General features: G+C 37.9%; 1 long non-coding RNA gene across 2 annotated transcripts; it reads left to right on the top strand.

Moving 5' to 3' along the window:
* The first annotated feature begins 33,625 nt into the window (after nt 1–33,625).
* On the top strand, nt 33,626–132,336 carry LOC106021611. 2 transcript variants are annotated; one of them, XR_001196837.3, is made up of 5 exons: nt 33,626–33,812; nt 53,185–53,262; nt 57,142–57,220; nt 111,442–111,534; nt 131,454–132,336. It is a non-coding gene; the product is annotated as an uncharacterized LOC106021611 (long non-coding RNA). The 2 variants fall into 2 exon arrangements; XR_005879524.1 differs by lacking the exon at nt 57,142–57,220.
* Nucleotides 132,337–144,179: the final 11,843 nt, after the last annotated feature.

Raw genomic sequence — 144,179 nt, 5'->3', positions numbered from 1 at the left:
GTGAAATTTACCCAGTTTTTCTGTCACTTACATTGCCTATTTTCACTGTCTCCATGTCACCACTCAGTGTTCATGGTATCACTTTAGTTTCCAGATATGAGAAACAACATATGGTAGTTTTCAGTCTCTACACAGTTTGTCTCATGTAATGTAAGATGCTCCATCTCCACCTACTTTGCAAGTAGTTGCCTCTAGACATCTAGTTATGCAAATATAAAAAAAACTTTTTCAGTACTTAGCTTTGGAAATGGTATTTTCTGATTGTGGCAATGCAGCCTCTCTTAAGGTCATTTTGCCATTATTGGAGGGTAAAATTTACTTTAGAAAATTCTTAGGAAAAAGAAGTCAAAGTTAAATGTACATATGAAAGGGATGCATTAATTTAATAAATGATTATTTTGGCAAAAAAAGATTGAATGTGATTTACCTGGTTGCATATCTTTAAATTGGTTTCTAAAAGTTAGAACTTGGCTTTATCGAGCAAAAGGCTTAGAACCTTCTCTACATAATGACCTGCAGCATAAGAAAATTTTGGAGTTTTAGTAAAATTATCACACATGTTACATTCAAAATTAATTTTATCAACATTAATACTAGATATATAATTCACAAAGGCATTTATACTTTGTAGTTGAATATTGCTATGCTTATTTAAAAAGCTGGTTATGTCTTCTATGGAACAATGGATTACCAGTATAACTTATTAATAACAGTGAATAGTTTGTTGGCAATTCAGATTTTTACACAATACACACATATTATGTACCTGGAAGATATATTCTTTGTCTCTGGAGATGTTTAATTTCAGTCAGTTGGTTTATTTACCATCAGTTTGAAGAGAACCACTCTAAATTTTTCTTAATGTTACAAGTATGTGTTCTTATTCAATCACAAGTTTGGATTATTAAGACTGAAAGATGAAAAACTGTAAAATCCTTTACATTTAGTCCTCAACTTTTCTGTGTCAGATACAATGTAAGGGGAATTCATACAGAATAATATGGTCCAGCTACATTAGGAATACTGAGGACCTTCCATTAAGTTTGTAGTTAAGACAAAGTGCCATTGAGAGGGAAGAAGAGGGAGCAGAGTCATATGTGCCATTCTTGATTTCATTGCTAAGAGTTTAAAATCAGACACAGAAGGGAACACAAAACCAGTTTATTGGATTTGAAGAGACAAAACAACTTGACAGGTGAGGAAATCTTGGTGGCAGCCAGGATGACAAAGGAGAGGCAGGGAATGCTGTAAGCATAATAGAATGAAAATCAAAATGGTCCACCTTGAAGGATGACATGAGCACACAGGTGAGAACAAAGATTGTTTTGCTTAGGTCTTTGCTTCTTGTAGTTTTCATTGAAGAAGCACATAATTGTCTTTCGTTCAGGGTGAAAGGTACCTTGGACACGGAAGCAGTGAGCCACCTTTCAACTAAGGAGGATGCATTTAGCTTTGGTGTTGTGTGTTTCAGCTTTTTAGTCAGCTAAGAATTGCTCTGGGTAGCCTAGAACCCAGGATGTGTCTAAGATAAGAAGGGCTAACAATTAATTTAGCTTATCATGGTTATTTCACCTTCTCATTTTGTTAATTTTGAGTCAGTGTGAAGTCCTTTTTTTGCTTATTTTTAATTTACCTCTTTTTAATCTTGTAATTAGTTATAAGCAATGTGGAGAGATGGAGAGATTTAATAGTCTATGAATGGGTGGTTAATTCCTCATCCATCCATGGAAACCTAGTCAGTTCTTTGAACTGAGTCACAACCTGGAAATTGTTCACTATACTCCATGAATGTGTATTTTTAATTAAATTAATCAATTACTGTGGGTGTGTCTATTAATACATGCTTGTACAAGAATGCTTGTATCCAAGACAGAAGTTGACAAGGCTCCCCCAACCCAGGTCACTTTACAGCTTTTGAAACAGTGGTGTCATTGAATTTAGAGATTACTGATTCAGCTCTCGTGGCTGGCAAGTGAGATCAACTTGCCTCTCTTCTCCCTCTTGTTTCCATCATTGGGGTTACAGCTTCCTACAGTCACACCCAACTTTTATGCAGGTTCTGGCTTTCCAAACTCTGGCCTTCAGGCTTGTGTGGTGAATTCTTTACTGACAAAGCAATCTCCCAACCCTCTTATATTTTTAAAATTCCTTTTCTATTGGATCTTATTGATGCTTGATTATGGCATTTATGTTGGAGAAAGCCTTTGTATGGTGTACTGAGACATATGCGTATGCTTCAAATGGTGAATGGAAGTAGATGGTTACAAAAAGGTCCCTTTATTTCCCACTTTCCTGCCTAGCACCTCAAATTACAGGGGCACATGTACATATACTATACAGTCAACGACTGCTATTCTTCATACAACTCATGGCTGTGGATAGTGGAGAGGAGAGAACGAACATCTTACTGGGAATAATTGGAAAGTCTTAAAAATCAGCCTTGTAAGATTTTGTCTTTATGAGATTTCAAAGTCTTGGGAATATTAGAAGCAAATGGGTAAGTTGGGAGGCTGGAAGAAGTATTTATAGACTGATGACTCACTCTGTAAATGACAGCTTAAGATGCTATGGATATTACAGGAGGCTCAGACTGGTAATATAATTTGGGCAGATTTTGTAGAGCACCCTGCTTTTCAAACATGGAATGGATTAAATATTTGAGAAAATTGAACTTATGATAGCATTATAATTCCATTTTGAGGAGATAAATGTAATAAGATACACCAGAGCAAGTAGAGGTCAAAGACAGAAAGAAAGTTAGGAGAACAAAAATTTAGTACACATTTTTTAAAAAGGCAGCTTTACAATGCAAATTTTAAAGCTAGATTAATCAGAGTTTGGATAAACTTTCTTCCACTGTGACAAGACACCTGAGACAGTCCACTTAAATGGGGATAATTTTATTGGCATATGATGTCAATCCATGATTGCTTGGCCAGTTGCTTCTGGGCCTGTGCCAATGCAGCGTATCATGGCAGGAATCATGCATCAAAGAGGTTGGTCACTCCATGGTGGCTAAAAAGCAAAGAGAATAAGACATAAGAAATCCCCAGGATCCCAATATCTCTTCGACAGGCCTGTTCCCAGCGGTCTGTCACCCTTCTCACTTCCCTATGTCCCACTGTTTCTTTGCAGTGCTGCAGAATGGCTTTTTTAGGACTTGTAAGATCTAAACCTTAGAAATCAACATCTGATTAGAGATGAGAGGTAACACTCAATAAAAACAGAGGCTCAGAGGAAAACAGTAGTTGGATGTATCTTGTTGTGGTGTGTTTCACCAATGTTGAGATTCAGCTGTAGAAGGATTTGAGGAATCACCATTCCAGTATTCAGAAGTGAAAAGACTGAGTAAACTAAAATACATAAATAAACAAATAAATAATACCAATTCAATTTGGATCTTCAGAGAAGTGAGGACATAGGAAAAACTCCACATTGAAAAAACAGATATGGAGAAAAAAAATCACCGTTTACCAGAGCAGAAAATCATGGAAGAATGTCACCGTGAAAGCTATAACTGGAAAAGTACAGCCTATAGTATGAGGGAAAAACTGTGGAAGGACTATTTGAGAGTTAAAAACTAAAAGGGGACTTAAAAGGCAGGCTTCTAAACTTCTGTGAGTTTACCTTAGAGTCCTTATAAGAGAAAAGTCCTCTGATGCTTCTGTTAAGGAGAACAGGAAACGAACCATTTTAAAATGAACCAGGACATTCTATGTTACATAAACAACTCTTATACGAAGATAATCTATTTTACCAGGACTTAACCCAGTGAAGATCTGCTCATAGCCTAAACCGCTTGAGATTAAGGAGATGCCCAACTTTAAGCACTTATGGTCACCTATGCAACTTAGTAGGGGCCAGAAGAACACTAAGACACACCCAAGTAGTTAAAGGCCCAAGGACACACACAAGCCCCACTAAAACCTAAGAATTAATCACAAGAGCATCCCAAGGCTTCCTGCCACATTGTTAATGGTCAATTTCACTTTGATTTCTATTACCTCATTAGAAAAATTGTACTGTATTGCACAGCTCCTACAATAGCATGTCCACTTTTCAATAAAAAATCTACAAGGCATACTAAAAAGTGCCACTTTCATTCACCAGTATTCCAAAAACAATAATTATAAAAAAAGAACATTCCCACCAGAAAAAGCTCCAGAGCCAGTCAGATACAGCAAGAACTTCAGAATCATCAGATCAAGCATCTTGTTAAGAGTGAAAATGCAAAAAAAAAAAAAAAATGAACAGCACACATTGGATGAATGATGTGAGCAGAGAAGGGAAGTTCTAAGAAACAGTAAAATATGAGCTAAGGACAAATCAAACTGTGATACCAGTACAAAGTGCTTTTGATGAATTCTTTTGTAGACTGGGTACAATTGAAGAGATGATCTCTGAGCTTTAGGGTATGATAATATACATGAGTAAAATTGAAATGCAAACAGACAAAAGAATGGAATACAACAATGATACAAATATAAAGGGTGTATCAGGACCAAGAATCTGTGGCTAGAGAGATCAAAGGCCCAGGGGTGAAACTATTACTACTATTTTGCTAAATAAGCATGATAAAATGACTCATCATGTTTTATTATACCCTAGATTAGTGAATCTCTCAACTCTTCGAGAAGCTTCTTTGTGTGCTTGTTGGCAGTTAGCACAAATGATCCTAATTGTTCAAGGAGCAGAGAGGAAAAGACTGTGGACTGCTCAGTCATAAATGGGACTCATGCATCACATCCCCTCCTCCCCAGGCTCAGGGTTCATCACAGAACAGAGGGAGGAGAGATTGGAAGATGGTAAATGGTTACAACAAAGCAGGGTCTCCTGAACACGTCAAGGCAGTTACGCATGTGAACTCAGAGAATGTGACCGACTGACAAACCTGGGCAGACTCAGATCATTTGACATCTCAGCACAGAGAGAGGAGGTGGGTACAAAGCCTCACCCCTAGGTGAGGAGCTCTTCAAACTGAGAGTTGCTGGGGAAGGAAGAGGCAGCTTCTTATAAAGATGTACCTTCTGGTAGGTCAACCACATGCCCATGGCTGATTTGGAACCTGAGAGCACATGGGATGCACAAATTGGGATTTTTGGATTTTAAATAAATGAAACAAAAAAGTTGGGTGGCTAGGGAAGCTGGGGTTGTAAACCTGGGAGTAACTGGACAACATGGGTGAATATGATCAAATTGAGCTTTATGAAATTCTCAAAGATTTAAAGGAAATATCAAATCTACAAATAGAAAGGAAGGAAGCTAGAGATGAATAAGACTTCCTAGCCAAAATAATGTTTTAAATTTTATTTTCTCATACTTAACAGAAAAACATTTCTTTAAAATAATGATAGCAATAATGTATTTTACCATTTATGGTCAAATGCGTATGTTTATATATGCCTTCATATAAGTGACAACAATGATTTGAGATGCAGTTGGGAGGGATTGGGAGTATTTTATTATAGTGAACATGTTCTTCCTGTGAAGCAATATAGTGTTATTTGAAAATAAATCTATTGTAAGTGTATATTATAATCTCCATGGCAATGACTAAAGTGTTTAAGTATAATTCATGCTAAATGAAGAGAAAATTATATCATAAAATTCTCATGTAAAACTACAAGATGTAAAAAATTTGTGGAAAACAAAAGTAGAAAAAGACCAACAAAGACAACAAATAGAAAATTGTAAGCAGTATAGAAACACAGAGGCTTGTTGCTTCATCTATTTCAGAAGGCAGAAAAATGGAAGGGACTTGCCAACAGAGCTTAGAAGAGACATTTAGCCTAATTGTCCAGGATTTTAGGTCAACATATTTTTTCCCATGTCTTCTCACCTCTTACAAGTTGAAGAGAACCTCTAAGTCCCATGGATCCTCAGTGAGGGGGTGCAGAGATTAGAGGAGGCATGGGAGATCTCATGATTCCTCCATCTGCCCAGGGATAAGGACTATCATTTTAATCTAAAGGAGACTGCAACATATTCCATTAGCAGGGAAGCATGGATGTTTTTGCTCCTTCATTGAAGAGTTCTTAGCCAGAAAGTGTCAGGAGGGAAGCTGAACTGTGTTGTGAGAAAGGTGTCCACGCCACTTGCGTAAACTGAATAAAACACACTAAGTCACTCACCCACAACTAATGCTCTCTGGATCCCTGAGTCTAGTTTGTAGCACCCCGCAGAAGAACTTAATTTTTGGCAAAGAGAAAAAGGCAAAGACTCTGTCTTATAGCAATCTAAGCAGACAAGCAACTAGATAGAGCTAGTCAAGAACAACATTAAGTGGGATATAAAGTTGAAAGTGCAAATCGGTAGGGGTATAGTTTTAGTACCTGAAACTGATGATTATGTTATAGGACATCTACGGGTTATAAAAAGATGGAAAGGGATATATAAGATGTTGAGGTTGTTGAAGCATCAAGGGACATATTAGTTTTTAATTCCTAAATAAAAATGGAGATAGAAACAAAATGATATAATATTATCCAAATTTTATGGCAAGGAGTTGGGGAACTGTTTAGTTGGGTTCTCTTCCCACGGTTGACACGAAGCAGAGACTGTTAGATATTGGAGCAGAATTCAGCGCTTGTAGAACTAGGCAGTTCACAGCATCACTGTATGTTTCTTCAAGGCCATGAGGAAATAAGGGAAGAATATAGACAATAAAATCAGGCCATATCCAGGGCAAAGTCTCTTAAAACAACTCAACATCAGTTTATGAAGTCTTATTTGAACTGGCCAAAGTCCCTTTACCTTTGCAATTTGTTGTGACTTAATCATGAGAGTAACAGATATCATTTAGAGGTCTCAGCTACACTCAAGACCCAGGTGATATACAGGGCTACACCTTTAGCTATATTAAAATTCTTCCTACAATAGGAACAAGTTCCTGCAGATAGAAAATCAGTACTTCACCTAGACTGAAATTCAATTTTATTGTTAGTATTGCAGATAAAACATATGTAAATTTGTAGGCAAATAGGATGTATCTTATAGACAAATTGGGGGACAAATTAAGATACTTCATGTTTATAAAATATTGAGTTGTTTATCTTCAATAAACATATTATGACTATATGAGAATTAATAGATTATGGGTCAAAATGAAGAAGCTGGTTACCCATAGTAATGTAGTTTTTAATAATAAGAGTGATTTTGAAAAATTTATCAAGTCAAAGTTCTTGCAAAATATAAAGTTGATGAGTTTCTTGTGAGCTATTTTGGAGACCCCTGTCTTATTTAACATGCACAGGGCACTGAGCTCTGCTGACTTAGAGTCTTTCAACTTGAGCTTTATGCCCGAGACACCATGGGGAGCTCTTATTATTTATAATTTGTGCAGCATTATCTGGCACTGTTTTGTTACTCTAGGTATCAATTATTTTTTAATGGATACATTCTAGTGTGTATAAAATGGGCAGCAAAGTAAAGTCAAATCTGGAGATGAAAATGATGTTTAAGGAAACTGTTCTTTTCCTGAAACAAAATCTAGATTTATCATTGTGTTTTGTCTCTGCTTCCGGAAAGACAGGGGTTTCATTACTTATAACTGGTTTCTGCTAAGCTTTGCCTTAATTAATAGAACGTGTCTGTGAATAACAGTTTCCAAACACACAGTACAAATTTCACTCTATATCTCATGGTTGCCTATTGTTTTGCTAGATAGCATTCCAGAACCGATCATGCAGTTTTCCTTGAAAATTCACTTAATTGGAGGGTCTGCTACAGGCTATGCTTTTAGAAGATGACACACCTGGAAAGTGCCAATGCAAAGAAGTCACATACATAACCAGCTTCCCACTTCTTAGAATTTTATGTTTTAAATAATAGATTGAGTTGTTAGCTGCCTGCCTGACAAGTTTATTGTCCTTACCCAGTTGCCAAGTAAGAAACATTCCCAAACTGACAGCGGGTATTAAAAACACCTACAAGTGATCCAAGCCATCAAGACCTCATAAAACTTGAGATGAGGTGTTCACAATGCTGTGCCCCATTGGCCAGGCTTTTTCCTTGGAGCAATGGTCCCCTGCTGCTTCAGGTAGTGATGGCAGACATTTCAAGGTGGAAACATTAATTTTTAACTGAAAAGCTCAAGCTTTTCCCCAAACAAAATAAAACATTTTTGTACATCTCCGTATTTGAAGTTGATTCATCGACTAAGCTGAATTAAGAACAAAGGGAGGTGTATTGCCCTGAATATCTCTGAAGTGCTACTAAAAAGAAATTGTGTTATCATTTATTCAATCCGTATTTTTCTTTTTATAGCATGAATCTGTAAAAGGAATGTGTCACATAAGATTTCATTGTAAGGTAGATGCCTAATAATTTGTCTGTTGTTGTTGTTAAGGACTGGATTATTTGAAAAGCTCTCTTCAGTATACTAGAATCCTACATAGAGTTATAAACCCAAGTCTCCTAGAGTGAAAGAAGTAACATAGTATGTAAATGAGAGAGGCTTGGAGAAAGTAAAGGATGAGTGATATTCTTGAACACCCCAGTGCACAGCACACCTGGATGCATGCTCTGGTTTTTTTTTCCCAAAGACACACAAACCAAACTCTTTATAATATCCAAAGTCTCTACCATTTTTCAAAGCCTCTCTTCAAAACATCCAAAGCATGTCTAAAACTCAAGGTCTACCTAAAACTTGAAGTCTGCTAACATTGTAAAGCTTCTCTAAAATATCCAAGGCCTCATAACTTCCAATTCCTGTAAAACCAGAATAAGTCACATTCATATCCAAAGAGGGAAGAATCAGGGTACAGTAACAATCAATTGAAAGAAAAAACAAAATGAATAGTCTAAATATCTCAGTGTTGGAGATGTGGTTCACTTTTGATATTCTGAGCTCCAGAGAGCCTGGGAACAGCTCCGTTTATCTTATTCTATCATAAACAGCACGCATGACTTTTCTCTAGATTCAGACCCACTCTACTTCCTAGCTGTTGCTGTTCTTGGTGCACTCAAGGTACTTGTATATCCAAAATGCTAGGATTTTCACTAAGACTGAACTATGCCTTTGCTAATAGATTTTCTTTGTCTCGGTTCAGAGACTTCATACTGCCACCAAGTGCCAAGCCTCAGCTCCTCTCAATAACTCCTTCATGGCATCCAGGTGAGCTATGCACTGGAGTGTTCAAGAATATCACTCATCCTGGGTGACTGTTGCATTACCAATTTGCCCGTATAAGATACAGCAGGACCATAGCCAAGGACCACATCTTCTGATCCAGGGATGAACAGTTCCCAGCAGATTTTGCCTCGGTGATGTTGATTTCTTCTAAGTCATAGTTGGTTCCCAGTTCCAGATGAGCATCTTTTATTGTCTCAGAAAGCAAAGGTTCTACTTCAGTTGTGGGTGCTGGTCTTGTTAATTACAGCAGATTCTGCAGCCTCAGCTGCTCAGACCCCACAGGTTCTTAACACACAAACTGTCACATACATAACCATGGTAGAGTCTTTGCTTCCCTCTGGAACTTCAAAAGAAAGGCCTCCATTGTCTGCACTTGCTCGGCATTATTTTCTAAGTTTCAGCTATGAGCACTCTATGGATTTTCAAGTTCAAAGTTCAAATGCTCCCACAATTCTCTCAAGAACATATGATCACGTCTATCAAAGCAATATCTCATGAGCTGGTACCAATTTCTTTTTTAGTGAAGGTTTCTATTGCTGGGATTTATCACACCATGCTCAAAAGCAATGTGGGAAGGAAAGTGTTTATTCAGCTAACACCTCCACATCACAGTTTTTGATGGGAGGAAGTCAGGGAGGGATCTAGAAGCAGGAGCTGATGCAGAAGCCACAGAGGGGTGCTGCTTACTGGCTTGATCTCACAGCTTGTTCTGCCAGAATTCTTGTAGTACCCAGGACCGCCAAGCCAGGTGTGCTACCACAGTGACCAGGGACCTCCTGTGACAATTATCAATCAAGAAAATACACCACCAGTTTGCCCACAGTCCTATCTAGTGGGACATTTTCTCAACTGAGGTTATCTTTTTCAAAATGACACTCACTTATGTCAAGCTGACATAAACTACCTAGTACATGTATATGTGAATAGGAAAACTTGGAACCAACAACGTACAAAATATAATATAAAGGACAGTCTATTGAGCTAAATGAAAAATAATGCTTCATAAAGTGACACATGGCAGCACCTTTGGCATTTACCTATGTCAAATAACTGTCTGAGAAGCCGGGCAGTGGTGGTGTAAAGCTGGACAGTGGTGGCCCACTCCTTTAATCCCAACACTTGGGAGGCAGAGGCAGGCAGATCTCTGTGAGTTCGAGGCCAGCTTGGTCTACAAAACAATACAGAGAAACCCTGTCTTGAAAAACCAAAAACAATACTGTCAGAGGAACAGGGTGGTAGTCTATGTGGCATGGCTTACTAGCTCCTGGAGCACATGCATATGTTTCTGTAGCTGATTGTGTTTTCTGGCTTCCTATGGTGAAAGATAGCTCTATCTTCCTTGTGGTAGATGTCAAGACAGAAGACATTTAAAGCAAGTTATACCAACTCTCTTAAAAGTAGAAATGTGGCATTTATGTCTTCAGTATACATATTTCTTTTTGGTTACTTCATCCAAAAGATTTTACCAAGACATAAGGAGTGAAAAAAATGAAATAAATAAATATTTGTTGGTTCGTAACAAATTATAAAAGGCAAACCCATTGTAGGTATAATGTGTTTTTACTCAGGAAGTATTGATCACACACACACATATTTCGGCATTTATCTAAGTGTTTTTCCTATGCAGTTGCCTTTTTTGTTTGTTTGTTTCTTGTTTTTTGTGCATCTCAGGCATTGACACCGGCAGCATCACAGCATGGCTGACTGGGTATTCATTACTTACCATTACAGTTGGAATTCTGTCTATTCAAACTGTATCTCACATTCTCCACTACTTGAAATCATGGTGTTTCCATGTCATCCTTCTCTAAAGAGCTTTCTGTTCGCTTGTCCTTCTTAGATGCACAGCTGCAGTTATCGCAATTGCAACCACCCACTTTGGGTGCTGGGATCTGAACTTGCTTCTTCTTCAGGAGCTGCGTACACTCTTAACTGCTGAGTCATCTCTCCATTGTTTTCAATTTCTCTTTCTATTGGAAAATGTGTCTGTTGGTTTTTGGCATGGGTTCCCCGTGAACTTTCTCATTATGTACTGTGTTTGAATTATGAAGCATATTCTTCTTTGAGAGCCTTAGTATTGGAGACTGTGTGTTGTAGTCTTGGGATTCCTTTCTGGATTTTCTCTTTTCACCTTTCAATATCTCAGTCCCTCTATCGCCTTTTCCCATCTTCCTATCTTCTTAGATCTATCTTTCTTCCTTTCTTTTACCCTTTCCTCTAGAGAAGAAATCTTGTATATAAGCTACAGAGATGTCCTTCTTTGTAGCATAATGACATATTTAATAATATTTCAATTTTTTATTACTTATCATTTCTGGGTTTGCATAAGAAGAAAAACTCTCAAACTATGCTAACCTGACCCAGATACAAGACAATTTTACTTTTACATTAAGCTAGCTGAATTAATACATGTGACAAGAAGATAAGGCTTAGATGTTAGCAAAGTCTTATCCCATGGAAAATCCTTCAACAATAAGTTGCATTCAAATCTCCTGGAGTGCAAGGTAAATCAGAAAACTCACAGCTTTTATATTTCAGCCTCCAAGATGCATATGAAGCAATTGGAGCTATAAGTGATACCATCTACAGAGTAAAGCAGGAACAAGTTGAACATTTTCTATTTTTTCCTTGGCTGAGTACCAGCTGCCAGATTTTGCCTTTTTAAAACTCTATAAAGGAAAAGACTGTTTTACAGAATTTGTGCACTAAGGGATTTTTTTATTTCAACGAAGGGGAGATATTTATTATATATCATTATGTTGGGGGTATATGAATTAGTGAAAACCAGATTTATTTGAAAAATGAAGATGTGACAATGTCAAGGACAAAACTAGACTTAGATGTTCTCAATGAATATTTCTATAAGGTTCCATTCTGTCCTTTCATATGACTTGAAGTGTTGTTAAGATATTAAAATTATTGTAATACTAACAGGCTAGAACATAAAAGTGGCAAATTCTTTTGAGACAGTGCATGGTGTCAGTATTTGGACTAATAAACTTTTAGCCCTTTAAAATAATTCTGCAAAGTGTGGGGGGGCTTCTCTGTTTAAAAAGTTTTCAGACTTTGCTCATCAATAATTCCACTTAAAAACGTTGTTCTTGGCCTGGGTAGAAAGCTGAGTCTGCAAAATACCTATAATGTGAGCATGGCGACTGCTTTAGGACCCCAAAACCCATGTATAAAAAGCTAACTGTGGCTACATGTATCTGTGACACAAGTTCAGACTGTGAGACTTGGAGAGGTCACAGAAAGACAATCAAGCTGACTGGAAAGCTGGGCTCGACACCACTATCCCAGGTTCAGTGACAGTTTTGTGTCAGATAAGAAGGTCAACCCTTGGCCTCCACACACATGCACATACACTCACATGCATACATGAACATGCATGACACATAAAACCACACAGGCTTATACACACAAAAGTAGTAATCTTGCATGATTGCTCAGATAAATACCCTGGCTTATCTATTTAGATAAACTTGAAGTGTAACTGTTTATGAAAATTACAAAGCAAATTTTAGAAGACTCCAGAGAACAGTAGGATATCTTACCAGAATTTTGTTTCAGGAGTCATTAAATGTTAGCCTACATCTAAAACATGAATCATTGAAACCCAGAGACAGATATTGGGGTTCAAGGTGAAGGTAAGAAAAACACAGCAGAGCTCTTGCCTTTACCAAGGCTGGGGGAGGGATCCTGACCTCAGCATGGCTGGAGACTAGTCTCCAGAAGACTGATTACTGAATGCTCTGCTCTTAACTTATATACCTCTCTATTGTTAAGATTAAAGGTACGAACTCTGTTTCTCTTTTCAAGTGATTCACTCTAATGTATCCCGGGTGTCCTTGAACTCACAGATCTAGCTGCCTGTCTCCTGCCCAGCTTCAAGGGCTGTCTAGTGTGGCTGACTCTGCATTCCGATCTTAAGTTGCTTTATTACATCATGAACAACGTATCACCACATGTATCACTTTGTGACTTACAGTTCTCTACTCTTGTGGAATCCCGTTTTTTCAGCTTATTTTGGCATTGTTGGTGGATGTTCCTGGAAGGAAATTTAGCTTCCATTACAGAATTGCAGGGTTGTCCCCCAGCAAAGGGTGCTGAGAAGTAATTTATCTCCTGTCTCTTTACCACGTGGAATACAGCAGGTTTCCTTAGTTTATTTCTGAATTTGGAGTGTAAATTACATTTACACTGATAACTTCCCTATAACAACTATGAATTTGAGTATGAAAAAGTTTCACAAAGATTTTTGCACTGGCCATTGCCTTTTATTTAAGTCCTTTAAAGATATTTCTACTCTTTTTTTGGTTCCATGATAACATTCACACACATATTAAAGCCCGATTTATTAATCAAAGATATGACTACTCTTATAACTTGACATATTTACTTTCTGTAAACCAATTAAATCTTTAATTTAATCAATTATAATTAAAATCTGACAGGAAAGCAAAGTACCATGAAAGAGCTATATTTTGGTATTCCTAATAACAGGATGCTGTGGTGAAGTAATCTCTATCTGTAATAGGATGAAAGCTGATGTGGGGTCCAAAGCCTCACTACATGCATCCTGTCACCCTCTGCTTGAAAGATGGATTCTTAGAAAATTTTATCTGTCTGTAATGTCCCCTGCGTTTCTTACAGCTCTTTATGCAATAGTTTCTCTGCTGTAGTTTGGTCTTCAGTGGAGTGATTTTCATACTAAACTCAGTTCATAACATATTAGTACTGCTAGAGTAAGCATTTCTTATTTCCTGACTTTGCAGGTCACAAACTTAGATGAAAAGAATGAGAAAATGTTATGAGAAATTGCATGACATTACACTATTTTCATCAAATTCAGTATGTCCCTAAGTGTTATTTCCAAGAGGATTGTGAAACAGTCAGTGTCCAATTAGATTAGAACAGGGTTATAATAACCCAGCTAGATCAATGCAATAGCATACTCCATGCTCACAATTGAAATCTTATTTGCTTGAATTTATTTCATAAAGTTCAGATATCATGGTGATTATCTTGACTTTTTTTCTAAAGGAAATTAAAATTAAAGTGTGTTCAAAGTTCCAACACATCAACGTTTATAGGGCATATCCTACTGTTAAGTATTCATTCAACTCTATTGGCTTAGATGAAGTATTACAGAATGAAAGGTAATAGGTTAGCTATTACTTTGTTGTACTGTTGGCTGAATGATAGCCTTCCCTATATTGTGGGCACCAGTAAGTTCCTACCTGCTCTGGCCACACAACACAGGGCAGATGAGGCCATTTCTGTTAGTCTTGTGCATTCACACCTGGCAAGGATTCCCTTCTTATTGCTGTCTGAGGTTTTGTCATCATGACACAGCATTCAGGGTTGGGACCTTTGGACCATGACAGGGCAGGGATGTTTCTAGCCTTGCCAGTGTTACTCCCTTGCTTACTTCATGACTGAATGAGCTTTTAGTAGTGAGATCCAGTTAGAAGAAGTGGGTCACCAGGAATATGATTTCTGTCCTTGTCCCCTCTTTTCTTCTCTGTTTCCTTCTCACGGTCAGGTGAGTAGCTTTGTTCTCTGAGACTCTCCCTGATGCGATGCTTGCACCATAAGTCTCCAAACAACAAAGCCCTGCAGCCATGCATTGAGACATTGGAATCGATGAGCAAAAGCTAAACTTTCCTTGTTATAAGATGATTATCTCTGGCATTTTGTCACAGCATCCAAAACTCTGAGTAACATACTTCCATTTCCCAAATCCTCTGACATTCTGATCTCTGCTCAGGCTCTGTCAGTCCCTTCTAGATATTTAAGCACTAGACTTTATCTTGAGATGTCCAATTAGATTCCTTTATCAGTCTTTTCTTGTAATCAACGTTTTGCACTATTAAATATCAAGTCAAGAGGTAGTTCTCTATGTCAGAATGAAGAATCACATCCATCTTATTGGTTTTCAAATTTTCCTTTTCTTTATAAATGGCATAATTGTACATACACAGACACATGAGTGGCTTTAAAATAAGGTAATTGTGATTTATTTTCAGTAAATGTTACATATATATGTATATATATGCATTTATATATATATATATATATGAGTCATCTATCTATCTATCTATCTACCTATCTACCTATATGTCCTGTAAACCTGAGGTCACTTAAAAAATTTATTGGTCAATAAAAGGATTCATACTAGAAAATGTTGAATAAGGCCTGAGATATATGACTGTTTCTATTGCTATTTTATATAAGAAACATGAAACAGAAATTGGTTGTCTTACTTATCCACGTCTCATGCTGGTAAATGGTAGAGTTGGAATTTAAACCCTAGTAACATGAGTCTCATATCAATGTCACTGCTTTTATTCTCCTTATGGAATTTTCTAGTGATTCCCACTTTAATTTTAAGATATAAGTGATCTTTTATTTACAAAGCAAGTCACTTTTTAAAGAAAAAACCCAATAGCTTTAGACTTTACAAAGAATGAATACCTACTGAGTGCTCTCTAAGACACTGTGACTCACCATGCAATCAGCACTACTGTTTATTCTGACTTTCCTAGTCCTGTCTTGTAGATGAATTAATGCTGACTAGCAGCTAAGACACTAAAATAAAGACTCATTGCATTTCAACTGCCCCAGATGGTCAGCTAAAGATGACTCCTTTCTGATTATGTGGAGAGATCATCTTGGTCTCTCAGACTCAGTGTCTCCTAACCCAGTAGCATTTACCCATTTCCCATCTATCATCTAGAATTCACTCATTTCACTATATGGAATGTAGTACGTTAACACCTAATCCTCAAAGGCTTTTCAAAAATATTAAAATAAAACTGCTTTTACGATAATTGAATTCTTTTGTTTTGTTTTGTTTCTTTGGTTTTTTTGAGACAGGGTTTTTCTGTATAGCTTTTGAGCCTATCCTGGCACTCGCTCTATAGACCAGGCTGGCCTCGAACTCACAGAGATCTGCCTGTCTCTGCCTTCTGAGTGCTGGAGTAAGGGGAGTGCCACCACCACTCTGCTCCATAACTGAAGTGTTTAAATACCAAAAATTTCCTTCCTTCTCTTCTTTTTCCTTCCTTCCATTCATGCCTTTCCTTCCTTTCCTCCCTCTCCCTCCCTCCCCTGCTCCCCTCTCCCTCTCCTTTCATCAGTTTTGTGGTTGGTGCTGGTATCAAGCCCAGAGTCTTCTACTTAGCAGGCAAGCATTGTGACACTGACGCGTAATTTCCATTCTGAATACTCTAATTTTAATTTTCCTTGAACAAAACAAACAAAAAACAAATCATATTTAGCTTTTATTGATAAGATACTAAACCACAAAGGAAAACTCTGTTTTCCCCCAAAGTATTCAGTATATTTGATTGAAAATAAGTTGTAGTGAGATATATACCCTGCCCATACCTGTAGCACTGAACACGCCTGTTGGGCATGGTCACAGTTGAGGACATGATGGAGGAGAGGACTAGATGGGGGCTTGGATCCCAGGGTGCTCTCTTTCTGGGTTCTGGTCAGCTCTCAGAGGGCAGCTGAGATTGGATTCTTGGAGCGCTGGCCTTGGTTTATTGGTTTCTCATATAAGTGATTTCTCCACAATAAAATTAACCTTCTTCATCCCAACACCATGTATTGTAATATTTCTACCACAATAAATATATATCAGGGGCTAGGTATGTATCTCAAAAGGCACAGTGCCTTCGGTTTGGGTTTGCCTTTGGTAGAGCACCGTACAAGGTGAAGGTGGGAATGTAGTCCCAACACTCATGAGGTAGGGGCAGGAGGATCTGAAGTTTAAGATCATACTTACATAGTAGGTTCCTGACCAAACTGAAATGAATTCTTAGCAGTAAGGAACTAATCAAATTTCGCTACAATGACATTCACGAAGGTACTATTTGAAGTCAATTTTTTTCTGTGTTGTGCTTTCATACAGGTTTCAGGAAAGCCTAAAGACTTATGGATTGCCTTAACTGTGAATCTGTCTTTGAAGACTATTAGGATAAATGTTTTAATGAGTGCATGACCATTTCTCTACTTAATCCCATCTATTTTGTATAGAGTAGAAAACAGAATAATGAAAGATGGGCCACATGTCACGCGGTTGTTTCACTGACTCACATTTTTCTATTCTGGATCCTGGTTTGTGATTATCTTTGCTGAATTCTTTATCCAGTGCTAGGATGGGATTTCCACAGGGTTACTGCCTGTCCTATTTTCATTTTATTTCCTGTCCTCCCTGGGTACGCTCTTTTATTTGTGTGATTTTTTTCTGTACACAGTATCTGTGAGTTTCCTCTGTGGCATGCTCCAAGTCCATCCCTCCCCTTTCGTGATACCCACACATCTGCAAAAGCAACATGTAAAGTTAATGTCAGCCTCTTCTCAGCTCTTATCACTAGCCTGTCTCTAGCTGTGGGAAGTGTCACCTTTCTGCAAATGTGTTCCTGCTGGGACTGGAGAGAGATGACTCCTCGGTTAAAAGTACTCTTGCTGAGGACCCTGCACACACCTCAGGCGGCTCACAACTGCCTATAACTAACTCTTGCCTCTTTCTGATTCATTATTCATAGAGTAGCCACAATGTAGATTCAGATACAAGTCTCATGTTATCTTTTCATTAGAAGTCGACAATTAGTTTGCAAGACCCCATGTAGCATGATTCCCTCCCACACTGGCAAGGATAAAATGTCACCTCACAAATCTGCTTTATATAGTTACGTTATGCTTTCCTCACTTTCAGTTCTTATAATCATGCAGTTTTTTTTTAAACTTGGGTTCTATAAACTTCTAGGTTCTATAAAACTCCATGAACCAATAGGTGATATTTAAGAAATTAGTGTTCACTCTTACATGCATTTTTTATGTTAAAAAATGGCATGGATTTAATTTGTATATTTACTTGAGTTATTCACAGAAGTGACGTTGGGTTGTGACTAAATTTAATAATTTCTGACCTTTACATTTTTTTCTAATGAGTACATTTATTATTTCCACTAATGCATATAGTTTGCTGAGTTTTTATGTGCAGCTGCTTTGCACCGCGAAAATCAAGTACTCCTTATGCCTTCTCCCAACGCAACTTTTTAAACTGCGCTTGGGCATGGCTTGTCTCTTTACTTCCTCCTCCTTTTTCCATTTGGCATGCTGCTGGTGCTGTGGCTGCACATTGTCTCTCCATTGACTCTCCCAGCTTAGGCTATGGCACCTACCTGTAGGCTGAAGCCAGGGCAGAGGGTACAGGGAACACGTTAGGAAATACTTCCTCCCCTGAAACTAAAATTTATTTCCCCAAATCTGTTGATTACCTCCTTATATGCTCTGCCGTGCTTTTGTGAAAGATGTGCTTGAGGGTAAGACAGATGTACTCAGGCTGTCTGGTAAGTGAAATGTAGTGAATTAACACCCAAAGGATGAGGGATGGCCTCCCTTTGTGCTGTCACAAAGCTTAGTCTCCATGAAAAATTAACCAAGCTGAGTAAGGTAGGTGCGTAATGCAGTTAACTGACTAAGGAGTCCAGTTTCCTCATTTGTAATGCAGGAAATGGACCAATACTGTTCCGCGCACGGTATTTATTAAATTGCTTCACTCTCTTCCTTCTTCCCATCATGGTCACCTAGAAATGTCTTTTCATAACCTCTTCTTTGCCCAAGTCTCAGAGTATGCTGTGTAGACGGCTTTAATGTAGACTTCATTGCCTTTAGCGGCTCAATAACAGTTGAGTGGATTTTTTCTTACATAATTATATGAAAATTTTTCTTTCTTTAGGCTTGTGTTGGCATCATGATATATCCACTGTATATGATGAAAACATTTTTTCACACAAACATGAACATTTCCTGAAGTCCTCATTAAATGCTTCTTTCAGTGTTTTCCATTGTGGTGCTGCTGTGGGTCTCCTGAAATTTTGGGCTTGGTCTTCTATCTACTCCACTCCCACCATGATCTGTCTCTGTCTCAGTATCCTCCCTCCCTTTCCTCTCTGCTTTGCTATAGGATTTGTCCTCAAAACTTATGTATTAATATCTGTTTTTTGTTTTGTTTTGTTTTTGAGAGAAAAATTATGCCATCAGAACCAAGCACATCTGAACCCAGTCATTACCATTGTTACAGCACACATGGGGTTGGCTTCCCTCTGACTTCCATCTGTCTGTGTTCTACCATATGGGGTTACAATGCAAAGGCCATCTCTGAACCAGGAACCTGACATTCTGGTTCTTTATCCTCAATCTTCCAGACTTCAAGGCTCTGAGAAACACATTCTAATAGTTACTTGCCTCCTAGTATGGGGCACTGTGTTGTTAGTGGTGTGAACTGACCTCTCCTTTCTCTTTGCTAGTGGCTTGTTCCTGATTTCACAAGATTCTCTGCCATTGTATGTGCAGATCTTCATTGGTTTTGAAAATACATTTATTTTATTTACATACAATATTTCTTTTATTTTACATACATATCGCCGGCAGTCCCACCTCTAGGTACCCCCTTCCCATCTCCCTCCTTGCCCTTCTCCTCCTGTGCTGAATTACCTTGCCCAACCTTGATGCAAGGAGAGGAGCGTGGTCCTGCCTCAACTTGACGTGCCATTCTTTGTGCAAATATGTTTTAAAATGGTCAATTTCCCTGAATCCTTCTCGCCAGTATTCTCATCCATCTTATGAACCAAAGAGACGCTGTGTGGTCTTTAGAAACAATCACTAGCAGAAAGAAGAATCTCTGCTTCCCGTCACAGAAAATGTTGACTTCATTAGGCCCCAGAGGACCTGGCTTGTAACAACATCATGTCTGTTAAGATTCTCTGATGTGAATTACAAACAGCAGCCCCACGATTGCTTCCTCACACAGAAATGTAGTCTTTTCTTCAGCACTGGCCACTGCTGCCCTGCTCAAGCAGGAAAGCTGACATTGCATATCATGTGTGATTTCCTTCCCGCTTTAATGTTCCCCACTTCACTTTCTAAGTTCACCTTCGTATTTATTTACTTCATGAAGCCTTGCCTGTGTCTTTTGTCTGATTCTCCCTTCTTTACCAAATCTCTCATGTATGGCAGAGCATTTCAAATGTCTTTTATTCAGTCCACACATTCCTAGTCATATTAGCTACACTCAGTGAAGCAGATTCTACTTTTAAAGGCACAAGGCAAATTATGTCAGATTTATTTCATTAGTTTATTTTATATCTCTATTGTGAATATTAGGAACTATACGTTTATTGTGTTGGTCTCAGTTTTCCCACTTTACAATAAATCAATCATCCTCAGTTATAATTTTTATGCTGTAATTCCATGTTGGGAATCTTGCACTGAAAACACATACTTTGTCCACTATTATTTTGTTGTTGTTTTTACTTTCTTCAAGGACTACTCAGGCACTGAAAGTAGAATTTCCTCCTCCCTAAGCAGGTTTATTGTCTACTTAGTATGATTTTAGTATTCCAGTGCCTTCATCAGTACAGCTCTTTCCCTTCCAGGACACTTGTGTTTAAGTAAACTTCCAGAAAGATGCATTAGCAGGAAGCCCCATGCAGATGAATTCCAAATTCCCCAAACTCCTATTTCAAAATTCTTGCTTACTTGTTTCTAGCAGTTATAGACTGTGATATTACTAACCTCTCAGGATCCCGATCGCTTGCTCTGTATTGAAAGATCCAGATTAAGCCAACTCTCAACTACTCAATTCTGATCCTTGCTTGTCCTTCTCTGAGTTGCCCAGCAATTTTTGTCAGGCTGATGTTTCTATCAGGAGTGATAATTTTTGAGAACCCAGTACTTATTGCACATGGCATACATTATATACATTCAATTAAAAATAAAACGAAACCATCTGGCTGTGGTAGCACAGGCAGCACTTGCAATGCTGATACAGCAAAATTGCTCAGCAAGTTTGAAGCCATTGTGATTACATAGTGAGACCCTGCCCCCTTAAAAAGGATAAATAAAAGAAACAAACAAGCAAAACCAAATTTGCACAGTACTTACTAAAACAAAGTCTCTTATAATTTAGAATCTAGGAAATGCTAATGCATTTGAAGACTGAAAATTGGAAATTGGAGTATGAATAGTATAAATGGACATCACAGGTTTAGCTGAAAGTGACTTTTTCATGTCAGTGCTTAAATGCTAAGTAGTATTAAGTGATAAGTGACAGAACAGCTCATACTTCACTTTGAAATTGGAGTGGACTTTGATCCTCATTTTATGAAAGCCTTTATAAGGTACAGGCAGAGGTTAACAGTAATCATAATTTTCCCTCCTCTGGTTTTAATAAATTCCTCTTGGGCATTTCATTCTTCTAAATCAAGCATCAGACAAAAATGTAATGCATTTCTAATCTCTAAAGTATGGGAAGAACTTAGTTCATAAAAAATGAATGAAGAACACAAGGCGGCTGTGATAATGATGCTTCCTCTTGGGTTATTCTGCCAAAGGATATGGTGCATTATGGTAACTGTTTTTTCTTTCTGTCTGTCTTTTCTTCTTTTTTCCTGGGATTTTCCTTCACTTTGTTTTACATTAGTAAGTTTGATGAATTATCTATCAGTATACATAGATATTCATAAGTCCTATGGAGTCTGTTGTCGTAGCTGTAGATGGGCTCTATAGCAATGCATCTGTACCGTCTGTCTTTGGAAATAGCTTATTTGAAAAGGAATTAGTGTAACTTGAAGCACCAAACTTGTGTATGAGGAGACTACGTCATTGCTTTGTTCTATTGCCTTAATGACAGATATCCATCCTCACAGGATTTTGTTTTATTATACTCATGAGAGATGGGTGTGTGTGAGTGTGGGCATACATGTGCCACAAAGATGTGTGGAGTGCACAGAACTAGTTTCAGGTGTCTGTCCTTTTCTTCCAATGTGAGGCTGGACTACTTGGTCAACACGATGTCAGTGTGAACAGGAAAGTAAAAATCCAGACACACACAGAGAAAACCATGTCTGTCATGGAACTACAAAGAAACCTCTGGACTCATGCTGGGGAGAACCTCTCTGATTGATAGTGGTCCATCTTTGTTGTTCCATATCACTGCCAGGGCTCATTAACACTGTCCCTGGTACTCTTGGAAGAATGTGTGCTTCTGGATTGTGTCTTGTAAGCTTGAGCATAAACTCTTGGACCTTAGTAAGTCTTTGAATCTGGAGATGATCACAGAAGCACTTAACTAGAATTTGGTATCAGAAGTAAGAGTGGTTTAAGAATTTCTCTCTGACTTTGTATTGGCAATTTATTTGTCTAGGAGTTCCAGAGACTTATATGATAATCCCTTCCCTACTTTCAATATTTGCTAAATCATCTTGCTTCTAGATGGGAGTTTAGCTTGGATTTGTGGCAAAAGTGACAGATCATCCCTGGAAGTGTTTAAGGTAGGAAGATTGAGAATTCCAGGCCCGTCATAGTGATGTAGCTATATAGCCTGTCATTGAAAAACCAACTGAATACATATGTATGCACATACGTAAGGCAGTTTATTACATCAAGATTTTTCCCAAGAGATATTATAAATATGGAATAACTTATTCAACAGTAAAGACAAAACTTTACATACTACCACTATGTACACATTAGCAAAACGAACACAAATTAGAAATGTGTTGGTTAATTTTAAATTAACTGAAAATTTCCAAAACTATATAAAGGTTTGCTCATAAAAAGTCCAGAATCACTGGCTGTTCGTGATGCACACCTCTAATCCCAGCACTCATGGGGCAGAGGCAGGCAGATCTCTGTGAGTTCGAGACCAGCCTGGTCTACAGAGCAAGTTCCAGGACAGCCTCCAAAACAATACAGAGAAATCCTGTCTTGAAAAACCAAAAATAAAATAAAAAAGTTCAGAGTCATTCTGATAGGTCTCTCACTTCAGAAAGATGGTAGATAAGGAACATTATTTCATGGCATAGTTTAATATTATTTTCAGCACATTAAAATGAGAAATGTCAATTATTTTCAATATATAGCCTATGTTAAAATATAAAATATATTCTATATTTAAAATATCTTCTATTCCTTACTCTTGGTTAGTCAACAAAGTGACTTTTAAAGAAAAATTGCTATACATGAGCTTGGTGTCTGTCTCCTTGGTTTTGCAATAATTGATAAGTTCTTAAATTTTCTTGCCATTAATTACTACAGAGATTGACCCTTTTGTCTGTAAAGCCTCCCATGTTGCAGAAAGTGTGAATCACACATTTATATCACATCCCAGTGATTTCTAATATGTGTCCATAAAATTTCAAGAAAAGCTTATGGTCATTGAAAAAGAACAGAAAACAGCTAGTACATCCAAGTCATCAATTCAGAGTATTCTGGTGGAGAGGGTATTTTTGGTGAAATGACTTGGTGATTGGAAGAGAATCTTCATAAAACCCTTAGCTACCCTTTAAAGGATGTTTCCCTCAGAAACAATAAGTCCTGGGGGATGCCAGTATGGCATAAATCAGTCATTAGAAATCCAGAATTACAGATTTGTTATATTTAAAAATTTAGCGTTTGTGGTACTGAAGAGGCCTTTATATTACCTTTACTGCTTCTGCAGACATACTCAGATGATGAAAGGGTAGGTTTGGATAAGAAAACTAGGATGAACTTGTTTACCTCTATGCAATACAAAGCAATTTGAAAGAGTACAAGATAAAGATGTTTTGCAGAAACAAATATTAGTGATTTATATTAGCAGTGCAGAAAATTACTTGTGAAGATTTATATGGAATGAATATTAGACATCATGGCTTAATTATATTAAATGAAAGGTATGCTTGCTTATAAAGATGACTGAACAAAATTATAGTTCATATTAAGTTATTATGAAGTTTTACTTAGATTAGCATTAATCAATGGAGGAAAACACTGCATTTTATTTTACCAAACTGTCAATTAGGACTTTGAAAATTATATTGATTGTTGCACTTTTAGAAAATACAAATTAATAACACAGAAATGTTCTAAATCATATCTGGTAATTCTGTCATTTGCTTACTTATTTGATATTTAGTTTCTGTTGACTTTATAATGAGAGCCGAATTTACTGAGTAAATTAAACATAATTATAGAAACACTGAAGAAGATTATCTAAGCAAATAGGAGACTGCTTCTTTTTCAGTAGAAGAAAGAGTAAAATCAAGAGTTATGAGTTAAAGAAAGACATTCTTTCCTTTCTGTGCCTATGTGGCCTTAGGTCAGGCTGACAATTTTTTTATTATAAATGGTCAATACTCACAATCATAGTTATCAGCATACTTTATCACAAAATGACTATAATTCATATCATTTGGGTTATTTATTCGAATTTCATGAGGACAAAAAAGATGGTAAAAAGACAATCCACAGGAATTATGCAACCTGACAGGACAAAGCAGTGAAGAGTGCTTGCTGAGTCTCTCTCTCTGTCTCTCTGTCTCTCTGTCTGTCTCTCTGTCTGTCTCTCTCTCTCTCTGCCTCTCCCTTTCCCAGTCCCTCTCCCTCTTCCCATACATACATACATACACACACATATACATATATGAAGATGGAGATGATGCTATCTGAAAACAAGTCTAATATATTTTATTAAAAATACAAGATGAACAGGGATAGAAGCTCTGGGGACGTGGCTAGCTTCCAAGAGAGAGAACTATTTCTTTCGCTTCCTTTTATTCTCACCTGTGCCCTTCCCCTGTCCATGTCCCCCTGGACGTGGACAATATTGTGGGCTCACCCCTACAATTCCCCTTTTAGTCTAAGTAAAAGATTCAAACTTGATACAAAACTCAAACATATATAACATATATGCATAGAATGTGATAAGCAAGCTGTAATCTACTTATGTCTTAAACTAAATATATCTTTCCTAAACTTATCTGAAAGGGATGCCCAAGTCTGCGCATTTCCTTCTAATCCCAACCCTAAAATAATTGAAAACTAACATTAGCAGGTGTAAGATATCCTGTAATATCAACAGTAGAGATTCTCAAAATTACTTCCTGCTGAAATGGGACAATGACAATCTCATGGGAATATGTGGGAAGAAAATGTTAGTGCAACAAGAGTCTTAAGTAGATTAAATGGTCTCTGTTTGGAAGGAGATGCTTGATTGAAGTTCTTGACTGAAGTTCTAATGCTGATTGAAGCTCCAGTCTGAAGCTCTGTTCAGATTGTAGAAGGTGCATTGTATCAGTTCCTTGGTCCGGAGTTGCATCCAGTGATGTAGTTACAAACCAGTTTCAGGGATAAATACTGATCTACTACCCAACGCCCCATAGATTGCCTTGGCCTCCTCACTAACACCAACATTCAGGGATTCTTGATCAGTCCCATGCTGGATTCCCAGCCATGAGTCTGGGATTCAAGAGCTAACCATTGTCAGGTCAGCTGTTTCTGGGGGTTAAACCAGCCCAGTCTTAACCCCTTTGCTCATCAGTCCTCCCTCTCTGTCACTGGGTTCCTTTAGTTCAGCTCAGTTTTTAGCTGTGGGAGTCTGCCTCTGCTTCCATCAGCCATTGGATGAAGGTTCTGTTCCCCAGAATCTTGGGGGAGGGTCTAGGCCCTGCCCTGGATGAAATGACAGACTATGGACACCCCCCATGGAGGGCGTCACCCTCCCTGGGGAAATGAGAGGGTAATGGAGGGATTGGTGAGAGGGCATGGGAAGAGGGGAGGGAAAGGGAGAGGGACCTGGGATTGACAAGTGAAGCAACCTTGTTTATAATTTTGAAATAAAGATAAAAAAAAAACAGTTTCAGGATGGTAATTGTCAGATGGAGTCGAAGATGTGTGGCAGTTCAGTTCAGATGCATCAACTCGAATCAGGTGGAGTCGTTGAAGTGGGGCCCCATTTCCTTTCTGAAGTGTTTGAAGATTGCTGTCAGGAAATTTCCTAGTTCTCTGGAAAACTCAAACATTAATGTTAACAAGGAAATTTGCAACTTATATATGTATGCATAATGGGAAATATTTTTAGCTTCTTTGTCAAAGATCAGATGTTCATACGTGTGTGGGTTAATATCCGGGTTTTCAATTCGATTCCATTGGTCTGTCTATTTTTATGACAATACCAAGCTGTTTTCAGGACAATAGCTCTATAATAGAGCTTGAGATCAGGGATGGTGATGCCTCCGGACGTTGCCTTGTTGAACAGGGTGGTTTTGGCTATCCTGGGTCTTTTGTTTTTCCATACAAAATTGATTATTGTTCTTTCAAGGTCTGTGAAGAATTGTGCTGGGATTTTAATGGGGATTGCATTGAATCTGTAGATTGATTTTGGCAGGATTGCCATTTTTACTACATTGATCCTACCTATCCAAAAGCATGAGAGATCTTTCCATTTTCTGAGGGTATCTTAATTTCATTCTGTAAAGATTCAAAGTTCTTGCAATACAGGTCTTTCACTTCTTTGGTTAGCGTTACCCCAAGGTTATGTTGTTTGTGGCAATTGTAAAGGGTGATGTTTCTCTGGTTTCTTTCTCAGCCCTTTTATCTTCTGTATATAGTAGGGCTACTGATTTTCTTGAGTTGATCTTGTAGCCTGCCACTTTGCTGAAGGTGTTAATCAGCTGTAAGAGTTCCCTGGTAGAGTTCTTTGGGTTGTTGATGTAAACTATCATATCATCTGCAAACAGTGAAAGTTTGACCTCTTCATTCCCAATTTGTATCCCCTTGATCCCCCTTTGTTGTCGTATGGCAATAGCTAGAACTTCAAGTACCATGTTGAAAAGGTTTGGAGAGAGTGGACAGCCTTGTTTTATTCCTGATTTTAGAGGAATTGCGTTGAGTTTCTGTCCATTTAGTTTGATGTTGGCTGTTGGTTTACTGTATACAGCTTTTATTATGTTTAAGTATGTCCCTGTTATTCCAGATCTCTCCAAGACATTTATCATGAATGGGTGTTGGATTTTGTCAAAGGCTGTTTTAGCATCTAGTGAGATGATCATGTGATATTTGTTTTTCAGCTTGTTTATATAGTGGATTACGTTGATGGATTTTCATATGTTGAACCATCCCTGCATCCCTGGGATGAAACCTAATTGATCGTGGTGAATGATTGTTTTGATGTGTTCTTGGATCCGATTTGCCAGTATTTTATTGAGTATTTTTGCATCAATGTTCATGAGGGATATTGGTCTGAAGTTCTCTTTCTTAGTTGTATCTTTGTGTGGCTTGGGGATCAAGGTTATTGAAGCCTCATAGAAAGAGTTTGGCAAAGACCCTTCTGCTTCTATTGTGTGGAACACTTTGAGAAGAATTGGTATAAGCTGTTCTTTGAATTTCTGGTAGAATTCTGCACTGAGGCCATCTGGACCTGGACTTTTTTTGGTTGGGAGACTTTTGATGACTGCTTCTATTTCCATAGGGGTTATAGGTCTATTTAAAAGTTTTGGCAAGTGATAGCTATCCAGGAAGTCGTCCATTTCCTTTAAATTTTCGAATTTTGTCGAGTACAGGTTTTCAAAGTATGACCTGATGATTCTCTGGATTTCCTCAGAGTCTGTTGTTATGTCCCCCTTTTCATTTCTGTTTTTGTTAATTTGCATGTTCACTCTCTGCTGTTTGGTAAGTTTGGACAAAGGTTTGTCTATCTTGTTGATTTTCTCAAAGAACCAACTCTTCGTTGCATTGATTCTTTGTATTGTTTTCCTAGTTTCTACTTTATTGATTTAGCCCTCAGTTTGATTATTTCCTGGTGTCTATTCCTCCTGGGGGAGTTTGCTTCTTTGTGTTCTAGAGCTTTCAGCTGTGCTGTTAATTCTCTAGTATAACTGTTCTCCAGTTTCTTCATGTGGGCACTTAGTGCTATGAACTTCCTCCGTAGCACTGCTTTCAAAGTGTCCCATAGGTTTGGGTATGTTGTGTCTTCATTCTCTTTGAATTCGAGGAAGTCTTTAATTTCTTTTTTTATTTCTTCTTTGACCCAGGAATGGTGCAGTTGAGCATTTCTTGCATTTTTTTGCTTTGTTTCTTCTTACATTTCCTGCCATTTTTGGTATGTTTCTTCTTCCATTTCTTGCCTTTTTTGGTTTGTTTTTCTTCCATTTCTTGCATTTTTTGGTTTGTTTTTTCTTCCATTTCCTTGAGGGATTTTCCTATATCCTCTTTTAGGGCCTCTATCATTTTCATGAAAGTGGTTTTAAGGTCATTCTCTTCTGCTTCGTTCGTATTGGAATGTTGGAGTCTTGCTGGTATGGAGTCTCTAGAATCTGGTGATGTCATATTTGTTTTTCTGTTGCTGAGTGTGTTTTTGTATTGTCTCTTTCCCATCTCTTCTTCTAGTGGGTGCAGAAAGAGCCCCTTACTGGTCTGGTGGTTAGGGGATCAGAGTTCCCTTTTGATGGGTGCTAGCAAGTCCAATAATCTGGTAGTTCTTCTATTCTTTGTCCTCGTTCTGGTCCCGTGGGTGGAGAAGAAGAACAGGAATATGGGTCGCTTAGCCTCCCACCTGGTCTCCTGGACCCTTTGCTTGGTCCTGTTGTACCTGATGAAGCCACCGGAACAGCTGCTCCCCTGGACTCCCTGGCTCCTCTGGTTTCCTGGTCTCGTTTGGTGCGAGAGAAGACCCGGAGTCTGGAGTGCTTGGCTCCTGTCAGGATTGGAAGCTCTGTGCAGTTCCCAGGTGATCCCCAGGCACTGGAACACAGGCCCAGAAGCCGGCCTGTTGTACCTGATGAAGCCGCCAGAACAGCTGCTTCCCTGGACTCCCTGGCTCCTGTGGTTTCCTGGTCTCTGGAATCTACTTTTTTTTCTCCTATAGAAACAAAGGCAAAACCCCTTCCCAACATAATACATATCCTAGTTTCCAAACTGAGGTCATAACATCCTTGAAACACACCTGTTGGTTTAGTTCAGAAGTTTTTTCTGTAGTCCAGTGTCATTCTGCAGCTGTTTGTCCTTTTTCATTAGCATTAAGAAAGTTCAGTGTTAGTAAATAATTATGTAATATGTGTTTGGGGGTCTTTGTTCCCCCTGGCTGTTTATGAAGCATTTCTTTTAAGGTGTGGTTAGATCTCTCAACCACTGCTTGTCCTGTAGAATTGTAAGGTATACCAGTTACATGCTTCATATTATAATATTTGAAAAACTGTTCCAATTTGCTGGAGACATATGCTGGTGCATTTTCAGTTGTTATTTGTGCAGGCATACCTATAACAGCCATCACTTCTAAGAGGTATGTGATAAGAGAATCAGCATTTTTCAGAGTAGAGGGCAATTGCCCATTGGAAGTCTGAGAACGTGTCTATTGTATGGTGTATATATTTCAAACTCCCAAATTCTGGAAAGTGAAATACATCCATCTGCCAAATTTCATTTCTACAAATACATTTGGGATTCCTGCTGGTAATAGAGTTTTATTATAGAATGAACAGGTGTGGCAGTTTCTTACTATTTCCTTGGCTTTTTGCCAAGTGATAAAAAAATCCTTCTTTAAGCCTTTGCTGTTGACATGGTGTTTCTTATGAAATTCTGAAGCTTCCAACACACTTCCTATTAATAAACAATCAATCTCTTCATTGTATTGTACTAGAGGACCTGGCAGACTCATACGGGATCTGATGTGTGTTATATATACATAGGATGAGTTCTATTTCTGATGGTTTCCTATAATTTCAAAAACAAAGAGGTTAATTCTGTATCATCAGGAACAAATTCTGTAGTCTTGATGTGTAAAACAGGACTGTCTCTGCATACCGAGAATATGCAAGTATATTGAGAGGCTCTGTAAATTCTTTAAGTACCATGAGAATGACGTACAACTCTGCATTTTGCACAGTTTCATGGGCTTTGAACTACTTTACTTATATTTCCTGATTTATAACCTGCCTTACCTGACTTGTTTGAATCAGTACAGACTGGAAGAATTCCAGAAATAGTTTTCCTTATAATACATTGAAGAATCCAAATTGTTTTCTTTATGAATTTGATTTTCTCTCTTTTGGAATAATTGTTACTGATCATTCCCATAATGTCACTCATTATCTTTCCATAAGGAGGAACTTTCCTAATTTGTTAAGAGTACAGCAACCTCTGCTGAGTCCTTCCCAGGTAGTTGATGAAGCCTTAATTTACCTTTTAATATCAAATCAGAAATCTTTTCTATATATGTCTTCAGTTTTTTATTCTGTTTATTTGGCAGAAATATCCATTTTAGTATTATGTCTTCCCTCTGCATTAATATTCCAGAGGATATTCTCTAGATGGTAAAATAACTAGAATGTAGTCCAGTATTGGATCCACACCTTCCACATGTGCTTCCAATATTCTTTATCCTACCCATTACAATTCTTTTTCAGCCTCAGATGATAATATTCTAGGACTATGTAAGTCTCTAGGGCCATTTTTAGGTGTTTTCAATCATGCCTTTTTACTCCAATAATTGTCTGTAGTTGAAAATTTCTCCCAGTAGTTTTTGAAGATTATTAAGAGTACCTTTTGTGGTCTAATTTTCTGTAAATCTATTTTATAACCTAAATAATTAATAGAATCTCCTCTTTGTATTTTTTCACGGGAAATTTGTAATCCCCAGAAGGCAAAGTTTCCTTTAGTGCTCCAAACATCTTTTCCAATGAGCCTTTATTTGAATCAGACAGCAATATGTCTTCCATATAATGATAAATTATTGATTGTGGAAATTGTTTACAAATTATTCCCAAGGGTTTCTGCACAAAATAGTGGCACAAAGTCGGACTATTTAATGTTCCTTGTGGCAACACCTTCCACTGAAATCTTCGTACTAGTTGAGAATTGTTATAGGTAGGCACTGTGAAGACGATTTTTTCCCTATCTTTTTCTTGTAATGGTATAGTGAAGAAGTAATCTTTTAAATATGTAACTATGATTGGCCATTCTTTAGGCATTAGAGAAGGTAGTGGAACCCCTGGCTATAGAGAGCCCAAAGTCTGAATTACCTTGCTGATAGGTCTCACATCAGTAACCATCCTCCATTTCCCAGACTTGATAACAAATACAGGGGAATCCCATGGACTAGTTGATTCTTCTATATGTTCAGCATTTAACCGTTCCTGAACTAACTTTTCCAAAACCTCTAACTTCGCAGAGGTCATAGGCCATTTCCCTACCCAGACAGTTTCATCTCTTTGCCATTTTAAAGGCAATGCTTTCAGGTGCTCTGTAGGTGTGTCACTAGCATCCTGTACCTGTACAACCTGCATATTCTGTGATTGCTTACTGTAGTGCCTTATAATATTCTTTCTACCACTAATAGCTTGCTTATAATTCACACCTGACACAGGAGGAATGTTAATCTGGGTGTTCCATTGCCGTAATAAATCACGACCCAAGAAATTCATAGCAATATCTGTGACATATGGCCTCTAACTTCCTCTCTGTCCTTCTGGCCCAATACATTCAACCCATCTCGTTCTTTGTTTAACTTGAAATAGGGTCCCAATTCCTAAAAATTGAACATTTACTTCTTTTAAAGGTCAAATTGAGGGCAAATTTTTTAAGTTATGATGGTGACATCATTACCACTATCCAGAATCCCAAAAATACCTTATTATTCATTTTAACTGGTCATTTGGGTCTGTGATCCAGTACAGAAGTTTGCCAAAATATATATTTGTTGTTTCCTCTATTAGCAACTGTTTCTTCCTCAAAAACTAATCTGTCATCCATCGTCCATTAGTCTTTATAATAAGCAGTCGATCTTCCATTTCTCCTGAGAGAAATCTTCCTCTACAGTGACTTGGAATGTCTGGACCACTTTTGATAAGGTGGCCTTTGAGAGGCCCCTTGAGGAGTTTTCATATTGTAAAGGGTTACCTTGTTTGTCTGTGGTCAACCTACATTCATTGGTCCAGTGTTTACCACATCTCCTAAACAAGCCAGAAGGCTGAGGCCTTCTGTTTGAAGCATTCCTGGGAGAAGCATTATTTCTAGAAATGCTTTGTTACAGTTCTTTCTGAGATGTTCTATTCTACCATAGTTTAAAAACCTAGTGTTTTGATGTCTTTGTAAACTTCTGGAGATTGCTTCCCCAACCCAGGTCTGTATCTCCTCATGTTTAGGCCATTTGTCATCTTGATGTCTCCTTAAGCCTTTAGAAATGGCCTCTCCTTCGCAGGTTCCTGTCTCTTGACCACTATACTTAATATTAGCTGTATATGAAACCCATTCTTCCAATGGCGCTGATTTGATCTTTTATGGCCATAGGACCTGTTTGCATTCTGGGTTTGCATTCTCACAAGCTAAGGATTTTATAATAAATCACCTAGTATTTGCATCAGTTACCTGTAAGTCTACAGCTCTGGACAATCTTTGTAAGATTTCAGGAAACTTTTCTCTAGGACCCTGTACCACTTTTGAACATGGTTCAACTTTTCTCCTTGTTCATGAGCCTTATTCAAAGCATTTAGCACTGCAGTAAGGCATAAAGAAAAGTGTATGTTCTTCAATTGCAGCTTCGGTCTGTGGGTCAGCAAATTCACCTTCACCAAGAATCTTACTTTGGGAAGATTCAAAGCCATGCTTCAAGCCTTGAAGTTCGAGGGCCTTGGCTTCCTGTCTCCTCAAAGCCTTCCATTGCATTTAGGAAGACTGGTCCAGCACTGCTGATATTAAATTATACCAATCTGTGAGAGCTTTTTTATTCATTTTTGGCCAGGAACTTAACAATTCCTTCACATAGGGGCTGTGAACCCCTTAAGGTACAATAGCTTGCTTAATTCATTTCAGATCTTTCTTAAGATTAGGTTCCCACTGCTAAGTGGTGTACCCATTTTAATTCCTCCGTGATGCTGGCCTTTCTGTCACAGTTACTGGAAAGGCCACCTTAGGAAGGTCTCCTGGGTGTCTAGTAGGTATACCTCCTTCTTTGTCTGGTGGCCTAGTTGCTAGTGCCTCAGGGTCTGATGTTTCAGACAGTGAATCTTCTAAAGATTGCAATTTTGTGACCATGTCATCTCTGAGGGTTTGGATTTCCTGCATCAAAAATTAGTCCAATGAATTGATATGCTCTTTGGACTGGTCAGTCAAGTGTTATCCAAATCTTTCATACTGTAGTCCCTAGAGGTTATAAAGGCATCTATTTTGCCTTCTAGAAATATTATCCTTTCATTGTCTTCAGACATTGAGTGAATTGTCCCTACTAATTTAATAAATTTTTCCTGGCTGGACTCTATCTTACCCATAAATGTAGTGGACATTTAATTAAATGTGTCTTGAAGGTTGTTCTGATGATGTTCCAAATTATCCATTTTGGTGGATAAGTCCCCCTTTTCCTGAAGATCCTGCATTTTTACACTAACTTTTGAATCATTTGTACAATTTGTCTATTATCTGTCTGTTTACTCAGTCTCTTACATGTGATTGATTACATGTATTAGAATGTTAACTGCAAGCATGAGACACAAATACTTTTGACATATATAATTGTCTTTTAACACATAATCCATGACATTTGTAATGAGATCTCTAACGTTCCGCAATGTTAAATTATCTGCTATGGTATAGTTAGACGTTCTTACCAACAATTATAAATACTTAATTGTAAAAATCACCTCTAGTTAGTTTTGGTCGATGAGAATAATCTTGCCTGTAGTTACCGTGGCTAGCCAGCAGATGGCTCGGGTCTACCGCCAAACACGGCTCCTCTTGCGGAAGAATGACTTTTTTCTCCTCAAAAGAACCTGTGAATGATACAACAGCCTGTACAAAAATTATCGAACACATTCAAGGAGGAAAAGGCTTGGAGAGGTTGAGGGACGCGCAGGTACAAATAGTCGTGAAATCGTATGGATTTAAGGGGGGTGGGCGGCAGGTGCGTGCTAGCACTTTGAGTTCAGCCTGTAGCAGTGGCCGCAGCAAGCACTTTGTGCCCGGGGCTTTATGGCAGGGCCTGGCTGGGCTTTGTGCTGTGACCTCTGCTCTGGCCTGTGGCACTGCTCCCAGCCCAGGGGGATTCTCCCCAGGCGCCAGCACAGAGGTACCTGTCCCGAGGCATGGTGGGTCTCTGATGGGTGGCTAGGAGATGCCGGGTCAGCACTCACCTCCTGGCTGGGCTAGTGGAGCAGAAGGCCACGCAGTGCAAGCAGGGCCATAAGCGGCTGCTCTGCACAGGCTGCGCAACCGGAGGTGGGTACGTGCACGGTTCCATGGGCTGACATTCTTTGGCACCGTCGTGGCACAGTGTGCCAGACAGGCAGCAGCACATTCGACCTGGGCTCGTCTCTCCAAGCCCGAGTTTGGCTGGGTAAAAAAGATGGAGATAACGCTATCTGAAAAAGAGGTCAAATATATTTTATTAAATATACTTACAAGATAACAATCTCATCTGCTCAGCTGTCTGGAAAGCTGTATAAAGGTAAAACTTGTGGGATGATTGTCAAGGCATAGGCTGTTGAGATGCCAATTTTATGAAGATAGTCTTCTCTTGTTAGAAGTATTGGCTGAGTATGGACATTTCCTTGGAGAAAGGAAATACCTGTGAAGAGTTTCTTTTATTTACATTTCTGACCTGTAGAAAGAAATGCATTTCATGAATTTGATGTAATACATCATTACTAAAGATCTGAGTGTTACCTTCTCTTTGAATAGTTAACTCTAAGCTTCTAAACTTTATATGAAGATTTCACCATTATTGGTTTCTGAATATATTATGTGATAGCCCTTTACCTGTTTGCACAGCCAGGCAATTGCAAATGTGAACAATGGGTATTTCATTTTATATTTTCTGTGAGTAAAAAATGTGATGAGTGATTCAGGAGGTAGGGGAAACAAAAAATAATTTCTAGGTGCTAGCTGCAGAAGGAAACAAAACTATATAACAAGAGAAAAAGAATAAAGGGACATAAGAAAAAATTGCAAACAAGCTGTATGTGATATTGGTGGCCTTCAGATTCAAAAATAAAAGCACTGAAGTTTTGGTGTATTGTGTTTCTGATTTTCCAATTTGTCTTATGAAACTTCTCAGTGGCAGAACCTTTGTCTAGGCAAATGGTTCAGAGAATGGTATGGAAGGAAACAGATTTAAGGAGGTGCTAGAACACTGCCTTTTATTTTTACATAGCTTTCCTGTGTTGGTGTGTGGATGTGGTGAGCTTCACATAGATGCCTGTGTTTATGTTTTCTTCCTTAGGCATTAGAGCAATATTAATCCTGTGTTTGGCTTTAAAAAATGCAAAGCAGATCTGCAGGTAAAATGTAATTTTTCTTAAGTAGTAGAATAGTAAAAGAAAATATGAAACTATTTTGCCTTTAAAAATTGTTTTTCAATCTTTTAAGGAAGGACTATCTTTCATGATTCTGTCACTTAAAAGGCATTTTTTCATCTCTGTGAGTTCGAGGCCGGGCTGGACTGACAGCCTCCAAAACAATAAAGAGAAACCCTGTCTCCTAAAAACCAAAAAAAAAAAAAAAAAAAAAGGCATTTTTTCTCTTTCTTGAATAGCAGCAGCCTTGAGGGAAAGTATAACTTCCTCTTGGAATATCAGATGAAAATTCCCAACAGATGTGAAGTATTAATTTGGCTTATTTAAGATTATTTAATTTGCCAGGCGGTGGTGGTGCATGCCTTTAATCCCAGCACTCGGGAGGCAGAGGCAGGCAGATCTCTGTGAGTTCAAGGCCAGGCTGTACCGACAGCCTCCAAAACAATACAGAGAAACCCTGTCTCGTAAATACCAAAAAAAATTATTTAATTTATTGATATGTTCCTTTTCATATTTGCAAAAGGATAATATTTTCATTTTGTGACATTGCATACAATAAAATTAATGGTTTCTTAGTTAATGGAATTTAGCACCTCATTGATTCACTCACGTACTCTCTTCAGGTTAGAGGTAAACTGGTCATTATCTCAACTAGAGATTAATAAATGCACTGTCTTAGGGTTGCTATTGTTGTGATGAAACACCATGACTAAAAGCAGTTTGGGGAGGAAAGAGTTCATATTGCTCATTCTTCCATATTGCAATTTACCATGAAAAGACATTCAGGGCAGGAACCTGGAGGCAGGAGTTGATGCAGGGACATGGATGGTTGCTGCTTAATGGCTTACTCCTTGTAGAGGGCACATCCAGCTTTCTTATAGATTTAGGAACCACTGACCTAGGAGTGGCATCAACTAATTAAGAAAATGCTTTTCAGGCTTCACCACAGAGATATTTTTTTTAATTTTTAAATTTAAATTAAAATTAGAAACAAGCTTGCTTCACATGTCAATCCCATGTCGCTCTCCCTTTCCCTCCCCTCCTCCCACAACCTCCCACTAACCCCCCCAATACCCGCTCCTTTCCCCAGGTAGTGTGAGGCCCTCCATGGAGGTGTCCACAGTCTGTCATTTTATTCAGGGAAGGGCCTACAACCTCCCCCAAGAATCCAGGGTGAGAGTACATCTCTTATTGTGGAATGGGCTCCCAAAGTCCATTTGTACGCCAGAGATAAATACGGATCTACTACCCAAGGCCCAATAGATTGCCTAGGCCTCCTCACTGACACCGACATTCAGGGGGTCTTGATCAGTCCCATGCTGGATTCCCAGGCATCAGCCTGGGATTCAAGAGCTAACCCTTGTCAGGTCAGCTGTTTTGGGGGTTAAACCAGTACAGTCTTAATCCCTTTGCTCATCAGTTTTCCTTCTCTGTCCTTGAGTTCAGCTCAGTGTTTAGTTGTGGGTGTCTGCTTCTGCTTCTATCAGTTATTGGTTGAAGGTTCTGTTTCCCAGACTCTCTGGTAGTGGGATTGTATGCTGGCACTCCCCTAATTCTAAAATCCATATATGAGAGAGTACATTCAATTTTTGTCTTTTTGTGACTCAGGATGGTTTCTTCTAGTGCCATCCATTTGCCTGCAAATTTCAGGATTCCATTGTTTATTTAGCTGAATAGTACTCCATCGTGTAAATATACCACATTTTCTCTATCTACTCTTCAGTTAAGGGGCATCTAGATTGCTTCCAGGTTCTGGCTATTACAAATAATGCTTCTTTGAACATAGTGGAACAGATGTCCTTGTTGTATGAATGTGCTTCTTTTGGATATATGCCTAAGAGTGAAGTTGCTGGTTCTTGTGGTACGCTGATTCCCATTTTTCTGAAAATCTCCATAATGATTTCCAAAGTGGCTATACAAGTTGGCACTCCCACCAGCAGCAGAGGAGTATTCCTCTTTCTCTACATCCTCTCCAGCATAAACTGTCATTGGTGTTTTTTATTTTAGCCATTTTGACAGGAGTAAGATGGTATCTCAGATTTGTTTTGATTTCCATTTCCCTGATGGTTAAGAATGTTCAACACTTTCTCAAGTGCCTCTCAGCCATTTTAGACACCTCTATTGAGAGTTCTCTATTTTGATCTGTAGCCCACTTTTTAATTGGGTCCTTTGGTGTTTTGGAGACTTGCTTCTTGAATTCTTTGTAAATTTTGGAGATCAGCCCTCTGTCAGATGTGGGGTTAGTGAATATCTTTTCCCATTCCGTGGCCTGCCTTTGTGTCTTCTTCATTGTGTCCTTCACCTTACAGAAGCTTCTCAGTTTCAGGAGGTCCCATTTATTAATTGTTGATCTCACTGTCTGTGCTACTGGTGTTATATTCAGGAAGCTGTCTCCTGTACCAATTTGTTCAAGGGTGCCTCCTACTTTCTCTTCTAACAAGTTCAGTGTGGCTGGATTTGTGTTGAGATCTTTGATCCATTTGGACTTAAGTTTTGTGCATAGGAATAGACACGGATTTATCCGCATCCTTCTACATGCCACTATCCAGTTATGCCAGTACCATTTGTTGAACATGCTTTCTTTTTTCCATTGTATATTTTTAGCTTCTTTGTCAAAGTTCAGATGTTCATACATGTATGGGTTAACATCACGGTGTTCAGTTTGATTCCATTGGTCTACCTGTCTGTTTTTGTGCCAAAACCAAGCTGTTTTCAGGATTACAGCTCTATAATAGAGCTTGAAGTCAGGGATGGTGATGCCTCCAGATGTTGCTTTGTTGAATAAGGTTGTTTTGGCTATCCTGGGTTTTTTGTTTTTCCATACAAAGTTGATTAGTGTTCTTTCACAGTCTGTGAAGAATTGTGCTGTTTTTTTAATGGGGACTGCATTGAATCTGTAGATTGATTTTGTCAGGATTGCCATTTTTACTTCATTGACCATACCTATCCAAAAACATGGGAGATCTTTCCATTTTCTGATGTCTTCTTTAATTTCTTTCTTTAAAGATTCAAAATTCTTGTGGTACTTGTCTTTCACTTATTTGGTTAGCATTACTCCAAGATATTTTATGTTGTTTGTGGCAATTGTAAGGGTGATGTTTCTCTGATTTCTTTCTCAGCCCTTATATCATCTGTATATTTTCTTGAGTTGATCTTGTATCCTCCCACTTTGCTGAAAGTATTTATGAGCTGTAGGGGTTCCCTGGTAGAGTTTTTCTGGTCTCTTGTGTAAACTATCATATCATGTGCAAATAGTGAAATTTTGACCTCTTCCTTTCCAATTTGTATCTCCTTGATTTCCTTTTGTTGTCTTATTGCTCTAGCTAGAACTTCAAGTAAAATATTGAAAAGGTATGGAGAGAGTGGAGAGCCTTGTCTTGTTCCTGATTTTAGTAGAATCACGTTGAGTTTTTGTTCATTTAGTTTTATGTTGGCTGTTGTTTTGCTGTATATAGCTTTTATTATGTTTAGGTATGTTCCTGCTATCCCTGATCTCTCCAAGACCTTTATCATGAAGTTGTGTTGGATTTGTCAAGGCTTTTTTAGCATCTAGTGAGATGATCATGTGATTTTTGTTTCTCAGCTTGTTTATATGGTGGATTACATTGATGGAATTCCATATGTTGAACCATCCCTGTATCCCTGGAATGAAACCTACTTGATCGTGATGAATGGTTGTTTTGATGTGTTCTTGGATCTTATTTGCTAGTAATGTTCACGAGGGATATTGATCTGAATTTATCTTTCTTGGTTGTGTCTTGTTGTGGCTTGGGTGTCAAGGTTATTGAAGCCTCATAGGGGCTTCAATTATGTGGAATACTTTGAGAAGAATTGGTACAAGCTCTTCTTTGAATTTCTGGTAGAATTCTTCACTGAAGCCATATGGACCTGGGCTGTTATTTGGTTGAGAGACTTTTGATGACTGCATCTATTTCCATAGGGGTTGTAGGTCTATTTAAATAGCTTATCTTTCTTGATTTAATTTTGGCAAGTGATAGAAATTGTCCATTTTCTTTAAATTTTCTAATTTTGTGGAGTATAGGTTTTCAAATTATGACCTGATGATTCTTTGGGTTTCCTCAGTGTCCATTGTTATGTCCCCCTTTTTGTTTCTGTTTTTGTTAATTTGCATTTTCACACTTTGCCATTTGGTAAATCTGTTGATTTTCTCAAACACCCAACTCTTCATTGCGTTGATTCTTTGTATTGTTTTCCTAGTTTCTACTTAATTTATTTCAGCCCTCAGTTTGACTATTACCTGGCATCTACTCCTCCTGGGTGAGTTTGATTTTTTGTGTTTTAGAGCTTTCATCTGTGCTGTTAATTCTCTAGTGTAACTATTCTCCAGTTTCTTCATGTGGGCACTTATTGCTATGAACTTCCCTCGTAGCAGTGCTTTCAAAGTGTCCCATAGGCTTGGGTATGTTGTATCTTCATTTTCATTGAATTCTAGGAAGCCTTTAATTTCTTTATTTCTTCTTTGACCCAGGAATGGTGCAATTGTGCATTATTAAATTTTCTTGAATTTGTAGGGTTTCTGCAATTTGTGTTGTTGAATTCTAATTTTAACGCATGGTGGTCTGATAAGATGCCTAGAGTTATTCCATTTTTTTTTGTACCTACTGAGGTTTTATATGTTGCCAAGTACATGGTAGATTTTTCAGAAGGTTCCACGTGTTGCTGAGAAGAAGGTATATTTTTTCATTTGGATGATATGTTGTATAGATCTTGACAGACAGATCTTATGTAGCCATTTTTAGTTGAGGTTTCCTCCTCTCAGATGACTCGAGTTTGTGTCAAGTAGACATAAAATCTTTCCGGCATGTTATATACCACTACCAACAAATAAATCACCCTAGAATTATTTTATTGAAATGAGCAATGCCATGTATGTTTCAGATGAAGTATTATGTCTTCAAATATTATTGGTAGACAACATTCTGTTGCTTTGCTTTTGCTTTCACTGAACTCTTGACTTGTATGTGGTACAGCATCATTTCTTGTGAGTGGCACAAAAAATAAAAAGAAAACAATATTCTGATATCTTTCCAAAATGACTGTGTTGTGACCCTCTTGGGAGTTTTTCTTAACTGCATATGAGTACACTTGTCACTTTCTGCCTCCCAGACATAACCTCTCTTCTATTAAAAGACATTTTATATTGGTTTCCATCCACATTCCATTATTTTCTATTGATCCTTATTTGGGGGTTGTCTCTTTGGTATTGCCACTTTCTCAGCATTTCCTCACTTTACAAAACCTGTTCAAGTCCTGTCTTCACGTGCACACCAGCAATTTCAACTTTCAATTCCTAGGCTATACTTCTCCATTTAATTTAAAACATCGGACTAAACTGTGTTCTTCACACACCTTCTTTCACTACAAATTCAATGTGTCAGCGGCAGTCAGTCTTTCTGATGAAGAGATCCTGGCTCAGTAAGCACTTACACCAACCATCCCTGAGTCCTCTGCACTCTTGACCCATATTTAATTTACATCAAATCATAACTATTTATCTCCTAAATATTTCCTTTTCCTCACTCTCAGTAACTTAACCTGCACTATCCTATACAATTGATTGTTAAGTAAATATCGTATGTGTGGACTCTGTAGGCTAGGCAACCCCTGCACATTTTCTGCCTTTCCATTTGTTTTGTTTTGGTTTTTTTGTATTAGTGTATGTGGCCGCTTTTATCTTCAACTACTGTAAGCATCATCATTTCCTTCCCTCAAGACTGAGATCTCCTCTAGGAGGCCTCTGTGATTTGTTTGTTGCAAGTGTCTTCTTGATTTCTGGGATGTAATTTTCTATTTAAAAATTGCATTTCCTATTTTACATGCCAACCCAAGATCCCCCTCCCTCCACTCCTCCCTTTATATCCCCTATCCACTCCTCAATGGGGGTAATGCCTTCCTTGGGGAGTCAACAAATCTGGCCTACCAAGTTAGGCAGGACCAGGCACCTCTCCCCTTATTAAAGCTGAGAAAGGTATCCACCATAGAGACTGGTTGCCACAAAACCATTTCATGCACTCGGGATGGGTCATGGTCCCACTGTCACCTCCCCCCACGCCCTGCCCCACAACAGATCAAGCCACATAACTATCACCCACGTTCAAATGGCGTAGTTATGTCCCATGCAAGATCCTCAGCTGTCAGTCTAGAGCTCGCACTAGCTCAGGTCAGCTGTCTCTGTGGTTTTCCCCCTCAAGCTCTTGACTCCCCTTGCTCATATATGATCCCTTCTCCCTCTCTTCAACTGAACTCCAGGAGCACAGCCCAATGCTTGGCTGTGGGTCACTGCATCTGCTTCCATAAGTTACTAGATATAGGTTCTATGATTACAATTAGGGTAGTCACTAATCTGATTAAAGGCAAATGATCATTCAGGCACCAGCTCCATTGTTCCTATGAGTTTTAGCTGAGGTCATCCTTAAGGAGGAGAGGATTTACTTTGCATATTCTTCCATATTGCAATTTATCATGAAAAGACAGTCAGGGAAGTACCTAAACTATGGCAGGAACCTGGAGACAAGAACTGATGCAGAGGCTGTGGAGGAGTGCTGGTTACTGACTTACTCCCTATAGCTGGCTCAGCTTGCTTAAGAATGACCCCAGCTGGATTGTTATTTTTACTCTTTGTGCCCCTAACATGGTCATAAGGTCCTCTTTATTCTGAAAACGATCTAATTCATTTCTCTACTCACTGCTTATTAAAAATCTGCCCAAAGAACTGCCCTAGGCCCCATTTTGACACAATAAGACCTATTCATCCTTCAGATCACAGCTGAAATATTTTCTCATCTTTCTGATACCAGGTCTCTAGGTCATAACCTCCTTTAACAAGCTTTCATGGCATCTGTTACCTCCCTGTTGAACTTAATGACTTTGGCATTACACATCCTTAGTATAATGTGCTCATTTTCCTCCCCTCCACATCAGCTAGAATATTTCCTGAGGATAAGGAGTTTCTGATTGATTTATCACATTATCTGCATATATTTTTAAGTATTTTGAGATGTCTCTTCTAATTCTTGTTGTACTGTTAACCCAGAATCAGCTAGAAAGATGGTGGTGGTGCAAGCCCAGAGTCCCCAGGCTCTCGACTTGGAGGCAGGAGCTTTAAAGGTCACCCCTAAGCTACACAGTACACTTAGAGCTGGTACAGGCTGCATGAGAGCCTGCTAAATGGGAAACAAGGAAGGGAGGAAGAAAGGAAGGAAGGGAGGGAGGAAGGAAGGAAGAAAGAGCAGACTAGGTAAATCATAGGGGTTTGGGAAGGGAAAGGAGGCCCTCGCCACAGTCTGGTTGAAATCATAAAAGATGAATTACAATGTTAAAAGAGCAATAAACTATGTTTAAGGTCAGTGGATGAAATCTTTGAGCTTTGCTTTATTCCTAACCTTTCTTTAAACCTGCAATTTTCTGAGAATCCTACAGAAAGTATTACTAACCCTCTTTTAGTCTTAACTTTCTGTGACCTATCTATCTTGAAGATCCCTTTGACCCTTTGACTTGTGTTTCTGTCTATCAGTATATAACCCCATTCAAGCACTTTATACAATATCCCATAATGGTACTCAGGTTGCTTAATTGTGATACCTTTTAATCACTGTAGCTTCACAAGCCTGTATACAGTATTCACAAGACACTTAAGGGTAAGCCACATCTATACTTGGGTACATTGGGTCCTTTCCCTGAGCTCTCCCATCTTTCTTTCTAATACCCTGCTTGAATCTATGCTAAAATCATTTCCTAAGAAAATCCTACTCTGACTCTCCCGAATCACCATGAAGTTCTTTTGTGTGGCATTTAAAACAAGAATCTGACTTAATCCTTGTAGAGGTTTCTGAAAAGAACCCAGGCTTCCAGAGCCACAATTTATGACCATGTCTCCAACCCCTGCCATCTCCCAATCTTCCTGCTGCTGATAGAACTGCTGTGACCTGAGAATGGAATTTTATATGATGTTATCACTGCCCGGTGATTCCCTCTTTCTCTGGCAGAGAAACCAAAATGAACATGAATGAGAGTGATGTCAGGTAGGTGTGTGGGAAACCAAAATGAACATGAGCGAGAGCACTGTCAGTTAGGTGGGTGGGCTAGAGTCTAGAGCAAAGTGAAATCAGTCAACGAACAGGAGAAATGGAGGCTGTACATGGCTTTGTATTAGCATGGGAATACATATGAAAATAGGATAGAAAGGAGTTAAAGCTGTAGGATTATTACCAAAGCATCCTAGCTAAAAAAAAACCTCAACAGTGGATAAGACCCTATGTGACAGAACCATGATCTTGCACTAAGCCTTGACTGGAGAAGACATAACATGGAGACACATTTGTTTCTCTTTTGGGCTATCAGACTATCACTTTTTCCTCTTTTAAAATTGTTGTATTTAGAACACATGCATGATATTAAGCTTAAAGCTGAACCTTGAAGACACAAAGGGCTCCCATCCTACTCTTTTTTAAATAAAAATATTTTTGGGACAATACAATTTATATCATTTGCCCCTTTCCTCTCCTACCTCTGAACACTCTCATGTACCTCTTTCCCTTGCCCTTTTTCAAATTTGTGATCTCTTTTTTCTTTGCTCCCTCTCTCTCTCCTTCTATTTCTGTCTCTCATTCACACACACACACACACACACACACAGACACACAAACACACACACACACACACACACAGACATCCCTAATACTAATACATAAGCACAACCTGCTCAGGCCATATCATGTTACTTATATGTACATGTTTCCAGCAGTGAACTTTCACTGAACAACCATTTGGTTTGCACTTCAGTGGGAAACAATGTTTCTCCTACTCTCAGTATTCCTTAGTTACCTTCAATTATTTGTGTCAAGTTGAGACTTCATGAGCATGTGTATCATTTTCTTTGTTCAGGTCTTCTTTAGGCAGCCATGTTAGCAACAATTTCTGTAAAAACCCTCTAACATTCCTAAGAGATACAATCTAACAGCAAATTCCCTGTTCCTTTGGCTTACAATCTCCCCATTAAACCAACCTGCCTCCATTTTAGGCTTGAAAGCCATCTTATAGTAAAGACAAAGTAGGTCCCTTCTTGTTTATGATGAAACCTGTTTCTCAACGATTGATAAGGTAATGTGAAACTATTTTCATAAGATAATTTTGGCTGTAACATTCTTATTATTACCAATTATTTTAAACTGACTTACAGAGTAAGAGCCAGGTCTGGTGCATGGGATAGAAATATTTTTCCTGACTCCTAAGAAGAGTTCATCATTATTTCCTTGGGTGCCTACTCCCCATTGTCCCCTTTCTGAACAAGTATGCAATAACTGATCCACATTAAATGATGAACCAGCCTGCTTTCATCTTGGACTTGAGAGCCATTTATAACAAAGACAAACTATACTCATTCCTGTTTCTGATTAAATCTGTTTCTCAAGCATTGGGGTGTGCCCCATCTGTACCATTAACTACAAATGGTTCTGTAGCCTATTCCAGGAATAGCAATCTTGTCTTAGTTTCAAAAAATATTTTAGAACCATTTTTGCAACCCTTCATTTGTTTCAAAAGGTTATATAACTACCTGTGACACCTTGATATGCCCATCTTGCCACGATGTCTTTGTTTCAGGAGACACTAATTTGTTATATTTATGTTCAGCTCCTATAACACTGCCTATTTTGTATGCCAAATCCCCCATTTGGAAAGCCTCTACACCTGAGCAATAAAAGCCTTGTCTTCCTCACTTTCAAGGCTGTCCTCTCCAACTACACATGGTGGGGGACAGTTCATATACATGGGGCGGGGGGGGGGGGAGCTTGCTTCCTTTAATTAATTTGACATGATGATTTGATTGGTGGTCTTTCTCTCATTTTTGGGGGGGGTTAGCATCATCCCCTCTCTATTCCACATTACTCTTATTAAAAGAATATAACCAGGGAGAAAGAATTCTACCGGTCCTTTCAAAGTATAGATTTTCTAGCAAAACATCCTGCAGGCTTTTCTGTTTCAATTATGGTCACTAGCATGGTGAGGAAGACATTTGCCCTCTCTTACCACTGTTGCCTAAAATAAATAAACACCTTTTTATTATTATTTTTGTTTCTTAATTTCTTTTTCTTACGGAATTCAGGGAAGCTGAGATTGCACATTTAGGGACATAGCTGCCTAACAACTTACAGAGAGGTATAGAGTCTGTGGCTAGGGCCCAGGAAATGCTGTCCGTGAAACAGCTGTGCAATCCTGACAACTCAAGTTTTATTCCTGGAAACCACATAAAAACCAAAGTGCAGTAGAGCACATCTCAAATCCCAGAACTCCTGTCACCAGATGAGAGAGGGGGAGAGGACAATTGCTCAGAGACCCTGAGATCAACCAGTGCCAGCTAGCAGGGCAACAGTAGAAACAAGAGGCCCTGCCTCAGTGAAAAGGATGGTCAAGACAGTTCCTGGGGTTTGCCCTTGCCCTTCAGAAGTGTGCTGTGGTACACGTGCATGTGTGCCCTCTCACACAGTCTATACACCTAAAATAATTAACCATCAACAAATAAGAGTCGTGAATAGATACAGGACAGACATCACAATCTCACAGATTGTCAAGTGGCCTGTCAGATGTTAACAGACTCAAAGATCTGTTAGCTTTGGGCCCCTCCTATTTACAAAGGTACAGTTTTATTTTTCAGAAGAGGAAAAATACCACACTTGACACTCCATAAAATGTGAAACATTCAGAGACATAAGGGAGAAAGTATCACAATTACCCCTTCTTAAGATTTAAGTCTTTGTTTGGACGTGTTAAGGTAAGGATATTTCCATCTGGTAAAACAAGTCTAATTTTATAGATTTTTGTTATCTCTTTTTTCTTTAGTTATGCTTAAACTACTCTTTTCTGTGATCTTTGGTCAAAGGAATGTGATCTGAGTCTTAGTTGCAGCTCTTGTAGAGACATGGATATCTGGTTAAAAATATTAGGACATTGTATTGTCTCTTCCCTTAAGAGTTAATCTAAATGGGCCTGTCAATCACCCAAACAGAAAGTTGCCTCTCAGGAAGACTGTCTGTTGTAGAAACTTTAAAAATAATATCCATCACTTCAGCATGAAGGTTAGCATAATGGTCTCTCTGGTCATTGTCCACCTTCATCCTTAAGGGTACCTCACTTCATTCTGTAATAAACTCTATCCTCTACACAATGCATTCTGTTTCATCTGAACTTATTCACGGGGGTGTGTGACTTTTCTTTGAGAAACATGAACAAATGTTTGTTTTCCCCTGATAATGAACCAATGAGAGACAAAAAAAAATCATTCTATCCAAGCCAAGCTGAATGGATTTATGAGTTAATTGGGTTTATCATTGGGTCACAGGCAAGGGAGAGTAGGAACATGGGTGAACCAGAGGCTGCTGTGTCATTAATGCTGATCCAGAGGCCGCTGTGCCAATCATTAATGTTGACCCAGAACAGGTGATGACGCAGACAAGCTGCAGGCCTGTAGTCTGCTGCACAATTTGCCAGCAACAGCCATGGAAGAAGCTCTGCTCCCTAAGGATTGTCAACCATGGGAAAGGATCTTTTGAGTCTTGTTACTCTGGTGACTCTCTTGAGCTGTAAAAGAAGGGATAGCTTCCTGAATCCTATGTGCCTCATTCTTTCTAGGAAAAAAATGTCTCCATTCAGATCACAAGGACTTTGTAATTTCTCAGGAGGCCAGAGTGAGAGTAATCGGAGAGAAGAGCACACCAACTGGTTATTCAAATATCAAACCATCAGCCTGAAAATACATAGGCAGGCAAGTAACATTATACAGCCTGAACTTATCTAGGTATATGAGTGTGTGTGTGTGTGTGTGTGTGTGTGTGTGTGTGTGTGTATGCATGTAGTAACAATTAATGAAAAATAGGTCATGAATTTGAGGGAGAACAAAGAGAAGTGTATGGGAGAGTTTGGAGGGAGGAAAAGGAATGTGGAAATGATGTAATTATGTCATAATTTTATCAATAAAATTAATCATAAAAACTCAAGAAATACAAAACTAAATAAACAGCAGCAGCAGCAGCAGCAACAGCAAAACGTAATGAAGCCTAATTTAACACTTTGCAATTATCCTTCAATTGGAGTTGAGATCAACCTGGGTGCTGCATAAGCTGCTTTGTATTGTACAAAAGGGTGGCTTTCCCAACTATGCCTTTTGCAGAGTGACTTGTTTTCAGGATGGAGGCTGACTTGTATGGCACCACCTCTCTGGCACCACCCATGTGGGACAGACTGACAAGTGACTTAGTTCTGGTGGCAGACAGCTGAAAAGCTAAATAGGGGTACATGATATAATAAAAAAAATCTACATCCAGAAAATGAGGTCCAATAAGTTTTGGACACACCAGATAAAGAAAAGGGTGCACTCTGTCACAACTCCTTCTTGGAGTTGTGGTTCCCATTAACCCTGTCACTTAACCACCTAGTGTGTGCATCAGAGATGGACAGAAAGTCATTCTCTACTGTCCCCAGTGGCTTCAACACGGTTGATTCCCACTAATCACATGATCTACTTCAGAGATCATCTGTTCACATATCCATTCATTCTTTCTGGGCTTGCGAACTACCCATGTGTACTGTGTTCCTTCATCTGGGTAGAGTCCTGTCCTTCAGTTCACTTCTCAATCCCCACAGTGCTATCTGATCCAGAAGTCTGACTACAGCAGCCACAGGAGCTTTTTCAATAAGACCTGCAGATCCATTTTTCCCCAGGACCTTACCAATACAGGCTTCTTAGGACTTTGAAGCCTCCCCACTTTTGTCCCTAAGTTTTAGCCCACTATAGATGTTCTGTGGCTGATATACAGACACTTTGACCGATACATTGATTATGTGTCATGCAATCTGTAATCTGTGAGTTCCTATTGTAGTTATGGCTGGAATTCATCTTAGTCAGTACTGTCAAGAAAAGTGAGGATATCTGGCAAGTTACTGCCTTATCATATGAATTTATTATTATCCAACAAAATCTGATGTCATGGAAAGATTCAGGTGTGTTTCTCTGTGTTTCTGACCTAGTATGCTTAGGATAGTGAATTAAGCTAAACGTTGAAAATTCCCATGGGAAAGACAGGTTTCATAGATGTCCTCACAACATATTTGTCCATAATTTTCCCTAATTACAAGAAGGATTCCATAAATAAAACCTGAGAAGGAAGACTAAGGAGAAGAACAAAGGGGGAAATGATTTCTTTCTTTTCTTATTCAGACAGGATCTCACCATGTTTCCCTGGCTGGCCTGGAGCTTGTTAGATAAAGCAGGTTACCCTGGAGCCTGCTTGGATGTCCTGACGCTGACTCTTGAGGCCTGGGATTAGAGTTATTCATCACTGCACCTGCTGAACCAAAACGTTAGGAAAGAAAGGCTACTAGAAACCCAAGCTTTCTAAACTTGACAAGAGCAAGTTCTAAAGTCAGCTCCCTCCTTTCTTTGCTCTACACCCTAGGTTTGGGTGGCCAAAGAGAAGGGGTAAAAATTCTCTCAGTCCAGCTTGCCAGAAGTAGGGGCTCCCACCTACCTGTATTTTAGCCCAATTCAATAACAAGTATGCACTATTACACATTCTCAGGCAAAGTGAAAAAATAACTGCAGGTCTGTAAGCAAAAACATGATCAAGAAAATACACTCAAAAGGAGGGGAGGAAAAAAGGGGAGGAAAAGACACACGGAGAGAGCCCTGAGACACCCACTCTGGTATTCAAATCAGTTTGTGAGTATTTTAAATAATTCTACCTTTTAACTTAACGTATTCCACCCCCTCATTATTGCTTTTGGGGACTGGAAGACAGATCCAGGAGCAATTCAACCCAATTAGAAGGGAAAAGAGAGCTTTTCTTTGGCAATTGCTATGCAAATGCGTGTCAGGAAACAGAAGAGGTGACACCAAGCAGCATATTTGGTTGTTGACAACAGAACTCTGCCTTATTTTCTAAAGTATTTTAAAAGTAACTTGAACCTAAGGGAAGTCCTAGGTAGTCCTGCCAAGGTCAATGCCCATGTTCACCAGCCCCTGCTGGAGGGGAGCTGAGACAGGTAGAATGGCCTGGGGGCAGCTTCCCCATGAACATTACATTCAGTTGTCATATTCATGTTTTCAGTAATAGGAATTGCTGGTGTGTGACACTTTTGAAACTCTTGGTATTGTGGGCTTATAAAACATTTCAATGGGTAATAGTGTCAGACAGTGGTAATTAATCTTGGAGGAGAAGCCTGTTTCTGAATTGGAACATTGCTTAAAGGTATGACAATTTAGTGTCTACTCATTAAAAGTTAGGCTTCAGCCTTTGCCTCTTACCTATGGTTTTAAAAATAATTGTGTGAGAAAAGCCTGCACAATTGGATTTTCAATGTTATGAAACACATCCTCTGAGTGGATCCATCTAAACTATTTCCAGATTGGTGCCTGGCGGGAAGGGAAGGGCTGATGAGAGAGGGGAAAGAGGCAAACAGAGAACTCAGGTTAAGGAAGAGTGGGAGAGGCCCCAAGAGCTCTGAATCCGGGGCAGAACCAACTCTTCTAAGCACAAGAAGCTCAGGGAGGTCAGGGACTTATCCGAAATAGGCTAATTATCTGCAGACAGAAAGCCAAGGTCATATATCGTAATCTCACCCAGCCTCAGGGAAAATGTACTATTTTAGTCCTGGTTGCCTACCTCAAAACTAGTCTCAGAAGCAAGCCAGAGATTTCTTGTTCATCCAAGGACAACACGTGCTTATACCATCACAGCAAACCACTATATTTCTATAGGAAGACCAATCTATAACCAAATGAAATATTCAGTACGTACCATGAGCCAGGCAGGGTGATGGGGTCATTGTCAAGTAGGTCAAAGAGGCTGGGCCTATAAAAAGATTTTAAACATGTAGAGTGCTCCAAGATGGAGACTGTCTGGCAGACTGTGTATTGAGGAGTAGCCCCAAGATGGAGACTGTCTGGCAGACTGTGTATTGGGGAGTAGCCCCAAGAGACAACAACAAATGACAGTGAGCCCATAGGCAGCTTGATGGAGTCACCACATTGTTTTGTAATCATCCTAAAATTTTAAGTGTAAAAGTGAAAATGAAGAGGAAGTTATTTAAAAACCCTTTTCTTCTCTTCTTCCTAGGAAGAGTAGGTAGGAAGTCAGTGGTACTGTGCCCTATTTCGTGGTAATGTGCATGTAAGTTATTTTCTTGTGCTTCATTTACTTCAACTTTGTGTGCATTATTTAACGAAATATATTTATGGAATACACTGTATACCTTTTTGGCTTACCAACTGGGTACATTTTTCATTCTGCAAGCATGTTTAGAATCTGACCATAAAACTGATTGATTCTGTCACCGTTTTCTGCTTCTCTTCCTTACCCTGTGAAATTTTGTTAGTGCAAAGCTCTTGGCAACCGAGACTTCAAGGAAGGACAATTTTACAGGCCTCTGTAGCTGACAATCCTATAGCAGGGGAATCAACCCAGGATTCAAGCCCAGCTTTTCTTTATAGCAGAGGCAGAGATAGTAAGTTGTTCAGTGGAGCAGTGAACAGAAGAGGAGAGTGCCAGAGGTGGGAGCTTGTTTGACCCCAAATGCAGTTGATTTCAGTTTGTGCATTTTGGTCAGCATTTAGTGCCTAAAACACTAGCAAAACTTGCAACATAAAAAGAATCTGTTTTAATTGATGCGATTAGTTTAGTCCACTGATCTTCAGCTTTAGAATACAGAGCGGTTTGTGAAGACTCTTAAACCTTGGCTGCTTAATAGGTCTTTTATTTTATGTTTCTGTCTAGAGCTAGGCCAAGTTACCACTGGGATCTTTGACCACCACGTCAGTCTTTATTCAGCTGGACCATGGGAAGCACTGACACCTGTGATAATTACATACAATTTTTTAATCCTCGAGGAATAGCTTTAGAAACCTTTTTACACCATTAGCTATTTATTCCTCTGTAACTTTAATAAATATTTTTATTATTACATCACACCTCATGTTTTAGATAGATTTCTTTTTTAAATTGAGAATACAATGAAAATATCAATGATCTTGAGTGTCTTCAGCTTTAGTTTATAGGCAGTTTTTGTTTTGTTTTTCACAACAGTGATTCTCACACTGCAGTATGTGAATCCCCAGGGGATCTATTCTGACTGGATCCAGTCTGGGGTCAGGTGGTGCTGATGCTGCCTTCTGTCATACACTTGAGATCTTACCTAATGGGAGGTCAAGGTCCCGGCTTTGACTTACTGTCTCTACAATATCATCATCAAAGTCTTGTTGCTCTTTCAGCACTAGCACCAGACATGGGTTTACATTGATGGAAGGGGGGAGGAGTCAGGCAGCCATGAGAGCCTTCTGGATCCTGCTTATTGTTTAACAAATGAATGTACTATTCCCTTTCAGGGAAGGAGTGGGCAAGAAATCAGGGTTGGAGCTCTTTATTACTTATGTTGACCATATTCAGTGTTTCACTTGGGGCTGAGCACATTGGTGCCCTGAGCAAAATCAGGGCTCTCCTGATAAAAAGGAAAAATCGGGGAATGTGCAGAGACCCACAATGACTGCCACAATGTAGCTAGTAAGAGAAAAAGCAAGATTCAAATAGCAGCAGAAATACAGAGGTAAACAGTGTTTCTTTCCTAGGTGTTTGATACTTTTCTTCAGAAGAAACAACATATCCTTGTGTGTTCCTTTAAAATCTGACCATACCTCTATACATAGACATGTTTAATGCTTCTTTTCAAAATTCAACAGATTTTCAAATGTCTTTCTAAAATGTGATATAAAGTATGTCTTTCTTTTTAATAGACTTAGCTTTGCATTTGAAGCCAGGTGTCTGCTCCTATAAAGCATAATTCAACACACTCTATCTGAAGAATTATCTCCCTTTCCTTTTTAGATTTTTTGAGACAAAATATCCCTCTGTAGCCCTGGTTAACCTTGAACTCTTGATCTTCCTGCCTCGGATTTCTGAGTGCTGGGATAAAAGGCATTTACACCACATAGGATTTCTTCACACATTTTTATTACTTGAGGTGACTGAGAGCTCTAACCAGTATTTATATATTCTTACCTCTATTAAGGAAAGAATTCAGAGATAAGACAATATAAGCAGTTTGGAGAAACTTTATTATATAACAAAAGTGCACCCTCAAGGACTGAATGTAGGTTTCTCAGAAGCCCCACTGTGGGGTTTGGATATGCAAGCTTAAAAGAAAGGAGGTCCAGGTGTGATTTATAGTGGGAGTCATGAGTTGAGAGGAAGATGAGGGGTCCCAGCAGGGTGTCAGGATTGTTCCCCATCAGTGCTGAGTCCCCCTTTCTGTCTTCGGTAAGGTTTTCTGGATGTGGTGTGTTGTCAGATGCATGGTGGGAGAAGGAAATTTTACATGGCTGATGATGTCACAATGAAGTCAAGGACAAGGAAGAGCCGTCCTGGTCTATTCTTTATGGCTTTGTTGGTCTTACTGCAATATAACTGTATCATTACCTTAGTTTATAACTGCTTTTCAGTTAGCCTCTTATTTTTCTTATACCTAATGTCCTATTGTCATGACAAAACACCATGACCAAGGCAACTTACCAAAGAAAATGTTTAATTTAGGCTCATGGTTACAGAGAGTTAGAGTTTATCACCATCATGGTGGGAGCTTGGCAATAGGCAGATAGGCATTTAGCTGAGAGTTTACATTTTGATCCATAAGCAAGAGTTGGGGGCAAGGATACACTAATTGGGAATGGTATGGGCTGTTGAAACCCACTCCCAGTGACCCATATTCTCCAACAAGGCCATATCTCCCACCCACAACTTTAACCAACTTGGGACAAGTATTCAAACACAGAGCGTAAGGGAACATCCTCATCCAAACCCCCACATTTTAACCCCTCACTGCTAGCCTTTTGCTTCCAGGGAAGTAGCTGATTTTCATCTCTTTCTCATTTAGGGGCTTCTTCTGCTTTGAAAACTTTGCTTTGTTTCCTGATGAAATGTTAGTCACTGGAGAAAGCTGATGAAAGTGAAGGTAATTATTGACCTAATGACTATGAGCTTTGAGTTTCCCAAATACTAAAGCTGATTCTTAGGGCACTTTCAAGACCTCCCATTGCTGAACAGCTTTCCTGCAATTCTTGTATGTGGGCCAATGCCTTTCTGCACTAGAGCTTCGTAGTTGGTTTGTGCTGGTGACTGCTTACCAAGTGAGAGGTTCTGCATGACCCCTTATATATAGCTGTACAAAATAGGAGCATAAACAAACATTTACTACTAGCAAATCAAAAAGAAATTTATTTTAATAACAATTCTATGACATAGATATAATTTATTGCGTATTGCATACTAATGGTAGAATGTGATTGTTTCTTTTTCCACAAAGAATTAACCCTGGCTGAACCTCTGATGTTGCAGTGTTTAAAACTTCTTCAATATTCTTACAAATTGATCTACATTTTAATTTTAGGGCTATCACCATTAAGAATGTTTACTTTTAATAAATGTGTAGCATAAAAGGAGGTTTATCATTCAAAGATATACTTATTTTATATTTGCATGCTGATGAATGATAGCAGAAAGATATTTGTAAAATCTTTACTTTCTGTAATTAAACTATCATTTTTTATAAGACCAGAAAGCTTTGTATCTCCAGTAAAACACTATGACCCCAGTAAAACACTTTGAGCCCCGAAGTACAGTAGTCTTGGATGGTTTCTGAGATACTTAGGCAGTGACAGTTGATGTAATGTACCTCAAGGGCATTCACAGTGAAAAGTATGTACATTCAAAACCATGGCAAAAGTGAAGCCATGTGATGCTCCATGATGATTGCTGTCTCAGACAGGTTAGATTCCATATTGCATTTGATTTTGAATTATTTTTTGCTTGTCATAGGTTCAGAATATCTTACTCTTGCTACATTTTCCATAACTTTCACATTCAGTTATGGGCTCAAGACCTGCTAATATGGTTTCCTAATGTAGAAACTGTGCCCTAAAGAACTGTGTACAACACCTTGAGTGGAAAGTCTTTCACTTCTATGCGCTTTCTCTACAACTCCCCAACCCTCTTGGTGGTTCTGTTGGACAACATCCACAGCCAACCCCCTAATCAGAGCTATGACTTACCCCAAGAGGTACTCATAGACCGTTTCTTCTCAGAAACTTGGGTGTTCATTATTTACTCCTCTTCTGCTCCAGACTCAAAGTTTCAGATGTGAGTGAGGGACAAGTCCTGGTCAGTTGCAGACACAAACTACCCTCATGCTCCCTCAAGCATGAGATTAAGGAGAAAAGTGGTGGGGATCCTATGGTAAAATTCCCTTTTGCTCCCAAAGCTGTAGAGAACTCAATCCCTTTACGTCTCCATTCACTTTTGACACCTTGCATAACTGAGTCCATAGGCAACAATGAAACTGGCCCTAAACAACTCCATTGCAGACACTCTGCTTGGGAACTCATATCACACTATCATCTATGGTTATCATGTTTTAGTTTGTAACATCCACTTTATTATCCAAAGGGCTTATCTTATTTCTAGTGTTCTTCATTCCTTTTTATAGTCCACATTTCAGTCCATAACATTTTCTTAAGGTCTTTAATAATACTTGCTGTGAAGGATCAACTGGTAACAAATTCTTTAAACATTTTTATGTCTGAAATGTTATAATTTTCCTTAAGTTTTGAAAACTTATTTGACCACATATAGATGTGGTCTTGAATGATATCTTTTTCCAGGAATGTATAAATATTGATCCACTTTTTTTGGATTTGTTATTTCAATAGGAAATATGCTGTCATTATTCTTTAATCTCTATGGAATGGGTGCCTTTAAGATGTTTGTTTCTCTCTTTTAAGCAATTAGATTATATTATTCTTTCAAGTGTTAGTGCTTAACTTGTTTTGTGTAGGCTTTTATTAACTTTCCTAAAATGAGGGAAGTATTTGACTGGTTTTACTCAGATGTTTTCCTCTATTATTCTATTTTCCCCCTATATACACAGTGGATTGCCTAAAGTTTTCCCACTGCCTATGGACACTCTCTTTACTTCCTATAGTCTATTTAGTTTTATTTGCATTTCATTGTGTATAGTTTCAGTCACCATACCTTTAGGTTAGTTAATTTTTTCTTGTGTAGTCCCCAATCTACTGATAATCACAGTACTGTTTTTATTTCAGATACTCAAGCCTTTATTATTAGAAATTTGATTTGAATGTACATCTTGACATGCTCGACTGCTCTTCTACTTCCTAGAAGATATATTGCATAGCAGTCTAGTAATTTAACAACTGTTCAAAGACTGTATGTTTTATCATCTACAATTTCTAGGTTAATTTGTATTAATTTATTTTTTATTTGTGACTTATATTTCCCTACTATATTTATATAAACGTTTTCATATGTCATTGAATGTTTTAGAATATCATCTTACTTTTCTTTCTATTGCTGTGATAAATACTATTACCAAAAGCAAACTATGGAGGAGGAGGTTTATCCATTTTACAGCTTTCTGGTCACAGTCTATCACTGAGGGTAGTCAGGTAAGGAAGGGCAGGGACCAGGGTCAAGAACTAAAGCAGAGGCCATGGAGGTGTGCTGCCTATTTGCTTGCTCTCTGTGGCTTTCTTGGCTTCCTTTCTTCTGTAGCCGAGAGCTACCTGCCCAGGGATAGCACTGTCCACAGTGGGCTGTGATCTCCCATATTCATTTTTTTTTTGGTTTTACGAGACAGGGTTTCTCTGTTTTGGAGGCCATCGGTCCAGCCTGGCCTCGAACTCACAGAGATCCGCCTGCCTCTGCCTCCTGAGTGCTGGGATTAAAGGCGTGTGCCACCAACGCCCGGCTCCCATATTCATCTTAACTCAGAAAATGCCTTCCTGCAGACTTGCTTATAGGCAATCTGGTGGAGGTGTTTTCTCAATTGAGTTTTCTTATTCCCAGATGACTCCAGCTTGTGTCAGAGTTAAAAACCAACAGCAGAACCAGAAACTAAGCAACCCAGATTTCAATGAAAACTGATTTAACATTATGGGTAATGGTATGGGACTAGTTAAGCTTTTGATCCTTCCAAATCTTACTTTACAGATATATTAGGCATAACCAGGTGTGTGGTTACTCTAGTCTAGAATGTTTCCTACTAATGAGGCACATTACAGTTCACCCTGAACATGCTGGCTGATACCTTGTAAACTGGAGGTGTTCCAACAGCTGCAGCTTGTGAGAATAAAGACCATTCCTAGTCTTCCATAAACCATGGAGATTGATCAACATTTCTGTTGATTCAGGCAATACTTTCCCTAATCTCCAGTATTTTCCTCCCACTCCTGAGGTTGGTGAAGTCAGATCATAGGGTCCCCTCTCTTGGTTCATTTCTCTCCTTTCCCCAGTTTTCCACTCTTCTCTCTGGATACCTTGTCCCACATGATTCCCAGTCTATACTGCAGCAATTCATAAATTTAAGGCAATGAATTCCATTTCACTTTTAAACTGTGACACCACAGCATTCATTTCCAATTCTTTTTTTCTGGGAAGTCTATTGACTTTGCTCACTTTATTTTTTTCTCTACAGTTTGAAAGGTTTTTAAATTTTAAGAAATTTTTATATGGGTAGTGAGGAGGACTTGTGTCTGGGTAGACAGGAACTTAGCAGGGAGAGTTAGAATGCGGGAGCATGGTGAAATGATGATGGGCACTGATTCTTCCCTACATGCTGTGTCTTTGGGACTTTAAAACAGCAAAGTAGCAAACGACTGCAAACAAAACCTTCAACTCTCATGTCAAATGGAGCAGAAGCTGTGTCACTTCAGAGAGAGGAAAATCCATGTGGTGGGATCTGTGGGGACTGTGAGTGCATGAGATTCTTGGGGGTTTCGTAGAAATCTGACAGTTCATATTCCCTCCATGTCTACAGTTTACACAGGAATAGGAGTGGTTTGTGTTCTCACAAGACATTCAGACAGAATGGACTGGTGAATCATGGTTGTTACTGGGTAAGCATGCTTGTGATTGCCTTTATTTATTGATTCTACTTCCTACTAGACTGTGTCTATGCACAAGACTCTGGAGAGCACTGATTTTCTTCTCACTTCCCATGTATAGAGACTAACACTTGGTAAACACTACTTAAATATCAATATCACTGTGAATAAATTAATAGATTTTCCATAGATTAATCAGGTTGTTTTTAAATTAATTTACTTTTTGAAACAATGTTTCACTATGTAGCCTTGGTTGGTCTAGAACTGACTATGTAGAACAGGTTGGCTTTGAACTCACAGGGATACACCTGCTACTGCCTCCTGAGAGCTGGGATTTAAGGTGTGTGCTACCATGCCTGTAAAGTTTATTTTTAATTTAAATTTAAATTTTCATGGTTTGTATGTGACTTTAGAGCTCAAGGAAGTCAGAAGAGGGAGTTGGGTCCCCTTGAACTGCAGTTACAGGGTGTTATGGGATGCCAGACATGGGTGCTGTATATCCAACTTGTTTACTTTGGAAAAGAAATAATCTCTCATAAATTCTTAGCCTTGTCTTCAGCCCAGTCATGTATATTTTGATGTAGACCACAGAGTCTTAAGATTCATTTCTTTATAGTTTTATTTTTGTTGAGGATTGTGTCTCAAGAATTTATGTTTTTCTATTGATTAGACTTTATTGTTTTCATAGATGTTATATCTTTAAATGACCAGTCTACATTCTACTTGTCCTACATAGTCAATTCTTCAGAAGAGATCTTAAACCCTTTGATAGTACATATTAGCTTATAATCAATCATTTTGATATTTCCATGGAGTTTCACTTTGTGACCAGGTATAGTCTCATAGTAATTAGATTATACTATATGTTAATGCTTGTTTTCCTACAGAGAACATTTAGGGTTTTTTTCTGACTAAACAGTGTAATTTTAATAATCATATGCCAATCTCTATTGACAAGAAAAGAGAATGTTAAATAAAACAGTGCTGGGCATGTGCTATAATTCTAGAACTTGAGGTGGCTGAGGGCAGGAGAACCAAGAATTCAAGGCTGTGCTCTATAGCAAGAGTGGTCTATGGGTGTTATAGTGGGCATGCGTGTTATTATGATCTGCATGAGACCCTGTCTCAACATACAAACAAACATGTCTAAGCTATTGTTGTTCTACAGAGAATGTAATAGAAAATGATTTTGTTGTTGTCAGTTGGTTAGTTTGTTGTGAGGCAGCCTTCAACTCCTAATCGTCTCATTTCAGCCTCCCCAAGTGCTAGAATTACAGGTATAAATCACCATGCCTGGAATTCAAATGAGTTTTGAATGCTATTATATATTAAAACCTGAATTGGATCTATATGAAATACACACACACACACACACACACATACACACACACACACACACACAGTAAAAGAAATACTTCTTTGCAAATAACCCCTAGGTTTTGCTAAGTTAGGAAAGTTTTGTTCCCTTCAAAGGACTCTACCTTGAGTTGAGACCAGTCTGACCTACAAGAGCTAGTTCCAGGAGAGCCTCCAAAGTCACAGAGAAACCCTGTCTCCAAACCCCTCCCTAAAATAGATTCCAACTTGGGTGTCAGTGGGGGTAACACCTTGACCTATAATGACATCTATGAGACTCTTTCTCTGAAGCACCCAAGTGCTTATTGATAAGATTGGATTAAAGAAAAGTGGCTCCTGGAACTAACTGATGACTAATAACATGGAAGTAGAGTTTTCTTTGGGATTATAAAAGAAGCAATTGACCTTATATAAAACTAGTTCTGGGTGGAAGATATAGGTGATAGAGACATGATCCAATTTAAGGAATAGCCAATTAGCAGTATTATGTGTGGTTGCTTTTATGGGTAACAAGAAAGGCAAATGTCACTGATACCAGATTATTGATCATGAAAAGGAAGTCTCCAGTGTGTGTATTCAAGAGTGGTGCCCATTGTCAGAAACATAATAGTAAAGAAAGCAGAAGGGGGATTCAATGCACTATTCCAGACAGTGGGGACTGTAGGTAACTACATAACTGAACTACAAAAACTAGATTTTATACATTTCTTTTCTGCTTAGGAAGGACACAGTCCCAAACTTCTTTTTCTGCTTTTGCTACTCCAGGAGAGTGTATTTTAACAAAGAATCCGAGAAGCAGAGACCTAAAGGGAGAACGTGAGGGAACCAAGTTAAGGTAGGAAGGACCAGGGGAAGCAAGTGAGGAGTGGTGACCTGTTTAAGTTGCCAGACTTAGCAAGGGGACACTACAGATGTCAGTAGATGTATGTGGGAGTGTTGTGTTTGATAGGTCTGTACTTCAAATATTGGCAATTGTCTGCAAGGCGACCTAATAGGTTATACTTGTGCAGCAGTAGTAACAGCAGGTGTTAGGAGTTGATGCAAATGGCACCCAAATGGTAGGTATGGCATTAGTGTGGGCCTGTGAGCCTTGAAAGGTAGAGATAAGAGGATCATGAGTTTGGCATTATCATGGACTACATCCTTGACTACATAGACACCTTCAGACCATGTAGCAAACAAAAACAAATAATAATAGTAATAATACAAAGTCTAAAAAACCGTAAATACTATCCTGCATAAGGAGTATGAAGTGAATAAATTACTTTTCAAACAGCTGAAAACAAAGAGAGGCACTGTAATAACATTAAAAATTAGTATCTAACTTTATTAATGTCAAACACTTTTTTGTTTCGAGTCTAATATTATTTTTTTATTCTGTGAGCATGTCTGTGTACGTGGTGTGCTTGTGTGTATGTGTGATTTCATTTGTGTGGGCATAGATGTGTGTGCACTGTAGTGTGCTTGTGGGAGTCAAAGGTTGACATGAGGGAACATTCCCAGTCATTCTTCACCATATTTACTGAGATAGAGCCTCTCACCCTATCTCCTCTAGCTGGACAGTTTGTCCAGGGGATTCCTTTTCTCAACTAACTGAGCACAGTAATTGCATGTGGGCTGTCAGTCCTAGCCAGAATTTACATGGGTGCTGGCTACTGGCTGTAGTTCTCATGCTTCCATGGCAAGGGATTTACATCCTTGCCATCTCTCCAATCCCAATTTTGTTTAGTTTTCATGCACACACACTAACGGTGCCCAATGAGAAGATCATAGCAGCTTTTTATCTGTGCTTTTACCTGGACCTGAGGGCAGACACTACTGTGTGTGTGTGAGGGGTGGGTACTGCAGATATGTTGATATGGAAAGGAATTGTATGACATGAAGAGTCTGTCATTTTTAAAGTTTATTTGAGACCTTCATGTGTACTCTGTATTTGTATCAATTCTATCCTTCACTCTTCCTCCTCCCATACCTCCTCTGACCCCTCTTGAATTCATGATTTTTTATTCTGTAATTATTGTTGTTACATTCTTTTCACTAGATTTCCTTCTTAGACCATGGGTCACCAGGTTATAGCAAACTCTGTCTCTTGCCTTGTACCAATATTACTATATCAACATAACTCATTATTATTGTTTCATTTTTAAGTGGAATACACATACAAAATTTGTATGACAGTTATGCACCAATTCAGACTCATTATATGTATATACATGCATGCAAGAGTGTGTGTGGATGCACATGTATGCATGTGTGTGTGTGTGTGTTATTACAGGGATACTCAGATAAATGTTATATTATTGGATTAAAGTGGTTTTCTTTCCTCTTGTAGTCCTCATTTCCTGTAGCTCATAATAATTTTCAGAGAAGAAGCAAGATTTAAAAGATGAGAAAAATTGATCCTTTGTAAACGAAAGGGTCTCCAGATAGCTCAGAGAAAATCAGTACCACAATTAAATTTGAATCCCATGGATTGAAATGCAAGAATCCATGATAACAAGACAAAGGTTGAAAGGTTATTATCTGCTAACTTTTCAATGACATTTTAAAAAGAAAAGTGTTAGTTTAATATATTTGAAATATGCAAAAATGGATCAGAAATGCCTCTTTCTTTGATTTTTGTTATTACCATTTGTTGGTCTAATTGAGATATAATTAATTTATATTACTCCCATAAATGTTAATGCTTAACATGCCTCTGTGTACATCAAAGTAAATGCAGAAACATTTAAAATGCATTATTCTTTCAAAAGTTTGTGATGGTTATGCATCACTTCAGTGTGTAGCAGCATCTTGTGACACATGTCAACCCAATGTGACAAGCAGCATGAAAAATAGATTTGAAATCTGGAGGAAATAAATGCAGGAATCAATGACTTTCGGTGGCTGCAGTCAACTGTATAGCCCTCGAAGCTTGACAATCTCATGTTTTATGTAAGAGAAAAATACTTGGTTAACACATTGAAGAGTATATATTCAAAGTCATTTGCAGTTAATGAGACAATAGATATAAGCATGTGAAAAAATAACACCAGGATTTTTTTCTCCTGAGGACATTGTGAGTTGTGTACATGAGAACCTCCCAGACATGACTCTGTCTCCTTTCCCTTCATGATTTCATAGGTTTCTGTAGCTTATGTATGTTGTAACAAGCAAGATGCCAGGAGGAAAGAACTACATATTAAAAGTGACTGGTCTAATTTTTGGTCCCTTCTTTTCTTATCTGAAAGCTTGGCTTTGTTTTCTAGTTACAAAGTTCTTACGGGTTTACTCTGGTATATATGTAGCATGAAATGATTTGCTCTAGTTTGCTGGCTGGGAATGAATGAATGATAAGCAAACCAGTCCCCTCCAGGGTACATGCTTTAATAGAATGATGCCTGAAGACAAGAAAGTCTTCGTAACTTGAAAGATTGAAAAGGAGTGGTCTACTTTGTGGTTCATATGGAATGGATTTCCTTTCCAGCACCATTGTCTTCCAATTGCACATCACTTGTTTATTTATATTTTCTTTTCAAGCATCAGTTCTCTTATTTGACAGTAGAATTGCCTTCTTTTCCAAATTAAGGTATGTCCTTGAGACTTCTGGTTTTTCTCATCCTTCAGTGATTATTTAAAACTGTGGCATTGCATTCTTTCATTTAATTATGAGAAAATATAAGCAATATTAGTCACTGAACACAGGAAAACATGTAGTGGTTATTATTTGAATTAAATAATGTGGTTTTATGGTTCATAAATATCACCCATCTTACACCACGGTGTCTAGAAACCAGAAGACTCTCTACAGTGTTTAAGGACTGGACGGACAATGGATTGATCTCAACTCCCTCAGAAAATGTCTTAGTATTAAGTAAGTGCAGCTGGTAAAAGTGAAGGACTATTTCCCACAACTCAAAATCCACATAGCTCCCATGTTACCTTGTTTTTTTAGCATACACACACACACACACATACACACACACACACACACACAGAAAGAGAGAGAGAAAAAGAGAGAGAGAGAGAAAGAAATTCTGTAAAAGTGCAACCAACCCTGTCCTGAGAAAATATTGTTTATTTGGTTATGTTTACATAAACATATTCTGGAAGTCATTCTAAAAAGGAAACATTCACATCCATCTCTTATGTTGGGAGAGACTTTAATCATATTTGAACACAGAACTTTAGGCAAGACTCATTTTATACTTATTCAAAACTTAGTGTTCATCACAGTTTGCCATCAAAGATCACCTTTTTCTGTAACAGTATTTGGGGTGATAATTTGCCACACTGGCACCTATCTTATACCTGCTGGTTCTGAAAACTGAGATAAACTGATGATTTTTTTTCTTGATATGCAGGACTGATCTTTATTGCTCTGGGTCATGCTTCTATTTCTGAATTATATTTCCTTAAGTAGCTCCTGTCTTTTGTGACCTCTCTTTAACTTCACATTGCTGTAGATTCAAGGCCGTAAACCATGGGAGCTCACTCCCATATGTGTGAGAACTCTAAACAAACCTGAAAAGAAAATGGGTTGGCTACTAATGTGTTCCATGTAATTTAGTTTGTTGGGGAGGACATTGAAGAGTAACAAAAATGGTTACTGATAAAATATTAGTGATTCAGGACTGGAGGTGTAGCTAAGTGGGAAGAAATTTTGTCTAGCATCCTTCATTCCCATAATCTCAGAAATGGACATGGAGACACTCTAGAGGTGGAGGCAGGAGGATCAGAATTCTATTCAAGGTCATCCTCAGCTGCATAGTGAGTTTGAAGTCAGCTTGAGCTGCATAAGACAGTGTCTCAAAAATGTTAGTAAATCAGTAAGAAATACTATGCGAATGGTAGCACAATGATAAATTTATAATTAATTACTGTTACTGTTACAGAATGCATCTACTTCAAATTTAGTATTTTCAAATGTGGGAAATGCTATACTGATACAAACCGCATAGAAAACAAATGCTTTGCTAGCATGTGAATGTATAGGACAATTATTTTGTTGGGTTACTTTGTATATGATTAAATAGGAATAATGAAATTAATGATAATTTTCTGGGCTCACATAGAACTTGGTAAAAGTAAGTAAGGGTGTGCATAAATATGCAGTCTCCAACTCTTGAGAGCTGGGTGGTTAGGGTTAAGAAGTGGATGATGAAAAACTGACTTCAAGACATGATTTAAAACTCTCCCTGTCACAGACTGACTGGATGATGGATGATGCGACCACGATTGACAACGAGGGTTTGAGAAGAGGTGAATTACTTTCAACACTGGCTGTTCAGGTTCAGATTATCTGCAAATGAACTTGTGTTGTTGTTTCTTAATTCTGTACATTAAAAATTCAATTCCAGGACCATACATTCTTTGTATCAGCATTGAGTTTCAGCTTACCTTCTGTTAGCAGAGGCATGATAAATGCTTTGCTACCTGGTTGTACTAATGGTCTGAAATCCTTAAGTTGCAGGAGAGGGCATATACTTACAGCTTCCAGCATGTCTTCAGAACATTAGATTTCTCAACATCCATCCCTGGAGCTTCTTCAGAATTGTTATTCATTTGGGAAAGGAAACAAATATCTCACGAAGCTGATGACATGAAAATGGAATGACTTTGTTCCCATCATCAATAATAACATATTAACATGAGACATCATCAAGAATACCATATTAGCATGAATATATGCTTTCACAATTGCATCTGGCTCTCCTATGCATTTTATCTTCATAATAAGCTGAAGGGAGTGGAGGTTATTGGTTGATTTGCCTTATCTTCGTTCGTTTGTCCCAGTATGATCTGGCCAAGAGAAAACACTGCTCTGAGAAGGCGCAGGGAGAAGCAAGCTCAAGTCTGTGTTCCCTGCTCCTGCACAAGACTGACCTACAGAACTTTGACCTCTGTATCCCCTGTGAAGCTGAGAATGGTCCCAGAGGAAGCAGCTGTACTTGTTAACACATAAACTTCGTACAATTTTAATTTAGTGAATGAATAAATGATTAAAAGTCATCTGCGAGCTACGTGGCAGTGGAAATTTAGATTTTTGTGTTGGGGCACTTGCAAATCTGTGCCTCTGTCTCTGCAGAAGCAATGTTTGCTTGCTGTCTTCTCAGGGTTAGAATTATACCAGCAACAAACCTAGGATGTTATGGACCTTCCACTTACTAGCGGGCATCAATCCCAAGACCTGTCATTTTAAAGAACTTTATCTTTGGAAACAAATATAAACAGTTTTGACTCTGTCTTTCAGTGTGTGTGTGTGTGTGTGTGTGTGTGTGTGTGTGTGTGTGTGTGTGTGTGTGCGCGCGCGCGCGAGTGTGCTGGGTATGTAGATATGACTGTCGTGTTCTTGGAGGCCAGAAGTAACTTCTGGACCTGAAGTTATTGGTGGCTGTTAGTCTCCCAGCTTTGATGCTGAGAATAGACTTGCATTCTTTGCAAAACAGTGTACACTAAACTTGTCACAAGGGGACCGTCTCTTTTATCTTTAGCCATTAAGGTTATATTAACAAATATATTTGATCATCATTATTCTCAGACTGTGTGTCATCAATTTTACTTACTAAAAGTTGTTTTCAATCAAAAACTTATACTCCTAGTCTTTAAAAATCTTTGACAACTATAAGAAAGTGGAAATTTGAGCCCACCCCTTCCGCACATTCCAAACTGAAATTGGGCAAAGTTGAAGTTCATCTTCTTGCTTCAGCCTGTTAACACACAGTGTCCTTCCTATATTCTATTTAGTGTCTCTTTCTTGTGTATGTGTGCCTTCTGTTGATAATTTTGTTTTGCTTCAAATGTCCCCAGAGCTTAAAGCTCCCTGTATTCTTGAACAAAAAAGACTTAGTAGAAAAAAAATATGTGTTAAGTAAAACTTTTTTATGCATAAGTATTATTTGAGTTCATGTGAAAAATGGCTAGCACGTCTTAAATAAGGTGTCTGTTTACAGAAAACACATTAGAAAAACTATACATTCATGGGTTTAGGACAGTGACCTGTGGCTCACAAACCTATCCCTGTATTTCTCCTTGGTGCTATGGTTCAGTATTTGCTAATTCAGCATACATCATGGCTTTATAGAAATGTTTGTCACTAATAATGACAAATGATTACAGTTGGTACTGCTATTTTAGCTTTCCTAGGGTTTGAATTAGATAAACAATGGCTAGTGAGAGATCATATTACCATAAATAGAATAAATAAAAAATACCAAATTTTTTCATGGATGGATGGATGGATGATGATGATGATGATGATGATGTGTGTGTGTGTGTGTGTGTGTGTGTATGTGTGTGGTGCTGGGAGACATGATATTTTTAATTCATTTTTGAAGCTGAAGAACAAGACATAACAGGATTTATCAAAAACAAGCACCTTAATAAGCCAGCGTTACTTGGGTAAAGCTGAATTAATATTTGCTAAGAGATTTTATGCTTTTTGGACATGAATGTCAGCCATTCCTTGGATTCAAACTATCTTTTCAACATATAGATAGGCAGCAAGGCTTTGGGAATACTATTTCTGTGGTATTTTCCATGGCTTTACCACCAGACTCCTTTGGAAACAACACAAAGGCTGTAACTGCACCCAAGTAGTTTTCTTTTTTTTTCAAATCTGTAATTCTTGCAGTGAAAGGAATCTCAGTAGACTCATTTTCTTTCACACACAGGATGATGGATAAACACACCCGCTTGTGGGTGGAGAACACTTTTTGAGATGAGTGCTTCAAGGTCAGAAGGTTTTAAGAAGACATATTTTTCTGTCAGCTTGCTTGATAGGTCAAGACTTTTCTGGTAGGATAAAAACTCAGAAGGCAATTAAACCGTGAACTGTTTGACTCCATTTTGGTGCCTGTAACCACTAGGCATGCCTTGTTGGAGAATACTCCACATGGCAAATGTGGTGCCAAGGCTGCCTGATGACAGCGACTTGAGCCTACCCATTGCCCTCATTTTGAATTTAATGAGGTAATGCTACCTGGGGATAAAAGGCAGTTCACAAACTAATAAAATCACATCTCAAACAACTTAAGGTTATGCATTATGGCAAGTCTTATACAATTTGAAACATACTCTTGCATTAGAAGTCCTTTTGTTTACTAGTTTAATAAGGTTCTGTAATAGTCGCTTTTGAAAGTTAGAATGCAAAAGGAGTGATTTCCTATATACAGTATTGATAACTGAGGGGTTTTGAAACAATTGTGTCCTTTGTGGAACTAATTCCAAAGCCAACCATATGACAAATGACTTAAGGTATGATTTTCCTGAAGTAACTCTGCATGTCTACCTGTCCATTTTTTAATCTACAAGGTAGGATTATTTACCCACATCACAGATCTCCTGTGAGGGTTAAGTTGAGATAGGAATGTAAAATGCTTAGCATGGACCCTGTCACCATTTACATGTCTGAAACAGGTTTAATGACTCCATCATGAGATTGTGAATGACAGGTGAAGAACGAGAAGCTGGATCCAGCATCTCTTTACCATGGAGACCATTGAGTATGCACCTCTAAGATTGCGGGTGTGAGGACACCGAGCCTTTTATGTGCTTGCATTAAAATATTACAGTGGCTAACATTATTTTATTTATCACATTTAAACTAGGTATCACTCTTTACTTACTTGCCTCGGGGCATGGCTAAAAAAATAAAATAGTTGTATTAAAATGCAAAAGGTAGAGTGGCAGCAGCAATTGGAAATTGTCACATTATTGGCTCTGAGGTGCTATGTCGAATGCAGCCTTGCGTTATGCAATACATATTTGTCAGTTGGAGTTCTGTTGAGTCTAGATGGTTTTGTCTTTTCTGAGCTAAGGACACCTGAGCTCAGATCTATAGGTAGACAACTCAATTAAGTTTAGTGGCCGCAATTACACACACATCAGGAATCTCTTCAGTGTGCATGAATCAAGAATTTAAAGCTAGTAAAAAAAAACAGGTGAGCTTCCTATATTTATTTTAAATATTTGACTGAATGTTTGGAAAGTTTTGTTTTGCTGAAAGGATACCAGGTATATGAAATGGTATGGTAATTTGAAATTCTCTTCATTAAGTAATCCTAGTCGTGACATTATTATTATTATTATTATTATTAATTTCAAACTGGCTTACGAAATAAGATTCATGTATGGTACATGGAATAGAAATATTTTTTCTAACTCCGAAGAAGAGCTTATAGTTATTTCCTCGTGTGCCTACTGCCTATTCTCCCCTTCCAGAACAAGTATTTGATAACTGATCCACATTAAATTATGAACCAGGCTGCTGTCACCTTGGGTTTGAAACCCATTTTATAATAAAGTCAAACTAGATTCATTCCTGTTTATGATTTGAATCTGTTTCTCAAGGACAGGGGCTCTGCCCCACCTTAACTACAAATGGTTCTCTACTGCTTGTTTCAGGAAACAAGCCTTTGTTTCAAAAGGTTGTTATGATCACTTGTTGTTAAGACCACCTTGCAGCCATGTGTTTATGTTGCAAGAGGTTGTTGAGATCTTGATGAGATCTTCTTCTGTGACCTCACTTATTTGCCTTCCAGATCCTCTATCTGGAAAACCTATACCACTGAGCTATAAAAAACTCTTACCTAGCTCATATCCAATGCTGACCTATTATATTCTGAATTAGGAGAAGGCAACGAGGGTACATGAATGATTAAAAAAAACCTTGCTTTAATTAATTTGGCAATGCAAATTTGGGTCAGTGGTCTTTTCCCTGCATCTTTAAATTAACGTCGACTCTCTTATTGCTGCAAGGTAAGAAGACTTAGGGAAAAGGTGATTACACAGAAGCCTGGGCATTTGGTGACAGTATCATGTTGCTAAATCAATCCTGAGATTATCTACCTTCAGACTTTTTATTAAGCACATAATAGTTATGTTCATTGTTTAGGTCTCTGTCAGTTGGCTTCCTGTTACTTACAGACTAACACATTTCTAACTAAGAACTGAGTTCCTTCAATGTCATATCTGGAGCCTCAGCACTTTGTGTAACATATTATTATAACATTACTGTGAGAGTCAGAAGGTGTGAAAAATGCATTATTTGATCTGAAGAGGCATGCTGTTCCACTGGGCAGAACTTACCCTGTGAACATCAGTTGCAATGAAGAAACAAAAGCTTTTAAGTCTTCAGACCAGAAATAGAAGTTTAGAAGTAAGTTATAAATAGGAAGAAGAGGAGGGATGTGAGCACAAACCTATAATCTTTCTCTTAGAGATATGAATTTTGTTCTGTGGTAGTCTAATGCCAGTGTGTGTTTACAACTGTGGGCATGTTTTTAGCACTCTCTGCCATTCACACATGGAGCATACGCAGTGATGCAGCATCATGCCATGGGGCAGAGGACCAGGAGAGACAATTATTCTGTCTCTAAAATTGACTTGCTTCATGACCTCAGGCAAGCCATTCAATCTCCCTGTCTCTGTTGTTCCCATCTGTAAACACAGGATGGATGATTCTTGCATGAAGCTCTCCTTCAGAGGGTTACTGGAAAGATTATTAAAAGAACATCTGGCCCATTAGACAAAACCAAGGTTCTACTTTGTAAAAGTCAGGATTCCACCCTATCCCAAGGATCTGAAGAAAAAGAGACTTCTTTAAAGGCTGCCCAGACTCTTACATGGTCTTTGACAGCCTCAGAAAAGAGTATCCTGGGACATCAGTTACTGTCTTATGCTCTGTTCGATCATAGAGCAGAAAGGCTGGTGGTACCATATGCAGTAACCTGTACTGCACTGAAGGATACAAGGATAATTGTCATAATCATTGTTTATGGTCAAGAGAACACAGTCACAAATTGCAATGTATGAAAGGAAGAGATTGCCTAGCCATGAAATTTGTACACTGCCAATTATTAAATTATTAAGGACCCTATGGAACATAGTTTAGTAATAGACATTTTACTAGGAGATTTGTGAAAAATTGCCCAGAGGCCTTTGGATGAGGTACTTACTAATCGTTTTCTGAAATAGGATTTTATTGATGTCTCCTTACCTCACCACTCTTCATTACAACACAATCATCATTGTCCTGCTAGATTAATAACTTTAAGAAATTTAATTTTTAAAAATCATATTATTTCTTTTTCTTAACCATTGGCATTTATCCACTACTTATAATTTGAGGACAAAACACCATCTAGCAATTTAAAAGCGCCCACAGCATGATGTACACTAAGTATTTCTTATACACCACCCGATCTTTCCTTCTTAAATTGTACTTTCTTTTGTACCTATTGGTATTATGGCAAGGTCTACTGCAGCATAGCTGATGGCATCCCTGAGAAGGTGACTCCAAGTTGAATAAATAAACAGGTCGAAGGTACCAGGACGGCCAAGAGGAAAGAAAACAAGCCGGGCAACCGTGGGGAGCCCACGGATAAGCAGGGTTCCTCCGTGTTGTCTGCTTCGGTTCCTGCTTCTTTGCCTTGAGCCCCCATCCTGGTTCCCTTCAATAATAATCTGCAAGCTGAAATAAATCTTGTCTCCCTCTTTTACCTTCCTGCTTTTGGTCAAGGTGTTTTGTCTTAGCAACAGGAAAGCAAACTAGAGCACCCATTTTTATTTTTGGTCGCTTGGTTAAATTATACTGGGCAGCCATCCATATATAGTACATTATAGCAGCAGAAATAAAATATCTAATTAAAACGTGAGTGAAGAATTGATAACAAAGTATTTCATTTTTATTTTCAGTGATTTACCTCCATGATAGTCACGGAGATGGAGGAAGGGAATGGATGGGTAGTGTTCCTATGATACCGGAAATCAGAGCTACCCAAAACCTCATGACTTAAAAGATGATGACAGCTAAACATAAAAGGAAAGGCATCTTAAGAAACAATCGCTACAAATATAATAAGTTAATATTTCTTCTATGAATGGAAAGCTTAACATTTTGGCAAGTGAAAATATTTAATAGGTTAATCAAAAGTACTCCCAAATAAACAATAAATATTAACATCCACAGGACTTCCCTAATGTGATGTCCTGTTTTGGGCACTTATTTTCTCTCAGTCTTCCAATGGCTTTATGTTAAAAGTAGGTGCTCCTCCTTCCATTTCACATGAAGGGAAACTCGGGTTAGACTGCAAACTGGAAAGCATTAGAACCAGGGATCCCACCTGTCCATCTTGCTCCACCTCTCTCAAGTGACAGAAGCCTTCCTGTGCAGTACTAGGGGGGTTTGAAATATTAGAAATGTCTGGGTTGCAAGTAAAGGAGGCTCCACTGTGTCCGGTGAGGACTGGTGTGACTCATGTTAGTCCAAGATGATGCTCATATGACCAGGGCAGAGCAGTGTGTCTGTCTTGTCACACAAACCTGTGACATCTCTTCCTTTCCGCTGGTCTGCGTCTCTCAGGGGTCTGCGGCCAACCAAACAACAGTAACAACACAACCCTCAGACAATACGGCTGCTTAGCTTAAACCCAGGCAGGAAGAGATGAAATTTGGGGCTCTTTGTTTGTGTCTTTGCATGAAAGATGGATAATAACCTAGAGGGAATGTTCACCCTGCCTCTCAGTGTGGTGGATTTTAAAGTGTGACTTCATCAGTCTGTTCAGAGGAGACAAAATGCATTCAAGGACTTATCTACGATGTCTGCAGATACAAGCCTGAGAGTGAAACAAAAGTCCAATTTAAGTAAAGCAGCTGGGAAATTAATGCATACTTACAAAAAAAAAATCGACCCCTTTCAGCCGGGATGACATCATTATGCAATCATTGAAAACAATTTGTTTTATAGAATCCCAACAAACCCCTGAAATTGACTTCTAGTTCCTTTTTTAAAGGAGATAAATATGGGCTGAAAGCTGAAATGCTAATATTCAGCCAGATAAGAAGTGTATTTGCTTCGTGACAGACCCCTTGAAATGGGGTTTGTTAAAATGAATGCGCCGCATTCACAGGAACAGTGGCGCGGCTGGGTCCTTCTGGCAGTAAATCCAGCAATTCCATTTTGACTGGGATGTTTATCATCTCTCCACTCTGTGCTCCGCGCCGCAGAGGGGGCGGGGAGGCGGCTGTAGTTCAGCTTGTAGGCGGCTGGTGTCATCCCATTACCGCAGAATGGAGATGGTGCCGCTTTCTATTTGAACATTTAATGCATTAGTCTGTAATTTTTGTCTTGGAGGTAATGAGGCCTGACAGCTTTAGCTGGTGCATGCTAACAAAACCCACACTGGTCTCTTTGAAATTCTTCGTTGCCAAATTCATTAAGGAAGAAAGGGCCTTTTGGAAATGACAGTAAACATGCTTCATTTTCTAAGACACGGTGGTTAACAACCTGAAACACTGAAGTGTTGGTTGGAGCTGTAGATAAACTAATTGGAGCTGTATTAAAACTACTGATGATGTGGATGGGTTTTGTTTTTATTTTTGTTTGATGATGTATTTATTCCTGTTTTGCTTGGTATGTGTGGGGGGGGGGGGGGAGGTGCCGGGGACCTCAGGAGATTCAATGCCTTAATTCTCAGTTTGACAATGATAATTACAATGATGACCATGCTGAGAAGGCAGATTTCCAAATATTTTCCTTTTCTTTAAAAGTAAAGAATAAGCAGGATGGTTCTTAGAAAGGCCTGCTGTCTGCACAGCTATGCCACCTCACGCCCCGGATCAACAGCCACAGACCACAGGAGACATCGTCTGTCCTGAGGAACAAGTCACTGGAGAATCCTGAGTTTTCAGTGTCAAAGTACAAAGGACAGTGCTGTAACTGGAGAAGCTTGGGAAAAGTTTTTTTTTACAACCATGCTGACAATTAACTGGTTCTTAAGCATAATTAATGAAGAAGTCCACGGTAGGAATCATTTTTAGCTGAAATTAGCTGACAACCCATGGCTCATGGAGAGCGGCTGGCATTTGAAGTGTGGAATCTTGCCAAATTTGACAAAAATGCACTTTCTAGGTAAACTCCCTTTTAAGTATTCTTGTGCCCTGTCAACGAGGGCATTGAAAAAAAGGAGCCCACTTTTGGGACAAAAAGCATCTCTCTGTGAAAGCTGTTCAATCCTGAATGTAAAGTCTGCACAAAGGAAGACCAGAATAGAAACTATGAACAGAGGCAGTTTTGAGAGGAGTTCCATCGCCACTGAAAGCACTGGAATAGCCTCTGTTGGCTTAGATGTATTTGCATGAACCATGGGAGTGATCTGCTGCCTCTTTGTTTGTAGATGCATTAGCAACCATTACTGATAGTAAGATGACATTTTCTCCCTTGGAGCTCCAGTTACGAGAGGTCATGAATTGCTAGATGTGGGTGTAGGGTACAAAAACACAGATTCTTAGAAGGAGCCACAAGCACTCTTAGCTGCTGAGTCATCTCTCTAGCCTGCTATTAATTATTTTAAGGGGTGATAATTAACTTTAAATATCAAATTAACTTGAATAGTAGGGAAGAATAGGAGATTCAGATTTTAACTATTAAAAAAAGCCAATTAATCAAGTCTAAAGGTGAGGAATAATCTGTTATGCTAACTTATTTTGCATGAGGAAGTAGGATAACTTGCCATGAGCTTGTGTCAAGGACAGAGAACATGTTGGGTAGTCAGGTCTCTTTTCCCACCATGTAGGTGCTGGGGAATCAAACTCACATCATCTTAGTGGCACAAACCTTTAACCTCCACTCCAGGCACTCTCACTCACTCAAGGATCTAATTCTTTTGCAAGGAAATAGAGATATTAAGTGAATCAGGTAAGCAACAAAAGTGTAGTGAGTGTATTTTTTTCTAACAGAAATGATTTTTTACTTAATCACATTTCCCTCTATAGCAGATTACACATGTCTGTTTAGTAAATTGTTTTTGGGAGCTACTAACACTTTCAAGACTATCACTTGATGGAACAGACTTGCAAATATTATAACATGAATCAAGGAGATATAAGAGGACTCACATCAAATTACTTAGTGTTGATATTTAAGTATGACTACTGAAGGAAGTCATTGTCCGAACATTTTCATACTATCTTCTGTCTGAAAACTTAACTCTGAAATCAGGTAGACTTTCTTTGACCTTCTTTTCCTTATGTTAAATAAGGAAGGACGGTAGTCGTAAGTACTCTCTCCACTATAATGTTCACTATAGAAAAGAGATCACCTTGTACAAATGCATAGCTGTACTTCAAAGTCACATTCATAATTTGGTTTATTTTATCTGATCATATCTGAAGGCAACTTGAAAGCAGTTATTAAGACCTACTTTCCTCTTCTGAGATGCTGCTGTGACTCAACTGTGATGAATCTCTTCCAGTGGCTGATAAACTGGACTCAGAGACTGTCAGGGAAATCTAGTAGGAGTCCATACATAGTCAGACTTGCAAGGAAGCAGGTTATAGACCAGCTTTCTAGTTGATTTAGAAAATAGAAGGAAGGAAAATATCTTGCTCCATCATCAGGAAGTCATGCAGGGAGGAGTTTTAGTTATATGCTTTCTCCATACACTAATAATAAATGTAAGGGTGAATTAAGAGGAGTGACATACAACTGCCTACATCTTGGTTGTTCTAGGTGCCCATTTATTAAAGAACAGGAGATCTAAACTGCTTCCAGAGTGTGACTACTAACATTAGAACAGTGAGTGCCTTCCATATCTAATCTCACAGTGGAAAAGGAGTTTGAACAGGTTGTAACCTTCTACTCCTTGGAAAAAAGACCTATTTTTTTAGGAGAAAAAAATGAAGTAAGTCTCTTAAATGCCCAATTTTATAATTCTTGGGCCCACGGACTGAGAACAAAATTAGTAATATTCTTGGTTTTTATTTATTACAGGAATGAGTAATACTAAAAAACTATTGGATTACTGGAACTTTCAGGAAAAAATGCATTTATAAAGAAAAAGAACACACCACAGTGATCCAGAAACACTGAAAATAAGATTACTGGACTTGCATAGCACCTTGGCACTGACATATGGAGTCAGCCTAAGGACTAGTGTGAATAGATGCATCTTAGCCTTTTTTCACTGGCCAGGAGTCTCCATTTATTACTCCTCCTAATCACTCTCTTCATCCCTTTTTCTATTTCTATTTTTCATTCACATTTTATTCCTATGTACCATGTTTCAAAGCTTCTTTGTGAGGGCCAGGAGGAAGCAATGAAATGTCAGGCACCATTTTTTTCCATCACCCAGTATCTAGTTGTGTTGGGAAGACAGGCAATTAACAGTGATGAGTGTTTCAAAGGAATGCTGTAGGCCTGTGTTGGAAGAGGTTACAAAGAACAACACAGAGTGCTGCTACAGGCTTTCTTTCAGAACCCATAAATCTCATCAAAGGTTCTCCACAGAGTAACAATTACAAGCTTATCACTACTTTGGTGTCAATGGTGTTGATATCTCTTTTCTCATTGTCGGGTGACCCTACTCTCATTCCACAAATGCCTTCCCTGGCAGCCCTGGTTGTAGGTCAGTGACAGAACATTTGTTCAGTGTGTACTGGGTCTGGTTTCCATCTTTATCACCACACAGCTACACCCCCAAGCATTGTCTCCTTCCTCCAACCTGCTTAGAGTGTGCTCTTGTTTCCCTGACCTCCTTAGTATTAAACTCTTGTTTGAGTTCCTTATTGTTTATACACATTTGACTGTTTTTCTCTTCGGCACCATGGTATGCCCAAAAGCAGAATTGCTATTATCATTAACTGACTGACTCAGTGGTTTAACCAATAAGAATCTAAAGAATCTGGGATATGTTCATAGTGACTTAGACTCTGCCTTTGATGTTGCCTTGCTCCTGTTAAGGGTTTGAATCTCTTCTGCTTTGTATCTACCTTATATCACTAGAACTCAAGATCCAGTGCTTCTCTGGTTCTGTTTTCTTTCAGCCTCCCAGTAAATCTGTGTTCTTCTTTGATGTCTTTGACCTCTGAAACACAATCCTCTTTTCTACCATATCTTCACAAATTATCAGGGATCATGCTAGCACACATATGGAACAATGCATGTTCTCCAAAGACTTGAAGAACTTATACTTTCTTTACTTTTCCCTCTGAATAAACAACACTTGATTTGTTTCTACACAGCAGAATGAACTGGGTAAAAAATAATTACATGGTGCCAGGCAGTGGTAGTGCATGCCTTTAATCCCAGCACATGGGAGGCAGAGGCGGGTGAATCTCTGTGAGTTACAGTTTTGCCTGAATTACAAAGTGAGTTCCAGGATAGCCAGGACTGTTACACAGGGAAACCCTGTCTCAAATAAAATAAGTGATAATAGTTGTTTATTATATTGATTTTTAACATTTTTGTTGATATACTAGAATGTTTATTTTAATCACAAGTATACTTTTATCTGCTTGATAATACTAATCTTTAAGCATTTTTGTTGTTTTGGTTATTAGAAAACAGCTTATTTCCAAGATTATTGAGTAAATATTTTAAGTGAAGATGTGAATTAAATTTGTGAACATTTAAATGAATAGTCTCAGGGCTTTAAGATGATGAACACCAGTATATGTAACCATAAGACTCTCAATTGGTTAGTTACAATGTTAAAATTAATAGTTCATTCAAAATCTTAATGGGGCATACTACTAATTTGATCCTAACTATGATTCATTGCTTTGAATAAGATTTGAAGAATCATATTTGAAATAATTTACTGAAAAAAATTAGTGATTATAGTAAAATTTGGTTACATAATATATCATCTAATTAATTAACTCAGAAGAAATAAAGTTTCTTCTATTATAGATCTAGTCTCTTTTGAAAGCAATGAAATTTAGTTTATAGCTAAATTAATTTCATACAATATTTTCTTGAAATATAACCTAGCTGCTGTCTAATGATAGAAATGTTTAAGCTCACTGATAGTAGAAGATATAAGTATGACATTATTATATTTGTAGATATTAAGTTGGCCTGGACAAGATAAGCTGATGACTTATGGACATGAGATAAAAATTAGATATATGTTCTCAGGGAAAGTGGAAGTACAGACATTGTGCCTATGCACAATGGACTAGACTGTCACTTTTCACTGAAAAAATTACTAAACATTAATTATGAAGATGATCTGATCATTGCATTTATATAAAACAACCCATTGGAGTGCAATTGCAAGATGCTTTTGATAAACATTGCTGCAGTCACTTCACTTTTGAAGTAAAATACAACAGCAGAGTCTGGAATTTAATATTTGTATCAGAATCAATTTTCCATTCAGCTGACATGGCTACCTGCATGCTTTGTCCTTACAAGACCTCTCTCCTGTGTACACTCAAACTTGGATCTTTCCATTTTATAAGGATGCTAATCCTTTCTGATTAGGTCTCTACCCCTTGAAACATTTGTTAGATCATTCAAGGCACAGTCTCTGAAAATAGTCAACTTCGACTTATGTTAAATATATGAATTTTATAAGTAGACAAATTAAACTAGTCCATCTACCATTATATTTCTTAGTGTAAAACAGGATGTCTAAAATCATAGCATAGTTTTTTTGTAGTTTATCAATTCAATTTTGTTGAAATGAGGTATTCTATTCATAAAGCTACTTTCCTCTTTTAATGGTTTAAGGAGGAACATACGATTGTGACATGAATGTTGAAGGCATTTGCTCTAATTCTTTGTTCCCTTTCGTCAAAATCAAAATATAAAAAGAAATCTGTTAAACAGTCATTCAGGCCTAGAGAGATGGGTCAGCAGATTAGAATACTTAACTGCTTATATAGAGGTCCCAATACCCACTTGGTGGGTTTATAACCATCTATAACCCCAGTTCCAAGGGACCAGACACATTCTTTTGGCCTCTATGGGCATTAAGCACACTTACTGTACAGATATACACCTGTGTGTGCCTACACACACATCCCACACACAGAGAGACAGAGAGAAAGAGAGAGAAAGAGAGAGAGAGAAGAGAGAGAGAGAGAGAGAGAGAGAGAGAGAGAGAGAGAGAGAGAGAGAGAGAGAGAAGGAGGGAGAGAGGCAAAACACTCACGTCCATGAAATGAAAATAAATGAATCTTAAGACAACAACCCAGAAACAGTTTCTTTTTTTGGCTATCCATCTATAGTAATGGGTCAAATGAAGTATAAAAAATCTTTAATCCACATTTGGGTGTACACAAATAGAACAGTTGGATTCAGAAAACTGTTGACTGTATTGAAAATCATGAATAGAGTGTGTTCTCTGAAGATGGGGTTCACATCTGAGAGCCTGTTCTGTTATGATGCTCTACATTTTAGTGTTGCTTTTTTATCTTTTATTTTTATTTATTTATTTTAAAATTTGTATTATTATTTTAATTTTAAATAGCTTGTTTTATATGTCAATCCCAGTTCCCTCTCCCTCCCTTCCTCCCCCACCGCCATCCCCCCCTCAGCCTCCCACCCTATTGCCAGTTCCTTCCACATAGGGGATATCTAGAGTCTGTCATTTCCCTCAGGATAGGGTCCAGGCACTCCCCTAAGAGTCCACACGATGTCTGTTTGTATCCCAGGGATAAACACTGGTCCACTGCTCAGGGCCCCATAGGTTGCTCAGGCCTCCTCAATGACTCTCACATTCAGGGGGTCCGGATCAGTCCCATGCTGGCCTCCCAGCTGTCAGTCTGGGGTTCAAGAGCTCTCCCCTGTTCAGATCAGCTGTCTCTGCTGGTTTTGCCAGCCCATTCTTTAAGAATAGTGTTGCTTTTTACTGCATACAGATCAGGATCTTTTCAGAGTAGGTACCTGAGTGGTGACCTGTGGAAACTCCTACTTTGCCATGAGCCCTGAGAGCCAATATCACTTTTGCTTAGGGTTGCAATGAAAAAAAAAAAAACACATTGCTACTGAGAGTTTCTAACTTGGGAGATTTCCACTGTGTGAATAAATGTGTGATGGACTAAAGGTTTGCATCTCCTCCATGCCCAAATCCTTATGCTGCGATTTTGATGTGCTGTGGTGGTTAGTGTTAAGTGTCTATTTGACAGAATCTGGGAACACCTAGGAGATGGGTTTCTTCCTCCCACGTAGGGGAGTATCTTGATTGAGTGAATTGATAGAGGAAGATCTGCCCACTATGGGTAGCACCATTCTAGAAATGATTCAAATCACTAGTCTTTACTGGACTTCAGAATACCAAAGAGGATGGATGTCATCAGAGAGAAAATGAAATTATGTACTATACTCAGAATATATTGTATGAATAATAAAATATTGTCAATTTAAAAAGTAGAAATCAACTATTAGACTAATTGCTTTTATATTTCATTTGACACATTACTAAAGATGGATAGCCAAAAAAAGAAATCTAAATGACTGTTTCTGGGTTGTTGTCTTTAGATTCATTTATTTTCATTTTATGGACATGAGGACATGAGGGTTTTGCCTCGCGCTCCCCCCCCCGTGTGGTGTGTGTGTGTGTGTGTGTGTGTGTGTGTGTGTGAGCACACACAGGTGTATATCTGTACAGTAAGTGTGCTTAATGCCCACAGAGGCCAAAAGAGTGTGTCTGGTCCCTTGGAACTGGAGTTACAGATGGTTATAAACCCACCAAGTGGGTATTGGGACCTCTACATAAGCCGTTAAGTATTATAATCTGCTGACCCATCTCTCTAGGACTGAATGTCTGTTTAACAGATTTCTTTTTATGTTTTGATTTTGATGAAAGCAAACAAAGAATAAGAGCAAATGCCTTCAACATTCATGTCACAATCGTATGTCCCTCCTTAAACCATTAAAAGAGGAAAGTAGCTTTATGAATATAATACCTCATTTCAAAAAAATGTATTGAATTAATGAACTACCAAAAAACTATGCTACGACTATAGAAATCCTGTTTTACACTAAGAAATATAATGATGGACTAGTTTAAATAGTCTACTTACAAAATTCATATATTTAACATAAGTGCAAGTTGACTACTTTCAGTGATTGAGGCTTGAATGATCTAACTAATGTTACAAGGGATAAAGCCCTGACTTAACAGTATGAGATAAAAACCTCCAAAGATGCTATTGCATTGTTTCACTGGCCTACTTTTAATAATACTTTTATTTTGGTTTTTCTCAGTGAGACTACTTTGGAGAAAACTACTTTTCTAGGGACTATCAATTAGAGATAGCTTTTGAGTTAGGGATAGGAGTGTGTGTCCATGTCTCCTTTCAATTTTAGGACCCGATCTGTACAGATTACTGTAGACCCTGCACATGCTGCCAAGGTCTCTGTGAGTTCATTGGTACATCAGGCCTCTTTACTTAGAGTTTTGTTTCCTTGGTGTCCTCCATGCCCTCTGGCTCGTATACGTTTTTGCCTCTCTCTTCTGCAGCCCCGAGGGGCAAGATTTGATGGGGTCCTCCCTTTGAGGGCGGAGTGTCCTAATGTCTCACACTTCATAAATGCTGTCTGGCTGTGGGTCTCTGTATTTGTTCCCATCTGAGGCAGGAGAAAATTTTCTCTGATGATCGCTGAGCAATGTGTAGATCTATGAGAAGTGGAGAATGCCATTAGGAGGAGTCATTTCATGATTATGTTAGTTTAGCAGAGCAGTAACATTTGGTTTTCCTCTGGGTCCTTGGTCTATCTAGTATGAGGTTCTGGATCAGCCAAGCAGCATCAGGTATGGGTTTTGTCTCATCAAGTGGGCCTTAATTCAAATCAGATATTGGTGGTCATTCCCATAACTTTTGTGACATTATTGCATCATTGTATCTTGCAGGCAGGTCAAGGATAGTGGAGCAAAGGCTTTGGTGTGTGCCTTTCTCCTTTGGTAACATGCAGAGTACCTTCCAGTACCATAAATACTATTAAATAGGGGAAAAGGCTCTTGGTAGGCACCAGGTCAACTTCTTCATGTTCTATGACTTGGTATAGAGGTTTTCTTTATCATTAGTTTGTGGAGGTCCACAGTAACCTTGATAATAAACTGATGGTTTTGGAATCCCCATGGGACTCCTTTGGCCAAGAACTCTACTATTAGATGGAACCCATTCCTAGTACTGAAAACTCTATTTAATAATGAGAGATTTCCAGTTGGAGGTCTGTCTCCCCAAATTGTTTGAAGCTTTCTAATGAGAATCAGAAAATAGTAGAAAAACATTTTTGGTGTTACCAGTAAAATTAATTTTTAATTTAAATGCTAAATCTATTGGAACTACCTTTCAAAAGAAGGATGAAAAATTTCTGAAGAACCCATTCTAGGAAGAACAAAACCCAAAATGTGTTTCATTCTTCTTATTCATTTTGGTTATCTTCCATTGACTTGCCATACATATTGAATTAGCAAGTTATGAGAATTTCTTGAATAGTAAATACAGAGTTAGTTTTCTGGGAGTTTCTGCTTAACAATAACATCATTAATCAATCATTAAAAGTCTTCTCACTATTGTTTCTGTTTAAGGACACCTTATTTATGTTTCATTGTCATTGAACTCATGGCCAACAACACTATAACTCTGGCATTAACAAAGCTTTTGTCTAGCATGCATTTTCTCTGGTAGGCATTCGTAGCCACCTTACACTCAAAAATACTAAACTGGACTTCAGTATTATGCTCAGGGATAATTTAAAGTGACATCATAAAAATAAAATATAAACATGTGAAGAATCTGACACTAAATGTTCCATGAGCATGTCAAACATTCTGAGAGTCCAGTTAGACTGGGACACACAGTCTTAGAATTCACTAAGAAAAAGAAAAGCAGAGTATCACGTTGTTGTAAACTTGGACCCATATGTACTGTCAAATTCAATGTTTTACTGTTATATGTCCATCATTGATTCTGCAACCATCTTAAGTATTGATAGTTTTAGTAAAATGAAGTTTAGAGTAGTAAAATATTTACAAGTTTATAATCAAAGACCAGTGCAGATTAACATGGTACAGAATATTTAGGGTACCTGGAGGTATATCAAGCATATAAATAAATTTCTAAGCTAAAATCAGGTATCAATAATATCTTCTACAAAGGAAAAAATTATTTTCTCCACTGGAGTCTCAATGAATACATTAAATAGAAATTTCATTGCTTTTGTTGTTGTTGTTGTTTTGTTTTTTCGAGACAGAGTTTCTCTGTATTGTTTTGGAGGCTGTCCTGGAACTCTCTCTGTAGACCAGGCTGGCATCGAACTCTTAGAGATCTGCCTGCCTCTGCCTCCTGAATGCAGGGATTAAAGTTGTGTGCCACCAATGCCTGGCTGTTTTTTTTATTTTTATTTTAAAATTTTAATTTATATTAGAAGCAAGGTTGCTTCACATATCAATTCCAGGTCCCTCTCCTTTTACCTCCCCTCCTCCCATGCCCTTCCAACAGCCCCTCCAATATCCCCTCATTTCCTTAGGGAGGGTTAGTCCCTCCATGGGGAGTGTCTATAGTCTGTTATTTCAATAATGTCAGGGCCTAGACCCTCCCCCAAAAGTCCAAGGTGAGGGCACATCTTTCATTGTTGGATAGGCACCCAAGAAGTTTCATTGTTAACCCAAAACAAACTCAGTGGGATTTTTGTAGGCCTTTTGTTACAAATAGCTTTATTTGGGCACCTTTTGTTTACTAGCTTTTTTTAAAAACTTGTATATTGTGGCTTCTAATTTTGTATTTTTATGGTGTGTGTGTGTCTTAGCCTTTTTTGTTTTGTTTTTGTTTTTGATTTGCATTTACTATTTTGTCTGTTTGTTTATTTTCCAAAGAAAGAGAGAAAGAAGGAAAAGTTGGGTATGTAAGGAAATGGGGAGGATCTGAAAGAACCAGAGGGAGGAGAAATCATGCTCAGAATACTATGTATAAGAATTATTTTTAATAAAATCACAATACCATTTGACAGAACATGGAATAAGCAAGGCAGGATTGATACTAAATATTTAATAGTTAATGGGGAATATTGTAGACATGCAATATGCTGGTTAAAGAGAACTGTAAACTTTTGACAAGGAAAATATGCTGTTGAGTGTTTCTTAGGGAGTATTACATCATTTCTTCATAACCTGTAAATATAGAATATGTTCAAATGATAAGTTCGAAATGGGAAAATTAAGCGGCAGTAGTAAAACTAAAATATGAACTACAAAAAAGTTGCAGTCAGAATTTCAAATATGTCAATAATCAAATTAAATTAAATTTAAATATAGTGTGTTTTTAGTAAGAAGGTATCAGACGTACTTGCAGATTTTTTATTTTTATTTAAATTAAAAAGAATCATATTTTATATACCAATCCCAGGTCCCTCTCCCTCCAATCCTCCCATTCCCCCCACCATTCCCTTATCCCAGCTTCCCATCTACTCCTCAGGGAGGATGAGGCCTTCCAAGGGATCATCAAATCTGTCACATCATATGGGGAAGGACCTAAGCCCGTCTCTGTGTATCTAGGCTGAGAAAGTATCCCTCCATAGGGAATGGGCACTCAAAGCCCATTCATACACTAGGAATAAATACTGGTTCCACTGCCAGAAGCCCCAAAGACTATCCAGTACACCCAACTGAAACCCACCTTCAGGAGTCCTGATTCAGTCTTATGCTGGTTCCACAGCTGTCAGACTGGATTTTGTGAGCTCCCACTTGCTCAGGTCAGCTGTTAATTGACCCCTTTACCCATCACTCCTTCCTCTCTACAAATGGATTCCAGGAGTTCACCTCATTGCTTAGCTGTGAATCTCTGCTTCTGCGTCCATCAACTACTTGTTGAAGACTCTATGATGTCATTTTAAGGTAGTTATCAATCTCATTATAAAGAAAGGGCATTTAAAGTAGCCTCTCCACTATTGCTTAGATTCTCAGCTGGGGTCATCCTTGTGGATCCTTAGGTTTTTTCGTTAAGCCCATAATGGCTCCCTCTATTAAGATATCTCTTTCCTTGCTCTCCTGTTCTCTCTCCCTCCCCATTTGACCTTCCTGACCCCTCATGGTCTCTGCCCCCTCTGCTTGTCCACTCTTCTTTCTCATAACTCCCTTCCCTCTCACTGTGCTCCCAATTTACTCAGGAGAATTTGTCATTTTTCCCTTCTCAGGGGTCTATGTACGTCTCCTTGTTTCCTAACTTCTCTGGGGTTGTGGATTGTAGACTGGTTATCCTTTGCTCTATGTCTAATATCCACTTATAAGAGAGTACCTACCTTGTTTTTCTTTCTGTGTCTGGGTTACCTCACTCAGGATGGTTTTTTTCTAGTTCTATCCATTGCTTTCTAATTTCAAGATGTCATTTTTTTTAGAAGAGGAAGTTGGTAGTACCCTAGAACGAATTGGTACAGGAGACTGCTTCCCGAGCATAACACCAGTAGCACAGACACTGAGATTGACAATTAATAAATGGGACCTCCTGAAACTGGGAAGCTTATATAAGGCAAAGGACACAGTCAACAAGACAAAATAGCAGCCCACAGAATGGGAAAAGATATTCACCAACCCCACATCTAACAGAATGATGATCTCTTAGATACACAGAGAACTCAAGAAGGTAGTCACCAAAACAGCAAATAATCCAATTAAAAAATGGGGCACAGATCTAAATAGAGAATTCTCAATAGAGGAATCTAAAATGGCCAAAAGGCACTCAATAAATTGCTCAACATCCTTAGCCATCAGGGAAATGCAAATCAAAACAACACTGAGATACCATCATACATCTATCAGACTTGCTAAAATAAAAATCTTCAATGACAGTTTATGCTGGAGAGGATGTGGAGAAAGGAGAACACTCCTCCATTGCTGGTGGGAGTGCAAACTTGTGCAGCCATTTTAGAAATCATTATGGTGGTTTCTCAGGAAAATGGGAATCAGTCTACCTCAAGACCTAGCAATTCCACTCTTAGGCATATACCCAAAGTGTGAACATTTATACCACAAGGACATCAGTTCAACTATGTTCATAGCAGCATTATTTGTAATAGCTGGAATCTGGAAGGAAACTAGATAACCCTCAATTGAAGAATGAATAAAGAAAATGTGGTACATTTACACTATTTGTAGATTTTTCACAGTGCAACTAGCTTCTACTTATAAAGCCATAATAAGATTGTAAGTAGAGTGGTATTGATAAAATAGGGAAATATTGACAAGATTTGCTGCTGGTATATGAAGATCACATACAAGTATTTTGAAGACAAAGAAGTCTTTCTAGGGAAGGTGAGATGGTATGGTGGGTAAAAGTGCTTGCTTGGGAAGCTTGATGACCTAAACCCAGTTCCTAGAACCCACATAACCAAGTCAGAAGTGGTGGTGTGAAACTCCAATTCTTCATCTACAGCTAGATGGGAATCCAAGTTGGAGATTACACCAAAGCTATAGGCTAGCTAGCTTGGAGTATGTAGAATGGCAGAAACAATAGGGGTGATAAAGTTTCAAGAAGATGGCAGTAGAGTAAGACTCCTGAAATTTGTCCTCTGGCTTCCACATACAGACCTTGGCAAGTGTGTTTCCACACATACACAAATCACCACACACATAGGGACACAATATTAATATGAAAAAATTCAAAAGGGACTTCTATTAATGATTCTTACATATGTAGTGATTAAAGATTCAATCACCAAGAAATTTTAAACATCTATGCTACTGGAAATTTGGTTTTAAGATACATAAAGCAAAAATTATTAGCAGTACAGAGATAAATGCACACATTCATAATTGTTATAGGAGATGCTCACTGAAATAGAAAATAAATCAAGGATCCCAAATACAGATGATGGTTGCAAAATAATTAAATCACCACATCTAATTTTCATGAATACAATTATAAAATTCACATAGTGAGTAAATGATTCCTTCCAAATATTTTAGGGTATTGAAAACAGTCTGAGCCACTGAGCAAGTTTGAACATCTTTCATGTGTTCTAGATATGCCTCGTCATCTTACTATAGATAAGTGATACTAGCATCAAGAGTGAGACAAATATGAAGTGACACTTATTTGAATATCAGTAAGCACATCTTTAAGGAATTCAAATTCAACCAAGAAATCATAATGGCAAATACATATACCTCATTAACCATGACTACAATAAATGACAAAAATGTAGACTACAGCTGTGTAAAAAAAAATCAGTGGTTAGTGAAGGAAATTAGCATGTGTTCTGTGAACTCTGTTACATGCTGTACTTAGGAATGTTTAGAAATGAAAGAAAAAACAAAGAAGAAAAATAGGAAAGAAAGAAGGAAGAAAGATGTGGTTATTTAATATAAAAAATCACTGGATGAAGGCTCTATGATGGCATATAAGGCAGCCATCAATCTCATTATCGGGGGAGGACATTTAAAGTAGCCTCTCCACTATTGCTTAGTTTGCCAGTTGTTGTCATCCTTGTAGATCTCTGGAAATCACACTAGCACCAGATTTCTCCTCAAACCTATAATGACTCCTTCTATTATGATATCTCTCATCCTGCTCTCCTCTATACTTACCCCGACTCAACCTTGCTGCTCCCCCTCTCCCTTTTTCAAGCTCCCTCTCCCCTCCCCCTTGTTCCCAATCCACTCAGGAGAGCCTGTCCCACTCTCCTTCTCTGGGGTACCATGCATATCTCTCTTAGGGTCCACCCTGTTTCCCAGACACTCTGGCAGTGGGATAGTAGGCTGGCACTCCCCTGATCCGTGTCTAAAGTCCATATATGAGTAAGTACATACCATGTTTGTCTTTTTGTGATTGGGTTACCTCACTCAGGATGGTTTCTTCTAGTTCCATTAATTTGGTGAGGGTGTAGGCTCTGCTCCAGATGAAATGACAGACTCTGGAGATCCCTCATTGAGGGCCTCACCCTCGCTGGGGAGCGAAGTGTGGATTGGGTGGGTGTTGAGGGGGTTAGATGGGGCAGGGAAGGAGGGAATGGAGAGGGAGCTGGGAGTTACATGTGAAAAAAGCTTATTTCTAATATAATAAACAAATCACTGAAAATTAATAAGCTCAAAATGCAATTTAAAAAATTGATCAAAGAATAAATAAAAAGTGTAGAATAAAATTGTAAAAAAGCAAATCAAAATTTAAAATATATTCAGTATAAAGATTAGCATATGTACAAAATGAATCATCTGAATTGATTAATGAAACTGAACTACTACATCTCAGCTTTATCAAAGTGACAAAAATCAAAGATTCCAGACAAAAACAGAATATTTAGTTAATTAAAATGCATTCTGAGGTACACTTAAATATGAATGTACTGCAACTGCAGACTGGGCTCTATCCTGGGAATTAAGGAACATAAATAATATGTTAATTATTGTGAAAAAGAACTCTTTACATAGGGCCTAGATGATAATATAGGCTAATGGGAAGTGCTTCCTCTGGAGGAGTTTGTGTATAGTTTGGCATCATTATGATTACAGTGAAGGAAATACTTTGGCTTACCATTTAAAAATATTGATAAACATCAAGAAAATTTGTGCCATGTGTATTTGTGTGTGCATTCATGTGTGTGTGTGTGTGTGTGTGTGTGTGTGTGTGTGTGTATGTGAGTGTGGTGTAGTGAATGCATTTGTGTACCCAGGGTGTTCACAGCCATGCGTGCGTACACAGGTCAGGGGTCTCTCTCTGTCACTTTGTGCCATAGCCTTATTTCCTGTGACAGGGTGCCTCATTGAACCATATGCTCACCATTTTGCATATTGAGCTCTTGGGATATGCCTGTTGATGCCCAATGAGCCATGCCTGGCTTCTTTCATAGTTACTACAGATTCAAACTGATGTCATTGTGTTTTCAATCTCTTGTAGCCATCTCCTCAACCTTGATAAAATTGCTAAGAATGTTTAGAAATAACCAGAAAGTAATCTATACTTGTTTTAAAAAATTGCAAATTTAGTGTATAACTATTTCATTTCTAATAAGAGGCAAGGACAAAATTTGACACTTTGTTCATAGTGGAAGAAAATTCAACCTAATTAATGATATTATAAACATAAAGCCTTCAAATATCTACAAACAAACTTAAAATAACAGGCACAAAAGTGTAAGTATTAAGGAGGAAAAGCCAAAGCATTATGAGAAAGGAAGAAGGTAGAGGATCCCAATTCATGTGAACCATATTGTGACAAGAGAGACACAAAGAGTAGATTTGGTTATGAACTGGGGGGTAGAGTACACTGATCTTATTGGATCTGGCAAAGATTTTGTATTATATTCTTATGTAAGATTACATCTGTATAGCACAATGAGGTGATATGCAATGTTTGGGACATTTGAAGAATCCATCCTGATGCTGGCTGGAGAGTGATTTAATAGAGAAGAGTTTGGGAGACGAATGGGAATGAGTAGGTGGACTGATGGCCTGGGCCAGGATTGCAAGGTTGGAGATGGAGGCAGGTGGACAGATTTTAGGAAGCAATATGAAGGTAGAATTGACAGAGTTTGTAGATTTTCTCTAGAAAGATGAAAGTATCCCCAATTAAGATGTCTTTCCTACCCCTTCTTTCCCACTTCCTCTTTTCTTCCTCCTCCATTTTCCTTCCTTCCTTAGTCTCCTCTTCTTTTTGTTCTCTTATAACTACTCTCCCTAACTCCTCTCTCTTTCTTTTATGTTTTGTCAATACTAGGGACCAAACTTTTCATGGCCAGCCTAGGTCTACCAATCTAGGTCACTGGCCCTTTTTGCAGTTTTGTTGTTGTTGTTGTTGTTTTGAGACAAGATTTTACCAAATTTCCAAGATTGGTCATGACCTTAGTCTGACTCCCAGGCTGGTTTAAAACTAGTGATCCACCTGAAATAGCTGGGATTATAAACCTGCATCACCAGGTTTTGCATAGACTTTTATCTCACACAGTGGTATCTGATAAAGTCAGCCACTGGAAGTGGTAAAGTTGGTGGTTCTTTAACTTTGGACTCTACACATCATGAATGCTATCCAAAATATGTTAAATTGTATCAGAAAATTTCTAAGGATCAAATTATTTGGAGCTATGTAGAACTCAAGCATCTTTGAAATTTTCTAAGTAGTTTGCTTGGGCCAGCAATTAGATACCTAGTTGGGGAAGGGATGGAATACACATTGTATTTGGTGTTGGCTGTTGCAATTTAAAACGCAAAGTCATTCTTTACTTAAAAAATTAGAAATTATAAAACCAAATCTGGTGAATAACAGGGGCAGGAGAGATGTGGAATCAGATGAGGCTATTATACAAGCGTGATTATGATAATAAATGGTGAAATCAAACATGGGTTTGGGAAGGGGACACAAGATAATGATAGTCTGTGAGAAAATATTGTCATCACTGAGGGAGAGGCCTAGGGAATTTTATTATGTGACCTAATGAAGTTGATGCATATACATGTTTAACTTCAAGGGAATCAGAGATTTGGGGAAGGAATAGTCTTCCCCTTGACACCCGAGATGACCAAACCATTTGGTTAGCTAGTACAGAATGGTCCATCCTGAAAACACACATACAAGCCAGATTACCACTACTATTTTAAGGGGCTTCCAGGGGAGAGTTTATGTAAGGCTTTGGTGCACAGTTAGATGTATATCCATTTCTTTAATTATCAGGAGAAAAAAATGGTAAATAGACCAGATGTCATCATGACACCAGGAAGGATCTACCTACACCACTAAGAAGTAGACTCAATTCTATAGAATGCAGTGTGTGTGGTGTGTGCAGGACCACACCAGGAGCCTTAGGCTGCTTGGTCATTGGCTTAGATCTACCTATGTTAATAGTTCGAAAACAGGCATGCTGTAAACCTGCTGCTTGGCTTCTATCCTAGCTCTGCTACTTAAAAAAGTGTTTTTGCTTTTAGCAGGTTATGAATGCAAACTGCTCTACTGAAGACTGTAGTGTGTACTCTGATGCGCAGCTAGGATTCATACATGTAAACTATCATGTGCACATACACACCTTGATACGCATAAAAAAAAGTTTCAAGATGTTTTCTCAAACACACGGATTACATCAGTTACTGCCTCAAAACCTTCAACAACTTCTTGTAGGTTTGGAGTCAAATTTTTAAACTCCCCCCTCATTAGCTCCCCTCTTCCTCTCCAGTTTCATCTCTCGGCTACTCTCTGAAGGTCAGAGCTGCAGTCTCTCCCAGCCCCTGGCATTTGCAAAGGTTTATGCTCTATAGCGCTAATACTCCTCCTTGGGCTTCATTTGTGATCATCGCATCCCCTGTGCATTCAACTGAGTTTCACTTGCCCTTTTTCTTAGCGCTCCACGTTTGAAAATAAGTAGGAACACCCCTGGCCTCACATTAAACAACAGCTCAGCTTGAAGCACGAGGTTCTCAGAAGCAGAAGGCAACACTCCAGTATTTAAAAGTTAATCAGCATTTTAATTACCGAGCTTTAAGCTTTTCTTTAAAAGGAGAAGCACAGCACATTCCTGCTGACAAACCGAGTTTGAGCCCGATGTTAGTGGAAATGTCAATTGAAAACCTTGAAAGGGAGACCAGAAGCTGGCCAGAGGATGAGGACTCTGCTGTGAGCTGCTTCCGCAGCTGATGGCCTGTGCCTGTGTGAGGCTTGGGCTCCCTGATCTCCAGAAACCCAAGGCCGGCTTTGCTGGGTGTTTTGGAAGAGCAGCAGCTAGGCTGCATCAGCCTTGTTCTGCCAGCGGAACCTTTTGTCTCTGGCATGCTGGAAGCTAAGCTGGCTGCAAAGGAAAAATGACATGAGCTCATGGAAATGTGGGCTTTGATTAAACCATTACTCTAAATAGAGCCGCCCTTCCTCCTTCATAATCCTGAGCTGAAGTTCAAGGTGGAGAGGAACCCGAGAACTCCCCCTTTCCCCTGCTGCCTTCATGTAGTGGTTTGCTTAATTTTTTTTTCTTTGTGCAGTTTTGACAGTTCACAAGCCAGCAGGCAGTTTGTTTCCTGTCAACTCCCCAGCCCTTTCCTGGCAGTCTGAACTATTTCACTGTGAGTGCTACTTGGCTGGAAAGCCTTGACTTGGAAATTCTTCAGGGTCATAGAGGCCTAAGTATCTGCAGTGTTAATGCAGAGAGATTTGAAAAGGAGAAATAATCAGTTTTCTTTTCTCAGGCAGTGGAAATTTCCTAGGGCAGTTCATTATTTTGTACTTTGTTGATCAATTTTTCATATATAACTGATTTATTCAACTTGTTAATCTGTTTCTCTTTAAGGAGCTTTGTGAAGGCCTGCATTTACATACTGTAATGCTGCTGGTACCCTCATTCCCTTTACACTAATTGTTCCATAACCCTGTAAAATGATTTGACAGGGACAAACAAAGCGTCTCTGTGAGATCCCAACCTCTTATTTTTTTTTATTTAGTTAGTTATTTTGTGTGTGTATGTGAGTATGTGTGTGTGTGTGTATGTGTGTGTGTGTGTGTGTGTGTGTGAGAGAGAGAGAGAGAGAGAGAGAGAGAGAGAGAGAGAGAGGGAGGGAGGGAGGGAGGGAGGGAGGGAGAGACGGAGATGTACACTATATCATCAGAGGCTAGAGAAGGGCTCCAGGAACACTGCTTTATCCATTCTCTCTTATTCCACTGGGACAGGGTTTCTTATGAAAATGGGAATAGAAAGGAAGCCAGTATTTATGAGCCTCCTGTTTTCACCCTCCACAATGCTAGGTTCTGAGCATGCAAGGTCATGGCTGACTTTTAACATGGGAACTCAGGATTTGAACTCAGGTTTTCCTGCTTACACAGCAAGGGCTCTTCCCACTGACCATTACCTTGAACTCCTAAATCCCTATTCCTAGAAATTGGTGTACATGACCCAACCATAGTTTAGATTTTTCTTAATATTTGGAAACCAATATTAACCCCCTCCCCTCACCCCCATTTTCAAAACAGGCTTTCACTAGCTCTGGCTGTTTTGGAATTCCCTATCTAGAACAGACTGGCTACCTACCTCTGTGAGGTTCAAGAGGTCAGCATTGTATGTAAGAAAGATAAGACTTTTACAGCTCAGGGATAGGGGGTTTCCAAATGGAGGATTGAATGGGCAAAATAGGGGGGATTATAGGAGTAGAACTAGTTAGTCCCTCCTGAAACAAAGACTTGATTGCAATTGGGCATAACAAGGTAGTCATAATAACATTTTGAAAAAAAGGAGGCTTGAAAGATGGCTATAAACAACTTTTTGAAACAAAGACATGACTACCATTCTTGTAACAGAAAGTACAGAACCAATTGTAGAAGCCTTGAAAAACAGAGGTTTAATCGTAAACAAGAATGAATATAGTTTGTCTTTTCTATAAGATGACTTTTAGTCTAAAATTAAGACAGACTGTTTTAGTCACAGACACTGTTCAAAAATATTCTAAGGATCACAAATAGATGCAATTATTGTGTGAAGCTAATTAAAAACAGTCAAAGCAATCAAAGACTGAATTAGTGACATCCACTGCCACCTTCTAATAATTGTTAGAAAACAGTTACAACATATCCTGTCTTCTACCTGTTTCTTTATGTGTTTGTCTTCCTAATTAGAGTGTTCGCAAGGCCTGACTTTTATTAATCTTTTTGGTATTCCTAGCATTTGTGCATATTCTGTTGGGAAGAATGGACTCAACTAATGTTTTCCAAATATGTATAGACCTTGTACATCTATTGCAGTAAGGTAAAGCCAAATATCAGTCATGGCTATGGTGGTCATTTCAGAGATTTCTTTTACTTTCTTTCTTTCTGCTGTTGATAAAAGTCACAGCAAGACCCTTCACTTTTACAGCTCTTTCTTATGTAAGTGAAAAGATACAGCAAGGGAAAATGTTTCCATAGAACAACCACTCAATGTCTCAGTATCAACTCTCTCCAAAACTTATAAATTATGAAGAGATCACACTTTGGGTTTGTAGAGCATGTTTCATCCTGGGATCCCTTCACTTTCTGATAAATACCTTGTTTATGTTGACAACTCCTTAGAGGTGAACTATTAGAAAGAATATGGCTCAGTGCAGTTAAATGGTTTGCCTGGGGTCACAGGAGGGTTGTTCTATATGGTTATTTGTTTAGCAGTTGGTGCTGCTTCTGGAAAGTACCATGGCTCCACTGTGGAGAACATCTGTAGAAAACACGGGTTAGAATATGGTCCTTGGGACTTCATGTATGCAGAAAAGTTAGGGTACTCATTATGTATGTTATGCTTTGCATTTTCTACCCCACCCCCATTTTAACAAACGTTTTGGTTAGGAAAATAAAGTGAAATACCTATCTAGTCACTCTGGTCCTCTATCACTTCATCCATATCCTTGCCCTAACAGTTCAAGCTCTTTGCCCTCCATTTGAAATCCCTCTGCTCTCAAAACTCCTGCATTCATATAGATACTTCCAGGTAAAATCAGAATTGTAAGTTATTCTTTAAACTTACTTTCTAAATGCTTTCTTCTTGTTGATCCAATGAGAGATTATTTATGATTTTGAAACACTTCACTGTTGAAGCAGATATTATTGATGGCTGAAAAAGTCTCATGAGACAATCCAATTATTTTCATCCATCTGGAAATAAATTAAGATTCCATTGACTTCACTTCAAAGCCTATTCGTGGTTAGGCATGGTATCATTATATGTGCCAACATAAAAGTAGGTACATGACTCTATATTTTAAATTGCACCATTGTAAACATTATTTTGATGGATATTCCCGAGATTTTGGAGAAGTAGAAATCACTATTTCCATCTATAGATGAAGAAAGTCAACCTCAGAACCATTGCCACCCTTACACAGAGAGCAGGTACCACACAGTAGGACTAGCATTTGAACACTTAGTTTTGAATTTAGTATCTTCAATATTGTGATGGTTAGTTTTCATTGTCAACTTGATTGAATTGAGACATGCTTAAAAGATTAATACATTGCTTTTATGGTTGCATGGGTTGCTTTAGAGATGAATAACTATATAGGAAGACCAACTAGGATATGGATGGTAACATCAGATAGTCTTGACTCAGTTAGAATTTAAAAATAAATAAAATGAAGAGGAAAAAGTAAGGAGGAGTCCATGAGCAGGGTCTCATGTTTGTCCTGAGGTAAACAGCTCCTTCTGCTATGCCATTCCAATATGACAATTCTCTTTGCCACTGACCTGAAAGACATTTAGTCACTCAGCCATGGATCTTTGAAACTGTTAGCGAAATTTACTATTTTCTTCATTTTTTTTGTATTTTTTCTCACAATGAACACAAAATAATTAATGTAATTTTCATCATCATAATCATCACAGTAACAATGTTAATCCTTTCACATGTTCCAGGTACTCCCTTAAATATTCCCACTGATTGTTATAAACTTTTAAAGACAGAATACTATTGTTTACAAAGTGCTACTGTATTTTCAGTTAATCTTAGCAATAACCCAAAGAAACTAAAGTCATGGAGTTGGTAAGTTGGCTAAAATTACACAATTTGGCAATAGTAGATGACGGATGATTTATACTTTCATTTTTGTTACCTTTTGTTTTGATTGCAGAATGGTTGATAATATACTAACAGTTGTATATAACTCGTATACATGTCTGTGTTTGAAAGTAGGTGCCTACCTATGAGATAGTTACACTACAGTTCCAAGATGCAGGATGCCTTTCTGTATATATGTTTCCCTTATTGGTTGATGAATAAAACACTGATTGGCCAGTAGCCAGGCAGGAAGTACAGGAGAATTCTGGGAAGAGGAAGTCAGAGAGAAACTGCCGGGGAAACTGCATGTAGCCCATGAAAGAGCACCATGCTGGAGCAATATGGTTATGCCACAGCCTCATGGCAATGCATAGTTTAACAGAAATGGGTGAATAAGAGAGATATAGCTACACAGTGAGACTCCGCTTCAAAAGCAATAACACAGCTGTCAAGATGACCCAGTGGATAAAGTGTGCTGCATGGGCCTCGTGAGTTTGACAGCTGGAGCCCAGCATGGAATGAGTGAATTAACTGAGTCCCAGTAGATTACCTCTTGCCTCCACCTAATTTTGCCTCCACCTGATTTTGTATATCTTTGTTTCCCTCCATCTCCTATCTTAGCCCCCTTCTGCAAGACACACAGTCTATTTTTAAAATACATTTCCAGTTTACTAGTCAGAAAGCTAGAAGCACCAAGTAGTTCAAGATAGCTAATGCAAAGGAAGAAAAGAAGAATACACATGCTTTTCTAGCATTCCACATCAAGTGAGGTGCTAACCAAGGAAGCTGTCAGAAAACAAAAACCCACAAATACTTGTGATCACTTTAACAAACCAAACTTTCCCTTGTTACACCTCATTAACAGAATGAGGTTTTAATAAAACCAATGGACAAATCCACTGTGGATCTGTCAACACAACAGGAAGGCTACTTAAACATTTGATGTTATCAAGAGTGAAAGAGAAAAGTATTTCAAGAAAATTCAGTTTTAGGAGTGTTGCTTCACCAAATAGCTCATTCTGCTGTCTTGCTTATTTGGTTATTTGCCTATTATTTACTCTTCTTACAATGTCATCATCAATGGCACTGATCTCAATTGCTTGATATGTGCTTGGCTTAACAACCATATGCTTCTGTTTGGTGAGCTTTCCATAATGTGCTTCAAGTGTACTTTCAGGAAACTTGCAAATGACTGTGATCCTCAAGACTAAGGAACTTTCATTTGATTAACCTTAGCACACAAAACCAACATTGTTTAATATCTCCCTCCCCTGCCATATCTAGTTGAGAGTTTTTTTAAATTAAAAGGTATATGAACTAATTTATTTACATGTTGTTTGTATTATTTCCTTGCCTAGGCAATAACTTTTAACAATACGTACATGGTATAGAAGTAAATGTTTTTATTTGTCAAATATACATGGACAAAATAAGCTATAGAAGACCATTATTAAAGTTGTTATAGAACATAATCTTTAAGGCACATAAATCATACCAATAAAATATATACCAATTAGATAATATCATGTCTTGGGCTAAGATATTTCAATATTTACTTTGATCAGCCTTTCCAATAGCTTGTGATTTAAAATGCCCCTTCACTACTTGCAGAATAATAAAATATTAAGACTTTTGAATTATCATATAAGTAGAAATATTCTATTTCAGCATCAATGACACATATTTTACTTCCTCTTTTCTTTATAGTGTAAGTCATTATACAGTCCTCCAAAATTTTGTCCTAGTCTACAGATGGGAGTTCTGGCTTGAGTGTAGGACTCACCCATGTCTTAATTTTGTATTCTCTTTATTATCGGCAGAAAGGAATCTTTAGTAGTAAACTATCTAGTCCAATAGAATGATGGACTAGCTCACATTTTATAAAGGTTTTACCACATTGGGTAGACACTGAAATGAGCATCGTTTGGTATTGATTTGAGGGAATGGTATAAAGTAATGCATTAATGAATCAACTTCTACTCCAGAGGCTTACAAAGGAACTAATAAGGTATTTTTGAATCTTTAAAGCAATTGTAGGCGCTGGCTACCAAGGCCTGAAATCTTTAGACCTGCCATCTAAGAAAGGAAGATTATGAGCATGCAGACTTGAGCATGAGTTGAAGTTAGACAAGTCCATCATTTCCGAGGTTCATGAACAATTAAATGTTGCAACTGCACTGCTTTTCAAATACCTTGACTTGCCTATTATCTATTTTAATGATGCTTTTTCATAACAGTGAATCTAGTTATAACTTATAGACGTTAATATATGGCTATATAACAGCATATTATGCCTACATAAAAAGTACAGTAAACCCATAACTGACACTGTTTGGGTGAACAAAAACCTGAGAGTAAGTCCAGGGACCTAAGGTAAAACCAAATACCCAAATACTGCTCTTAAATAAAATGACTCCTAATAACACTGAACTATACTCATAGGTCAGTGCCTTGTTCAGTCATGACCAGAGAGGATTCCTCCTGCAGTAGATGGAAACAAATGCAGAGACCAGACAATATGCAGAGAGAGGCCTTGAAACACTCAGCTCCAAACAGAATGTCTCCTTCAAAACCGTTTCCTTGGAGCTCAGGGAGGAGAAAGAGTGTAAGAGTCAAAGGGAATGGAGGAAACCAAGAAAACAAGGCCGTCCAAATAAACATAATTAAAGTTCATATGCACTCACAGACACTGAGGCATCAAGCACAGTGCCTCACGGTTCCTTTGGGTATATATCCTAGCTTGGGGATTTTATGGGATCCTTGGGAGTGCAAATGAGTGGCTCTCTGAAATTTGTGCAGTCTCTTGGGTTCTTTTCTGTCTGCTGGTTTGTTTTGTCTTATTCCAATGTGTTAATTTTATCTTATTACAGTATGTATTGTTTTATTTTACTATTATGCCTTAGAGGCCTGTTTGCTTTCTAATGAGAGAGACGAATGAGGTAGACCGGGGGAGGAGGGAAGGTGGGGAGGATTTCGGAGGAGTAGAGGGGAGGCAGACAATAATAAAGATATATTATGTGAGAAAACAAATATATTTTCAATATAAGGGGGAAAAGGAATAAACACATTATTTAAATTAAGTTTGGATACAAAGCTTCTACCAAAACATGGCACTGTATAACTGGTATTGTGAATGTGATTACAGGTGGATTCTTTTTGGGCCAGTCCAGGAGAAAGAACACTAAAATCCTTGAGGGAGTGATTGTTTCTACAGTGGCAGAGACATTTGTACAAGTCTAGGACAAAGACTTGGCTCTGCTGTTAGGCCTTCTTCCTCCTTTGTTTCCTTTCCCTTGATTTAACCACAGCAAATGCATTAGTTATGAAGTTGTACAGTAAAAATTAAAATGTCAGGATGCTTTCAAAGCTGTAAAGAACTGAAAACAACTAGTACTTAAACTTAGAGAAGGAAAAGCTTCAGGACAATAAAAAACATCAACTTTGTAATGCAAACACATTTCTCTTTCAGGTTCAAGTCATCCTGAAATGCTTAGGCTTTAATTTTAGGCTTAAAGATCTATTCATTTCTATTTCACTTAGTAACACGTAGGAAATGTGAAAATAGTTGAAGTGGGAGACTCCAGGACAATATTAGACAAAAAATATTTCTGATTACAAGTTTATTAGGCTGGGCAAATTTATAAGGGAATTCTTTCATACTAATATTTCTACTGAGAAACTAAGAACTCCTGTGAAATAAAATTTTAGATGCACATTAAGGAATACATAATTTTCTATGCAATATCTTTCTTCTGTGCTTGAAGAAAATTCAAAATGATTGCTTATCTAGCAGGTCATCAAGACTGATAAAACTAAAGGATGATTCCTAATGTATATTTATATGCAACATTTTAAAACACAGTATTTCAGGTTCTTATAATGTGAGTTTTAATTAGGTAGTGATAATAATCTTTATATATTTTGAATGAGGTGGCCTGAGATTTACTTAAAATATGGATGCCTCCAAGATTATTTTAATATGTATACATCTGTTCTGGAGACTCCTTACACCTGCCATTTAGTATCCAAAGGAGGACAATCCTGGTTACAATGGTGTCTAGGACGTAATGTTTCCAAAGAAAGGAACAACACATATACAAGTTCAAGAAGCTTTGAAAATACTTCCTATGAATTAAATTAAAACTGACAACTTTTGTGGCATGCCATCACTTGCCAGCCAGCATTCTAAGCTTTGGCAATAAAAGGCAATTGAAACTCAAACAAATCTGAAGAGTTCATAATCAAACAAGGAAGAAAGAATGTATCCAGGAATACTGTTGTGGTGTGTGATTGATCTCCAAAAATGCTATGCATGAGACAAAGTGAGCCCTTAAGAAAGGTAAGTTGAGATGGGCAGCAGAGGACATTTGAGGAGTGAAGAAGGTTCTTTACATAACTACGGCTGTTCCTTACAGGACAGCACACTTTTACTGATGGGGCCAATGCATACTAGAGAGAAAGTCCTCATCTTACCTATGAGCAGCTTGTGCCTTGTGCGAGTCTTAAGATTCTATGATGCACAGACTTGCATCTGATTAGTGACAATTTCACTTGTTAAACAGAGACCTCATACAATAGATTCCTTGAATGTATTGTTTCTTGTAAGCAATGAAACAACACCAAACTGAGACAAAATCCACAGTCGAACACAATACTTCAGGGCACCTACTTTGTGTGAGGCTCTTGATAAAAGGTGAAAAATGAATGCAATCTGGAGGAAATGATGATATGAAGCTTCTGTTAAATCTCCTTAAAAGTGTTACCTGTTGTATACATATAAAATTGTATACAGTACTTAGTAAAATGTAATTCATTTTGATATGTCTGTTGTTGTCCTTGTTCAGCCTTGAGTCCTCAACCTAAACAAAGAACTACAGGCAACTGAGAAATAATGAGAGTGGAGAAAGAGTCTTGTCCAGGGAAGAGCACACCGATTGGTTGCCAATACTAAACGGTTATCCCCCAAATATAAATATGACTATTATAATTATACAGACTGCTCAGGGTATACTTAGTAATGCATATGAATATACTAATTAATGAAAAACCATGCCATGAATTTGAAAGAGAATAAGGCAATGTATATGGGCGGATTTGGAGAGAAGAGACCAAAGGGGAAAATTAAGTGATTTTATTATAATATCAAAAGTGAAAGAAATGATAAAAATGTCACTATTTCCAGAGCAGGAAATAGAAGCTGACTGATTGCTTACTCTATTCCAAATCTCATTCTTTACTTAGTCAGAACTAAAATTACTTGAGAGCAATATTGAGTCCTGAGTCACTTCATTAGATTCAGTGTAACTTACCTGGGGAAGCCAAAGACAAAGTAAAACTTTACTACAAACCGCGATTTTGGCCCCTAAGTTTAGAGTTAAGAATTTTCAAGTAGAGTGAGTAACATAATCTTCAAAAGAAACACTCTCTTACCATGATCTCTGCCATTATTCCTTTGTATATATAATATATATATTTACTATATAGAACATTTCTAGTGTTTCAGCCTATATAGTAAAGACAGAGCATGAGTTTCTGTAAAATTTTTAGGGAGAATCAACATTAACATCCAATATTCTTGGCTTTGGCCCACAGATGTTTCCATGATTTAGAAACTGATATTTAACAAAAGGTCCTATATATCAGAAGATGATACATAGACTTGTATAAAGGAACCCGATTTTGTTCAGTAAAAGTGATATATGGTTTCGGGTCTGGAGAGATGGCTCAGTGGTTAAGAGCACTGGTGGCTGTTGCACATAATTCAGTTTGGTTCCCAGTACCACAACGAAAAACAAGCTCTAGCTCCAGCTCCATTGGTTCCAATACCCTCTTCTGGCCTTCTCAGACAAAAGGCACATGTGGTATACATACATACATGCAGATATACATAATTATAAATACATATTTAAAAATCTTGTGATCATAAACAGGTCATCATTTTATCTTGTGGGATTCATAAATGAATAAACTTATGGTTCTTTTTTTCTCCTGGTAGCCTGTAAGTACCTTTCAGGATTATAAAAACTAGCTTGTAAGGTTAAAGCTTCCAGTTGAGTACACCATCATGTTTGATTATGTAAGTATGTGTTTTCAGGAGTTACTTTCAATTTGTGAAGAGTAACTTCTGTCTCAGTTGGGGTTTCTGTTGCTCAGAGACACTATGACCATGAAGACTCTTACAAAGGAAAACGTGTAATTGGGGCTGACTTGCAGTTCAGAGGTCCTGTCCATTATCATCATGGCCGCATGCACATAGATGGTGTAGAAAAGGTGCTTGGAGTCTGCATCTTGATCTGTAGGCAGCAGAAAGAGACTGTGTGCCACAGTGGGTGTAGCTTGAATATAATAGACCCCAAGGCCCACCCCCATAGTGACATACATCCTCCAACAAAGCCACGCTTCCTAGCAATCCAAGCATTTGAACATTCAAACACATGAATCTATGGGAGTCACACTTGTTCAAATCATCACAATAACCAATAACATTGATCCAGACCCAATTAACCAACAACTAAAAAATTATAACCCATTCCTGGCTACCAATGATGGCTAGTTGGGTTAGACTATGCCCCCACAACTATAGGGTAACCCCATTTAAACTATTTTTATATATGTAGAAATTTTTAGGAAGTTTCTATAGTAGAATTCCATAAAGGTAATATTATCTTTATTTCTCCATAATAGTATTGAAATAATTTTAAGTATGCATTGTGTTTGCACTGGCGTGCAGGTGGCCACAGAGAACAGAAGAAAATGTCAGGTCCCTGGCAGCTCGTTACAGGTTGCTGTGATGGGGGTGCTAGGAACAGAACTTGGGTTCGCCCTGAAGGACCAGAGAGTGTTCTTAACTGTTGAGTTACACATCTAGTACCTACTACTGTTTTGTAACTTGTTTTTATTGAGCCTTTCATTTTCCCCACTTCCCTTCCCTCCTCCCCTCTCCTCTTCCACCTTTCCCATGGCCCCCACACTCACAATTTACTCAGTGATCTTTTTGTTCCCCTTCTTTGGTGGATCCATGCATGTCTCTCTAGGGCCATTTTGTTATCTAAGTTCCCTAGGGTTATGAACTGTATGTTAGTTATCCTTTGCTTTACGTCTAATATCCACTTATGAGTGAGTACTAACTATATTTGTCTTTCTGAGTCTGAGTTGCCTCACTCAGAATGTTTTCTTCTAGTTCGGTCCTTTGGGCCGCAAATTTCAAGACGTCATTTTTTTTAACTGCTGAGTAATATTCCATTGTTTAAATGTACCACATTTTCCTTATGCATTCTTTGGTTGAGGGACACGTTTCCAACTTATGACTATTACAAATGTTGCTATGAACATAATGGAGCAAATGTCCTTGTGGTCTGAATGTGCATCCCTTGAGTATATGCCCAAAAGTGGTATTTCTGGGTCTTGTGGTAGGTTGATTCTCAATTTTCTGAGAAACTGCCACACTGATTTCCACATCCGCTATACAAGTTTGCATTCCCACCAGCAGTGGAGGAGTACTCCCCTTTGTTCACATCCTCTCCAGCATAAACTGTCACTGGTGTTTTAGATTTTAGCCATTCTGATAGAAGTAAGATGGTATCTCAGAGTTGCTTTGGTTTGCATTTCTCTGATGGCTAAGGATGTTGAGCATTTCCTTAAGTGTCTTTCATCCATTTGAGATTCCTCTGTTTAGATCTGTACCACATCATTTAATTGACTTTTTTGATGTCTAATTTCTTGAGTTCTTTGTATATTTTGGAGGTCAGACCTGAGTCAGATGGGGATTTGGTGAAGGTCATTTTCCATTCTTTAGGCTGCTATTTGGTCTTGTTGACTATGAAGTATTAATATTTATGTAGAATTTTATTTCACGTCATTAGAGTTTTGTTGAAACATGCAGATTGTACTGTTCTTGTGTTAACTTTCCATAATATAATGATATATATGAGGCAATTAGCTTTCAAAAAGAAAGGCGGATTTTGGGCAATATTTCTCAAGGTTCTAGTCCAAAAGCAGCTGGTACTATTCTGTGGGCCCTGGAAAGGGCACCAGATTTTGGTGGGCACTTGTGACATAGCCAAATTTTGATATCACAAGCCAAGACATAAAACAGAACAGTGGGATACTATCATCTCTGGAATACCAACATTCTTTTGAAGGCGAGAGCACCTTTCAATGAGCCCCATACTCTAAAGCCAAATCTAACAGAGCTATACTGAGTATTAAGTCTTTGACTTACAGGCTTTTAGGGGATCTTCTGTGTTTAAAGTTGAACGATGCTCTGAGTTTTATTTTGTAGTTTGTAACTGTTATCTTTGAACACATTAAAAGTACTCCAATAATCCCCTGATTATTTCTGTGCTCAGATAGAGATGGTAGTCATATTTTGTACTTAAGTTCACCAAAGCTGTATAAGTAGGAGATTTTTGTCAAGGGTGTGAAGCTTGCCAGCGGTAACATTTAAATTTGACATCAGTCTGTCATTTCCAAAGTTCCATGGAGTGATTTCCTCACAGAAAACTAACTTAGAAAGTAGAAATACACTGGCTTTATTTAAGGTGATTATTAACAAGAAATCACATATTTGTTTCCAACACTGTGTGGGGAAATTGTTCCATAAAAATCAGTTTTAACTAGCATTAAATTTGAAAATAATTGTTAGCTCCATTTCTAGGAGAAGTATCACACTGATTTTTGTTAAACCTGGCATTTAGCACAGCTCACATGCAGTTTTGTGATATATTATTATTATTATGCAGCTCAACTTCAACTGTGCATAAAGCAGTTTCCTTCCCGTGGCATCTGACAAGGTCGGCTTCTGTATGGAAATTTTGTTTCTTCTATTCAGGAGATATGCACCTGCTGCTGTATAAACTGCTTAACACAACCCTCTCTTTTGAACGTAAAGGCCGTTGTATACTCGATAGTCTAATGTGGTTTTTGAGAACAGTAATTTTGAAATACAAAGTGGTCTCCTGAGGTATGGAACTTCAGAGGACTGGACCTGTGATGCCTCTGCCACAAGGAGACTGGGGCACGTGGCGGACATCTGTCGGTTTGTTTGACTGGCATTCACTTTCCGTTCTTTTCACAAAAACAATCTGACTTCCTCTGGGGAATCATTTTTTCTTCATTCTAAATTACTGTGTTTTGGTTCAAATTCAAGTCACATCTTCCAAACATTTCTGGTAAATGTTACTCCTAGGGATTTCTCTGCAACTATCAGGACACAGAGGAACACATGCTGGTGGGATATTCAGTCTAGAGAGAGGATACAACTCCACATAACTCCCTATTGCATAACTTCACATATACAGAAGACTATTCCTGAGGTAGTAAATTATACCAAAATAAGACACAGAGATATGCTGACAACAATCTCACATTGCTGTTATTATTCACCTGTGTCTGAAATCATCTTATGTATTCCTCTAAAAAATCATTTGTGGGCCGGGCAGTGGTGGTGCATGCCTTTAATCCCAGCACTCGGGAGGCAGAGGCAGGTGGATCTCTGTGAGTTCGAGGCCGGGCTGGACCGACAGTCTCCAAAACAATACAGACAAACCCTGTCTCGTAAGCAAAACAAGCAAACAAAAATCATTTGTGCTAAATCAGCTTCTGCTGATTTTTTCTACTTGATAGTAAAAGAAGCATTTTACACCATGGTTTGTAAGATGACTGCTCTTATTCCTAGATATTTTGGTGAGTAAGAAATAGCAAGATTACCTTTTTAGAGACAATTTTCATAGTCTGTAATTAAGCAGCTTTGGGTTCTAGTTAATAATGGATATACCAGCACCCACCTGTTTCACTCAGGAAAACATCCTCTGCTGACTGTGGGCTATTTCTGGAGATGGGTTAGAGATAATATCTATCTTTGTGTGCAGAAGGCAGATGCCTGTTTCTATAGCAAGGGAAAACACTTTTTTGTTCCTTATGTGACTCATTCATTCGCTAGCTTTTGATATCTTAATATATTAGAATATTCATGATTATATATACATGTTCAATATATAGAGGACCCATTAATTGAACTGTCTGTCTGTCTGTTTGCCTGTCAATGACTGATATTATGTGCCACCCCATTGTTTGCAGTGCTTTTCATACATAGCATCAGGGAAAAAAATCTCACAGTGACATACTGTAGTTGATTTTAAGAGTTTTTGTAGGCTGGGTGGTGGTGGTGCACGCCTTTAATCCCAGCACTCAGGAGGCAGAGGCAGGCGGATCTCTGTGAGTTCGAGGCTGGGCTAGACAGACAGCCTCCAAAACAATACAGAGAAACCCTGTCTCATAAAAAAAAAACAAAAAAACAAGAGTTTTTGTAGGTAGATAATTTTGGGTTTTTGTGACTTGTTTTTAAAGGTATTTTTTCTTCATTATGGCAAAACCTAACACAAATGTGGATCTTAGGATTGGAGAAATCTGGAACAATATAAGCAGCATTAAAACACAGGAGCTCAAACTGCTCAAGTCATGAGTGAATCAGCCTAGTTTTGCCTTATAGAAATAAACACTGAAAAGCTACAGTGAATTTAAAAGTGTAGTGACAGAAAAGCAGAATCTGAGATGCTTCCTCCTGTGTGGTTAATATAAAGATTCACAACTGATAAAATGACTATGCCCAGCCACAAGTAGGGCTTCTGTATTACAACCACTTGCCCCAATGAAGAGAGAGTAGAATGATTACTGTATGAATCAAGTAAGGGAACTGCTTTGAGACAGTGTCTCTGGACAGTATATGGCCTTTGCACTCATGAACTAACAGCAGCTGTGGTGTCCTACACAAAGTTACACAAGATAAGCCAGTCAACATCCCATTATGGGTTGGTGGGCTAATAGTTGCTAGGGGAGTATCATTTTTCTCCAGGGATGCAGTCCCTACTAGGTTTCCATGCACATATGGGCAGCACTAATTGGACAAGGCAACATGAAGCTCAGAGGGAGAGTCATTGGTGGATAGTTCTGGGAGGGGTAAGTGACCAATGACGGTGGTTTGGTCAAAGTACATTATATATGTGTTTGTATGTGTATATGTGTGTGTGTGAAACCTCCACAGAGTAAATACAAAATGTCTTAAAAATGGAGTAGCCTAAATGAGTCAATCATAGGCAGAAAGTTTCTAAACTGAACAAGACACAGCAAAACCATAGGAAAAAGAATGATCCTTTTATTAACATGTCTGTGATACAGTGGTTTTGGGAAGATAGTTATCTCTTTAAAGAAATCAAATTTCTTAATATTTAAGGTAAAGACTAACAAATTTTACCATATTCAGCAATTCTGCATATGAAAGGTGCTATAAACAAATGACAGCTAAACAACAACAAAAACGCCACTTACGAGAAGTTATCTGCAGTATAATAAGAAAACAGTAGTAGTGACAGTACAGACATTTAACAATGAAAAAGATAACATCACAAAATGAACTAAACAGTTACACAAACAATTTTGTAATTGAGAAAAGACACTAAATGGTCAATAGATATTAACACTGTTCAACTCTTTGGACAAGAGGGGAATTTGAAATAAACAACACATATAGAAAATATACAATTAAAATAAATTCTACCTTGGAATTTTAAATCAGACACTCTCTCTGGATCATGAGGTCTGATGTCTGAATGGTCTGGGTGGGAAGTAATTTGGGAAGAAGACAAAAAGTATTCCCGTGCTAGCTTGTCATCACAGGCTTCCTTTTGATGTCTTAAAGAATTCCTCTTATACCCTAGTATATGGAGAAGCCATAGGTGTAAGGGGCTGCTTTAACTTTGATGATATTGGAATAAAGATTGCAGTCACCATGCCTTCCAACAGAAGACCACAGCCCTTTCTGCAGCTTCCTAGAAGTACCTCACACTCAAGGAAATCTGTCAGACAAGCTGTTAGGACCTCTCTGCCCATGCTCTCTCTACAGAGACTCCCTCTAATCAGGGTCATCTTGTCCTTCTGAGTAGTCTCAGTGACCTCGTTGACTATTAGAACTTGTTTTCCCTTAAAAATCAAGTTAGGATACTGGATTCTGGGAGACTAGGTATCTCTGCCTCTGTAACTTCAGGCCTGGGTCTCAGTACTGGTGCAGAAGTCTAGGCTACACACACAGAGGAGTTGTCTGACACTGCAGAAGGCAATGATAAAAGTCATCCCAGGGAGCAGTGGGGGCCTGGAGGAGGTAGCTGTTCTCTTTGTCATTCCCCCTGAGAAGTAAGAAGCCAGAAGCTGCGTCTAATTCTTTCTCTTGGTTTGGCACGGGTCCATACACAGTCAATCTAACTCTAGAGCTCGCTGAGAAATGTGGTTATTCCCACAAATCCTTAGAGGTGAGGCATGCCTGAAAAATCTAAGCAGTAAAATTGTATCAAAAGTTAACCAGAACTAAAGCATCAAAAGACTATAACTACAAAAGTCACTTTTTATATGGCAATGGATAAGTTTTCATATAGAATGAACAAAATCTTCTAGTAAGTTTAAAGTGGCAAAAATGGCAGTTTTATGCCTTAAGATTTAATGGAAAGGTTATGAATAATTATCTGTAATGTGTATGGAAACTGGAAAACTATAAAGACTAGTTAAAATGGTTACGTTTAAGATATTAACATTTAGTTCATAGCCCATATAAAGAATAATCAACCTGTTTCACATAGCTTCCATGGCAAGTCTAACAAGATTAAGATAGTCCATAAAACGCCAATCAGTGAACCTATCTAATTTTTTTCTTACATATTTCTGTTGACGTGTGGAGACTGATGTTTTTAAATGAGGTTTTATTCTTAACAGACTATTGTTTTGCAAATCTGTTACTGTGTCTTTCCCATTTAATTGCTCTCCAAACTCTTGGAAGTTTGTATGTTCCCTTAAAGCATGGACAGAATCTTGGATAGGCCAAGGGTCATTTACAGCTGAAAATGATATAGAGAGAGTTCTGACTGTGCACAGGCCTAAGGCAGGGAGTGTCCTGCCTCACCATCTGCAAGTCAACAGGTTGTTAGAATAGATAAATTAGGAACAGGGAGCAGAGAGTAGGAACAGCATAGTGTAGAAGAGATCAGCTCTGAGAAGGAGAGAGGGTATGCACTGTTAATTAAAGAGGCAGATGTCTGCCAGAATTAGGCAGCATATATTTGGAGAAAGCAAAGATTGCCTTCAGAGTCATAGCTTATGTAACTATCACACATCAGTTAATTTCAATTCACCTCTTACATGATTAAGTCATATTTAATGTTATTGTCTGACCACATGAATACTTAGTTGGTAACCACTTTGCATTTAATGCTAATAATATGTACATGATCACATATATTAAATACAGTTATGTATATTAAAGGACAAAGAAACCAATGTTTCAGAAAATCAATATTAGTGTCCAAACAACAGAGCTCATGATGAACTGCCAGAATACAAATCCTGACTCTAACCATCGCAAGAGGCTTCATTTCTTTACAATATAGACTATAAGCCATGTCTGCATTGTAATGTTTCTGAATTACTTATGTAAATTGAAGGACATTCTCCACACATAATTTTTAAATGTGGCTTTAAAGAAAATGAAGGTTATGGTGTTTTCTAGTTGCCATCTCAGTGATACATATTTACTACCTGTTATTGTTCTATTTATTGTTGTGGTCATAAGACACCCTGACCGGCAGTAATTCAGGCAAGGAAACAGCTTATGTCAGCTTGACCTTCTACAGTAACAGTAGATGATATTAGAGAAGTCAACACAGGAGCTTGAAGATGACCTTCTATCTACTGTCAAAACAGAAAGGAACAGGTATACACATGCTTCAGCTGTTTTCCTTCTGTCCAGTGGAGTCCTATATAAGCAGGACTCCCTACCTAGGGAGTGCTGTTGTTTGCAATGTCCTGGGTCTACCTACAGCAATTAGCAATCAGTATAATTTCAATTAGACAATCACACAGACTAACCTGATAAAAACGGTTACTCAAGAACCTCTTCATAGGCAATTCTAAGTTGTGGAAAGTTGACAATTAAAAGTAAGCTAAACTACCTGAAAGAAAATATTACACAGGGTAGCCTCCTGATTTTTTTTTAATCACTGAAGCTTTTTTTTTTCTCAAATACTTTGTGGGCCTACCTCCCATTGGAGGCCCTTGGTGAAACACGATGCTTGAAAATTCCTATATTTTTTTCTCAAACTCTTTCAGTACACAGTCTATGATTTTAAAGTATAGTGAGTTAAATTAGCTATTATCAGACTTCTCAGGTAGCAACTACTTTTCAGTAAGTATACAAAATTAAGTAATTATATCAGTTCATGATGCAAATCTTGAAGAGTTTTCTTTGGAGTAGAATTTTTGATGCTCTTGAAATTGCACAAAGTTGATTCATGTAAAGTTTGTAGAAAATTTACCTCATTAGAAAGCATGAAACTAGTGATAGTTACTGACCATGAAAGCGGTGTAGAACACAATGCCTCTACTCAGAGACGCACCCAAAATTTCAGAGCCTGTGCCCCTGAGTTATGAATCCACGTGCTTAGGAACAACGCATGATGTACTTTGTAATTGGAGAGACCAGTGCCACTTTGCCTACAAGTGATCACTCACTAGATTTCACTTCACTAATTTTTCCCCCATGGAAAATTGCTAGCGTTATATTTAAAATTTGCAATCATCTTCTGCAATCACTGCGCATTTTGGGTGGTGCTCGTGGTTTTGCTTCAGAACTCATTGTATGATGATACTATTCGTACACATTTCCACGTTTTAATGTGGCTTCCCTCAGCTTATTCATGTAGTTGCTAATCATGTCATTCACACATTTTAAGAAATTTATGCAAGGAAAACTGACTGATGAACAATGAATTTATTTTACAGTTTGCCCAATCAAACGACACTTCTAATCACTATTGATTAGGCAATTTTCAAATATTTTCTGTCTTACAAGTCATGATTTTTTTTCTTCACTGAATGCACATCCAGTGCTTTACACACTGACACTTGAGGTCTTTTCATGACTCTGTTCCATTTTTAGGTACTTCCTGTGCCTGCCTCAGATACCTAGTTACTCTCTCCCCCTTTGTGTAAGACAGTGAACCTGAATGCTCTCCATCTGTTCTGTAAATTCTGTTCAGTACAAGGTTTAACTATTGGCAAGTAAAAATTTCCTACCCCCTAGACTATAACCGTCAATGATGTCCATTTTTGTAAAATAACTGCCACATAGGTATTTACTTCCATGGCCATGTACTCTAGGCTCATTGATGGCAGAGTCCCTATTAACTTTTGTAAATTCTGAACCTCATAAGAGTATATATATATATATATATATATATTAATTATATATTTATATATAATATTATATAAATGTTAAAAACATTTTGCATAATATGTATAGTAAATTTTGTGCCTTTACACATGTGGAGATTACTGGTACTAAAAATAATAAATTTTTATTGGTTAGTGCTAGTAAATTATGCTAATAAAGCTAGTGATCATTGAAAATTATTCCAACAATTTTTACAGCAGATATTAGAGATGGGAATTATATTGTGTGAAAATATTCATAATGATGAAGAGAGTAATTAATAATATATAAATAGGCATTTTAGAGGGTTAATTATATAAGCTTAAGCTATGAGTAGATCTGTTATCTTGGTTTTGTTGGTGCCTTTTAATTTGTATATTAGATATTTCATACCTATTCTAAGTTATACATACTTGAGACTTCAAAATCTAAATTTATTTAAACAGAATAGCTAAAGATATTTGATTGTTGCAGTACTTTCATGTTTTATGAAGAGAATAGTTTTTTCTAGTGTTTTAAATTCATTTCTTAAGGAATATTGTACTAGAGAGAAAAATAAATTGTAAACTTGCATCTTTTGAGTGTTTGCCAGATAACATTCAGTCTCCAATAGATGCCTTCCAGAACTAATTAAGGAACCATATTATTATCCATACAAACAGACAAAGGCTCTGTGCAAGCACACACTCACTCTGTGGGAATTCTGTCTGGACCAGCTGTCAATTTCTGGGCTCTTTTTCTTCCACTGAGGACTATTCATAAAATGCAGATAAACACATTCCCTGCCTGCAATATGGGTGTACCATAAAAATGTTTAATGCATCAGGGCATTTGGAAGATTATTTTAATGGATTTTTACCAAGCCATGTTTTGACAGTCAATTTAAATACATTTAAGTTAACACTATCGCCTATGCTGAAATCCAGCAGGAAACAGGAAGGTTCTATTGTGAAAGGCTGAAGGAACCAGATGATAAAGAATTCCATTCAAAATAAAAAACTCAATAAAAGAAACATGAGTTAATCCAATTGCTATGCTTGTGGAAATATACTTTCCTGTATAAGTCCCTAAGTCTATGTCTTATATAGAGAGAAAACTGTTCCTATGTCCTCAAATTTAATTCTCTCACTCACCAGTGAACTCTTGACCACTGTATTATGATTGTGCATAATAACAGTAAATAGAATATTTTTCTCTTTCACTAACAAAATAAAACATTGCTGGCCTTTGACCAAGTTCTTAGCTTCAGTAATAACACTGTTGTATCTCTTATTTACTCACCTATGGTAAAAGCTGCTTCTATTCACTCCAACATCACTTACTTAGGTTCAAATAGATGTACATTTGTGTTTCATTCTGAACTCTGGTAGTCAGGAAGAGATGTGGACACCTTAATATTAAAATTTAAAATGCTACTTCCCTGGCAAGTTGAGTTTAAAAAATAGAGAAAGCAGAGAATCTAATAAAATGTGGTGAAAACTAGAAAAATGTTTCCTTTGAGAATAGTAGGGCTCTTAAAATATTTTGGAATATCTTATTCATATTAAGTAATGATTCTTCACTTATGCATTGAAGTTGTGTCACTAATACTTTAATTAATTAGATGAAAAAATTAAGAAAGCATCAAAGTCATTGTATCTGAATGAACACTTCAACCTTTAACCCAGCTGGGAAATCAGGACTTGAACTCATTCAGCTGCCTAGTTTAGTTTTGGATTTGAATACAATAATTTGTAACATCAAAATCTTGGCCAAATAAAATGGTTTAATAGTCCTATATATGCAGAACTTGTTCATACATGAGTATTAACAAATATTACTATTACAATGACAGTATCCAATATGTATTTTTTGAATTCTGTGTGTCATGTCTTTTAATTCATTTAGTTATCTAAATGATTAGCATAATTTTTTGCAGCTAAACCAATTTTTGTATTTTTTTAAATTCCCCTTGACGTTCTCTACTTTTTTTCTTATTTTCTTTTCCCCTTTCTCCTTGTCTTTTCTTTATAATAACACCTGGACTGTCCTAGAACATCAGCTCCTCCTGCCTCATTTCCCCAGTGCTGAAATTGCAGGCATGTGCCACTGCATCTGGTTTGAGTTTCTCTTTAACTTATGATTCACTCTGTTAAACCATCTGAAATTTTATTTTGTAACTTGTTTATAGTGCTCAGTCCACACATATGCAAAACAATTAACGAAAAAAGGGGACTGTGACCATGAAGGAGAGTGGGAGGTGTGTATGGGAGGCAGTGAGGGAGAAAAAGAAAGGAACAAATGTTGTAACTGTAATATAATCTAAACATAATAATTAAAAGAGATCAAGCTTTAATATCTTCTCTGGGACTTTTTTAAAAAATAAAATCTGTTTTAGGAAGAAGGATTTATGTAAGACTTTTAGTAAAGCAAAACAGCCTATTTCATTGTTTTTCTCAGCAGACCAAAGGTACAAGGGTTCAAATGCAAATCAAGAAAATGGAAGTGTTGGGGAAATGCAGCTCTTGGAAGCACATCTGTCAATCTTAAGAGGTGAGCTGAGACCCATTAAGACATTGTGCTGTTTCTCTCTCTACTGTTGCGTCTCATGTGGCCACTGGTGATTGTCCATATACAAGAAAATTTGAGCACAGTTGCATCAAACAGTATTCTTAAATATTAAATTAATATTAATAAAATCTTCATTACTGAAATCAGTTGTGATATTTTTCTAAAGAAAAGATAACTTGTTTTTGGAGTCCTCCCTCACCATGGTATCTAGTGCCTTACACTTACTTTTAACTCTATAATCCACATATTCTGACAGTACCATTGTATACCCATGCAGGGCAGGGTATTACATATAAACTCTTTTCTTTACAGTTATAATTTGAAATTATCTAACCAAATAGTGAGTTTGAGTAAACCTTTTACATGCATCCTTAGTTTTAGTCAACCCATCTACTCATCGCCATGTGTCCTGCACCCATCCTTTCCTTCTTAGTCCGACTACTGCAGTCTTCCCACCTCCTCTTGGCTGTCTCATGTGCTCCTCTACTCCGCCAATTACATGTTTGACCACATTGTGACCTAGTAGGCTTCCATACGGCTTTTCACAAGCCTTCTTTTGGGTTAGCCCTCTGCCTGTCGCCCAGAATTCACCTGTACTTCCGTGCCTCTCCTTGCCTTATGAAATCCACCTCTAGAATTCCACCTTCCCACTTATGTCGCACACTCCTCTCTTAATGTGTTCCCCCATCCCCTCTCCGAGGCTCCCTTCTAGTTTTTTGGCTGCCTTTATGAGATGCGTACATTACAGCCAACCCAACTTGCGGCATATATGAAAGAGCTTCTGCTAACTCAGAAACTATGGGTGGGTGATTTGTGTGCAAAGGAAAACCATTCCTTCTTGTGGATGTGGCCACTGGTAGGTTTCCTACGTACCAGAGGATGTCCTTGAATACGTGCACACATTGGCAACACTAGTTAGATGTGGTGGGTTAAAAAAGATAATGAAGTTGGAAATACAAACTGTTGGAAAGTATTATTTGGGGAATCAAGGAAAAAAATTGCAGGTAGATATGATCCCATTTCATTGTATGTATATATGACATAATTAAAAATAAAGAAAAACTATTAATAAAATATTATGTAACACATTTAACAAACAAAAAGCAACCAAACATACCTCTTTTGGTTAGCCTAAAATAGTAAGAGGCCAATATTGGAAGGCTCTGTATAATAAAATTAAAATTTTTGGAAGGAACTTACTTCTAAGTGCCATTAAATAGGAAATTTGCAAAATGTAAAAAATTAATTCAATTATAAATATTTAAGAATAGGTTAAATTGAAATGTTCCAGCCCATAATAACTGTGTCATAAGAGACTGTGATTCATTCATTACTAAAGTTTTCTGTGATTTCTAATTTGAAATATTTTTGTTTGGTAATTGCTTTTTTGGATTATTTTGAGTTGTGATTTAATTATAATATTTCTCCTTTCCTCCAAACCCTCTTATATACCCTTCCCCACTCTCCTTCAAATTCATATCCTCTTTTATAGTCAAGTTTTGATTACTCTGTATTTAAAATCATTTTAATATTCAGTCAAATACATGCTCATATGTATTTACATATACATATATCACAAAATACGACCTGCTAAATCTATGTAATGTTACTTGTATATATGTTTTCAAGGTTGATTTGGAAGTAGACAACTAATTGCTGGGCTTTTCCCACAGAATGACTACTTCTGCCACTCACAGCTTTTCTCAGTTGCCTGCAGCTCATTTTGTAGGGTTGAGGTCCCCTGGACTTTCCATGTCCATTTTAGCATACTCCTTGGCGTCATTTGTCCTTGTTCAGTTTACTTCTGGGAATCACAAAACCTTTACCAGTACCTGTGTTTGTCATTTACAAGGGTAAATGGTTGTGTAGAAGTAAGATTTGAGGCTTTCTAGGAATAACTTATTTTACTCACAAAAACACACACACATCCATAGAAATCCACACACAGATGTATTTACAAGTACATAAAGCTTTATCCAGGGAAGATTGTGTTTAGTGTCTTCAATATTTTCATAAAATGAGAAGAATGTTTGATATACTCACCTTTGAATTCCATAATTGCTATAAATTAACTAAACTGATATATAATTAATTTATGTATAACATTTCCATAAAATTTAACTTCTCATTTTTATGGGGGTTAAAACTACATTGATAATAAAGTACCAAATATAATTATTAGAAATTGTCTTTCAACAAATTGAAGTTCTTCAAGAGTTGATTGTGTGAATTGTTTCTTCTGGTAGAAGGAGTGATATTATTCTTGATATTAATATGGAAATATGACCATAAAAGTTAGTGTGGAATATTTGTCTAGAGAAATAGAAGACATAGAGGTGAGAAACTTCAGAGTTTTTCCTGATGAAACATTTTATCCTGAGGAATAATTGCAATAAAAAACTGTGTGTAATAAGTCATATCATAAAAAATTTATAGTATAGTAATATCAAGATAGAAACATAAATGTTTGAGAATAATAGCTTTTCTAATGTAGCATAATATAGTCTCATTATGTAGAAAAATTTGCATTAACTGAAAATGATTTAAGGTGTAAATGATACTAACATATGTGTGTTTACATATTTTTAAATTCAAACTATTCATAGAAAGTGCAAATATGGGCTTTGCAGATGATGCTGTTGCCTGAGCTCCTTACTGCAGCGATGGTCAACTCCATCGACACTGCAGCTGTTGGTGAGCCCTAGGGCCGCATCTGTAGACAGCGTTCCAAAGACAGCAGAAAATGTTCATGCTCTGAGCACTGGAGAGGAAGGATTTGTGTTGGGAGAGATCTCACGTATCTGCAACATTGACCACTCACATTTGGGCATGGTCATAGGTACTTGAGGAGGAAGAGACGGAAGGAAAAGGAAAGGGGCGCAACAGAGACCAACAGAGAGAGCCTGCTCAGTTCCCAGCTTCTCTTGTAAGCTACTTCTTTCTCTCAAATAAAGTATCGTACTACCCACTTCCGGGTATCCTTGGCGTGGCTCGTTTTCCATCTTCAGATTTGAATATAAGGGTTCTTCCTTTCACAGATTTATTTTGGCCAGGATGGTGACTTCATATGCCATAATGACACTAGTGGCTGGTCCATCTATAGGGAGAAATTTAAGGATGAGAACTTCATCCTGAAGCATACAGGTTCTGGAAAGCACATTTGTTCATTGCTAATGTTGGACCAAACAAATGGTTCCCAGTTTTTTATCTGCACTGCCAAGACTGAGTGGTTGGATGGCCAACTTCGGGAAGATTAAAGGAATCATGAGTATTTGGAAGCCATGGAACACTTTGGGTCCAGGAATGGCAAGCCCAGCAAAATGATCACCATTTCTGACTGCCGACAACTCTAATTCTTTTGACTTGTGGTCATCTTACTCACCAGATAATTTCTTCTGTGACTTAGCAAAGCATTTCCAACCCATCTGCTTGAAGTAACCTGTAATTTCTGCTTTCACTGAAGTTTTTTGGGTGTCATATCTTTCTCAATCCACTCCAAATCTATCTGGATTGTAGTTAAGTTTATGATTAGACATAAAAATTAAGAAAGAAAAAGCATAAAAACTAAGGAAAAAAACGAAAATGAAAATATTTGAGACATTTTTCTCATTTGTGAAAAAGATCTTTTATCTACTTTACATGAAACAAACAATAAAATAAAAGATGAAGGCTAAATTTTGTTTTTCATATTAAGTATCTATAGCTGTCTGTCTAACCTGGCAATAGTATATTCAGTATTAGTTTCCTGGCTGCCATTAAGTAGAAACATTTACATTATTTATGACTTTGTGTATTATATTTTGACTGTTTAATAGTTATTAAATTATGAGTAATAGAATTGAAGATGTCTGTGGCTAAATATCATAGCTGACTTGAAATTAACAATCCACTACATTTGAAATAAGATTTTAAAATATTAAACTAAAATTCATGTCATAACTATTCTTCCTGTACATTTTTCTTTACTTCATGAATGAGCTTGACTTTAAAATGTCATGCGCTTTCTCACATGATACTGAGTGGCTGTGTGAGCTAATAACTAGAATGCAGACTCAGTGTGGCAAGGGGACTTTTTTGTGGTCCACTCTATTTGGTGTTCTGTAAGCTTCTTGTATCTTCATTGGCATGTCTTTCTTTAGGTTGGGAAAGTTTTCTTCTATGATTTTGTTGAATATGATTTCTGCCCCTTTGAGTTGGGTTTCTTCACCTTCTTCTAAGCCTATTATTCTTAGGTTTGGTCTTTTCACAGTGTCCAATATTTCCTGGATATTTTGTATCAGGGATTTTTTTTGGACTTCAGATTTTCTTTGATTGATGAATCTATTTCTCCTAGTGTGTCTTCAGCACCTGAAATTCTCTCTTCCATCTCTTGTATTCTGTTGGTTATGCTTCCGTCTGTAGTACCTGTCCATTTCCCCAGTTTTTCTATTTCTAGCATTCCTTCAGACTGTGTTTTTTTTGTCTCCATGCCAGCTTTCAGTTTTTGCATGGTTTGAATTGTTTCTTGTAATTTTTGCTTCATGTTTTCTTCCCTTTCTTCCATTTTTTGGAATTTTTGGTTTGTTTTTTCTTCTATCTCTTGCATTTGTTGTTTGTTTTTTCTTCCATTTCTTTAAGGGATTTTCTAACATCCTCTTTGAGGGTCTCTATCATTTTCATGAAGGTGTTTTTAAGGTCATTCCCTTCTGCTTCTTCCACATTGAAGTGTTTAGGTCTTACTGGTGTAGAATCTCTTGACTCTGGTGGAGTCTTATTTGTTTTTCTGTTTCTGAGTGTGTTCTTATATTGCCTTTCCCCATCACTTCTTCCAGTGGGTGTAGAAACAGTCTCTTCCTCTCCTGGTGGGTAGGTGACTAGGATTCCCTTTTGGTGGGTGCAAGCAAATCTAATACTTTCTGGCCTCTGCTCTCTGCCCTCTGCCCTGGGTTTGGGTGGAAGTGGATCAGCTCTCTCAGTAGGCTCCTGGTTGCTTGGCTCTTACCTCTGTCCTGAGTGTGGGCAGAAGTGGCCCACCTCTCTCTGCAGGCTCCTGGTTGCTTAGTGGTCCTTCCGGGGGTAGTTGACCTGGCTGCTCTCACCAAGCCATGGGCTCCGAGATAGGGGTGAGCAGGAGGAAATCGGGTCTAAGTTGGGGACCTGGTACCCACCTCTGTTCTCTGCCCTGAGTGTTCGCAGAAGTGTACCAGCTCTCTCTGCAAACTCCTGGTCGCTTGGTCGTCCTTCGGGGGGAGTTGACCTGGCTGCAGTCCCCAAGCCTGAGGATCCAAGAGAGGGCAAGTGTGTTCACCTCTGCCCTCTGCCCTGGATTTGGGTCGCCAGCTTATTTCTAGTTTAAATAAAAAGATAAAATTAATAAAAAACAAACAAAACAAACAAAAAACCAGAAAGAATGAATTGGAAATAATATTAGATGCACAAAGGAACTATAGAGTAAAATAGTGAATATGTCTATATAACATATATTTATATATGAATATATATTTATATATTCACACACACACACATATATATACATATATATATGTCATAAAAAATACACATGACATTATGAAAAGAAACTCCAAAGATGCTGAAGATGCTGTTGAGTTTGCTTTCTTTTGGCCATCTACTGCTGGTCATGTGGTCTATTTTTTTCTCCAGTGATATTCCTTTGAAGAAAATTAAGTCTTCATTTGAAGGTGTTATCAATTGGAGATAGCTTCATTCTTCTTTACTGTTGAATAAAAGCCACTGTGGATGTCTTCCATATTTTCTTTTTCCATTTGCCTGAGGTTGGGAATCTAAGTTGGTTGTACTAATTGGGATTGTGAATAATGATACTATGAACATGGTTTAGCACGTGTTTCTGTTGACTCCTTTGGGTATACGAGTGGTATGATTTGATTATATGGAAGTTCTATATTCAGTTTTTAATATGACCAGTTCTCCCAACCACTGAGCTGTCTCTCCAGTCCATGTTTTAAGACTTTTAAATGGACTCTGTAGAGCGTTCCATTTCCCCACTCCTTGCCAACATTTTTTTCATTATTATAGCCATTTTGACTATGGTGAGATGGAATTTTAGTGTGTCCTGATCTGAATTTCTTTGGTATATGAAGTTGTAGAAGATTTTTCACATATTTACTGGCCATTTGCCTACTTTCAAAATATGTCTGTTTAGATCATTTGCCCATTCTTAATTAGTTACTCATTTCCCATTCTTTTGTCAGATGAATAGCTATGCAGAATTTTCTCACATTCTATAGTTTGTTTATTCATCCTGTTAGTTGTTTCCTGTGTCTTTTCATTTGATTCCCACATCACTGGCTATTTTCCATTATTATTTCCTGAGTTATTGGAATCTTGTTCAGAAGCCACTACCTACACTGAGTCCTAAGGTTCCTCTAGTATTTCAATTTTCAGTTCTTACTTTGAAGGTGTTTGATGATCCCACATTTATCAGCCAAATACTCTGTCCAAGGGTTACCATTTAAGGGCATAATTGAGGATTAAGAATCCAATAGTTTTGAGGCCAAGAATAAGCTGTGTGACCCAGAGATCAAAACAAATTTATGCAATTGGCAAAACAGACATTTTTAGAACAAGAGGACATTTGGAAAAGCATTGGAAGACTTGATGTATACCAACATCTTTTTCAAACCTGACTAAAGATGTGATTTGGTTGTGAAAAATTTCAGCAGAATGAAAGCTTATAAAGATGATAATGATCAGAAATTAGAAATGAAACTGATTTTTTTAAAAAAAGACTGTCATTACTTTTCCTTCATCCACTTTTTAAAATAACTCAGAAAATACACTGGGGAAGCATTTACATTGTGTCCATTGCTTTCCCTAACTGAAAAATCTGTGCTCATTGAGGTTTAAGAAATATCTTTCAGTGAAAGTATTTTTATGGCTAGTAACTCCAAAAATTCATCATCTCTTCTACAGAAACCCTTCCTGTGCAGAAAAGGAACTTTATATGGCATAATGGAATTAAGATTTCATTTGGTTACAGACACTAGGCTATATTCTTTGGTCTTCACATTTTCTGATTTTGATAGGCATTATCGCATCTCTGTCATAGTGATGATATCAGTAAAGTGGAATTATATAAGCATGGCATGAACAAATATGATATTTCAGACATGCTAACAAGGAATGGGGGCAATGTCTCAGACCACTACCCCAAGTTTAAGACCTAAAGGCAACTGATGAATGCCGAGAGCAAAAGGTAGAGTCTTTCCCAGAGAAGGGCATACAAATTTTATATGCAACACAGATGTCAAACTTCTATATACATAAATATAATATTATATGAAACAAACATGTTATATTTATGCATTTAGAAACACATATACACATATCAATCATTAAAAGAAAAGAGGTCATGAATCTCAAAGAGAGCAATGGAAATATGGAAGGGTCTGGAAGGAGAGGGAAATTGTGCAATTATGTTATAATCTCAAATATAAAACTATTATTTTAGAAACATGTTATGTAACCATTTGTAATTTTATTTTTAAATCTCCATTGTTTACTGTGCTGTCCTTATGTAATTAAATAATATCTTGTCATGGTTCACTACACAAAACTTGAAAATTTTAGGATACCCCATTCTCAGAACGTATATCTTTTAAAAGATCCTTTATGTAGTATATAGTCTCTCTCTGTCTCTCTCTCTGTCTCTCTCTCTCTATATATATATATCTTTCTCTCTTTCTCTCTCTGTGTGTGTGTGTATGTGTGTTATCCAACGAATACGAATAGAATAATACACTTTAAGAAGTATTGAGATCCATTATGTGTATATTATTTTTTGGTTTTTGTATTTTAATTAATGTTTATTTAAACTAAAAGCAATCTTATTTCCCATACCAATCCTAATTCCTTCTTCCTTTCATCCATCTTTTCCCCCAACAACCCACCATCCCACACCCCATCCACTCTCTAGGGAGTGTAAGGCATCTTATGAGGAATCATCAAAGTCTGTCACATCATTTGGAGCAGCACATAGGCTTTCCCCCATGTATCTAAGCTGAGAGAGTATCCCTCGCTAGGGAATGGACTCCCAAAGTCCATTCATGCACTAGGGACGAATACCAGTTCTACTTCCAGGATTTTCATGGATGGCCCAGATTCTCCAATTGATAACTCACATTCAGAGGGCCAGGTTCAGTCTTATGCATGTTTCCCAGTTGTCAGTCTGGAGTCTACCAGCTCCCACTGGCTCATGTCAGCTCTTCCTATGGGTTTCCCTAGCATAATCTTGACCCATTTGCTCATCATGCCTCCCTCTCTGCAACTGGATTCCAGGAGTTTGGTTCAGTGTTTAACTGTGGATATCTCCTTCTGCTTCCATCAGCTACTGGATGAAGGGTCTAGGATGGCATTTAAGGTAGTTATCAACCTCAGTATAAGGGAACTGTCTACCTCTGCCTCCCACGTGCTGGGATTAAAGTCATGTGCCACCACTGCCTAGCAGATGGGATGCTATTTATATGTCTCTTAAATCCAATTGAGTCATAATTTTTGTTAGTTCCTTCATTTATTTGTTAAGTATCTGTCTAGTAGTCCTATCCAGTGGTGAGAGTGGGATGCTGAAGTTTCTCAGGATAAGTGTGTGGGGCTTATGTGTGATTTAATTTTTAGTAATGTTTCTTTTTTGAACGTGGGTGCCTTTCTATTTGAGGCATAGATGTTCAGAATTGACACTTCATCTTGATGGCTTTGTAATGTGATGAATATGAAATGACCTTTTTCATTTTTCTTGATTAATTTTAATTTGAAGTCTAATTTGTTAGATGTTAGGGTAACTACACCAGTTTATTTCTTAGGTTCATTTGATTGGAAAATATTCTCCCAACCCTTTACTCTGATGTTACATCTGTCTTTGAAGTTGAGGGTTTTTAAAATTTTTATTTAGGTTAGAAACAGTCTTGTTTCATATGTCAATCCCAGCTTCCTCTCCCTCCTGTCTTCCCCCTCCTTCCCCACCAGGTCCCCCAGTCTCCCACCCAATCTTCACTCCAATCACCAAGGAGGGTGAGGCCCTCCATGGTGGATCTCCAGTAACTGTCGTTTTATCCAGGGCAGGGCCTAGGCCCTCCCCCAATAGTCCTGGCTGAGAGTGCCTCCCATATTGTGGCATGGGCACTCAAAGTCTATTTGTATGCCAGAGGTAAATACTACCCAAGGCCCCATAGATTATCTAGGCCACCTCACTGACACCCACATTCAGGAGGTGTGTTTCTTGTATACAGCAGAAGGGTGGATTCTGTCTTTTTATACACTATGTTGACCTGTGTCTTTTTATATGTGAATTAAAACCATTGATATTAAGGGATATTAATGATCATTGATTGTTGATTCTTGTTAGTTTTGGTTTTGTTGTTGTGTTGGTATTGTGTGTGTGTGTTTCCCTTATTTTGTATTTTGGCAAAGTGGGATTATCTATTGCCTATGTTTTTGTGAGTGTAGCTAAATTCTTTGGGTTAGAGTTTTCCTTCCAGTACTTTCTGTAGGGATGAATTTATGGATATGTATTGTTTAAATCTGGTTTTGTCATGCAATACCTTGTTTTCTCCATCTACAGTGATTGCAGCTTTGCTGGGTATAGTAGTCTGGGCTGGCATCTGTGGTCTCTTAGTGTTAGTAGAACTTCTATCCAGGATCTTCTGGCTTTCAGAGTTTCCATTGAGAAGTCAGGTATAATTCTGATAGGTATGCATTTATGTGTTAGTTGGCCCTTTTCTTTTGCACCTTGTAATATTCTTTCTTTAATCTATATGTTTGGTGTTTTGATTGCTATGTGGAAAGGGGATATTTTTGGTCTAGTCTATTTGGTGTTCTGTAAGCTTCTTGTACTTTCATAGTCATTACCTTCTTTGGGAAAGTTTTCTTCGATGATTTTTTAAAATAGGTTTGTCTGTGCCTTTGAGCTGGACTTCTTCACCTTATTCTATACCTATTATTCTTAGGTTTGGTCCTTTCATGGTGTCCCATAGTTCCTGTATATTTTTTGTTAGGATTTATTGGACTTAACATTTTCTTTGGTCAATGAATGCATTTCCTCTAGTGTGTCTGCCTCCTAGGGCTACAGTTGGGGCCTCTCCCCATGGATGCTGGGCCAAAGCTCCCATGGTGGCAGCTGAAATGTAAAAAATGAGATAATGAGCTAAGCTGAGGTATTTATTTCTCTGTGCTTCCTGATTGTATATTTAGTCTCTTGATGCCTTGTTTCTCGGCATAATGGACAGTACTATTGAACTATGAATCAAAATAAACCCTTCCCCTTTAAGTTACATTTGTCAGAGGATTTTACGACAGCACCAGGGAAATGAAGTGAGACAAATGTTGGTAATGAGAAGAGGGGTTATTGCTGTAATAAACTAGACCATGTGGTGCATAGGCATTTGAAACTGGTTTGTTGGAGGTACACGAAATGTTTTAGAAACTTGGGAAATTCCCTCCAAATACTGCAAGCAGATGTTAAGGGGTCATTCTACCATCAGCTTGAGAGATGAGGATGCTGAGATAGTAGAGGTCAAAAATCTGCATTCACTCTTTTCACATCTGAAGAACATGAGTGACTTTAAATCTAAAAACAATGAATCAGTTTGAAAGAGGGAATTTCAAGACAGACCTTTTATGATGTTGCTGAGACAGTGGCTGTAGTTTTTAAGGGGACCAGCATCACTGAGTAGAAACACTTCTGTGCTGCATTAGAGCATCAGGAACAGCTACATTCTACCCATCAAGGCTTGGCCTTGTGTAAGTACAAATTTATTTGAAGAAAAAAATCATAAACCAAAAGAGGCTCTGTAATTTTCAAAGGAAACTTCCTGGGGAAATGTGTCCTAGAGTCAGCACACAGAAGATGATATAATCAAGGGGACCATCCTGTATCTGGAGCTGGAAATCAAATCATCAGTGTTGTTAATGTGGAATAGTTTTGTAGACATGGATGATGGCTCATTGAGAGACTTATGGAACTCTTTGCCATGGTTTGAAGACTACCAGAGAGCAAGCATTATATAACAGAGTCAGAGTTCCTCCCAAGAGTTTCCAAAAGGCCATTTTATGAAGCTGTGAATGTAAAGCCTATGTTGTAGTCGAGACCCCAGCATATTGGAGATGGCAGAACTATGGGCATGTACTGAAAAAAGTATTAAGAATTAAGTAGGGTTGGCCCATAGCGATGGCAGGTGGTAGAGAGGAGTGAGGTACCCAAGTCAATTTCAGCCTAGATGAGTACATTATGAGATATGAACAGATATAATTCTGTTGCTGGATATCTAGTTGCAGGATTTTGTATTTTATTTGCAGGACTTTGCTTGATATGTCATGATTCCTCCAGTTTGGAATGGGGCTGCTTATTTTGTGCCATTCTGTTAAAATACAATGTAAATTTTGCTTCTTTTATGGGAGCTCAAACTTAAGATATCTCATTTAACATGATGAGTGTCAGATTACATGTAGTGCTGTGTGGTTCTGTGTCAAAGGAAGGAGTCTCAGCAGAGAAAATGTCTCCATGAGATACAGCTTTAAGGCATTTTCTCAATTAGTGACCAATGAGGAAGAGCCCAGCCCATGGTAGGTGGTGCCATCCCTGAGCTGGTGGTCTTGGTTGCTATAAGAAGGTGGATTGAGCAAGGCATTATAAGCAAGCCAGTAAGCAGCTCCCTTCCATGGCCTGTGTATCAGCTCCTGGTTCCTGGATCCTGTTTGAGTTCCTGTTTGAGTTCCTTCAGTGATGAACAGCAATGCTGCAGTGTAAGCCCAATTAAACCATTTCCTCTCCAGCTTGCTTTACGGTTATTGTGTTTCATTGCAGCAATAGAAACTCTAAGACACATGTGAGTGTTGTACTTTTAAGCTATTAGCTTATAGAAGATTATAGGGATTTCAAAGGTAGGTAATTATTACATTGAGATGAACATGAGACATTGGCGACAAGGCTATGATTTAAAGTGGTATGTTGGATGTTAAGTTGGCTAGGGTAGAGAATCATGATGGTTCAGGTCAGTAGTGAACTTGATGAGACATAGAATCACATGAGAGATGGTCCAATGGGCATGTCTGTGGAGAATTATTTTGCTTAGGTTAATTAACATGGGAGGATCCACCCACTGTGGGTAGCACCTTTCCATGGGCTGGGATCTGACACTTTACACAAAGGAGGGAGTGGACTAAGCACAGAGATTCACCGTCTTATCAGTACTGAGTGTGAATGCAACATTTCCAGACATTTCAAATTCCTGCAACCTTGATATCCTCACCATGGTGCCTATACCCTTGAACTGATAGTCAAAATAAACCTTTTCCCCCCTTTAAGTTGTTTCTGTCAGGGCATTTGATCACAGTAACTGGAAGAGATACTAAGATAGTATGTCCCACCCTAACATTAGACTTTATTTCCAAACATAATTGCACCTGTCAATTCAGAAAAACCCACCAGAGCTGACAAGTTGAAATCTATGGCTGTTTATATAACACAGTGTTGTTCTTTTTCTTGGAAGACCTGAAAGATTTTTGTTGCTAAAAGTGATATAAGATTTATGTTGGTCATTTTTCCTTCTTGTTATAAGTCTTGGCAAATCAGAGCTCATTGGTTGTCTGAGTGTGACTCACTCGGATTTTCACCCAGGATGGAATGCCACTCAATGATGGCTATGTGAAAGCTGTTAGGTCGTAAGTTCACTTCAGCCTTTCCCCTTACTGGTGGCCTTCATTGATCACTTTGCAGGTAGGTTGGAGGCTGGAAAGTGATTCACCTGAAAGAATACATGAAAGTAATATTGGAATCACTGAAAACTGACCTAAAGCTTGCTGCAATGGGAGGGCATTGTCAGATCTTTATGGTGCCAGACTTTGTAATGAAAACGGAAAAATTTACTTAAACGTTTGGCACTTCTATGACAAAATAGTCTTTGAACTAAAAAGATGCAATGCCATTCCAACTGCATAAAACAAAAGTTGGATTAGTAAGGTTACCAGATGGTATAATATCTTCTGTGCCTTGAGCAACTGACTAAACAAAAATTTGATGAGACAAGTCTGTTAGCTCTATTCAGTCTGCACACATTGCATTATTAAAGTAATTATGGTAAGGTTATTTTAACATAATATATGCTACTGTTAATGCAATGAGGTTCAGCATGCAGCTGACATCACAGGTGATCACTACTCATCAAGAGAAAAAAAATTACTCCAGAAAGCTCTTCCATAACGTGCTTGTCTCTCTCTACTCTTCCAGGAAAAAAATCAGGATTCTGACTTTAATTTGTCTTAATTTTCGTTATATTTACTTATTTTCACATAGTGAGTGTATGTATGCATATATGTATCCGTGTATCCATGCCACAGCCTGTATGAAGAAGTCAGAGAACAACTTGCATGAGCTGCTTCCCTTGGTGCCCAGGGTTTGAACTCATGAGATCAAGCTTGGCAACAAATATCTGCACTCTTTGCATCATCCCAGTGGCCTCTAATTTTCCCCCCTAAACAACAGAATCATTTGTATGTATATTTTTATTTGGATTCTATCATATACAGGAGAGTGAACTTGTCTGTATTAGTTTGTATATCATCACCCTTTACAACAGTCACAAACAACATAAAATATCTTGGGGGATAATTAATAATTTTTAAAATCTAATTTCAAACAAAAACACAGAAAAGGGAAACTCTTTTCAAATTTTAGGTGTATATATGCGATTTTTGGCTATGTGATATCCTTGTATAGAGGATGTCTTTACTAACTGGTAATGCATCAAACATGTTTCTTTATTTTACTATCTGCTATCTCATGATAATCACTATCCTACTAATTCTAATTGGTGCTGAGAGGATGATGAACTCAGATATCTTCCACAATAGAATCATGTAAACTGTGAAGTATTTGTACTCCACTTACCTCAGTTCCTCAGCTGAATAACACTCTGTATATATAACACATTTTATTTGTCTGTCAAGATGTATTTAGATTGTTCCCTTACATTTTCTGTTTGTAAAATTGTGTTTTTTAATTAGTAATTACTTTGCTTTCTAATATATTTTGGGTATTAGCTCCTTTTGAAACAGATATTTCCCATAGTAGGCCACTTCCAGTGGCTTATTTGCCACACAGAAAGTTTTGGTGTAATGTTTTCCTATTTTATTGTTTGATTTTGTGATTTGTGTGGTATTCCAGAAATTGTAGGAAAGACTAATGTTATAAAGATTCTGTCTATGTCTTTTCTGAAAAACTATATGGCTTCATGTTTCTTGTTTAAGTCTCTAATCCACTTTATCCATTTCGAATTGTTATTTTGTTTGTTATATAAAACAAAGGTCCAATTTAATCTTGTTATTTATTCAACATCATTCAGTGAAGAAGCTCTCCTTTCCCCATCTTGTTTGCCCACCCTCTTCATTGCATCAAGACCATAGCACATAACAATTAATGGACCTCTATGAGAAACGTTTGTACAAATACACTGTATGATGCTTCTACAGCAATGAGTTGACAAATGCCATAATTATCAGACATATGCCTGAGATTACAGCAAAAGACTCTACATTTTTTCATTTTGTTGTTTTTGAAGTATGTGTGTGTGTGTGTGTGTGTGTGTGAGACAGAGAGAGAGAGAGAGAGAGAGAGAGAGAGAGAGAGAGAGAGAGAGAGAGAGAGAGAGAGAGAGAGACAGAGCACAGAGTGGGAGTGCAAGTGCTTTTGGTGTTGAGTCAACACATAGATGAAAGATGAATTTGTAGGGGGTTCTGGATCACTTGACATGCATTCTGGGAAATGAACTCAGAGCCTTTGCAAGAGAAGTAGGCTTCCTCAATCTCTGAGCTTCAACCCAATGCCTTACCGCTTTGTATAAATTGTGTACTTACTGCTATTTTATAACAATAGTTATGTTGGCACTTTTTCTTTTTAACTTTTATTTCAAAATTGGAAGGTATTTGTTATAATTAGACTATTATGACATTTGGTATTTACCTATCTACTTATGTTTACTAATCAGTTGTATATCTCCATATAATTATTTGCTTCTGTTTATAGTTTGAAGACTATCCCTAAAATTTATTGTAAATTTAAGCCTCTTGAGGTTTTATTTATTTGTGAAATTTTTCTCTTTAATTTTTGTAGAATACTGAACATAATATTCTTGTCTGTCAGCTACATTAAATAACTTATGATGACTGGCAACTGTTCTACTGAGAAAACAAAATCAATTGTAGACAATGAAAGTGCTTCAAAGAAGAGTTTATGGCACAAAATGGCTACATCAAAATATTTGAGATATCTCAAATTAATAAACCAATGATATACCAAAAGTGTGTGAAAAACAAGAACAACATCCCCCAAAACACAAATGGGAAAAGATTATCAAAATCAAGGTTGAAATTAGTGAACCATAGATGGAACAAATACAAATACATAGCAAAACAAAATCAGTGAAATAAAGAGCTGGTTCTTTAAAATTTTTAACAAAATGACAAATATTTACCAAAATTAGCTAATGAAATATAGGCCCAAATTATTAAGATGAGAAATTATTTAATAGATTACTAAATTAAAATGCTCTGGACCACATGAATTCAGCATAGAAATCTACCAGACATTTGAAGAAGAAATAACGTCCATATTCTTCAAATTATTCTGTAAAATGAAAAAGGAGCAAGGACTTCTAAATTCTGTCCATGAAGCAGAAATATCCTGATACCAGAAGCAGATAAATACCCAACCATGAAAGGGATCTATAGACCACTATCCCTGATGAACATAGATGCTAGCATGGTAGGGCATTTTAGTGGAGGGAGTATGAAGATGGGAAATTAACATTTGCAGTATTTGAAAAAAGGCACATGGAAACTCACTACTGTAGGATCTTCATAACACACATGCCTATGTATAGAATTTCAATGGTTTTATCCTATGCTGGGGCAGGGGGCCACTCCTCTTCATTGCTGGGTCTGGGTTCCTATATTTCTGATTCATTTGTAGACACTTTTACTCGTCGTCTTTATGAGTTTTTTGGTAATAATTGTCTTGAGCTACTTGTCAGTTGGCTCATAAATCTTCATTTCTTGAGAATTGGATTCTGTCTTTTTGATTGCTGTGCATTTCCCTCTCGTGTGTGCTGTGTAGGATGATTCTGCACGTTTGAATGCCACCTCACTTTACAGGCTTGATTTATTTGGACAAAGACGTAACTTATTCATGGAGCACGGACTGTAGGGAGCACTCTGACTTTTTTGTGAGTGTGTCTTGCTTGAACTTGTACATGTAATTGTTCACTTGAAGGATTTCAGTTTTAGCAATTTGCTTGAGATGCTCCTCATATCGTTCTCCTTCTAGCATCTGTCTGTGGCAATGCATACCACTGGAGCTCTCTCAAATGACCTCTCTCTTCTGCTCTTAGTTGTCTCTAGTTGTCCAGAGGACAGTCTGATCTACCAGTGGCATTTTCTGTCTGTAATATGCATTGGGCATCAAGAAAACTACTCCTATTATGGAACCCTTCCCCAAAGGCAAGAGTTGGATCCTTCTCCAGATACTTTCATCCCCATATAGAAGCAGCCATCCTCAGTTGCCTTTCTGGTGTTCAGAAAACTCTTAACATCTTTTCTGTGTTTCTCTTGGAAGACATAGGTCCATGTATGTTGAACTTTTGACTCCATTTGTTAAAAGTACTCAAGGTCCTACATCCATTTTGCTGACAATATTTCATATCGGTTCAGTACTCTTCAAGCTCTAAAGAATGTCATTGTGCACTCACAAGCCTGCATTTATCCTTTTGTTAAACAGCACTTTACTTACACATTCTACCTTTGCCAGAAAATATGAGTTGACAAGATAATATGCCTGGTTATTACTTCATAAATTTTAAATTCAATTAAACATGTAATAAATTATAAGTTTTATTTGTGCCATTTCTATATTAATTGATTGCATTTGAAAACACAGTTATTTGCTTAGTCCATACAAGAATTCTCCAAAAGACAAATAACTATAAAATACCTGATTTCTCTGATTTGAAGGTATCAAACCTGCCCTAGCATCAAGGACCACTCAAGCAGGAAAATAAGAGGACACTGATAGCAAGCAGAGATGCAGGTTATTGGTAGAAAAGCCTCTTTCTATGGAGTTCTCTAGCTATTTATGCTATTATCCTTCATACACAAATTTCATGGTGACCTTTTAAAGACAAAAATAGTTCTCTGTCCCCTTTTCTGTCTTTCTTCTTTCTTCTTCTGTCACACTTTCATGTTTAGCTGCTTCTGAACATCTTTTGAATCTCAAAAGAAATCACCAGGCACCATAGCCTACAGCACAGGCTGGAGGAGGTTGAGGTAGCCATAAGGAATAGGACATTTCCCCAAAGGCTGTGAATGTGTACAGTGTTAGCAGTTATGAAACTGGCTATATACAGCATCAGGAGGATTATAAAGAAGGTAGCATGACTTTGGCCTAAAAACAAAAATCATTTAAAATTCCCTGATCATCTTGAAAGAATTAAACTTATATTTTAAATAACCATGTAAAGTAAGAACAATGGCATCATTTCACATTCTTTTTGAGATTCACATACTTTACCACAGAAGTATTGCATCTCATTATCTCTTCTCACCATCTTCTCTTCTTTTGTTTTTCTGACCTCATGCTGTTCAAACTTTACATTTAAATTTCCCCCATGACTGGAGAAGTCCTTAGCCATACTGGATTATGATCATGTGGTTTTGAACACTCAAAAGCATGCTTGCCCATAGAAAATTCAATTTCTTGTGAAAGTGTCTTTCATTTAGAGCAGTAACAGTGTAAAAACAATATGTAATTCTGTCTCGGTCAAGGTTACTATCGCTGTGATGAATTACCATGATCAAAGCAATTTGGGGAGGAAAGGGACTACTTGACTTATCTACCCCTTCATTATTTATCACTGAAGGGAGTCAGGACAGAAAAATCAAACACAGGAACCTGGAGATAGGAGCTAATGCAGAGGCCATTGAGAGTGTTGCTTACTAGTTACTAGCTTAGTATCTTTGGCTTGTTCAGCGTGGTTTCTTATAACACCTAGGCCCAAGATCCTAGGGAATCAACACCCACAGTGAGGTAGACACGCATCCATCAATCTCCAATTAAGAAAATATTTTACAGGCTTACCTACAGCCTGGTCCTACGGAGTCATTTTCTCAATTGAGGCTTCTTTCTCTCTGATGACTCTAGCTTTTGTGAAATTAACCCCAAACTAGCCAACACTAATGACAATATTTTAAATTTATTTTTAAAAAATTGGTCAGAGAAATGTTTTAGATATAGCAAACTTAGCCAACCTAGGCTTCTAAAATTTTTAAAAAGCAGATCAACATCATCAATATTTTGTTCATCTAGACCATGGTTAATAGTTATATTTAATTCATTTTCCTCAACTGAAAATTCATTTGACATTAAGGATATAATTTTCTTAGGTAAAGGAAGAGATCAGAAATATATCCACTACTATGTTAATAATATTTATTTTTGCATTATAGAATTCATGGCAATTGAATTTTCCATTAGCTTCTGCTTTACAGAACTAATCTCTCTAAAGTGAAATTTTATCGCTTTTTAAGAAACATAAAAATATAAGAATAAACACACACACACAAAGAGAGAGAGAGAGAGAGACAGAGTCAGAGACAGACAGGCATAGACACACACACACACAGACAACAAGTATGTCATGTGTTGTTTCTAAGCATGTATATTCATATATCAAGTTCATACTAGACTACCATTGTTCAAATTGAATACAAAATAAATTATTCTGTTGAACAACTACTTACTGGCTCTCTGTGTTCCAGTGTGTTATGGATTTTGCACTGGTCAAAGCAGGCAAAATATTATTTCATCTGTGTACCATGCAAAATTTGGACGCATGGAAAGCATTGCTACATTTAGTAAGAAAATAAAGCCATATTGGAAAAAATATGCCATAGAAGGGACTGAACAGACAGTAGTTGCAGTGAGATATTCTCCAGGGGTAATGGTCATTCAGGGCTTTTCACTGGTGTTTAAATGTATTCAGGGTGAGGGCGAGGGCAAGGGAAAGGGAGAAAATCATGTATATATTTATAGAGAGCGACAGTGTGGCTAATTTATATTGAGCAAAAGTGGGACAAGATGATTCACAGAAGTAGCCAGAATCCAGATTCTCAAAGATATGGAATGCCATTTTTAGCTTTTGAGAGATAAGTGGAAACAATGGACTGTAGAAAATAGCCTGTCTCTGTACAAGAATAGGATAGCACTACTAGGAGGTGGCAGCTATTATAAGGAGTGAAAGTAACCTATCTCGACAGTGAGACTGAGGAGAAAACCAGGGGGTGAACCACGAGATAAGGGTAGATGCTTTTAGTAAAGAATATCCCTGCCTTAAAGATCCTAAGTACCTCTCTAGCTTAAAACACTTCAAATCAGATTGCTATTTTGATATTCCAAGGCTTGTGGGTCTGTCTGGGATGTCACTTAAAAGCACAAAGTGTCTTTGGAGCCAGATGGAAGAATCCAGCCATTTCAGTGTGCACATATTTGTATATCTGAAATCATTATTTTAAAAGTTTTCTGGAAATTTTGGGGATTGAATCCAGGGCTTTGTACAAGTTAGGAAAGTACTCTGCCACTTAGCTAAATACACTGTCTATAACCAGTTTTTCAATATTTATGTTTAACATTCCTTTTCTCATGTCTTGCCTATGAATCACTATCATTGACGATTTTTTGAGATAACTGTAAATGCTGAGGTGAACCTGACTCATTGTTTCTCATTTGATAATTTGGCTATACTGAAATGATACTTATATAAAGGCTGTGTTTATATTATTGACAGGGTGTAATGATCTATTGCAATAGTCTGACATAAACTTTTATCATTATTGACTTTCTTCAGAGAAACAGAACATGATAACACGGTCAAATGTTTCCAAGAATGAAGATTTTAGTGTGGACAGCGTGGGATGACGCCTAATTACCGACTTCATTGTTCTCAAATGATGCTTTTTGACAAGTACAGGAGAGCCACCAAGTGACAAAATAAACTTTGAAGTTCAATGCAGCATGAGGTCTTCCATGTAAGGCATGCAACGGTTTTTCATTTTATTCTCACAAATATCTTTAAGGTAATTGCTATTTTGGATACAGGATGTTGTGAAAAATGATACCCCGCTTCTTCACTGCCTCTTCAGAAGAAAGCAGCATACTTGAGTGGCTATTTACAAAGCAGAAAGCAAAGTGACTTACATTCTTGTTTGCATTTCCCATGAGAAAAAAATTACTAAGAGCTTGGCTGGCTTTTTTTAGCACCTGCTTTTTGCCCCAATGGTGATTAGTATAGGAATTGATGTATGTAATCTTCATTCAGATTGTGTGTACATATGGTTCAGAGCTGGAGACTGATAATCTGGAATGCAAATCAAAGCAAATGATTTGGTCTCTGCAGAAGCAATCTGCATAAAGTCATAGGAATAGCAAGTCTGTAACATAGTTCAGTTTCTCACCTTCTGTCTGGATATATGTATTGAAATTGCTATACATTTCAGAATTTCTTGTACATAGGCTAATGAATGGTGGTTTAATTTATGCTTTTATTGAATAACACCTTCAATTAAATGATTGTAAAATATAGGGTTGTTATAATAAATTCTTTGAATTATATTATATTTTCATCTGTTGCCCTTCCCTCTCTTTCCTTCAAATTTTCCCATAAGTCTCTCCACTTGCTCCTTCAAATTGAAGGCCTCTTCTCCTGTAGTTGTCATATAGTTATACATACACTATAGATAACAGTATTCATGTGTATAGGAATATATATATATATATAATAATATATTTAGGAATATATAATATAATAATAGACTTAGGAAAACATATGCATGTATATATTCCTATTATTTTACTATATATGTATATATATATTATACATATATACACATGTACAAGTGTGTAATAAATACATATTATATATTCCTAAGTGCATTAATACTTCTGATTAGTTTGTATAATGTTACCTATTTGTAAAGGCTGATAATTTACTATTGGAAAACCGGTATTGGGCTCTTCTCTATGGAAGACAATTTCTCCCTCGCTCTCTGCATTCCACAGTTGTCCCATTTTTGTCTGGGGTTGAGGCACCACTTTCCTTCTTACTATGTCTTTTGGTATCATCGTTGATCATATATTTCTTAAGCAGCCATGTTGATGAGATTTCATGAGTGTAGCCTCTCTGACATTTTTAGGAGACACAGTCTCACAGCAAACTCTCTGTTCCTTTTACTCCTATTCATAATGTAAAACACATTTACCAAGGGGATGCAAGGTACTTATCGGCAAATAATCAGTATCAGTGAATGAGGAGATGCTCTCTCTTGCCCAATATGATTTATTTCTATGTCTATCATTGGATTCCTTCCACAGCAACCATCATTGACTCTATCTCAAACATGATGCAGACCCAATTGAAAGTTTCAGGATAATTCACTTTGAGTTACATAGTAGTCCTGTATGATTCAATCTGAATGAATTGCTTAGCATTATTTTCTCTCGACAGATGGCATCAAGTGTCCAAATATCTAAACATAAATTAACAAAATATTCAACAAAATGGATGCTTTCTGATATCTCATTTTTTTGAAGAGAATATTGCTGATCAGATTATGAGGTAATAAATTTACCTTATAGATATAGGCATATTAGCTAATTGAGCAACTAAAGGTCTTGGTGGAATTCATTCCATACCTGTCAATTTAGACATGGTTGACAAATCACGATTGTCCAAAGCAAAGTATGAGTGCCACATTCTCATATAATTCATATTCTTTTTTATAACATTGAGACATTTTCTGGTTATTATATGATGCAAATTAATAAAAATGGCTTGTGTGCACTTCATGCCAGCAAAAATGAGTCAGGTGTGTTTTGCAGCATTCATGTTTCCTTCTTACTCATTAAAGAAAAATTAATGAGCGATACCTAGAAATGGGAATTGTAACTACTTTTATCAGTCACTTTTCCTAGTCATTATTTTTAAACTGATAGTACTGAAAATGAACTCACAGAGATTGGAGCAGCAAGCACAGAGCCTGCTTTGGTCTGCACTGTGTCCTCTCCATATGCTGTAGAGCTTCCAGTTCAGTAGTTTTATGGGTTCCTAAGTGTTTGAATAAGTGGCCCTCTGAGTCCTGTGTTGGATCTTGGGTTTATTTCCTTATGTTATTTTGTGTTATCCAACTTTGATGTCATTGTTTTTGTTTTATCTTATATTTTATTTGTCAGTTTGCTGTTATCACATAGAAGCTAGTTTTTCTCTAATGAGAGAAATAAAGGGAGTGGATCCATATGGGGGGGGTCGAAGAACTTGGAGGAATAGATGGAGGGAGAACTGTAATCAAGATGCATTGTATGAGAAAATAATCTATTTTAAAGAAAAGATGACGTGGTTCCTCCAGGTGTCATACAGGGAAGCAAACCATCAAAGAGGCAAGAATGAAAATCTGGTGCAGGACCTTACCCAACTAAGAAACTAGGCAGTAGTGGAGAGGCTGCCCTTCCCCTCTAGTGAGATTGATGACTACCTTGATTGTCATTCCTAGAGCCTTCATCCAGTAGCTGATCCAAGTGGAAGCAGAGATCTATAACTAAACACTGAGTCATACTCTTGGAATCCAGTTGTAGACAGGGAGGAGTAATGAATAAAGAAGCCAAGACCATGCTGGAGAAACTAGCAGAAACAGTTGACCTGATCTAGTGAGTGCAAAAAGACCCTAGTCTTAAAGCTGGGGAACCAGCATTGAACCAAACCAAACCCTCTAAATGTGGGTGCCAGCTAGGAGACCTAGGAAGTCTATGGAACCTCTAACAGTGGAGGCAGTATTTATCCCTAGTGTGCAAATGGACTTTGGGTGCCTATTTCCTATGGAGGGATTCTATTGCAGCCCAGATACCTGAAAGAGGGCCTAGGCCCTCCCCCCTCAAATGATGTGACAGACTTTGATGGTCCCCTGTGGAAAGCCTCACTAACCTTGGGGAGTAGGTGGGGGGGTGAGTTTGGCAGGTCTGTGGGGGGCATGGGAGGATGAGAGGGTGAGAGAATAGGGGGATTGATATGTAAAATAAGATATATACATGCATGCATACCAGGTGCAGACTGCCTTCATCAACCTGGCTCAGATTTCAGGGGATCTAATGCCAGGCAATTCAATGTCAGCATATTTAACACACAGGACAATCTGAGAAAAGGTTTACAGGCAACAATCAATCCAATCCCAGGCACACAATAAAGCTTAAGATGTGATGTCATAGAAACTCTTTACAAAGTACATGTTACCATTAGAGTGGGTTCTGTAGCTAAAGGCCTAGAATCTGGTATGGCCTTTGACCAACAGTATAGAGGTCAGCAGGCCATAAAATACATGTGACATCTCCCTTAAGGATGCATAGTGGTCTAGGGAGGGCTAGCCTACAATCATCATTCTGGAGAATTGGGAGATGTCTGCCTGCAAAGATAACAAAGTTGTCACTAGGTTGTAAACAAGATCTTCTCTCAGTTCTCTGGATGGAATGTAGGCATTCGATTTTTATATCCTCCAGTGAGGAGACACCTTTCTGTGATTAGCATCATTGGTTCTCTTAGTGCTTCCTTATGAGAACAAGGACTTCTGTATCCCAACAAAATGGGGGAAAATAAAAATTAAAGGAAACATGTTTGCTCAGTAACAGGGCTGTATCTTTCATAAAAGGGTTGACAGTCTTCAGTCTTTTGCAATACATGGACTTTGTAATAGTTCTATCTTTTCCTCCTCCCTAGATCTCATATTACATTACTTTTTTCTGCATAGGAGACAATGTAGGACTGTATCAGCCCAGTTTTCATTATTATTAAAAATACCCAAGGCTAGAAAAATGCATAAATGAAAGAGCTTTATTTAGGTAAGAGTTATGGATGTTCAAAATGTGGTTTTGCCAGCTGCTTGGCAATGGTGAATGTCTCATGGAAAATGAAGCCAAATTTGAGCAGCACAGGTGGAAGTGAGACACCTCATTGCTAGTAAAGAAAGTACAGACTTGACTCAGACTAAGGTCAGGCTGTTATAAAAAGTCATAGTTCTAATAATCCCCACTAGAGTTAAGTTAATTTCTTCTGTGGACATCTTAGTGAGCTGAAATCCTGTAGATGACACCCTTTAAAGGTTCCACTATCTCAGACACCTGCATAGTAAGAACCAAGCTCCCAAAACATAAACTGGGGGCCTTACTAACTCAAGTCATAATATTTAAAACACAGCAACAGTCCATAGACTTTGACATATCACTGTATATCCCAGACTTCCTGTGACAGTTACACAGAGACAGGTTGTATATGGTGAACTATTGGCCCCAAATATTAAAAGTTGGCTGAGGAGGGGGAGTCAGTATTTTAGTACAAAGGAAGAACTAAGCACTTTATCTAGGAAAGCTCTAAAATATGTGTTGATGGAGAAAAACGTGTCAAAACTTCCTGTGTCTTTCATCATCCCCACAGGATGCTTTGAGTTGCCCAGAGTGCAAATCTCTGCTCAGCCATAATGTTAACCCAGTTTATTGGAGTAGACAATTTCTCCTGCTATAAATGCTATCCTAGGAACCATAAGTACATCAGAAGGAGCAGCAGGGGTGTTGAAGTATTTGCATAGTTCTCATAAAGAGGGGGACTTCTAATAAGAATGAGGTCTGAGCTTCTGTGGGACTTCCTTCTTCACGAAATATAGAATTTTAAAAACACTACCTGTTTAAGGACAGAGAAAGTTTCCCCTCCTAAAATTTATATCAATAACAACATATTCTGGAACTACAGAATATCACATTGCATATTATCTTGTCCTGTTAATTTATTTTTATTTATGCAACATAGTAATTAAGTTATTGATATAACTACTAATGTACTTAAACATTTGATCCATAATCTAAATCCATAAGGATTTAGAAATAGGCCCTTCCCCAAATAATGTGACAGACATTGTCTGGAGTGGATGGAATGGGAGGGTCGGTGAGGGGCATGGGATGTTTGGAGAGAGAGGGAACTGGCATTGATATGTGAAATAAGATTGATTCTAATTTAAATAAAGAAAAGAAATAGCAGGCAAATTCTGAAATAACTCAATTTTAACATTATATTTTAAATAGATACTTGAATAATTAAAATCATAGTTACTGGTTTATCACATAATGACTCAATTTCATAACATTAGTTTCATATTTTGTAACACAGCATATTCCTGTGTGCTTTCTTTGGTGTCATAAAGGACTTATTTTTCAGTAGGCTGTCACTTCTATTGACATTCTGAAAGTCATAGGAAATGATTTCATTTATAATCTTAGATCTATAAACTACCAAGATTACTGTTCAATAAAGTAAAATGGATCTGCATATATTTTCCAACTTCTAAATGAGTCACTCTATTTGGTTTACCTTTTAGGGCTTTCCAAATATCTCTGCAGAAAATTTTTAGGATAACAGTGATCAAGCGTGGCTAAGTGGCCCTCCAGAAACAGTGACACATTGCAAAACATGGCAAAGGGCCCCTGCCCACACCCATATCAAAACTTCCAGAACCTTGGAATCAAGTAAAATGCACAGTGTGCCATTCAAGAGTGAGAACTTTGGCTTCATGGTGGACACAGGGCCTTGTGAGCAGAAGAAGCCTTTAAGACAACCACTGCCTATGCAATTGTTACTCTGACAAGCCTGTGTGTGCCAGCCATTTCTACCCAACGGTTCATGTTTCCTCAGCTGCTTTCTCAAAAATGTTCTTAGTAAGTAATTCACAATAATTTTCAGAGGAGAATGATCACACTTGTTAGAGATGCATGAGCCTTGTTTTCCAATTAGTCATGTTAGGGATCTCAAGGCAGGAGAATGAAATAAGCTTGAAGTACTTGAATATTGGCATTTACTATATAATCAAAATATTCAAATACTTTATTAACATAGTTTGCAAAGTTAATTTATAAATTGAAGTAGAATAGCTAACACAGGTATTTCCATGTATATAAAAAATTGGAGGACAGTTGAATGAAGTGGCTCAGTATTTTCTCCCCAAAGTTGTAGGAAAATAAAAGCCTAAATCATACAAATTATTTTTTGTTCAGGGAATGGGCAAATACTTGAAACGAATCAGAGATAGCAAGTTTTGACCACCCTGACCTATTTTATTAAGGTGATGAGGACTGTAATAACCATTATCCTGTGTGTACATGTATGCATTCCTATGTGTGTTGGTGCAGGTATGTATGCATGTGCATGTCTTTGTGTGCGTACATGCTGATGTCCATAGTAGTCATTCACTGTGTTTTCTGAAATCCAGTTGCTCCCTGGCCTGGAGCTTGCTAGTTGGCTTAGGTTTGTCTCTTCCCATTGTCCCAGCACTTTAGTCACTAGTAAATGTTTTGTGTACATTTCTGCACAGGTTCTGGGGATGAAACTCGGGTTCACATGCTCATATAACAAGCAATTCATGTCCTGAGATCTCACTTCTGACCCCAGATATTTTAAATTATATAGCATAGACTGTTCTTTTTACACAACAGAAACAACTCTGAAGTCATACAGATACTAATTCATTTTTGAGAAAAATCTTTTAAGTTAAATATTGCCTCTGTGTCACAGATGAGGCTACTGATATTTTGGTAGAGTAAGTTGTGCAAGCAATTCTAGGAGTGGGTAGTCAGGCAACAGCTGCAAGGAAGCCCTAGCATTGAGCTCCAGGGCCTATGGTCCTAGCTACTTTCTGTCACTGCTTATGTGTCTAAGAAGACAGACTACTCAGACTAAGAAACTCTGAGTCTTGGTATATAAGGAGTTAAACCAATGTTCTTCATTCATTGTCTTTTCCTTATCTCTCACATACTGCATGATAAATCGTTAAAAATATTTATCAATATAGAGCCTACTATGAAAGGTACTGTGAATCCAAGTCAGGACTGCTTTGGTGGGAATTACAACAGTCTCCGTCACTTCAATCTTGTATAACCCACAAAGCATAGACTAGGTGTCAAACAAAGAAACCCATTTCTCAAATTTGTTGAGACAAGAGATTTGAAGATCATGACATTGACAATTTTGATGTCTGAGAGGATCACTTCTGGACTTGTAGATGTCAGTCATATGGTTGTATAGTCACATAGTGGATAACATAACAAAAGAAACCAACTAATTATAATCAAGGTTGTACTCCTATTTATGAGATTCCCATCCCATAATATGGTTCTTTCCCCAAAGCTCCATCTTCTAATACCATGACACATTAGTTCCCAAAGTCAACATATTGATTTGTATGACACACAATCATTGTTTCCTAACATTATGGCATGCTAACTTTGTAGTGCAACATACAGATTTTTATAAGACACAAACTTTTTTTAAAGTAAATAATCCTTTATTTGACAGAAAAAAGAAACCCTGCCTCAAAAAATGAATGAATAAATAATAAATAAACCAATGACTTGATTTTATAGGAGATTTGGGACTCTTTAATCTAAGCTGTGGTTATCTCAGGCACAGTACCCACATTTCAACTCTGTTCTAGACAAATTAGTGACTCTTAACTAACAATTGTGAACTTCTCTGCAACCTAAACATAGGGATACACTCACAGATCTATCTGAAATCCAAAATACATGTGCCTGGGAAGCAATGGACTTAAGAAGACACAAACGTTTGATTGAATTGAGTCATGGCTATAACTAACATGTCACGATGCTTCCTTGAGATCTAGCTTGAAGAAGGAAAGCGACCTAAGAACAGCTGAAACACTGTCCATGAAATGCACTTTGCTTCACTGTTAAGTTTTTTGTTGTAAGCCATGTTCTGCTATTGTAGGTGAATCACACCATTTTGAAATCATTAAACCAAGGCTATTATCCTTTCTGCTTTTGTGTTTGCCTTTTGTGAACAATTCTGTTGATGGGATTTACACAAAGGGCAGACAACCTTTTACATGACGGTGAGTTGACTGGAAATGAGGAGGATAGCTTAGGTCGATTCTTATCATATTTGGGGAGCCAAGGAATGCCTTGGAGAGCTTGTTAATACTGATTCTGGGTCCCAGCGGATCTTGATTTAGTAGTGCTCAGCTGAGGCTTTAGACTTTGCATTTCTAATAAGATTTCATGCAGTGCTTGAGTTGCTTTCTACGGATTATATTTCTAAGTAGCAGTGGCCTAGATACTGTCCAATGATTGCAATGATGATGTCGATGATGATATCTTATCCACTTGAGTTGCTTTCTACGGATTATATTTCTAAGTAGCAGTGGCCTAGATACTGTCCAATGATTGCAATGATGATGTCGATGATGATACCTTATCCACTTTTTTTCTTCCCCAGGAGATGAGAAGCTGGGCCTGTTGTTGTTCTTCTACAATTTCAACAGTCAGCAGGCCAAGGCAGGATGATGAGGTGTCTGTATAGTGAGACCCTGTACCGAGAAAAGAAAAGAAAGAAAATGGAAAGGGAGTATAAGAAAGTGAATATTATAGTTTATGGGATATGTCCTATGAATCCTCTTACCTTGACATTTTATAGATATTGGCTCTCTATGTTGCTTCATAATTATACCTTGGAAAGGACCCTGTCATTGCATGTCCTTTGTCAGGTCTGAAAAAGACACTAGATTCTCCCTGGAAAATTAGCTCCCTCACAGTCATATATGCACAATAGAAAATAGAATGATTATTAAACTGTAGGCTATTAATATTTCATACTGTAAAAAATCCTGAGATTTTTATGCCAAAAATTTCCATCTTTGTCTGATATGTTAGCTTGACACCTAGCCTCATCTCCAGGACAAAGGACACAGTGAGTTCTTAAAACTGGTCCTACCAAATGACAGGTAGAATGACTTATTAAGCGATTGTAAGTGTCATGCTAAACTCCTTGGTCCCTTTCTGTAGTGATATAACAGATAAGCAGGCACTCTCTCATATTCTAATATAAGCTTTGTCCCCTTCCTTGCCCAAGTGGGACCACGTTATTGCTTTGGCGAAGTTGACTATGGCAGGAAGAATCCCATTTCAGCCAATCGTGTATTTATGGCATACTTGGGAGAAAATTAAGTTTAGCAAAGTGTTAAAAATGCTTTCTCCTATTAGAAAAACCCTGTCAAAGAATCTGGATTAGACCATTTTTCACATTTAAGAATGCATTGTGTTCTCTGTCTCTGCTTCCTTTGAACTTTCTGCAAATGCTTTATAAGCACTATCTTGTTTTTCCTTACAACACCACTGAGAGGTGTGTGACCAAGCAGTGTTATCCTCATTGTACAGACACATAGAAGTTAATTGACTTTCTTCAGGTCACAGAGAAGCAGAGAAAGCCAGCAATAAAAGGAACATTAACCTGCTTTTTAAAAGTGTGAGCACACTGGCTTATGCGAAACTGGTCACCCTGCACTTCTACTGCCCAATGCAAATATGCTTTATCCAGGAGATAATCTTCTAGAAGTGAGACCTTTGAAAAGACTTTGCACAGGCTATAACAGATCCAATGTAGGGTCAAGTAAAAGAATGGCCCTGCTTGTGAAAGTCAGAAAAAATTAAACTAAATATTTTTGGAGAGAACGAAAAATAGAAGACTTATATAACAGCTAGATCACGTATAAGATACTTAAAATTTTCTGAGATTTTTGGTTTAACATTTCTTCTACCATTTTAGGTATTTTAATTTTCTGTTTTCATTTGAAAATACAAAATGCTTGAGACTGAGTTATTCATAAAGTAAGGAGTTTATTCTCTACCTTGGGAATCAAAAATCTAGTGCTGGCAACAGCTGGTCTCTGTTGAGGGCCCCTAGCTATGTCAGATCACAGCAGATGGTCTTTTAGTGGGCCCATGTAAGGAGAAGAAATGGTGAGGGGAGAACAGAAGCCAGGAAGAGATCTCGGGGTCAGGATTATTCCTTCTCAGCTACCCACTGAGATCCCAGGGAAACAACCTACCCTATTTTCTTCCTAGAGCACTTCATGGATGACTTGTACATTTCCGAAAAGGCACCACTTTCCCTTGTAGAGTCCACCACCTCTGCACTGATAAACCACAGGAAAAACCAACCAGAGCATTAGCCTTTAGATGGAAAATGCTTCACGAAAACGGCAGCAGGACCTGATGTTTGTGTACAAAATTCTCTGTCTTACTTTGGACCTGGTATCATCAGGAAATAGTCTGTTGTGGACTTCTTGCCCCCCAAACCCTGTCCTCGAACCCAAGCTCTCAGATTCTGACTATCTTCCCTGCTTACTCCACTCACTTATCTGTGCTGTTTTTGAGGTAATGCTGTGTAAGAATGAATCATGTATTCCTGAAAATTCTTCTTCTTCTTCTTCTTCTTCTTCTTCTTCTTCTTCTTCTTCTTCTTCTTCTTCTTCTTCTTCTTCTTCTTCTTCTTCTTCTTCTTCTTCTTCTTCTCCTCCTCCTCCTCCTCCTCCTCCTCCTCCTCTTCTCCTTTTTTTGCACAGAGAATAGACATACTTATTTACTGCTTGCTATGAAAGTAGTCTTTATTTTCACCCAGAGTTCCTCAGCTACGTTATGCCATTCTATTCATACAAGCATCGTCCTGGGCTCTTTGTCTGCTCTGTGGACTTGAAGGCTGGAGAGCCATAAACACATTCAGATACTCCTGCTGTTGCTTATGTTTAGTTAATATAGTCTTTGGCCTGTGATTTAGAAGTCTTACATCGTCTGTCAGCAGCCAAGGAACTGTGACAGCCCAGGTCTGTGTTTATTCTGATGAGAATTCTACTCCATCTAGCACTCTCCCACACTGCAAAATATCTGTAAGTAGGGTAAAAAGCCACAACAAGCTAAACTGAATAGTACCATGGTTCATCAGTTATAAAATGTTTTTTTTTCCATGGAAAAGTTTCTTCCACCTATACTAAAGCTCTCGATGAATTAAATGAGGCCTTAGAAGAATTAAAGCAACATGCCATTTGGCATCTTAGAGCAGTAATTTCAGTGTTCTAGATCACAGACATTGGTCACAAATGAACTATAGCCACAGAAGATGACGACCAAATCAAAACTTGGCTGAGGGGATATGAACCAGACCAAGCAACATTTGTTACAGCAGGACAGAATTGCAAGGTATTTGTACTTTGTGGTTGTCATTATGAACATGATGAGATTAGTAACTGCATGGTATTGATCCTCACTATATGCAGCATCACTGAAGGTATCCTCAAATTAGAAGTGTTTATTAAGTGTCTGTTTGATAAACGAAATCAAAGGTTTTATCATAAGGCATGCTACGCTGTCTGCTTGGGTCAATCCTGTTATAATATGTAGTAGCAGGACCTTTACTAAAGTTACTTAACGTTGTCCTACTTTCCATATGTGGCCAAATACAATAACAATAACATCTCCTTACAAAGTTGTCAAATTTGGCCCTTAGCAAACACTCAATAAGCATCAGTTATTACTTGCATTTCTCAAATATGCAAGAAAAAATAAACTATGCCCATTGTTTTATTCTTGATTGTTTTCAACTGTTGGTCTAAATTTAGGTTTATATTATAGTAATTGGGGCTATACCTTAAGTCATAAATCTAAAGCCAATAAGGACTACAAAACTCACTTTATATTTCATTCATTTCAAATGTAGATGCACGGAATATTGGAGTATAGATAAAATCTCAATACTAAGTTAGGATTTCATCTCTCATAAGAATTATTACCCATCCTTTGGCAATATGAGAATTTTCTCACTCTTTTATGTAAACATTTCCCCCGCATTCACCACCTTGCCCAACAGCATAGCTAATTCTGAGTCAAAATCAACACAGGCTGTCAATTTGGTATGCACAACATCTGGTCACTTCCATATTTACCAATTGTGGAGCTGAAAGTGGTGTATTTCATTTGGAAATGTATCACTGTGTCCTGTCCATCCCCTGCATGGGCCTCTTTTTTGAGAAAGTTGTTTCTAAACTCCTCTGATGTAGCCTTAAAATTTCAGTTTATTCTAAGGAAAACTTTACTCCTAGATTGAGACCATCTCCTTACCCATCATGTAGTTGTTTCATTTAGTGCACTCTTCAAAAGGCATAATACCCTGCTGTAATATCTACAATCAACGCAGATAATGTTACATTACCCAAATTGCTCTGACTCCATTATGCCCTATATGTGGAGAAAATCGGCAGCCAGTCTACACAGCTGCCGCTAACTGCTCTTTTAGACTTCCCTGCAGTTAAGTAATGAATCTTTATCAACTTCCTGAATAATTTACTCCCAAATGCATTAAATTGAATGTAAAGGAAGTTTTACAAAATGGAGACAAACCATTTCTGGTAGCTGGTGATAATCTTAAAACTTTTAGAATGTTTCTCTCTTTACAAGAAACAGGCAAAACTAGTGTTCCCTGAGCTTTCAGATGGTAAGGCTGAAGCTGAAACTAGAGTAACAACATAGCTCTAGCTGGTGGTGTGAGTATATAATTCAAGTGATGTCAAGTAGTGCAGCAGACATTCCTGTAATTATAAAAAAATGAGCTGGCCATACTAATTTTGCTTAATTACATCTTTATTTTAGGTATTTTGAAGACCATCTGCTGTTAAAAAAAAAACAAAGGAAAATCAATTTTGTA

Source organism: Mesocricetus auratus, unplaced genomic scaffold, assembly GCF_017639785.1.
Source record: "Mesocricetus auratus isolate SY011 unplaced genomic scaffold, BCM_Maur_2.0 Super-Scaffold_100009, whole genome shotgun sequence".
Lineage (NCBI taxonomy): Eukaryota > Metazoa > Chordata > Mammalia > Rodentia > Cricetidae > Mesocricetus > Mesocricetus auratus.
Note: the sequence above shows the minus strand (reverse complement) of the source record. Positions and strands in the feature narration are given on the sequence as shown.